The sequence below is a fragment of the Macrotis lagotis genome, chromosome 7 (assembly GCF_037893015.1).
Source record: "Macrotis lagotis isolate mMagLag1 chromosome 7, bilby.v1.9.chrom.fasta, whole genome shotgun sequence".
Taxonomy (NCBI): domain Eukaryota; kingdom Metazoa; phylum Chordata; class Mammalia; order Peramelemorphia; family Peramelidae; genus Macrotis; species Macrotis lagotis.
Genome location: NC_133664.1, coordinates 89,567,892 through 89,712,070, shown reverse-complemented (window position 1 = coordinate 89,712,070; position 144,179 = coordinate 89,567,892). Strand labels below are relative to the sequence as shown.

At 36.1% G+C, this 144,179-nt stretch overlaps 1 protein-coding gene and 1 long non-coding RNA gene across 2 annotated transcripts; one reads left to right on the top strand and one right to left on the bottom strand.

The window, feature by feature from the left end:
• Nucleotides 1-40,741: 40,741 nt before the first annotated feature.
• PAXIP1 (PAX interacting protein 1) lies at nt 40,742-123,493 on the bottom strand. The gene is made up of 21 exons (XM_074193294.1): nt 123,388-123,493; nt 119,050-119,184; nt 114,932-114,975; nt 112,561-112,624; nt 105,823-105,936; nt 90,363-91,007; nt 72,972-73,836; nt 72,376-72,470; nt 70,699-70,794; nt 69,422-69,559; nt 68,063-68,184; nt 66,509-66,693; nt 64,253-64,296; nt 59,415-59,485; nt 57,537-57,639; nt 56,041-56,209; nt 48,414-48,514; nt 46,654-46,788; nt 46,492-46,567; nt 46,345-46,404; nt 40,742-41,220 (listed from the first exon to the last, which is right to left on the bottom strand). Exons 1-21 carry the CDS (start codon nt 123,466-123,468, stop codon nt 41,204-41,206), a joined length of 3,360 nt encoding a protein of 1,119 aa, XP_074049395.1. The 5' UTR covers nt 123,469-123,493; the 3' UTR covers nt 40,742-41,203.
• Nucleotides 123,494-124,113: 620 nt separating this feature from the next.
• LOC141492695 (uncharacterized) lies at nt 124,114-139,878 on the top strand. The gene is made up of 3 exons (XR_012470037.1): nt 124,114-124,453; nt 132,273-132,324; nt 138,325-139,878. It is a non-coding gene; the product is annotated as an uncharacterized LOC141492695 (long non-coding RNA).
• The last annotated feature ends 4,301 nt before the right edge of the window (nt 139,879-144,179 follow it).

Here is a 144,179-nt window from a genome sequence, read left to right as displayed (position 1 = left end):
TTTTCAGTAGTCATTTGACTGAATAAAGTAATCACAAGGTCCAGTATCTTTCTTTGTCTTCTAGGTACTTTCAAATCATGTTTGGTCAATAATGTGAAAGTTTAAGGAGGAGGAGGAATAGAAGAAGAAGAAGAAGAAGAAGAAGAAGAAGAAGAAGAAGAAGAAAAGAAGAAGAAGAAGGAAGATGGAAGATGGAAGAAGATGGAAGAGGAAGAAGAAGAAGAATGCACAGCACACTTACAAGTTTAATCTGCATTAATAACCATTTCTACATCATTTTCTTATGTTGGACAATCAACAAAACAATAAGTCAAGCCCTAATTTGTAGCATGCCAATTTCCAAAGTGAAAATGCTCAAATTGTAAATGTAATGATTGATTTGGGGATCCACCTTAAGTTAGCTCCAGCGCTCTCCAGGTTGGTATACATTTTCATTTGAAACTGACAACAGCCCAGCGAAGTAGATGGGGCAGGTATTTTTCTGTAAAGTACATTGTAGAGCTTCATTAGGCTTTATAATTGGCAGTATTAGGGGAAGAGTACTCACTGATACACCATCTTGAGAAGGGTTAAGTCTATAAAGGAATGATTTCATGCAGAGATGAATTTTTTTTCACCTTGGTCTTGGGTGCATTAAGAGCATGTGTGGAAGACAGGAATGTCTGGGAATCTATAAACCCAGCAATAATAAAGTCTTGAAATATCAAGAAACTCAAACCTCATTTACCTTCATAATTTCCCAATGAGGAAGGCAAAATACCACATCTCCATTTTAAAGACAAGCAAACTAAGGCAGAGGGATTGTGCTGAGTAGGTATCAGTGCACACACAAGGGATGAATGAACAGACCTTCAACATGACTGTACTTTATTACTGCGGAAACTGCTTTAGAGTCCCTGCAGTATACAACCATGGAATTTCAAAAGATACAAAATACTAGGGAAGTCGGGGGTGTGGGGTGTGGAAAAGGTGGGAGGGAAATCACTGCATTGCACCAAAGAATCCAAAGCAGAATCATACCCCTTATGGATCATAATACTTTAGTCAACGAGAGAGTAGCCTTCGGGAAACTATCTTCTGCTAGTAGGTATATGAATACCATGTATCTTCAGTTCCACTACTGTGATGACCTGAGAAGTAAGGGCTGTTGAATCCCAAGGACTTGCTAGAAGATTCTTAACTTGTCTTCCTCAGAGCCCTAAAATGTCCACAGGTAGATTTCAGGAGGTCTATGAACGTGGGTAGGAAAATAATTAAATCTTTATTTTCATTATCCTTTAACTGAAATTTAGCACATCCTTCAGTTATTTTAATTTAATTTCAATTATTCTGAAAAGGGGTTTATGGGCTTCAGCAGACTTCCATGATGCAAAAAAAAAAATGTCTAGAATCTCTGCTTCAGAGGAAATACTTTTTAATCATTTAGTAAAATTGTCAAGTCATGAGAGGAACACTTTCACAGCTGACTAACATGGAGATGTCAGACATCAGACTGCCTCCTCTACTCACTGGACCCTGGATGACATATGTACCACGATCTCAATGATAGCAGCAAGAATTGATTCAGTTCCAATCTTTCCAGTAAAGACATTCTCATGGTAAGGGGGGAAAAAAGAGTCAAAGGCAATTGATATCCTTCTATATGCAGCTATTTTTTTTTTGCCTTACCAATACTAGCTTCTTTCAGGTGGTTTATAAATGCCTTCTCTCCCAAAATTGTTCTTTAGGAAGGATCTTCATATCACATTTCTGTCTACAAATGTCTGAAATACATACTAAGACTGTGAACATTCTAGTATCTTGCCAATATTTTTAATGATTGGATATAGCTTCATTCTTCCTTTTCTCCTTAGGATGCTTAATGTTCAAGGGATATGAACTCTCAGCATATAGTGATAGTAAAGTTTTTTTTAAATCTACACTGGAAAAAATATCAGAGGAAAGTGGAAGTAATGGGCATGGGAAGTGGTCTATGACTTGATGAGGTTGCAGGGAATTTTCTTCCCCCCGCCCCACTACCACCTCACTCTCTCCAGCAAAGAAGTGACTAAGACCCACCTTCACATGACTTGCTGACCCTTAAGGGGAGCTTTACTTCTTTTTTTCCAAATTTAATATATTTTATTTTTCCCCAATTACATATTAAAACATTTTTAACATTTGTTTCTTTTTGGGCAGCTAGGTGGCACAGTGGATAGGGCACTGGCCCTGGAGTCAGGAGGACCTGAGTTCAAATTTGGCCTCAGATACAATAATTACCTAGCTATGTGGCCTTGGGCAAGTCACTTAAACCCATTGCCTTGCAAAAAAAAGACAAACAAATATTTGTTTCTTTTTTTTAAGTTTTGAGTACCAAATTCTAACCCTATCTCTTTTCCTGCTCTCTTCTTCTCCCTCTCAGATATAGTAAACAATCAGATATATGTTATGCATCAGCAATAATATAAGAGAGTTTTACTTCTACCATTCTTTAATGAAAACCACATCATCTGGTTTCTAATCTCTTAGTGATCTGTTAGGTAGCCCAGAAGACTTGAACTTGATCTCTGTCACAGCTTGATCCATAAAACAAAGAAAGTAGCAGTTTAAATACTAAAATATAATACATTTTTGTGTTCATCTATGGCATCTATGACTTTAACCCCATCTTTGGTAGTTAGCTACCTAAGGCTGAGAGTTGAACAAAGAAACCATGCCTCTTTGAGATGATGGTAAAATTTTTGTAATATCAGTTTTTAATGCATTCTGTGCTACTTATGTCTTCTGTTTGATACTAACATACTTTTCCTATCCCAATTACCCCATTCTATTTTATTACAATATGATAGCTAGTGGTTTGTTAATAAAGCTAGATCTAAAAAAAGAGTTGGTTAGGGGCAAAAGAAGCCAATGTACAGTGACTATCATTCAGCCCCCTAAGTGAAGTTTCAAGAGTAACAGGAAAAGGGCTCAAAAACCTCTAAGAACCTAGTTTACTCAAGTGAGGAAAATGCAAGTATATTCAGAAGTAATAATATTAACAAAATGATAATAGAAGTTTGCTCTTATGTAAATTGCAAAGCACTTTACAATATTATCTCTTTATTCACAACAATTCATGACTTGTAAATAATTTATGCAAAACTCTGATTGTTGCAAAGAATGTCTGAAATGAACCTAGGAGTCTTTAAGGTCCTTTCCACTCTGGGGATTTAGTAATTGATTTTGAAAATCAGTCCACCATAATGAAGTCCTTACAAAATCAATATGGAACCTTAATCAAGGTTTCTTGGCCATGCTGAGTAGCATTCATTCTTCTCCTTTATAGTCTTTTCAATATCAGAATCAGTTCCAGGTATTCAGGCATCACTTTTTGCCAGTGCTTTTATGATAATAATCTCTGGATTAGCTGCAGATAGTACAGTCAAGGTAATGTATTAATAACTTATGAAGTAACCATGTATCTTCTCCATAAAAGGCAGATAGTTCATGTTAACAGTCAGTGACATGCATGACTTCCTCAGGCAGTTTCTCTATTGATCATATCCAGTTCAAGAGAAAAGTCTGTGTGAAATTTCTTATTATTAACCTTGTAATTTGATCATCTAAAGAGGTGAGACAAGGGAATCTTTTAATATCAAAACTTCCAGTGGAGGTGAAACAGCCTAGTTTGGAATCTGTCATGACATAGCATTAGATCTTTCATTGTAGATAATGTGGAATTAGTGGTTATAAAATCTCAGTATAATAGTGTATTCTTTGTACCTTAATAACTAGAATAATGCCTTGTAGATAATCAGTTACAAGCAAATGTTTGTTGAATGCATTTGTTGAGTCCCTTTCTTTAACACCAATAGTCCCCCCGATGATGTTATTTGTCTATGACTCCTATAATAACTAAAATATTAACCAAAGAAATTTAAATTTTAAAATAATCTAAAAGACAGGGACCTAAGTAGGAGTATAACATGTTACCAGTAATGGATTATATGTGAAACGTGGATGCAAGATATTATGGATATAGATGACCAAAAGAGGAGTGAACCAGGCATGAAGTGAGAATTAGAGATATAGCTGGACAGCATGATTTTTACAGTGGTACTATTGAAATATAACTAAAAGGCATTTAACATTTTGGATGGATCTTCTTGGATCCATTTGGATGGCAGAATTATAGTCAGTCAGGAATAAGACTTACACAGATGGGTTATACCCTGTATCAGTGAAAAGACTCTCACTGATTAAATCATGAAACCATCAAAAACATTAAGCAGTCAAATGATGTTGGAGCTTGTTAAGAGATGGTTAAATGCTTTTCAGGGAATCAGCTTCTGATGCCAACCTCTAGTTCTCCATGCTCCCTCTAGTGGGGAGAATTCTCAGAAATTTATAGTTGCAAATTACAACTTTTTGAAAGTGCAAGTAAGAAAAAGAATACCTTTTCAATTGCTTTCTAATTCTTCCCCTTTTAATTTTTAGTCAAACTCCTAAAGCCAGTGTGGGTTTCTTGAAGAGGAAACCCATACTTCACTCAGAATAACAAGCATTAAAAAAAGAACCCCCTTGATCCTGGAAAATAAATGTTCTTTCTGTGTCTGTGTGTGTGTGTGTGTGTGTGTGTGTGTGTGTGTGTGTGTGTGTGTGAAGCTTTCTAGTCATTTCAGGATTCAAATAACAAAATTATCCAAGTTCATTTCTTCCAGGAACCCTGATATAAGTGTGTGTGTGTGTGTGTATGTATGTATATGTGTATGTGCACATATATGTGTGTGTGTATTTGTGTGTGTTTAGGTGCAAATAAAAGCTCTAGTAGATCATGAGTCTTTTAGAATAGAAAAATATTCCCTTCCCATTTTGAAATCAATAAGTAAATTGATAAAGTAAATTGTTGGGAACAAAGAAAAGGGTCAGGGGGAGAAGCAGAAAAATCTTGCTATAGTTTAATTTTAAATTACTATTGTCAACACTAATGGTGATGATTAAGTTTTATCTAGAGCATTATCTATTAATGTTTCTATCCATGTTGTATTAAGTCTTAACATTGCTTTTTAAAAAATCTTTTGGTAAATGCTTACATTACTGTCAAGATAATGGGAGACACCTTATTTTCCAGAGCTAAAGCCCAGCAAGCAAACTGTGCTCTAAGCTTGGCATAACAACAATCCATTGTGCTTTCCCTCTAGATGAATACTGCTACAGCTAAATCACAGAACTGATAGCCCCTGAACTTGAGTAAGCATTAATTGACCCAAATATGAAACCCTGCTATTAACAGAATTTTAGTCACTAGACAACTTTCTCTCACTGTTGCTGCTGTATTTTCCTATTGCTGTTGTGCCTCATTGTAGTTGCTCTACTGTATTGTTTGACTCCTTGTCTACTCACAAATATATAAATCAAGGTTTGGCCCTTACTAATACAGGTCCCCCTAGTAAGAACAGGATCCCAACCCACATATCTAGATCCCCTCCTTTTTTGCAAGCTGTTTCCCTCACTCAAAAATTAAACTTCTGTTAGATTCCTGACTCTCCTCACTCTAAGTTTCTCTGTTTGGCTCTGAATATCCACAGTTTAGAAGCCAGTTCAGTCTGGTTGACATTACCAATTGCGGATATTAACCAAAAGATGGGCCTCAGAGTATAATAGGCAGCCAGTGGAATGCCAGCTGCTTATTTTTGTCATCATCAGATAATAGGAAAAATGAATTCACTTGTAAGAAGCTGAAGGCGACTACCAATATTATTCTCATTATAAGTTTATACATTGCAACTCTTTATATTATTTTGGCCCCGGTTATTTCCCACCTTCTGAAGAATGAACATACATGGCTATTATTAGTGTGACCTGCATTACTGGATGCTTTGGATCATTTACTACACTACTATTCTCTCCCTTAAGCTTATACCATGCTTTCAAGGAATTAGACTTGTGATGTTGAGTGAAAGAAGTAAAATATGACTGCAATCAAAATTTTGAATTACACAAATTTTTTCTTTGCTTTCCCCAGGTTCTTCTTTCTATTTGTAGCCTTTTCCCTCTGTACCTTTCAGATACTCAGATACTAAAATTTCAGAAACTAAAATTCAGACAAAGACCAGGTTAGGGAACTTTTTTTGGGTGAGTAGGGTTTTTCCAGAACATGTCAAAGCACAATATATCCTCTATTCTGCCCTAATACTGGAGTTAGGTGATTTAGAGGAAAGTAGATTTGACCAGAGTGCTCAGGGAAACATCGCTTCAGGACCATGGAGAGCTCTCTCATTGCTTCTGCCACAGGTACCTTAGAACAGTAGTCCTTGTGCTCACTAGCAAAATTTTTGTGATGGAGTAAAACTTAACAGTTCCTTATTTTACAAGATACTTGTGTCGATAGAAGAAAAGAGTTCTATAACTGACACTTATAAAGAGCTTTCAGGTATACAAAACACTTTTCCCACAACAGTTCTGCAATGTAGGCACTGCAAGTATTCTTGTTCCCATTTTATCAATGATGTAATCAGGGTTCAGAAAGTTTAGGCAACTTGCCTATGCATACCAGTTAATAGGGTTCTTGAATAGAACTGGAATCCAGGTTTCCTAATTTCAAGTCCAGGACTCTGGATACTAAATCAAACAGGCTTGAGGCTCTGTGGAGCACAACAATTCTTAAACAGTTCCCACCCTAGTAATGCATTGCTGATTTGTGAGGTATCATTTGCTGATTAGAAGACCCTATTGAGTTGAGAGAAAACATTTACATTTTAAGATTTTCTCTTCATGAATATGGGCTTTTTATTCATCCATTGTCTCATTCTTACACACACACACACACACACACACACACACACACACACACAATTTCTTGTTTTGTCAGTCTGTTGAAGATTTGTGATCCAAACCTTTAGTCCAAACAGTTCGAATTTTTTTTCCAATCCCTTCAACTTTAAAAGGCAAAATAACATATAAAACCATTCATAGAGATTCAGGTGATTGGGTCATTTTTCCTGAGACATCATCCTGATAATAAAATTCAAAAACACACACACATACACGAACACTGTCACCTGGACTCTCATTTAATTTTAAAGTTCTCTGCCCTGACAACAGTTATAAAAATCAATGAATTCATCAGTATACCAATACTAAGAACCTATATTCTGCAGGGAAGGTGGAAAGTGTGATATGACATGTTACAATATAAGCATGTTTGCAATATTTGGAGGAGAAGAAAGAAAGCATCAGGGAAGCCTTCCCACAGGAAGTAGCACTTGAGCTGAGTCTTAAGGATCTTTAGGACTTTCCATAGGTAAAGGTGAAGAAAGGAAATAGATTCCAGGAATAAGGGATAGCCCTGTAGAATGGTTGAGGTGGAAGATGAATACTAAGTTCTGGGAATAGTACATAGGTCAGCATTAAAGAACATAGGATTCATAGGGAATAATCAGAAATAAAACTGAAAAGATAGATTTTGGGGGCTTTTGCAAGGCAATAAGGTTAAGTGACTTGCCCGAGGTCACACAGCTAAGCCAATATTAAGTGTCTGAGGCTGGATTTGAAATCAGGTCTGACTTCAAGGCCAGTGCTTTATCTACTGAGTCACCTAGCTGCCCCTGGAAAGGTAGATTAAAATCAGAATGTGAAGGACTTTAAATGCTAAACTGATGACTTTTAACTATGTTCTAGAGATAATAGTAAGTTACTTCTTACTTAATAGTAAGTTATTTCTGTAAAACAAAGGTGATGAAACCAGAAGACTTCAGAACATCTAGTCCAATATTCCATAATATAGATTTCTTAACATCACATATATGTTGCTTTAAAATAAAACATTTTTCTTTATAAATATTATCTCGCTCAAGCCTCACAAAAACCTCACGGTGGTTAGTTCTCTTATTATCCCCATTTTATAGCTGAGGAAACAGGAGCTCAGAAAGGTTGTATGACTTGCCCATAATTACATAGCTTCAAGCATCTGAGGCAAGATTGAATCCTAGACCACTTTGGCTCCAAGTCACAGCATTCTATCCACTGCCCCATAATGCTTAAAAGGTTAGTTTAGTTCAAGTATGTTCAGTTAGTCTATATATTTATTTTATGATTTTCCCATCATGCTAAATAAAACAAATTGTTCTCTGTTCTACTATCCTCCGTTTTTAAAAAATTACAAGTCAAATAAACAGTTTTATGAGACAACTGGGAAAATCAAAAGAGAAAGTCCTAATAGGGAAAGTCCTTTAACTAAATCATTGACATTTCTGGGCCTTGAAAATCTTTATAATCCCCCAAAACTGGTAACAGATTTAGAAGAAACACTGGACATCATCTAATCCAACCATTCATTTTTCTTATCAATTACAAAATTAAAATGTGAAGGGAAGTGATTTGGCCAAGGTTATCATAGTCATCTAAGAAGCAACAGTATATTGGAATTGAAAAAAGGACTGGGCTTGAAAGACCTAGCTTCAATGCTAGGCTCTCTCATCCCTATCAATTCTAGAGAAGTCACTTCATTGTTCTATATCTGTTTCCCTATTTGTACAATACCTGATTGAACTACACATGGGGTACTGGGAAGAGCATTAGTTTTAGCATTAGATGCATTAATTTATTTCCTCTATATTATGGAATATTAGACTATATGCTCTTAATGTTCCTTCTGATTTTAAACTCTCATCTTACAGTAATGTACTATTATCTTCAAGCTATAACACAGAGTCTTTAGCATGGTTTTGGCAAAACAGTTAGTCTTTCTGGGCTTAAGCTTCCACTTCTGTGGATTTAACTAGATGACTTGCAAAATTCCTTCTAGCTCTAAATCTACAAATTTATGATCTCTCTGGTCTTTTTCAATTACATTTTGTTGGATCAGTCTTCTTGGACCTTTTTTTTTCTTTTCTTAAAAGTGTATTCCTGTTATCTCAAAATCAACACAAGATGGCAGCAAAGGAAGGGTTCTGAACAAAGGGATACTTTTTAGATTCCACAGGGGCTCCAGTGCAGGACTGTTGGCAGGGCTAGGTAATGGTAAGCTGGGAGCATTTTCTATATCAGTAATAAGTTCTAGATAAGGGTAAATCAAAGGTCTAGGCAGAGTTGTCTATATGGTGACTTTAACACTCAATCTTCCATAAATCGTCTATAACACTATCATACTCTCTTTCCCAGACTAAAATTCCCACTATCAAATGGCAGAGATAGGAAAAACCCCATTGAATGTACACAGATTATGAGTTTTGATTTCTTGACTGATTAATGTACCTATTAACACAGTAATTTATACTCCTAAACTTTATCCCAAGCTATTGACTTGATATGTGATTTTTGTGAGCAAATGAGTATTCCTTAAGAATAAATAAATATCAATAATATGTCTCCCTTTAAAATAGCAAAAATCTTGTGTGAGGGCAACATCAAAACATGCTTACTTCCCCCCCCCACACACACACACACATCCTCTTAGCAGAATATATCTTGGGGGAGGGGGCAATATCTTGGACTGGTCACCAAGACCTTTAGGCATGAGATACCAGACAGAGATACTTCATTTACAGGGAAAATGGTGCAAAATGTTCAGTAGATTATCTGCAAAACCATTATCTGTCAAACTTACTTGACCAAAGACCTGTTGAAGGTTTTATATAGATGAAATTCATAAAACTGGTTCAGGGGATCAGAGAGCATAGAGTGTCCATAGAATGAGGAGATGTCAAAGAAATTTTGGAGGAAAAGAGAAAAATGAAGCCTATTTTCATAATTAAAAAATTACACCCATGTGTCCTCTCAACATTCCACCAGACCTACTCCCTGTTCCCAGAACTTATTCATCTCCACCTTGGCCTTTGAACAGATTATCCTTTTTTCCTGGAATCCATTTCCTCTCTTTACACCTCTACTTTTAGCCCTAACTACCTTTAAGACTCAGCTCAAGTGCTACACCTACAGTAATGCTTTCCTGGTGCTTGCTTTATCCTCCTCCAAATACCGCAAAATATACTCATCTTTTTCCATGTCATTGATGAGGGCAGCATGATGGAACAAAAAGGACATTGAACTTGGAGGTGACACCTGAGTTTGGATCTGGACTATGATACTCTAGTATAATGATCTTTGCTCTATGTCCTTGATATATCATTTGTGCTGAAAACACTTATCTATCATTGGTGTAGACATATAATAATTCACACATATGATATAAGGATGCCAAGTCATGAAGACACAATGGAGATCTTATCAAAAGGGGTGGAAGAAAGGATGATAGGATTACAGAAAAATCTAATATGAATCTATTCCAAGCCCCCAAATTTTGGATTCAGTTCAGCATCTTAATTTTACAGATGAGTGATAACATCAGAAGTAGATCCCAGAATTCCTGAGTTATCATAGAATCATGGGATGAACAAGGATGCCTTAGATATCATCTTGTGTAATCCTCCCATTTCACAAGTGAAAAACTAAGGTTTGTTGGACAAGAGGTAGCAAAAGTTAAATTAGAATCCAGGTCTTTTCTTTGCACTATTCTTGCTTCTCCTATACAGTTCCCCATAAATTGACCCTATAAATATTTTCATTTGTATCATGTATTAGGTTCTCTGATTGTTCCCTTCATCAGAGAAACATTAGATTTAGTTTTGAATTATGTGAACTGACAGAAAATTAAATAGTTATAATAAAAACTAAACCTTAAAAAATGCAAAAGGTAAAAAGAAACCTTAGATAACAGCTAGTATATCTCCCCCTTATTTTAAAATTGAGGGTATTGAGGTTCAAAGAGATTGAATCTATGACATGACCAAGGTCAAATAGTAATGGAGCCAACATTCAAACTCCATTCCTTTAACAACAAATCCAAGTCTCTTTCCACTAGTCATCATGTCCCCTAAGTGCAGTCCTCTCTAATATCAGGATCTAGTTTAATAGGTCAGAAAGAATATAACTGAAGACTTGCTTCTATTTTTAAAAAAATCAGGCTACACTTTCATCACCATGTGTACTCTGGCAAGATGCTCCAAGGTAGCTTGAGAACAGATGGTCATGTGGGCAGGAGGGCAGTTGAGAAGAGACTCAGCCGGCTCAAGACCTTCCACAAGGACATCCAGGTTTTTATATAAGGCAGAAGGAAGTCAGTGTCTAGCCAATTGATCCTTGTTGAAGAGACTGGTCTTATTTTAAAGGTTTCCCTACTCCCCTTTAATGGGGTGAGCAAAATCCAAAGAAGGAAAGAGTCCTTACCCTAGTGTCTGACACTGATTATAAATTTGTAATAAAAGTGATTTAGCCACAGGACTTGGATTGGAGGAAATTTCAGAATCCATCTGGGGTTACATTCAGGTGATTACCTCTTCCCTCATCTACTAATGGAGACCCTTTAGAGTCCTGCTCTGAGATGGAGTTGATTTATCAGATTAACTGGAGCAGAAGTAGAAACAGCAGGTAATTATTTACTATGTTATCTCTCTCCTGTAACATTTTCATTCTAACTGGGCCAACCAGTGTCTTAACCCTAATGCAATTTGGGAACTCCCAGAAACACGGCAGCTGTGGAAGAAATATTTGTGGGAGCTTTAACCATCTCTAGTCACACCATGTGATTATTTCCAAGCTTAAAGCATATTCCCACAGTTGGGGGTGGACTGGGGGACAGAAGGGTTGTTATCAGATACATAAATGAAAACACCTAAAGAAGGAACAGAGATCAATCTTAAGGATCTATCTCAGTTTGCATGTATTAGGTGTCTTCAACATTCTAGGCTCATACTCTGCTAGCAATTCAGAAACAAAAAATGAAAACATCCCCTGGCCTCAAGGAACTTATATCACAGTGGAGACTGGGAAAGGACTACACAGATAAATATAAATAGAATATGTTTACACATTAAATATGCATACAGATATATAGACATAGATATTCACATAAATTAAATACAAAAAGCACTAAAAGATAGTGCTAAGCAATCAGGAGAAACCTATTATAAGAAGTGACATAGTGATTAAAAACCTACAGGTGACCCTGTGCTGGACCACTGGGAAAAGAAGTCTCATAGTGGCTTATTTTCTTTATTGTTTTTATGTCACTCATTGTGAAACTCCATTTATGATTTCCAACTGGGCTCTGATCTGTGCCAAGATTCCCAAGCCATGCTTCTCAATAGGGTGACTAGGAAACTTAGCATGGAAAGCTCGCTTTCCAGGGAGTTGGTTCATAGGATGAAATTATGAAGCAGACAATGTCTTTGTGCCTATCTGCTTCGTACTGGCTGTGAGGTCCTGGGAAAATAATGATCCATGAATCTGGAGGAAAATTATGTTGGTGGTTGGGAGATCATTTTGTTTGTTATTTTTGTTTTTAGGTTTTTTGCAAGGCAATGGGATAAAGTGGCTTGCCCAAGACCACACAGGTAATTATTAAATGTCTGAGGGCGAATTTGAACTCAGGTACTTCTGACTCCAGGGCCGGTGCTCTATCCACTGTGCCACCTAGCCGCCCCAGGAAATCATTTTGACAAGGAAATGGATAGCTTGTTAAAGATGGTGTGAATCTCTAGTTCCAGTACTTGGGCGGGGAGGGGCATGGGAAGCTCTGCCAGGATTGGAAAGCAAAGTCTTATACTATTGGAAACAATGTAAATATTGGCAAATTGCCTTCTGGACCGGGGGGGAAGAAGTAAGATTAGGGGGAAAATTGTAAAACTCAAAATAAATAAAATCTTTAAAAAATAGAGTGAGAATTTCAGAGATCACATTAAAATAGGTAGTCAGAAGTCAGTATAGATTGTGGTGCAAGTGCAGGGTGGAGAACACTGAAAGAATTGGCAGTAAAGATTTTACCACAATAGAAAACAACTTTTGGACCCTATGACTGCTCTCAGCAATGGTTCTCAAATTTTGGGTATCAAAAATGTATAAAGGTCTTCACAACTTTAAAAATTATTGGGGTGGGGGGAGCTATGTGGCACAGTGGATAGAGCACCGACCCTGGAGTCAGGAGGACCTGAATTCAAATCCAGCCTCAGACATTTAATAACTACCTAGCTGTGTGACCTTGGGCAAGTCATTTAACCCCATTGCCTTGCAAAAACATATAATATATACATCTATATGTATGTATGTATGAATCTTCTTCCCACCAAAGAGCTTTGGATTACATGGGTTTTAGCTTTAATTCTTAATATTATTATTGTGAAAAACAATTTGGGACCTCAAAGATGCTCTGAAAGGATCTCAGAAAGCCTCAAATGTCTACAGATCACATTTTGATAATCACTGGTTTAGCGTTTTCTCCTTTTCCTCTGCTTATCATTATATCTAGTATGGTGCTTGCCAAGTAAGAGATTAATAAGTGCTTCTCAAAAAGAAAAAATAATAAAGCCTTTGATCATTCACCTTTCAAAGAATTTTCATATTCATTATCTTTTTTTGATTCGCATAAAAATCCTGGGGAAAAGGGAAGGAGATAAGAAGAATGGAGTATAGGATCACAAAGGTAAAGCTGCGGAGAGATCCGAGTGGTAACTTGTGGCTCAGTGGCTGAAACACTGGACCTGAGTCAGAAAGCCCTGATAGCCATGTGACCTTGGACAAGTAACTTAACCTCTGACTGCCTCTATTTTCCCATTTGTAAAATGGGAATAATAAGAACATCTATCTCAAAGGGTATTTATGAGGGTCAAATGCTATAATATTTGTGAAGTGATTGTTTCCTTTCCAGAGGTTTCAAACATGCTGATGTCCCAGACTAGGGAATGTGAGTAGGAAATACTTAACAAATAAAAATACAATAAATAATGATACAGTTTTAAAATGAAGTCAATATGTACCCTTTAGGGATTATTATGTACAGATTGGTCCCCTTTCTATTTTAATTTGATCCCATTACCCTAGTCTATCATTTTACAGATGATAACAAAACTAAGAGGAATTGACTTAGATCAATGGGAGCACCTAAATGGTACAAATGATAGAGCACCAAATCTGGAATCAGAAGGACCTGAGTTCAAATTTGACCTCACATAGCTCATTAGCTGTGCGACCCTGGCCTGGCCTTCCCCCGCAAAAAAAATCACAAAAATTTTAAAGGTTAATATGGAATTTTAACCTAGGCATAGAAAAATAAATTGATTTATTCAGTTTCATACAGCTAAATAACCGTGGAGCAAGGACAAAAACCTAGGTCTCCTACCTTCTAATCTAATTTCATTTTTCCTCTACAATAGTGTTTTTCATAGTGGAGTTGTTTCTGCAATTGAGGAGAAAGAGTACCTGACAGGCAAAAGGCCAAAGACCATTTACTATTGCATACTTGTTTGGTGATGGAGGTAGACTTTTATAACAAGTATTTTGTCATCTGGGACAAATTCAGTTGAGGAAGGAGAAGTTGTCAGTTCAAGATCTCTATGCTATGGTACAGCAATGGTGTGGGATTTTTCAATATAGACCCAGTTATGAACTATATGTTTATCTGTTGTCTGAAGACCAACTTAGCTAAGTTCAGATAGTTTCAAAGTAATGCATTTTTAGTCATCATAATTCTCAAGTATCATCTAATAAATTGTACAGAGATTGTAATCAGGATATATGAAGGGAGTACCCTCATCAGTGCAATTGTAGATGCCTGAAGTCTTCAAGTAAATATAATATGCCCATCATCGTTTCCCATTATTCATTGACATGGGTGTAATTTTCTGGTCCCATGTCCCACGTCCTCAGTGACAAAGCCCTTTTAAGCATATTGAAATAATGAAAATGGAAATAGCATTAGATCAAAGGAGACTTGATCAACTCTAAATCTGAGGAAGAAATTGCCCCCACTGCCCTCAATGAGAAAGTTTTCTCATGATTTTTAACAAGAGTAAAGAGCCACCAGTTTCATTCTATGATCTGTCACAATGGGTGATTAGGAATCATCTTTCCTGTCCACTTTAATCTCTTTCCTGATAATAGTGAGATGAGATTCTTTTATTTCAGGCTCTTTAAAACATTGTAAGAAATAACCATCTGCCTGCTCAGTAGTTCATCATTCACCCATTCTTATTCATAAAGCAAGCATTTATCACCTACAATGTTCTAGCTTAAAACTCAGTAACAGGCACACAACCAACCCTTTAAAGGCAAGGCAGTTTTCAACAGCCATACTTCAAAAACATTCATTTGAATCTTGGAATCATTGAGAGTAGTAAATAAGGTCTAAGTAGTAAAATAAAGTCTAATGCCCTTGCTAGCCATGTGATATTGGACAAGTCATCTTACCACATTTGTTTAAAAGACTATTTTGTGGGAACTCCCACAGGGCAAGTGCTCACATGATGGTCAGAAAAAGTGATACAAGGACACTTTCAGGGTCTCTTTTAAGAATTTTGGAACTGATTTGTGACATGGGAGATATTGGTACAGGACCCCCCCCCCCCCCCAGCATGGCATGCCAGAGAAGTCTCTGTGCTCTATGAGCAAAGCTTAATTGAAGCAGCTCAAAAGAAATTCTAGATGCACAAATTCAGACATTCACACGGACCACTTGGGGACTTGTGGTAGACTCTTGGACCCAATCAAATACATCTCCAGCTCTAAAGTTCTTTATTTCTTTCTGTATATCCTTTTCGATAAATTTTTGTTGATGTCATTTTTTAACAACATACTCACTTCCTAATGACTTTTCCAGTTCTGAGAGAGAGACAGAGACAGAGACAGAAACAGAGACAGACAGACAGACAGAGACAGAGACAGAGACAGAGACAGAGAGGAGAGGAGAGAGACAGCTAGAAGGAATCCACATATTGACCATGTGAGACTTCTTCAGCACTGTCATCCACCATCTCTCTGCCAAGAAAGGGAATGTTTTACCATCTCACTGAGTTGATAAGAACACTGCTTGATGTCTTTTATAATTGTCTTCCTTTACATCAATGGAGCCACTATAAACTTTGTTCCCCTGGTTCTACTTACGTCTGCTATAATTCACATACTTTCTCTCAGGAAACCCTGAATTTTTCATATACACAGTTCCCTACAATGCAGTCATACCCTGTTCCATTCCTATGATGCTACAGGATAGTTGGCATTCATTTTGTTTTCAAACATCCATCAAGCATTTATTTTATGCCAGGCACACATTTCATTGTTTCCAAAAATTAAGGGGGAGGGCACTATAAAGATCAGCTCCATTTTCCCAGCTACATACTTACTGGACATCTCTATCAGGATGCTTGACCAACACCACAAATTGAATATATCAGTTCCCCATTTATCACATTCTAATGTGTATCATTATTACTTGCAATATATTTTTCATTTTCCTTATTGTACTGTACACTCCTTTAAGGAGGGGTCTTGCTTTATTCCATTTCTTGTACATAGAAGGAACTCAATACAAGTGTTTTGTTAAACTATTGAATTGAAAATTATGCAGATATGATCAGAGTAAGCCCTCAGCCAAATCTATAGGACAAGCAGGAACTTGTTATTTGCCTATTTGGGGAGGGAGGGAGAAAATGAGAGGGGGGGAAGGAGAGAGAGACAGAGACAGAGAGAGGAGGAGTGTCAAAGGTCTGTTTGTGCTTGTGATGAGGTAAAATCTAGCACTTTAAATTTATGCTCTGATATAAATGTACATTAATATTCTGCTTATTGCATCAACACAAATATAAATTGTGTGGCACAGAACATAATTAAGAGCGATTTATTTTAATTAAGGTGTATTACTAGATGTAAAATGTAACATCCTTGGAGATGCATCATTAATTCTTCTGAGCAACATTTGCAAACATGGTCCTGTTGTGCTGTAAATATGTTTGCTGCCCAGCACAACCCTCCTAGAGGAGGCAAAGCATTCAACGGCTGTCTCTGTATTTGCTAAAGGGGTAGCAGAGAAACACTTCATGTCCTAGGCAATGGGGAAAAGATCGTTTGGGGCACTGGGTCCAGCTCTCTGGATTGGATACCAGTTCATATCACTTGCACCCAGTAAGAACTATTCAGAAAGAGCATCTGGAGACCAGGACTGTGATCCTAATAACTGTGTATCATGGACAGAGCTCATTGCCTCAGTTTTTTCTTCTGCAAATTGGACATAACTGTTCTATCCCCTTCATGAAATTATTGTGAAGCTCAAATGAGATAATCTTTGTAAAACATTCTATGTACTTGAAAATGGAGTAAAAGGATTTATAATGTTGGATCCCTGCCCTGCCAGGATCCTTGCAAGCTGTGATATTCCTGGACTCGGACCAGCCCTACAACCTGCACCATTTGCAGACCTTAAGGAAAATGGTTTTGGTGGAAAGTGTGCTAAATTTGGAATCTGAAAAATTCTGCATGTGTGATATGTGACCTTCAGCAAACTTCTCTGGGATTCTCTGGGATTCCCTCTGGGGGTAGAGGAAAGGGGGGTGGGCTGGGCTAGAATGTAAGGTCATTTGTTGCCAGTAAAGACTGTTTCTTGTCCTTGCTCTCTCCTCAGCACCTAACAGCGTCTGGTCCACAACAGGCTCAACTTAGAACAATTGACTGGTGGACCGCTGAGGTTTCTTCCAGCTCCAAATCCACGGTCACGACGTATGGGATGCTTTCTGGAGCCCACCTCGGTCAGCAGCCACAGCTCCTTCCTCATCACTCCCACTCACAGCCGACTGTGAGCCTTGCAAGCTGTCCAGTCTTTTCTCTTGGTGCTTGTCATCTTCATCTTTTTGTTCACCCTTCTTTCTCAAAAGAAGCCCTGTCATCCAGAGGATGATGTCTTGACTTGTAAGTGAATTGGATATAGGTGAGGCAGAGCTGTGTGAGGCCATCAGGCTCATTCTCTTTCTTTCTTTCTTTCTTCCTTCCTTCCTTCCTTCCTTCCTTCCTTCCTTCCTTTCTTTTCTTTCTTTCTTTTAGATTTTTCAAGGCAATGGGGTTAAGTGGCTTGCCCAAAGCCACACAGCAAGGTAATTAGTAGTGTCTGAGGTCGGATTTGAACCCAGGTACTTCTGACTCCAGGGCCGGTGCTCTATTCACTGCGCCACCTAACCGCTCCATCAGGCTCATTCTCCCAGAGTCCTGCGGCAAGACACAAGCCAGACGATTGGCGATGCTGGTTCCAGGAGGAGACCCTGGCCTTTTTAAGCTAAGTGCTTGCCCAGGGATTTTTCTTTGTCCAGTCAATGATTAAAGGTTCATCTTATACAGCACAGAGAGGTGTCACAGCATGACACAGTGAAAGAAATAAGTATACTCAGTCAAAAGTCAGAGGTTCAACCCCTCCACTCCACCCCAGCTCTTCTCTTTTCTGTGATCCTGGGCTGGACATTTCATCTCTATGGATCTTTCCTCATTTGACAAAAGATGGGGGTGGGAATGAGATGAGGCTACATTGAAATAAGCATGTATTGAGTGGCCCTTATGTGCCAGACACTGTTCTAATCATTTTATAATTATTATTTAGTTTGATCCTCACATGACCCTGACAAGTGGGTTTCACTATTATCCCCATTTTATAGGCAAGGAAACTGAGGCATCAGAACTTAAGTGACTTGCCCAGGGCCACACAGCCAGTGTGAACTGAGATTCCTAAATCTCTCCTCCTAAGCCTCAGGACCAGTTTCTACCAGGTTAGAGGAGTGCTGTTTCATTCTCCCTTTTTCTTATATTTTTTTCCTGCCTGCTTTCCGGAGAGCAATTAAATAGTTCTGGCAGAACTAGCCCTCCTCCAAGAAGAAAAGCTATCTAGTCTAAAGCCAACAGCACAGGCTACTTAGGGTTTCACAGGAGCAGAGAGCTCCAAGTTCCCTCCCAGCCTCAGCCAATGTCTTTATTAGCACTAAAGGTCCAGGAATTACAAAATTAAGAGAAACCTCAGGGGTCATGTGGTTTGAATCATTCCTGAATGAAGATCCCCTTTTTGACAACAATGAAAAATTCTAGCAAGAGAGAACTCAACCCCCCCCCACCCCCAAAGCAGCCAATGATTTCACTTTTGGTCAGTTCTAACCATTGGGAAGTTTTCCCTAAAATCAAGCCTCCATCAGTCTCTCTGAAACTTCCACCTGTTGCTCTTCCTTCTGTCATCTGGGATCAAACAAAGCAAAACCAATTCTTTCTTTGTATGACAGCTGCCATTTTATTTTGACTACCATTGCAGACTGCTGATCCATGCTGGGGCCATCACTTCATTTCTTCATTTGTCCGGGCCTCCATTATGTTGAAGCATGTGCAACTGCTGCAGATGAGGATTAGTAGCCAGATCAATAGAAGACCAATAACTGAAACAGGACACTGGCTGTTCCACATAATACAGCAGTAAAGTCTAGCTCATTTTTAAAATAAGGACGCGTGGGTCATATAGTGCTGGAAGGAAGCCTAGAACTAAACAAGTCCAATCTCTTAAATTTTACAGATGAAAAAACTGAGGTCCAGAGAGATAAATGCTTTGCTCAGGGTCACATAGCTGAGTCTGTCATTATTCTGCATCCCTCAACTGTGTAGACTTTATCATAAACCTCCTTATCATAAACTCCCAAACTGAGGGATGGGGTGTCTATCACTGGGCAATGGCTGATGGGAGGTTGGGGAAGACAGAAAGTCCTATTAGCAGACAGACTCCCTCAAACTCTGAAAACAGCGTGGACGGACACCTGTGCAATCAGGGTTAGTATTTCAAGACCCTCTATGGATGTGCCCAATTTTTGCCTGCCAAAAGCTAGGGTCCCCTTTGAATTCAATCAAGGGCAAACTTGTTTGGTCTAATGAAGGGATAATTGATGTGGCTACATTTTCACGGTCAGTTTAACACCTTATTATCTGTCCCTGACTTTCTATGACTACATCAAGGGGAAAGGAGGGAGAAAATCAAATGGTCAAAGACCAACTACCCCCTCACAGTGGAAACATATGTTGAGGAAACTAATATTGGCTAACATTCACTCTTCCGATCACACTTATTGAAGCCAAAATCTATCACCCTCGTGTTGAGATTGTATTATCTGTTTTACATTTTAGATTTCAGAGGCCTCTTAGAATTCCCTCCTTCAAGAGATCTTCCCAGTTAGGCACACTTACTAGCCATGTGACACTGAACCGTAGACTGCCTCAGTTTCCCCAACTGTAAAATGAAGATAGCATCCATCTCTAAGGTTTGGGGATTGATAATTGTAAAGTGCTTATCACAGTACCTGGTACTTTTTCTTCCTTCTTTCCCCTCCTCACTCTAACTTTGTAGATTTGATTTATCTATATACTTATTTCTTCAAAGTGGAATATAAATTCCTTAAGGGAAAAGAACTGTTTCACTTTCTGTTCTTGTATCTCCAGTTGAATAAAGGACTGCACAGATGAATGGATGGATGAATGGGAATGAACAAATGAATGAATTTTTCACATTTCAACAGGCTGCAGATCAGAATACCATCTGACCTTTAAATGAGTGCACAAGATTACTAGGGTAGAAAGGTCACTGCCTTTCAAGTATATGAAATTTGTTCGGTGGGATGTCTGGATTGTGGGACAGCAAGAAATCATGCACAATGCCATGAATGGTAACACAACAAAGGCAGGCTGAAACAGGAGCCATACATGAAGTCATTTCTGATGATACAAAGCAAGCCTATATTTAATATAGTGTGTGGTTCTCAAAACTATTTACTGTTTATCACTAGATCCAATGACTTGTTAAAGGTTAAGTTGCATCAATATTAGATTTTATAATCTCACCAAGAACTGGAAGGTTGGTTCTTTATCAAAGTTAATCCAAACAATATAAAGGTGAAATTCAGGAGATAAAAATTTTACTTTTAGAATATGAAGCTGCCAATTTATAAACAAAGTAGGGAATGACTGATGATGGATCCATCATCAAAAAAGATGCAGGAGGGTCAGCTAGGTGGTGCAGTGGATAGAACACCAACCCTGGAGTCAGGAGGACCTGAGTTCAAATATGACCCCAGACATTTAATAATTGCCTAGCTGTGTGATCTTGGGCAAGTCACTTAATCCCATTGCCTTAAATAAATAATTTTTTTAAAAAAAAGATGCAGGAAGAATGTCCTGCAGGAAGGTAGTCAATTAACCATCTTGGTACATTTACATCTTCACAATAATTCTTACTTTTTCTCCTACTTAATGAAGCTGCCATTCCCCTCCCCAAACTTAGGGATAGAGAGGGACAGAACAACTCCACAGGAAATTCAGAACTCTTAATCTCTCTGGGAAGTGATTCAGTAGTCTTGGGTTCAAGTACAAGCTCTAACACTGCCTGGTCTTTTGACCCTAAGTATGTCTATCTCCTTAGCCAAGAAAGAGTCCTTTCAACCTCAAAAGACACAGATTTGGGACTTCCTACTTTCTCCCTGGAATTCTAACATTATTCCCCAAAAAGCGGTGACTTGGCAACAGTGTAAGCATCAAGTCCCCATAACTGACTGGTCATAATGAAGTAAAATCAAACTTCTTTGAACTTGTTTCCTTCATCTGTAAAACAGAAATAACCACCCCTGTTCTGCCTATCTCACACTGTTACTTTATATAAAGTGTTCTGTGATCTTTTCATTATTGATGTTTTGTTATTATTATGGAGTAGGCAGCTGGGTGGCTAGGTCTCTAATAGTGGTATATGCAAAGTCAGATATCTGAATTCCTCCTGAGATACAGGGGCAGTGAGATAAGAGAGCTAAACCTTTTCTGGAGACTAAAATGGAAAGCCTGATGCTTGGATCCCTAGCCCATATGCAAGGGGGAAAAAAGAGGAAAAAGAAACTTTAAGATGTCTCTGGGCTCAGCAAATAACTCCTACCCTTATATCAACATGGGAAATCACATGCAAGAGTAAAAACCAAGTACTAGACCTGAAGTCAAGACCTGAGTTCAAATTCTGCCTCTTATTTGTAACCCTGAGCAAGCTACTTAATATCTTCTGGCCTGCTTCACATCTGTAAAATGAGGGGGCTGGAGAAGATGGTCACTTAGGTCTCTTCCAGCTCTAAATCTATAATCCTCTATAATCTCCAAGCATGAACAATAATTATTAGTTTTCAGAATTTCAATCTTGTGACAATAAGCATTCATAATTATTAAAACTATTTTAAAAACCAAATTCTGAGTACTAAAGTAGGAAAATAGATTCAGACATAGTAGATGCTCATCACCAATGTTAAAAACTAAGAAAGTTAAATTTAGTTATCTAGAAATTCAATTTGCTAGAACTGTTATTCTTCAAACATTTAAACAAAATTTATAGACTGTGCTTTTTTTTACAAGTGTTAAATTCCTGTGCATCTGTGAAAATAGAAGTCAAATGTCTTTTCAATGAAACCTTTCTTTATCTTTTAATCTCTTCCCAGTCAAGAAGACTACCTCCTTACAACAGTCTTTTGTTCTATAATTGACTTAGCATGCCAAGCATATCATAATTATCTGTATTATTAGTGGTTTATACTGTTATTAGAACATGACCTCCTTGAGGAAGGGATCATGTCTCATCCAAGTTTATAATCTCCAAAGTCTAAGTGCTCTCTACACAGCATTTTTTTTAAGGCAATGGGGTTAAGTGGCTTGCCCAAGGCCACACAGCTAGGTAATTATTAAGTGTCTGAGACCAGATTTGAACCCAGGTACTCCTGACTCCAGGGCCAGTGCTTTATCCACTGCACCACCTAGCCACCCCCACAGCATTTTTTTAAAGGAATAAAGGGTAACCCCTGAAATCCTTTCCATTTCTAAATCCTAAAATCTAATGGAATTAATCTAATACTTTGTTTTTTTATGTAACTGGGTCAGAGTAGGTGGTTTCAGATCAGACAAAATTCTCATATGGCTTAAATTAAGTGGTAAGGTGAATTACCCATTTATCACATACCTTGAATGTTCCTATACACCTTTCTAGGTGTGAAAGGAAGTCTGTTTTGGCTGATGGACAAGGTCATTGATCATACTTTCTAGCTTATGGAAAATCATAAATGCAACTGGGAATTTCAGTAGTTGGCATCCAAAAAGGAGCTAATATTCTAGATATAGCTAAACCTCTTAGAAGGATTTGATAGTGAAAAGAAAGGAATGAAAAGGATCAGAGAGCCCTTGGCCTCAGTATTGGTCTGTTTTCTCTCAGCCTCTACTCTCTCCTGAGCCAGAGAAATAGTCTTCTGAACTTCAAAGGGTACAGAGGCTTGGGAACTTCTTATCTTTCTACTGGAACCCTAGCATTATCCCCATACCCAAGAGTGGTTGCGTAATAGTATCTGCAGCAGGATCTCCTAACAGATTGTCCATGGTGAGGGAAGTAGAAGCAGCTACCCTTGGGAAGAAGTTCTGGAAAGAGTTTTGAGTGAATATCCCCTTGCCACAGGTGCTCTAATGTAACACAAACTTTTAGGAAGATCTCTTTGTACCAACTATTATTATGCCATCTTAATAAGGATTCCTAATCAGGTGTCTGAGGTGAAATTTGAACTTGGGTCTTTCTGACATGAGACCCAGCATGCTATCCACTGAACCTCCCAACTACCACAAGGGATAGAGAATTTCACAGAAAATAAAAATGGGATGTTGAAGTAAACATTCCCAAAGTCCTACAGTGTATCTTCAAGACTCTGATTGTACATTTGGGTTTTTTTTTTGGTTTTTTTTAAATAATCATTCTAAATATTGGCTCTATGAAGGTTGCCCTTCAATTAAAGGAGTTATTTAACTAAAGTCCAGGGGCAGCTAGGTGGTGCAGTGGATAGAGCACTGGCCCTGGAGTCAAGAGGACCTGAGTTCAAATCCAGCTTCAGATACTTAATACTACTTGACTAGCTGTGTGTCCTTGTGCAAGTCACTTAACCTCATTGCCTTAAATAAATTTACAAAAAATCCAGATGGGAAGGAGGCAGGGGGGAAGGTAGCAGCATTGCTTTACATGTAAATTATGTAATCCTTTTTTTTTTAAAAACTGTATGTCATCTACCTTAATACCTATTCCTTTATTTTTTTGAAATCATCAGAACCATAATGAATGACCCTCTAAATTACTTCCCTTACTCCAACATTGACGTGAATAAACACTTTGCCATCTCCCAGTGAGTTTTATGAGATTGGTGCCAGTACTTGGGAGAGGGAAGGAACCTTACCTGTATACTAACTTAAGACCAGTCCAAATAAAAGTACACATACTAAAGGGCAGGGGGAAGCACAATTTCAATTACATAAAGGTTTTTTTTTAAGTTTTTGGGGTTTTTTTTAAGGTTTTTGCAAGGCAATGGGGCTAAGTGGCTTGCCCAAGGCCACACACCTAGGTAATTATTAAATGTCTGAGGCCAGATTTGAACTCAAGTACTCTTGACTCCAGGGTTGGTGCTTTATCCACTGTGCCACCTAGCCGCCCTTAAAAGTTTTTGCATAAGCAAAATCATTGCAGCTAAAATTAAAAGGGAAGCTGGAAATTTTGGATAAATACTTGCAACTAGTTTTCTATGATAAAGTTGTAGCATTCAAAATATAAAAGAAATTGACCCAAATTTATAATGCTAACAGTCTTTCACAGATAATAGTCAAAGGAAGAGCAGGTAAATTTTTTTTAATATATTCTTCTTTATTTTGAATTTCAAATTCTCTCTCCCTCCAACCCTTCAAAAATCCTTTCTAGAAGTTACCCAACAAGTGGTAAATTTAGCTATTGCTCAAAAACTTCTGTGGGAAACTCACTACCTTCCCAAGTGATCCCCATCATGCTCTAGTAATGATAGCTCTCTTAATTAAGAAAGTTTTTCTTTAAAATGAAGTCCAAATTGGACTCTTTAGAACTTTTATCAATTATTCCATGTTCTATACTTTGGAACTGATCAGAAAAGAATGAATTCCTGCTTTCACAAAGTATTTAGTGCTTCCCATTTTTTTTCAAAGAAAGTATTTTTGGTGTTTAGACCCCTTATTCTTTATTCCTGAATCATAATTTCCAACATATTTTCTAACTCTTATAATTACCTTTGCATTGAATTTAGTATTAAAGAACATGTTGATTTAATTTGGAACATCTTACAAAGTTATTGTGGTTCTATTTAATTATCTATAACTAATATTGGCAACAAATTTTTTCATTGTAGTATTTTTGTAAATATTTATTATGAGCACTGAAACATGAAATGAACAAAGGTCTCATGAATTTTTTTTTTAGTTTTTTTTTTTTGTAAGGCAAACGGGGTTAAGTGGCTTGCCTAAGGCCACACAGCTACGTAATTATTAAGTGTCTGAGACCGGATTTGAACCCAGGTACTCCTGACTCCAGGGCCGGTGCTTTATCCACTACGCCACCTAGCCACCCCACATGAATTTTTTTTAATGAATTGGAAAGATGATAAAACCAACTCCTGTATTTCCCCTTAAAAGTAGAACTTATGAGTATATTTTTATTTGGCTACAATTTCTTTTGTAATCTTTCATCTCCTTTTATAGTGAGAATACCAAGAATGATGTCATTTCCTCTAGCAGTATGACTACTAGAGGGTAGGCATCTCATATTTAGAGTAACACTAAACAGATGTTAATGTTTATCAAGATAGGGACTAGACCTGTCACTTCACTAGAACAGGAAATTCCAGATATGTTGCCTCCTCTACCAATTCAATTTAGGACAGTCACTGTAATTTAAGAGTCTTATGATAGTTGCCAAAGGCATTGAGAGGTTAAAGGATTTGCCTACAGTCACAAACCTGGTGGTATATGTCAAAAATAGGATCTGAACCCAAGTCTTCCTCATAGTTCTGTCCTCTCTCTCCTGTATCACCTTGTCTTTCTATTTATAGATGATCTAAAAATGGTCGCTCTTACCTGTCACATTACCATAGAAATGAAAGGGGTTCATTTTGTATTTTTCATTTTATATATTGCCATGACCAAAGAATTAATTTACAAGTGGTCAATCTACTTTATATGGAGCTTGTCTATATTTATCTAGGATGATCCTTGGGATGCTGGTGCAGATCTTTAGTCTTTCTAGTTCTAGCCTGGCATAACCTTGGGGTCACCTCAGTGCCACGAGGAAGCATCAGAGTAAGGAAGACATTGTGGAGGACTACAAACCAGACAAACAAATCTACTTCTGTTCATCAGCCTCCATTAAAGGAAAAACATGGCCATGCCATCACTGAATATAGCTAGGTATACATAGTTACTCATGAAAATTTTGCAACAGGCAGGGTCCCTAGCACTTTCTTACCCCCCTGGTTTATGGTCTTCTTTCCACTCATTCCCTGGTTCCCTGCCATGGGAATCTCAACTTGATCTTATAAGTTTCTGTGCTAGAAACTTATCCAAGGCTTCTGTTTTCCAACTAGGGAAACTTTTATTCCATCTCAATTTGTGAGGCACTTTCCTCAACACCTAGACATCTGATTGAAATGAATAATAATGATATATTTATATTTCAAGGGACTTGAATTTCAATGATGTGGGTTACTACTACAAGGAGTAACTTATATAAGAGTTTAAATATTTCATGGATTACAGTCCACCTGGATGCATTGTATAAATGTATTTTTGTTATTGTCTAAACATTCCTGTCATTCCCTGTTAAGTTCCTGTGACTAGCTGCTCAGGAAGTATTAGGTTCCTGCTGGCTAGCTTATCCTTACCCAGGCAAACACTGAAGGGGCAAGAGACAAGGGGGACACAAGGATGACAAGTCCTCCTTAAAGGTCTCCAAGATCCCCTAGATCTCCATTTATTAAACCAAATACGAATGCTTAAATGTCCTCCCAGTCCCTTATCTACTCCCACTGCCATGGCATTCTCCAATCAATCAGTAAAATAGTGCTCCAGTGCTCAAAGGACACCAGGTGATGAGAGTTTACAGTACTCCCACACACAACAGTCCCTTACATATCCCCCTTTTTGTTTTTTTTTGAAGCATAATTCCTTATTTCAATTATATAATGAATGCCACATAAGTTGTAAACAAAAAATCAGATAGTACAAATACCCCTTTCCCAGAAGAAATGATTAAATTATGATTTGATATTCCCAAATTCCTAGAAATATAATTTATCCTAATATAATTTCTTTCTAGATGATGAAAAAGGATAAAATCATCACTTGTGCAAAAGTATTCATTGCAGCCCTGCTTGTGGTGGCAAAGAATTGGAAATCAAGTAAATGTCCATCAACTGAGGAATGGCTTAGCAAACTGTGGTATATGTATGTCATGGAACACTATTGTTCTATTAGAAACCAGGAGGGACGGGATTTCAGGGAAACCTGGAGGGATTTGCATGAACTGATGCTGAGTGAGATGAGCAGAACCAGGAAAACAACGTACACCCTAACAGCAACATGGGGGTGATGATCAACCTTGATGGACTCACTCATTCCATCAGTGCAATAATCAGGGACAATTTTGGGCTGTCTTGTGATGGAGAATACCATCTGTATCCAGAGAAAGAATTGTGGAGTTTGAAGAAAGACCAAGGACTATTGCCCTTAATTTAGGGGAAAAAAACTGATATCTTATTGTCTGCTCTTGCTATCTCTTATACTTTGTTTCTTCCTTAAGGATATGATTTCTCTCTTAACACATTTAATTTGGATCAATGTATACCATGGAAACAATGTAAAGACTGGCAAATTGCCTTCTGTGTGGGGGGGGGAGGGAAGTAAGATTAGGGGAAAAATTATAAAACTCAAAATAAATAAAAATCTTTTTTTTTAGGTTTTTACAAGGCAAATGGGGTTAAGTGGCTTGCCCAAGGCCACACAGATAGGTAATTATTAAGTGTCTGAGATCAGATTTGAACCCAGGCACTCCTGACTCCAGGGCAGGTGCTTTATCCATTGAGCCACCTAGCCACCCCAATAAAAATCTTTTTTAAAAAATATAATTTCCTTCTGAATTATACTACACACACACACACAGACACACACACAGACACACAACAGACACATACACCGACACACACAACAGACACACACAACAGACACACACAACAGACACACACAACAGAAACAACTCTCTTGACCCATTTACCAAGCTGAGATTGATACCCTGACTAGTACCAGATCTCAGAATATAGAAACATTTTCCCACCTCTCCAGGCCAGTAAGAGAGATGTAAAATGTCCTATTGATGATTAAATACACATATACACACACACACACACATAACAAAATATTAGCCATAAGCACAGGCTTCATTCAAAAGATGAAATCTGAATTTTCCAGTCCCAGAAAATAGTCTTCCCCTTTTTTCTTAACTAATTGACCAGGAAGCTTCCCTATCAATAGCCTATTGCCCAACCACCCCTCTTCCCCAAACCAGGAAGAAGGCATGGGGGGGTCCCTTGATTTCTAAAATAAGCTTTTTGAGACATAGGTTTGAGTTTGGAAGTTCTAAAAAGGAAGATTTCCCCTTCTCCCTCCCTCTGCAGAGGGTGGGAGGGGCAGAGAATGAGAGAGAGCATTTGAAATTACTTAAGCTTTTTAAGACCAGTACAATTTGGAGTTGCTGCATTTTCTGAACAGTAGCCAGCACCATTATAAACTGTCCAACAGAATGTGACATCTTTGCTCTCAACACAGGGAGTGTAGTTATTGTGTACTTCATGGCTTTCTGGTGCTGGAGCAAAAGTTGTGCTTGGTTGTAGGTTGGAAAGTGAAATTCGTTGTGGCTTCTGGAGTGAAATTCATCATAGGCATCAGGGTCAGCATCACACCACAAGAAGTCTCTAAAGTTGACTGTAGGTTTAGAGGTTTGGGTCGCATTTAGCAGTCATAGTGCAGACAGGCAGCAGCGGACAAAAAGAACAGCAAGCAGGTCCCCATATCCCATTCAAGTAGCTGGTATGGACTGCTGCTGAGGAAGAAGCTCTGTCCCCTGCAAAACTGCCCGGGAGACTCCACTTCCTGCTGGCTCCTCAATGTAGAATACTTATTTGCTTCTTCTTACTATTGCTTTCCTTCACACCTCTTTTCCAACTTCCTTAAAATCAGCCCCCTGGTAACAATCAAACTGTTACCCCTCCAAAGTCCTCTGCTCTGGGATATCAACTGGAATTTTTCTTGCTTGTATCTTCTGGTCCTTATCCCGGACTCCACTCAGATAGCTCCACCTTCGTGTCCCCATTCGGGTACCATTTGCTAAATTCCTATTAGATTAGCTGCTCAGGAAGTGTTAAGTTCCTGTCGGCTAGTTTATCCTTATCCAAGCAAATGCTGTAGGAGCAGGAGACAAGGGAGACAAGGATGACAAGTTCTCTTTAAAGTTCTCCAAGATCTCCTACATCTTCATTTATTAAACCAAATATAAATGTTTAAATATCTTCCCCAGTCCCTGGTACTCTCCAATCAATCAGTAAGACAATGCTCCAGTGCTCAAGGAAGCCAGGTGATGAGAGTTTACAGTACTCCTACATACAATAGTCCCTTACAACTCCCTAGAGATCAAAACTCCTTTCTTAGACCAACATTCTACTCTCATGTTGTCTTCCTTAATTAGAAATAAGCTTTTTGAAGACAGGGATTATCTCCTTTATATTTGGATTATACAACATAGTCTAATCATCAATATTCATTCAATGAGGTGTTTTCCTTCTGAGGATGACCAGCCTTGTAGAGAGGAATCCTAAGAATACAGGTAAATGCCAGCATTAATAGAATGAGACTATAAGGAATGGAAGGGGCCAAAAGAAATGACTTTATAAAATGTCTTCCATTCTACTGAGAAGGAAACAAGACACAGAGAAGTTAAGGGGATTTCTGAGTGACATGATCAATGTGAAAGACTAGACATTTTCTCCAGTTCTCAAACTCAAAACACCCTAACACAGGAATTCTGTCAAAAGTGATTGCATCTCTTTCCAGGGGCCAAAACACCAAGAAGCCTAGAAGATTAATAACCTAATTAACAGCAGGAAACTGTAATCCCTAACTCATTTCCTTAGTCTCAGTTTCCCTTATCCAGGAGGGCAATACAACCCAATGGCTTGACTTCTGAGATTCACTCAGCAATTTCCTTGCTGCTGCAAACTCCGTCCATCTCTTTGTAAGAAGAGGGGAGGAGGTATGTGAAGACTGACATATTGGTAAGCTAGGCTAGCTAACTCCACATTTTACCACTGACTGACCCACTTATATAATGAAAGTTCCCATGTACCCAATTTGGGTCAGCTTACATCAATTTAGCAAGTGTCATCTAATCCAGGTGTGTAAGGGTAGCATATTTTATTAATCACAGTACTCTTGAGTTTAATAAGACAATCAATCCAATGACTGACAGCTCCTCAAGTCCTATCCCATCTTTGTGAATCTACCCAATAACAACAATCAGATTTGAGGACAGAGACCCAGATCTGGACTCTTGACTGGGGTACTAACCCAATGTATGCCACTGTGTGCCTGTGAGGGGTGAAGGAGCCACACAACTTTACAAGTCTAGAATGACTACCTTGAGGTCTTATGAATGCCTGTGCTCTGTTTTGGGATCTCACCAACAATCAGGCATAGGAAAGTAGAATCACTTAGCCAGGAGAGAACAGAGAGAACAGGAGCAGTGCACCCATATGTGAGGGGAGAGAAAACCGCATCAGTCTGGAAGGAAAGAGCTCCCCTCAGGGCCTGAGGTTTGCAAAAAATGAATTCCTCAATATGGGAGGAAGCTAAAACATCTTTGAGATTTATCCTCCATGGAATCCACCATCAAAGAGATAGAAACTATAAAGTGAGAGATACAGCTCTGTAAGGAAAAAAGACTGAACTTACCAAAGATCTCAGGAGGAAAACTCAGCTAAATAACAAGAACATAGACAAATCAAGCAGAAACATATTAAAACAGAAGGGAACATGACCATTAAACATCTAAATAAATACAAACAGAGGCAACTAGGTGGCACAGTAGATACAGCACCAGCCCTGGAGTCAGGAGGACCTGAGTTCAAATCCAGACTCAGACACTTAATAATTGCCTATCTGTGTGACCTTGGGCAGTCACTTAACCTCACTGCCATGCAACAACCAAATAAATAAACATCTCTAAATAAATATTGAAAACTTGAATTAAGAGATTTTGCTCAGGAAGTAACATAGAAGAAACTTGAGCTATGATTAGAATTAGTGTCCTGCCTCTAGGCATCTCCAGTCTACTTTTCCAGACTCATTACATATTGCTGTCCTTCAGATACATCATGGTTCAACCAAACTAAACCTGTTCTCCCCATAATATATTTCATCTCCATTCTCCATATAGGCTGCACACTGCAAAGATTATAACTTCTGAGCAGACTACCCTCCATATCTGTAATGCATCTTCATGAAGATTTTCCTGATCCCTGTTCCCTTTCCCAAGTCGCAAATACCTCTCCCTACCATCCAAATCATCTTGTGTTTACTTGGTATTTATTTATATGTGCAGGTATTCCTTAAAGTCCAAGATTTATTTTGATTTTGTGTTTGTATTTCTAGTGCCCAGATTGGCTGATTAAATATATGATCCAACAGTGACAAAAGTTTTTTTTCTCCAAAAACTCTTCTCCAACATGTTTACAAAAATGCAACATCCTTTGCGCTCACCTATTTTCTTTTGATTCATGTTTGAATCATTGGCTTTCAAATTCCATACAATTTAGGGAAGATTAACAGGATAATTGTTGGCAAAAATAATAGTTAATCCTGAAAACATTAGATATTTTAAAATAAATTATTCCAACCATATTAGTTATACACAGCTGTGTGTTCTTTAAATATACCAGCTGTTCATCTTATACTTTGATGAGAACAGCTAGACTAAGTGAAAAATAATGGCATCACCTTTTTCACAAGAAACTCAATTTTTTCAAAAATACATTCCTACCATAAATCTTTAATCTTGGAATTTCATATCCAAACCTCTCCTAGTTTCTTAATCAGAGCCTAACATCTGTGCAAGCCAGTTGGTTCTCGACAGCTCCTGTAGATCTTTAAAGATTGTTTCTTGGCAGCCTCTTTTTTTTAAAACTCTAATTGAAAGGTTAATCAAATCAGTCAGACTAGTATGTTGGCTAAATAAACACCCTGTCTCCAGTGATGATGAAACAGATGCATTATAGTTCCATTTACCCAAGGGGTTCATTTTTTCCCATAATTATATTCACTTTTCTTCAATCTCCTCTGTTGTATGACAGCACTTTAAATAGTTCATGTGAACCCAAATTATACTCCACTTTTATTAAACTCCTCCTCACTTATAGGATTCCCCTAGTATAAATTAAGGCATTTTCAAGAGTAATCTGAATCCATCTATTGTACACAAACACCAGAAGTAACTCAGTGTCTGAGTTAAGGGAGAATAACTGTTATAGGAATTATAAGCACTTAAAATATCTTAAGAACACAACTATCACTGTTCAAACTTATAGTCTATTCAAAAGACATATCTTTAGTTGCAAATTAACTGCTTAAAGGAGTGGTATTCAAGCTATACAATCAATTAACATATATAACCAAAAGTCATTCCCCAATAATGAAGTAGTTAAAGGACATGAAAAACCTGTTCCCCTAACAATCAAATAAAAGAATGCTCCATATAGTCTTAGCACCTCTGAGGTTCCCCTAAAACCAGGAAAATTGGCAAAAATGACAAAAGATGGGAATAGTCATTGATGGGGGGGATATGGGAAGATAGGTACAAGAATGGAGCTATGAATCAATACAACAATTTTGAAAAGCAATTTGGAATTATACAAATAGAAATGACTGATAGCTTTTTGACCCAAAGATTCCATTATTGGGAGTATAGCCCAAAGAGTATATAAGGGATAAGAATAAAGTCCTTATATACACCAAAATATTTATAGAAGTACTTTTTGTGACTACAAAGAATTGGATTGGGTACATGAATTGTGGTATATGAATTTAATGCAATATTGATATCTTTTATGAAACAATGAAATGATGAATGCAGAGAATCTAAGAAAGAACACACACAATCTGATGAAGAATGAAGTACGCACAACCAGGAAAACAATACACACAACAATGTGAATAAAAAGCACAACCACAAAAACAATCAACAATGAATGGAGCAAAAAACAAACATGGCTCCAAAGAAGAAATATCAGACATCTCCATTCTACTCTTTTATAAAAGTGGGAGGTCCATGGATGTACTATATTGCATGTTTTTCAACATATTGAATGATTTTGCTGATTTGTCCCCTTCCTCTTCCTTAAAAACATTTTTCATTATTATTTGGGATGGGGGAAGGGATGGGAAGAATACTGAAATTCTGATAATATAAAAAACAAGATATCAATAAAAATTATTTTAAAATCATCATTCAAAAACTCAGTTACAGTTATCTGAAAGCAACTTTAAGAGAAGAGAGAGCTATACGTTTTAAATATTCACAGTATGGCAGTTCTATTGTCACATAACTCAAAGGTTGAATGGTGAAACACTTAATATTAATATTTTGGAATCAGTTGTGTGGCAATGTCATCACACTAGCATTTAAATTCTCACTTCTCACTTTAATTCATTAAATCAACCAGTGAAGAATCAATAAGTATTTATTACGGGTTTACTATGTCAAGCATTGGGGAGACAAAGATGAACAATAAAATCTTCCCCTGGGGAGGATCACAGACTTAGGGCTGGATTCAGACCTGAAGTCCAACCACCAGTTTAGTTGAGAAAACCAAGATGCAAGGGCTTTGCCCAAAGTCACATAGGTCTCTGAGTCAACAAGCATTTATTAACTGCTTGCTATAGGCCAGGCACTGCGCTGTGGCAAAGCCCAGGATTTGAAATCAGACCTTCTGACTCAGTATCTAGATCCTTAGAGATCCTAGTCCTAGCCCTATTGAGTCCTGTATTCTATCACACTTCATTCAGGAGCGGTGCCTAATCTATTATCACCATAGATGACCTAGGCATACTCTTCCTTGAACTAATACCCACCATGTGTTCCAGGTTCATCTTCACAATCTCTAACCTCATTTTTAAAAAAAAGATTTTATTTGAGCTTTGAGTTTTACAATTTTTCTTCCAATCTTACTTCCCTCCCCCCCACCCCAACCCCCCCCAAGGAAAGCAATCTGTCATTCTTTATTTTGTTTCCATGTTGTACATTGATCCAAATTGAGTGTGATGAGAGAGAAATCACATCCTTAAGGAAGAAACAAAAAAAAGTATAAGAGATAACAAGATCAGACAATAAGATATCAGTTTTTTTTTTCTAAATTAAAGGGAATAGTCCTCGAACTTTGTTCAAACTCCACGGCTCTTTCTCTGGATACAGATGGTATTCTCCATTGCAGACTGCCCAAAATTACCCTGGTTGTTGCACTGATAGAATGAGCAAGTCCATCAAGGTTGAACATCACCCCCGTGTAGCTGTTAGGGTGTACAGTGTTTTTCTGGTTCTGCTCATCTCACTCAGCATCAGTTCATGCAAATCCCTCCAGGCTTCCCTGAATTCCTGTCCCTCCTGGTTTCTAATAGAACAATAGTGTTCCATGACATACATAGACCACCATTTGCTAAGCCATTCCCCAATTGAAGGACATTTACTTGATTTCCAATTCTTTGCCACTACAAACAGGGCTGCTACGAATATTTTGGTACAAATGATGTTTTTACCCTTTTCCATCATCTCTTCAGGGTATAGACCCAGTAGTTCTACTCATTTTTTTAAATCTTTTGTTTTTGGTTTATTTTATATTATTACAAAAATCTTGTTGTGAGAGTAAACATAACCCCCCCCCCCCAAAAAAAAGATAAGAAACCTCAAAGAAAAGTTTACTTCAGTCTGTGCTCAGATTCCAACAGGTCTGTCTCTGGGATGAGTTGACTTCCCCATCAAAGCCACCAGAAAAGTTGCTTCAATATTTTCCCCACAGGAAGTATGAATGGAGGGAGTTGCGATCAGCAATGGCAATGGTGGAAAAATATGGAAGTAGCTTTTGTGGTGAACTTATCATAAAGAATGTGATCCACCTATGACAGAGCTGGAGGTGTTGGAACACAGACTGAAGCACATTTTTTTATTATTATTTTGTGGGGGAAGGTTGCAGGGCAAATGGGGCTGGGTGGCTTCTCTGGGGCCACACAGCTGGGTGATTGTTGGGTGTCTGAGGCTGGATTTGGACCCGGGTGCTCCTGGCTCCAGGGCCGGTGTTCTGTCCGCTGTGCCACTTGGCAGCCCCTATCATTATTATTATTATTGTTATTTTATTTTATTTTGGTCTTTTTTGTTTGTTTTTTGCAGGGCAATGGGGTTGGGGTGGCTTGCCCAGGGTCACACAGCTGGGTGATTATTGGGGTGTCTGGGGCTGAATTTGGGCTTGGGTGCTCCTGGCTCCTGGGCCAATGCTCCATCCACTGCACCACCTGGCTGTACCTATCATTATTACTATTGTTATTATTATTATTATTTATAATTTTAATTTTTTTCTCTTTCCTTTATCATTCATGCAGGTCTATATTTTTGCGGGGAGGGGGTATTATGTTTACTTTTAAACAAGAATATTTTAGTAATTATAAAAAATAATTTGTACAAAAATAAGAAGAAATAAATAAATGGAAAAAAATATTTGCCCCACAGTTGCTAGCTATCACTAGCTGTTCCTGCCCACTGTCATTTATTCCATTCTCTCTCTTTCACCCCTGTCCCTGTTCAGAAGTGTGTTGTATCTGAGTACCCTCTCCCACAATCTTCCCTCTCTTCTATCACCTACTCCCCCCGCCCCCGCATTCTCACTTATCCCATCCATTTCCCCCTCATTTTTCTCTAGGGTAAGATAGATTTCTATGCCTTATTAAGTATGTATGTTATTTCCTTCCTGAGCCATTTCTGATGAGAATGAAGGCTCACTCATTCCCCCTCAACTTCCCCCATTCCATTCCATTGAAAGTTTTATCTTGACTCTCATGTGAAATGTATCTTAGCCCCTTCTTCCTCTCCTTTCTCTTCCTTCCAGCTCTTTCCTTTATCACCCAGTGACTCCATGTTTTTACTATATTATACCATTATATTCAGCTCCTTCCTGTGCCCTGTCTATATATGCTCCTTCTAACAGCTCTTATGAATGAGAAAGTTCATATGAGTTATCAATATCTTCTTCCCATGCAGAAATACAAATAGTTCAACATCATTAAGTTCCTCATAATTAGTCCTTCTCATCCACCCTCTCTATGGTCCCCCCGAGTCCTGTACTTGGAGATCAGACTTTCTGTTCAACTCTGGTTGTTTCAGTAGGAAAGTTTGAAAGTCCCATTTCAATGAAAGTCCATCTTTTCTGAGCAGAACCAGAAGAACACTGTACACCCTAACAGCAACATGGGGGTAATGATCAACCTTAATGGACTTGCTCATTCCATTAGAGCAACAATCAGGCATAATTTTGGACTATCTGGGATGGAGAATACCATCTGTATCCAGAGAAAGAATTGTGGGGTTTAAACAAAGATCAAAGACAATGACCTTTAATTAAAAAAAAACATATAATTTTGCTATCTTATACTTTATTTTTTTCCCTCATCACATTCAACTTAGATCAATGTATACCATAGAAATAATGTAAAGATTAACAGACTGCCTTCGGTGGGGGGGGGGGGGAGAGAGAAGCGAGATTAGGGGAAAAATTGTAAAATTCAAAATAAATAAATTAATTTAAAAAAATAAAGTCCATCTTTTGCCCTGGAAGAGGATGCTCAGTTTTGCTGGGTAGTTGATTCTCAGTTGTAATCCAAGCTCTTTTTCCTTTGAGAACATCATATTCCAAGCCCTATGAGCCCTTAATGTAGATGCTGCCAGATCTTGTGTAATCCTGACTATAGAACCACAGTAGTTGAATTGCTTGTTTCTGGCAGCTTTTAGTATTTTCTCTTTGACTTGAGAGTTTTGGAGTTTGGCTATAATATTCCTGGAAGTTTTTCTTTTGAGATCTCTTTCAGGAGGTGATCGGTGAATTCAATTTCTATTTTACCCTCTGCTTCTAGAATCTCAGGGCAATTTTGCTATATTATTTCTTGAAAAATGAAGTCTAGGCTCTTTTCTTAGTCATGACTTTCAGGTAGCCCAAAAAATTTTAAATCTCTCCTGGGTCTGTTTTTCAAGGTCAGTTGTTTTTCCAATGAGATATTTCACATTTTTTTCTAATTTTTTGTTATCTTGGTATAGTTTTATTTCTTCCTGATTTCCCACAGTCATTGACTTCCTTTAGTTTTCCCTTCTACATTTGAAGAAGTTATTTTCTTCAGAGAGCTTTTTTTTAAATCTTTTCTGGATGGCCAATTCTGCTTTTTAAGGCATTCTTCTCATTTGCCTTTTGTTGCTTTTTCCATTTGGCCTAAACTGGTTTTTTAATGTTATTTTCTGCAGGATTTTTTTGTATTTCACCAAGCTGCTGACTTGGTTTTCATGATTTATCTACATCTCTCTCATTTCTCCTCCCAATTTTTCCTCTACCTTCCTTAATTGACTTTCAAAGTCTTTGAGCTCACCCATAGCCTAAGCCCATTTTCTATCTCTTGGAGGTTTTGGATACAAAAGCTTCAATTTTTTTTTTTATCATCTGAGTATGTATTTTGATCCTCCATGGTACCAAAGTAATTTTCTGTGGTCAGATTCTTCTTTTTCTGTTGTTTTTTCATTTCCTCAGCCTGACTGATTTACTGCACTTCTAAGGCTTAATTCTCCCAGGTCTTATGAAAGGGTCTGCCTGCTCTCTTACCTGTATTCAGGCCCTCCCCTCTGCCCTGGAGCTGTGAGGGGAGTCTCTGCTCGGCTATGGTGGTATGGGGGCCCAGACTGTGACCTGGATCTGAATGTGGGCAAACAGCTGAGTCCTGCCTCCCCTACCCCCTTACCATCTGGAGGTGCAAGGTAAGTGGATTCCTGCTACAGGTTCTCATTGCAGGGTTACTCTGAGGCTGCTCACTCTGGTGAGGCAGAATTCTCTCTTTCCCTTCAGGCTGTCCTCGGTGATCCCTGGCCAAGAGGTCTGGAAACTGCCCCCTCTGCCACATACCCAGGTGCCCCGTGGGCTGTTCCTGGAAGGTTCGAGCTGGTTTGCTCTGGCCTGGCTGTGCTGTGGCTGCACTGCAGCTCTTTTCAACCCCTGGTTCCCGGTGGAACAGACCTTTCCTGTGGAACTTGTCTTGGACTAGGAGATTGTATCACTCAGTCTTTCTGTGGGTTCTACCCCTCTAAATTTTGGCTAGTCATAACTTGACAATGTTTGGCATTTTGGTGGGTACAAGTTTCCAGGATTTCTTGCCTTCATGCTGCCATCTTGGCTCCACCCCCACCTCATTTTTTAATCTCCACACCTTTTATGGCTACAGAATACTATTAGCCATTTTCAGCAATAATCTTCATCAGCCTTGTGGATTTGCATCATACATTGTTTTGTCTAAATTAAAGGATGCCCAAACTATTTCAATCTATACCCCGTCACACTAAGTGCCATGTTATCCTTTCATAAAACAAAAATCAAACCACATTTTAAGTTCTGAAAAATAAATACTGATTTTGTCTGCAAAATAGTAGAATATGATTAACATCAAAAAGAAACTTGAATTTCAAGGTGAGAAAAAAAGGAAACCTTTATTAGATACACATATATACTAGACTAAATGTAAATCCCCAAATAAAGTTCAAAATACAACTATCTGTATTTCAATTAATAAAAGCTCTTCCGTCTTTTATAAAAAGACTCTAAGATGCAGTTGGCAAGTGGTGTGGTTCAGGTTCATTAGTATTTATGATACGTACACCCATATATACATACACAACTTGCTCTGGGAATGCTGGGTTGACACTCTAGCACAAATGATCTTCCTTAGATCTCTTCCCATTCCAATCTATCTTCCACATAGCTGCTAGAGATTATCCTAAAATGCAGTCATTCTCAACTCTATAAATTCATTAACTGCATACTGCCTTTTGGATCACTGGTTAATACCCTTCATAACCTGGTCTCACTCTACCTTTCATTAAATGACTCCCCTTTCCAGTACTCTTTCCAGGCCTTTGTTATTCCTCCTCACAAGTCCCACATGTTGCTATGCCCCTCCCCCCAATCTCTCATTACTTCTGCCTATCTTCAAAAGCCAGTCCAAGCATCCCCTGCATATGAAGCATTTCCTGATCCGGCCCCCACCCCAGTTGTTACTGCCTTCTGCCAGTTCAGTCTTCTCTCCTGACAGTCTTGTCCAGTCCTTCACAGCCTTTGGCTGAATTTTCGCAGCAGCCTTCTGGTCTCCCTGCCAAATGTCTCTTCCTCCACTAGCCTATCCTCTATTCAGTTGCCAAGGACAGCTTCCTTTATCATCCCTTTCCTTCACAGCACCTTTAGGATTCTTTAGTGTTCAAAGACCTTCATAATCTGCTTCCATTCACCCCACAGGTTTTCCAGTTTTATCTTTTACACCTTACATTCCTCCTTAACACTCAATATCTAGTGGTACTGGCCTTGCTGTTGCTTGAACAGGATCCCCCATTTCTCCATTCTAGGCATTTTCAAGTTGTACCCCCATGCCTGGGATTCTCTGCCTTTTGCATTCCCACAAATCCTAATTCAATAGAAAGTGCATTCCCACAAATCCTGTCTAATTCAAGTTTTAAATTTCTTCAGATCTCCCCCTTAATGCCTCCCGCCTTTGCATTTTCTCCAGCTTATCCTACATTTATATACATATATATACATATACACACACACACACACACACACACATATATATATATATATATATATATATATATATATATATATATATATATATATATATATAAATAAAATTTTGTACACAATGGTTTTGCACATTATCTCCACCATTGGACTGTGAAATCCCTGAGAGCAGGTACTGTCCACTTGGCACTTGGATATAGTACAGAACAGGCTCTTAATGTTTAGTGACTGCCTGAATAAACTCCAGTACCTATCATCTCTTTCAATAAAATATCTCCTTCCTCTGGCATTTAAGGTTACAGCTTGGTCCCAGGCTATCTTTCAAGTCTTCTTACACATCCCTCACCTCTACTCTCTGATGGTCTGGTCATACTGAAGGATCCCCAGGTTTTCTGCCTCTTATCAACAAAACCTTTTCTCACCATTGCCTCTTGGAGTCATTTCCAGCAGAAGGCATCAGAAGGCCTTTCTCATCCCCTTGGCTACTAGGACTTTTCCTTCTGAGGTCATCTAAGAGATGCTGTCCATTTCCTAAGCTCTTGAAGACAAAGCTATTTCTACCCCCTTTCCCATTGTGACCCAGAGTTTAGCATAGTAGTTTGAGAACTGTTTGTTGATTGGCAATTTCGTATTCTGTATCATATTGGTGCAATGGCCAAGACACAGTTAATCATACAGCTGACTTGCTCCACCCCCCCACCCCCACTTCTCAGGCAACCAGGGGCTGGCTCCTCAGCTGGGCCTGAACCAAATGTGGAGATCCTCCCACAGCTAGCTCAGAACTCCAGGGATTCCCGGGCAGCAACCTTGCCAACCGTAGAAATCCCGCAGGCCTGTACCAACATGCCATGCAATATAAGGTAAGATTAAGTCATGAGTGTGACCTACCGCTTCCTATTTAAAGCCATTTTTGCCTGATACTACAGAATACTTTCCTCAATAAATGAGACCTTGGTATGTTACATGTATCTTACTCAGCTGACCTAATAGTAATGTTAAGTATAATACTTACACAGTATTATTGTCCTGTACACCCTGACCTTTATTTATTTAGTATATATCAAATAGTTCAGAAAAGTTCTTTTTTTTAGAAAATGTTTTTCAACAACTTAGAAGACTGACTCTGTTCAAAATTCCTTAAAATCAGGATAGAATACAAATACAACGAAGACAGAATCACATTTTAGGTAAAGTTTAAAATTACATTTATTTAAAACTTGGGCAAGATATCAATATAAAAGAAAACAGTATAAGAAATAAAAATAATCAAAGTACAAAACATTTTAATTTTTCAACATCCATAATTTAAAGAGATAGCAAGGCCCTATTTACACCCATATTTTACTTTTGGTTGAAGTTCTATACCAGTTATATAAAACATTTTAAAAACTGGCAAAGGAATCATAAAACCTAATGTGGGCTCTTAAATTTATATAATACAAAACATAATAATTTATGTTTCCTCAGAATAAAATTACACATCTTAATAAGATGCAGGTATTTTGTTTTCCTGCTTTAAATGGCTTGCCACCTAAAGAAAGCAGCTGGAAAACAAGAGCATCTGCAGGAAGCACTGGTTATTTTTTTCCTGGTAGCTACAACATCCAGATTTTGTGCTCCAAGGGCTCTGAAGAAAAGTCACATTTCAGATACCATCAAGTAAATTTATATGTAGGCTTGTTGAGGAAAATAACTTAGTGAACAATGTAAAATATAAACTTAAATTTACAGATCTAATATAAAGAATAGTTTTAGGTATTTTAGTCATAGATTACTAAATTTAATAATACAGTGTCAAGAAAGGCTGTGATACTTGGGGAGCTTTGTTTCCAGTGTGTTAAACACAGACACTGCCCTCTGCCTACCCTCCACCCCCCCACATCATGCATGCCCCAAATCCAGATGCCCACCACACCCTCAAGAATGTTTTCCAAACTCTAATATTCCACACTAGCCCTACAGAATAAGATCAAATGGATGACACAGGACACCCAAGAGAATTCCTTCAGGTTTACCTGATATAAATAGCATTTTTGGTGGGCAAATATAGGAATAGCCAAACAGGTTTTCATTTGTATGGTTAACAGAAGAAAAAAGGAATTATATTTTTATGAAAACAAAGTCCATAAAAGATGATGGAATTGGAATTTACATTAAATTCTCATCACAAAAACTGAGAAATTGTGTTTTCAGAGAGCAATTTCCAAAAAGAAATGATTCAACTGTTATTTCCAACAATAAGCTGAGTTAGCACATTTCCAAATAGTTTCCTAATGTTGACAAAGTACTTTTCTCACAAGAGAGCTGGGAGGAAATCAATCCTCAAAAATTTAAGAGACTTGCCCACTCTCAGATAATACAAGATGGAATTGGTACTCCTCCTGATTTGCTTCCTTATCCAAGACTGGCTCTCCACCAAACACGTTATAAAACTTTTTTTTAAATTCTGAAAAATGCCCAACTCTATTTTTATTAAAAAATTTATAAGACATTTTTAAAACTATCATGTGCTGCTGTCATCCCACTTTGTCAGATAAAGAATATAAAAGGTGGTAGTTCAAACACATTATAAAGAGGAAAAATGAGAATGGCCAACAGAGAAAGGATGTCAAAACCTTTGGACTTTTGTCCTCATTAGGAAATTTTACTGGTGGTGCTTTTTTTGGCTAGGACACATAAGAATGAAACCAAGGCCCTTGTATGAAATATGGAAAATTTATAAGACATTTTTAAAACTATCATGTGCTGCTGTCCTCCCACTTTGTCAGATAAAGAATATAAAAGGTGGTAGTTAAAACAGATTATATATCAAATCAGTTAACCTGGTAAACTTTTCTTAGAGAAGTCAAACTAGCACATATACTTATGCTTCACTAAAAGATAGGAATAAGATTCTATCTAGAAAAAATTAGATAAATCCTTTAGACCAATTCTAGTCCTTTTATTAATTTAATTTTGGCAAATAACAAGTAGCAATAGTTTCATTTGTACCTACACTTGCTAAACTTCAATTTGGCTTAAAAATCGTTACCAATATTTTTTAAAGGGATTAAGATAAAATCAGAAATTTGAAAATTACTTTGGGGTCTCAGTGAGCCCTTTTCTACAAAACAAAGTGGATGGATCAGAATTCAGGTTTCAAAAGTCTACTGCTTGTAGTTGAACCATACTGCAGAAAGTCATGGTATGACTCTTTGTGCCTGTTTATGATTTTGTTCCCTTTGGATTTGGTTTTCTCTTTTCCTTCCTACCAATTCTATTTCTTTCATGTAAGTAGAAAAAGACACATTCTGCAGTGGAGGAGCTAAGCTAAAGAGTCAAGAAGACCCAAGTTCAAGTCCTGAATAAGGAGGAAAGGAATAAGGAAATAAGCATTTTTATGGTACCTGTATATACCAGATTCTGAGCTAAGAATTTCAAAAAAAATTTCTCTTTGGGGCTCACAACAACAGCCCTGAAAAATAAGCATTATCAGATCACTTTACAGGTGAGAAAACAGGCAAACAGAGGTGACAAGAGTTGCCCAGGGTCCCCCAGTCAGTGATTGACAGGACTCCATCCATTGCACCACTAGCTGCTGAGGCACTGAAGCTCACTCACCCTGCCACAAAGCAAGGCCTTCAAATAGCTCAATCTATAGTCGTCATTTCCTGTCCTGCAACATATTGCTTCCTGTATAAATTTGTAAGCAGTTTGCATTTAGGCCACTCTGAACAGATAAAGGCTCCTCCCGTCTGAGGGGAAAAACAGAAAATCTTCACAAATAAGCTCTGATGCTCATGAAGCCTTCCAACCTCTACTCACCCCGACTGCAATCCCTCCATGGAACTGATTTTTGAAAGGTGCTCTGGGCATTTGCATTTGTTTTTTTTTTTAATTTTGTTGATTTATTTAAGGCAATGGGGTTAAGAGTGACCTGCCCAAGATCACACAGCTAGGCAATTATTAAATATCCGAGGTCGGATTTGAACTCAGGAGCTGGTGCTCTATCCACTGTGACACCTAGCTTCCCATCTACTGTCACGTATAGTCACAGGGAAGATGACCCAGCCTTTAAAAATTCACTAACACTTCATCAGGATGGTTGAGGATATCTTTATTCCAGTTAAGTAATTTCTTGCTTATTAAAGAAAACAATGGCAACTAGGCAGCGCAGCAAGCAAAAAACAGCTAGAGGGGGAGGCTAGGTGGCAGGGCCCTAGAGTCAAGAGTACCTGAGTTCAAATCTGGCCTCAGACACTTAATAATTACCTAGCTGTGTGGCCTTGGGCAAGCCACTTAACCCATTTGCCTTACAAAAGCCTTAAAAAAAAAAAACCAAACCCCAAACAGCTAGAACTAGAATTAGGACGACCTGGGTTCAAATTCATTCTAATACTTATTAGCCATATCATCTTCAGCAAGTCATTTAACCTGTCTGCCTCAGTTTTCACAATTGTAAAATAGGATAATAATCTAACCCCAAGGGTCACTGTAAAGATTCAATAAGAGAACATTTGTAAAATGCTTAGCACTCCGCCAGATGCATAGTATGCACCACCTCAATTCTAGCTGTTACAGCTCATTTTTAGAATTAATCCTACATTATGTTCTATTTATACTACAATGTTGCACATTTCCATAATTGTTTTCAGTCCCCACAGTGAGCAAGCTGGCCGTTTCTTGCTTCTAATAATCTAACACACAGATACAATAAGCTATCCCCAGGAAAATAAGGAAATCACTGATCAGTTATTTCCCAAAAGTTGAATTGGGTTTTGATACTGAAAAAACAAATTCTATAGTTAGAAAACAAAACATTTGTTTTCTGTGGACATATACAAGCTTCTGGGACTGAACACGTTTTGGATGGAGAAGGCTAAAGAAACAGGGAGGGAATGAGGAAGGGGGAGCAGAGACAGAAAAGAGATGGGCCCAGAGGAAGCTGGGGTCACAGCACAGAGGGAGGATGTGAATACTATGCAAAGAAAGTCTTCGATTGAATTGTTTTGTGATTGTGTACAAATTCTTTCAGTTTTGGCTTTCGTTCCCTTCTAAGTAGAAGAAACTCCTGATCCAGGGCATATTCAAGACCCTCTCACTGCTTGACTCTATGAGATCAGGAGCACTAGAGCCAATGCCTGTGGTTTAAGACCAATGAAACAGTAAAATTCTCTACCATATGACACTGTAGAAAGAGTATGGAATAGGAATTAGAAGATCCAAGTTTTAGCCTTAGCCATAAGATACTGAGAAAATTATTGAACATCCCCAAGTCTAGGTTTCATCATCTATAAAATGGATTAAGTGTAGCATGCCTAACTCTCTCATATCATTCCCATAACAGTCTTTTAGTTAAAGGGCTGTCAACTATTGCACAAATGTAAACTGCTTCCATTTCAACAGGATCTAATAGTTCATTCTTTTGAAATATGAATTATTACTCTTTGGATACTGCATTAGACTTCAGAATCCCTTCACTAGAGCTTCTTAGTTGGACGTCTTCAAAGTCCTTTTCCAATGACTCTGAATTACTGGAAGTGACTCGATGCTTTCAAAGGCTCTGTCACTGCAGCCCAAGGATAAGCTCAGCTAAGTAAGGATAAACTCATCACCAGGAGGAAGGTCATTTATTTTGTCACTTTTTGGCAAAATATGAATCAACAACAAAATGTAAAATGGCCTCAGTTCTGTTTGGCCTCCTTCCATCAGTGGTAGAGTGGTAGGGAATGTCATGGGAGCTAAGAATCATCATTTTGAGATCTATAAGTATTAATTTAGCTTATGTTATTCTAAATGAAAAAATTATTTTCCAATGACCAATGAGGAAACATATTATTAGATAAAATGAATCCTTAATATTTCCACTATAAAGGAAACAAGAAAATGCTGACTTTATGGATTATTTTTGCATTGATAACAATTCTTTTCTAAGTATACTCAATTTTTAATATTTAATTTGGTTTAAGTATTTTTATAATGAAAGGTCCCCCCAAAAATGAAAGTAAGATTTGTTTTTGCTGTTCTTCAGTTGTTCAATCATATCCATTTTTTTCATGACCACATGGACCAAACATGGTATGCCAAGCTATCCTCCAACTATCTTCCAAAGTCCATCCAAATTAATGAAGTAACCCTGGACTTGAGAATCAAAAGATTTGCTTTCAATGCTTAATAACTGTGTAACCAGTCATTTCAGTCAACTGATTTGAACCTCAATTCACAATTATGTCCATAAAGAAAACACTCTGAAAAGTACACTCTTAAGTGCAACATGTAAGCCATTATTTAAAAAAAAATCTAATTTCATTCTGCATGCCTACAAACTCAAAGTTGTTAATAATAAAATAATTATTTTCCCTCCATATTTTCAATTTTACATAATTATCTTCAAGAAAGATTGGGTAAATACCCAGCCCTAAAGTCAGGAAGCTCTAGGTTCAAGCCTTGTCTCTGATACAGACTGGCTGTATGAACCTGTACTCAAGTGTACCCAGCAACAATCTAAGACTATAAACTGAAGAGTTGCCATTCTGTACCAGTAGAGGAAAATGACTGCATGGGTCTGGATGAAAATTTTTTTTAAAAAAGTTCTTATAATTCTAGAACTATGTTAGTCATAAAGGCTTTAGCTAAAGAAAATGTTTTGGGGAACAAAAGAAACTTTTTCTTTCTACAAAACTGCCTGAAACCCAAATGATAAATAAACACATGAAGAGATACTGCTAGCACTGTTATAAAACCATAATTGTTTTCTTAGTCTTGGAGAAACACTTTAATTATCAAATATTTCATCATCTCTTTTTAAAAGGATATGATTCATAGTCCAATGTCTGTGTAAGTACTCCAGTAAGAACAAATTCTGCATTATGAACATCTGAAAGATAATAAAAATAATCATTTAAGTAAAAATAAATTATAAGGTGACAAATATACAAAAGTAGTAATGACAATCTGATCGTACCTATTCCTCTTGCAAAATATTCTCGACATAAGTGAAGATCATTTTCACAGGATATTAAAATTATTTCTGACAAACTCTAAGAAAGAGAAAACAATGAATCCAACTTATATAGAACAATGGATCTTTAACAAACTAAGAGATCACTTAACTTATTATATCCACCTTATTTTGCTTATGCTCCACAAGTTTACGGAAAGATGGCTGCTTAGATAATACTTTTCCTCCTGCACATTCCACAATAGCTTTCATGGTTGAAAGACTAGGACAAATTCCAGGTGTAATATAAAAATACTTTGCCTAAAAAAAAAAAAAATGAAAGTTAACTTGTGAACCAAGTTGAAAACTCAATGAAATGAAACCATTAAGGCAGTTCAATGCTGTTAGGTTAGCTGTTTCAATATAAATCAAGTTATTTTCAAAATACTAAAATATTTATCTACAGCTAAGTTAACTGTCTGACAGAGAGAGTGCATAATGGACACTGTTGGACTTGGGGAGAGACAGAAGGATCCAGTTCAAATCCTGAACATACTCTCTATGTGAATACTGACAAGTCACTTATTCTTCCTGTGCTTTTGTCTGATCTGTGAATCATAACATAACATAACATAACATAACATAACATAACATAACATAACATAACAGCACCTAACTTCTAGGCTCACTGTGAGGATCAAATGAGATTGGGGGGGGGGGGGGGTTTGCAAGGCAAATAGGGTTAAAGTGGCTTGCCCAAAACCACACAGCTAGGTAATTATTAAGTGTTCTGAAGCCAGATTTGAACCCAGGGACTCCTGACTCCAGGGCTGGTACTCTACCCACTGTGCCACCTAGCCGTCCCCAAATGAGATTTTTGAAAAGTGCTTTGCTAACCTTAAAGTGCCACAAAAATAATAGGTTTAAATTTAAGAGCTAAACAGGCATAGAATTTCCTAAAAGAAATAAAATGTTCAATGATTTTTAAACATAAGCTTGCCCACTATTAACAAAAGTCCAAAAAATACTTTAATTAAGGAGATACTTCATAACAAGGTTGGTATCCTAAAACAATCAGTTCAAATAAGACAGTCCCAATGCCAAATGTGCTGAAAGATACACACATGACCAAATTAAATTTATTTACTTATAGTTTATTATATTCTATTTAAAACAATTTTTAACATCTCTGGAGTTGAAGGGGAAAGGAAATCAGGCAGAGTATGGAAAATTGAGTTGTTCTAAATTTAACACAACTGTATCTATTATCTTAAAATGCACAATATTTTATCCCGAGACAGAAGAGGTCACCTTACTTAAAAAGTACATACAATTTCATACAAGGTACGAACAAAAGGTACATACAAACATTCAGGACAAACAAAAGGCCAGAAAGTTATCAAATAAAATTTTTACTATATGAAATAAATTTAAATTTTGGGGTGGCTATTAATTATTTATATATGCTTTCAAATGTATCTTATCTCACTACTTCCACATTAATTTCTGTAGCTATGCAATGAATAAAAGTTCTAGATGTAAAAATCTTATGGAAATTTGTTAAAAAATTAAAAACAATTGTACAAATCTTATACTGAGTTAAATTCAAAATAAGCTGTTTTCCTCAGGTGTGCAATGATCAAAAGGCATTTCATTGCTATTTCTATTCATTTAAAATACCAAGTCTTTCAAACTACAGCTAATACTTAGCATATTTTACTGAAGTTCACTAGCATTTGACCTTGAAAATCTGATCAGACCACTAACCTGAAGGTATGACTAGTCATAACTAGAAATTCTTTTAATCACCAAATTTTATAAAATGTGGATTATTGCTTTTAACACATTTTCAATATGGAGTTTCAATTAAGCCTCACTTGGTTAAAAGCATGTCATGAAACCATCTTTATTTTTTAATAATCCCTTTGCCTGAAAGTCCTGCCTACCTTGAAAAGTGGTGTGACATGTGCTCTCTTTAAGGACTCCTCTAAACTGAAACAAAAGAGCACCTCAGCTTCAGCATCTCGGAGCATGTAGTTCTGTTCGTCTAAAAAACAAGACAAGATACATGAGACGTGCTTCATGAATCCACTCACAGATCTTTCATTCCTCATGAGGAAGTGTTTGAAGGCTCAAGTAAACTGAAATCCTTAACTCCTCACCAGCCCAAACCTAACACCCATTAACTTCCAAAAGGAGCCAGAGGCAGGTACGCTCACAGAGTTTCAGGCACCTGCACTTAATTGTCTTTGGGTTCTTTCCAAGAGGGGAACATCAACTTCAATCTCCCTAAAAACATCTATTATCTCCTTTTCCCCCAGATTAGAATAGAAAGAAAAACAATTATTCTTATTCAAGACCACATAACTAGTTAGCAGCAAACTTTGGGGCCAGTTTAGAAATTCTATATCCAGACTAACCAAACAATTAAATAACATTAACAAGCCTTTCAATGTCATGTTTTCATCTGTTGTGTCAAATACTTATGTGAAAATTTAACTTCATAAAATATATATTTCTAATTTCTAAGTGGCTTATAAGGTGATAGCCTCTGACCCTGTAAAAAGCAACAATTATTTCCCAACTCCAAGAGTCATTTACTCCTAAAGCCCAATCAGCTTTTCTTTGGAGGCTGCTAGAAAAAAAGTTATTTTTTTTTAAAGATACCAAACTCAAGGCTGAGAAAGAGAAGAAGGGGAAGAGAGGAATAGGAAGAGGAAAAGGAAAACCTAGATAGAGAAGGAAATATATAGGTGTGTCTATGTGCATGCATGAACATGTGAGTATAATTTGACATAAGAACTATTTTAGATTTGAATTTCAGTTCAAGATTTTTCTTTCAAAAGGACTGAAATGTAGGAAAAGACCCCAAAATAATAAAATCTGAAGTTAAGACTTTCTATTGAACACAACTCCACAACTCCCTCATTACAACATATGAAGATACTAAAAGTAAATTTACTTGCTTGCCCATGGTCAACTGGAACTAAATGGCATAGTTGGGATTAAAGTTCACATTTTCTGATTACAAATTCAATGGCCAGTCCACCATATTAGTCTAAAAAATTTTCTCTGAGTTTCAGTCAGTGAGATCACACTTGAATGAAGGGGGCCACTAATCTACACATAAAGATCTCTATGGGCTACTTGCTTTAAGTTTTAAAGTGTGTTACAAATGTTTTATTGTATTTTGCTTTAGTACATATTTCCCAAATACATTTTAATTTAGTCTGCACTTGAGTGTGTTTGTTTAGACCTTTGGTATTCAAAAAGTTGGTTTGTCCAATCCTGTATATTAAAATTTCTCCTTCGGTTTCAAATCCCACCATTAATACTATCATAGTTTAGTAATAGCAAAATGCCTACAAAATTTCATAGAATAAAATCCTCTCCTAATCAGTCTGATTTTAGAATGCAATTTCTGAAACTAAGAACTGGACAAGTCACTTTAATAACAATAACTAATTTATACAGCATTTCATATATATTATTTCATTTGATTCTGACAACAACCCTACAAGATAGGTGCTATATTTACGATCCCCATTTTGCAGTTAAACTAAGACTGAGAAGCTAAGTAACCACACCCATGATCACAAAGCTAGGAAGCATCTGAGGTAATGATTCAAATTCTTCCTCACTACAAATCCATAACTCTGCACATTCTGCTATCTATTCAAACTGTCTGAGCTTCAGCTTATCATTTACAGGAGAGCTATTGTAGATAATTACATGTTAAAAATTAATTATAAAGAAAGGGGTCTAGGAATTGTAAAGACTTGAAACATACACATACAAAGACTTGGATTTCTATACACAGAACTGCACACATTTTTACAATACTAGCAAACATTGTTTAGGGGACTGCAACATGCTAGGGATGATAAATAATAATTTCGATGAAAAAGACCTTGCTCTCAAAGAGCTTTCAGTCTAGTGGAGGATTTATAACCATAATGTCTTCATAATATAAAACAAATCACTAAAACATACGCTAAGTATACTGATGAATTACCAAAAAAAGTGTTATGTGAAGTCAAGGGTGAGGTCAAATAAAAGAATTCAAAAACATTTAATTTAACGTGGAATCTGAATTAGATTTTAAGGTACCAGTAGGAATACAACCAGTGAAGAATGAGAGAAAAGAAAGCATTCCAGGCATAGGGAACAACAGGGAAGTATTAAATAATAAAAACAAATCAAAGTTTTTGTTATGCTCTTACTATATAGGCCAGATACCATAGAGTGCTATGCAAAGAATGACAAAAAGTCACTACCCTTTAGGAATTCACCTAATTACCAAATATACAATGCAGGTGGGATGCTGGCATTGTTATCTATGGAGTAGATCAAATTTAAGTCAATTCTGAAGGAAGTCAGAGAAGTAAGAGGTCATGGTGAAGAGGAAGACAAGCAAACAAGATAACCAGTCTAAAAGCCAAGTCAGGTTGGAGAAACACAAAGGATAGCCTTATGGATGTGGAGGTCAAAGAGGTCAAGTTGGAAATGATCAGGAGCCACCTTGACAACTGAATGAAGAAGAGCCTGGCAAAATGGGAGATAACACACAGCAATGAGGCAGGAAGACAAATTAGACAGCAACAGCAATAGTTCAACTGAAAAAGTAGTGAGGGCCTGAACACAAGGGTGGTGGCGAAGAGTGTAAAAAGAAGGACATATATTGTGAAGGAGACACACACACACACACACACACACATGTTGTGAAGCAAAAAATGATGTGGCTGGGCAACAAATCAGTTATATGGAGTGAGTTCAAGTAAACCCTGAGGTGGTGGGTGAAGGCAATTGAGAGGATGATGGTGTTTTAACAGTACAAGGGAAGTTAGGGTGAGGAGAGGGTCTAGGAGGAAAGATAATGAGTTCTGTTTTAAATCTGAAATTCCTAGAAACTCTAAAATGCCCCAAAGGCAGCTGATGATACAGGACAGGAACTGAGTAGACAGACCAGGGCTGAATAGAAAGATTTGAGAATCATGTGCAAGACATGATCACCAAACTCTTGTTTGGGAGTTAATGGGACAGCAAAGTAAAAACAGAGTAGAGGAAAAAAGAGACAGGCTTCAGAGGACGGACAAGTTTAATGAGTATAACCCAGATGATTTGAGAAATAGAGCAGAACCAGGAAAGAATTATGACTACCTAGGGAGAAGGCATATCCAGAAGGAGGTGATTAATATTATCAAATGCTGAAGAGAGGATAAGGAGGCTCAGAATTGAGAAAAGACCATTAGATATGGCAATTAGCACTAATAACAGTATTAGCTAATATTTGCAATAGTGCCTTGTGCTAAGACCTATGCTAAGCACTTTACAAACATTATCACATTGGATACTCACAAACAACCCTTGAAGATAAGTGCTATTAGGTAGAGTGACTTGCCCAAAATCACAGAGCTCCTATCTCAGACTGAATCTGAACTCCTATCCTCCTCACTTTAGGCCAAGTGCTCTGTGCATTATACCACCTGGATGCTGATGAAACTGCTGCTTACTTTAGGCTAGAAACCAGACTGAAGAAAGTTTAGAAGAGAAGTGATGGTACCAAGTGCAGATGACATTCTCAAGGAGTTTTAGCAGAATGGGAAGAAAAGTTATGAGATAATAGCTGGTTTGGACTTCTAAGTCAATTGAGAATTTTTTAAGCATGGAGTTTCTAGGCACTAAGCAATGAGTGAGAGGAAGAGATTGAAAATTGGAAAGAATAGGGATGATAGTGGGGAACTTGCTGAAGAAATTGACAAGGAATGGACTCAAGGGTACATGTGAAGGAAGGCAAAGGGTGAGCTGACAAAGAGGAGATCCTCTTCAAATGAAACAGAAAAAAATGAAACATTGGGGGAGAAATGCCTGAGTGATGTAAGATGAAGAAGGGAAGAAATTGAGCCCTCAATGAATGGCATCATTTTTAGGTGATGTAAAGATCTTCAGCTAAAAGGAACCATAGCAGCCTTGAAGAGAAACAAAAGTTCAAAACAGTTGTTTGAGGTAAGACAATGTAGGGAAGAAGGTAGGATAAAGAAAGAAAGAAGAAAAGAAATATTTATTAAGCACCTACTATGTGCCAGGCAACAACTCTACAAGTTAGGTGCTATTGTCTGCATTTTATAGATAAGGAAACTGAAGTAGATAATGGTTAAAGGACTTGTCCAGGATCACCTGTCTCAGATATTAGCCAACAGCTTCATTTTACAGGTAAGGAAAAGGAGGCCTCAAGAGGCTAAGTGACCTAGACTGACAGTCATCCTACTAGTGAATGACAAAAGGGAGGCCTGAACCCAAGTTTCCAAGGTTCTTGTCACTAGTGCATGTTGTCCCAATTCATAACTCATATAACAAAGATGAAAGAGGTTATGATTTCTAGTAGCATTCATGACCTTCAGTGCCAGGCAAAAGAGGAAAGGAAACAAAAGCTTATCATCACTGGAATTCCTTTATAAAAAATACTTTAGAAAAGGTAACCAGTAATAATGTCTTTAGTGATAATAATGAAAGTACTTACATACCTTCTGTAAGGAGAAACTGATTTTTTTAACTAGTTTGCAGAGCTCTAAGCATTTAAGTGAATAAAGAATTTAAGTGCCTATTATGTGCAAAAAGCACTGTGCTAAGTGCTGAGATACAAAAAGTAAAATAGTTCTGCTTTCATTCTAATGGGGAAGAGAACTCAAATGGAAGGTTGTCAGCTCCAAGTGAAAAAGAAAGGTCCCACCAACCTTTGGAGCACAGGAGCAAAACAGACAATAATGCCTCTTCTTTAAGAATGTCATTTCCAGTGATAAAACCATCTCAGTTTCATCTGATACTGCCAAAAACTAGTGACAAGAACTTTCTTTTCTGAATCTGCGACAGTTGTGGCTGCTGTATTTGCACAAGTAGCTCCAAAGAGATTGTTTCCCAAGATGATGGGTGGAGGCCCTGAGTTGGAGTAGTGTCATGTACCACCTCCTACTTCTTTCCAAGGTGACTTGCTGCTTTAATTAGGCTGTTCTGCCTGGGTTTGATGGGAATGACAGAAGGCCCCCTCCCCTATTCTAATAAGGGCTTTGTGAGCTGTTGTGAAAACACCACCAATGGTCTGCTACTTCTCTAAGGCTCCTGTTGTGTTTGCTTCCCTGTTGATAAAGGATTGGTGAGCAAGTACTTGTTGCTGTTGATGATGAGAAAAAGGTGGGTCACTTTCCCACAATTTCTCCTATTCTTGATAAGGGTTTTGCGGACTATACTGGAAGGAGGTATGCTGGTTTTGGGGACACTGCAACTACCTCCACAAGGGTTTATGGGGAGATGGTGGTCAAGGCGGCAATGATAGTTTGTGACAAATACTGCTTACCTCTCGTCTCTTTACCAAGATGCCTTTAAATAGATTTTCAGCTGCTATGATAAAGATTTTCCCCTATCATTACAGAGCAGTCTATAATCTGCAACAGAAATTGGAATATATAAAAACTAAACCCATTACCACTAGACCTGATTCTACCATTCAAGCCAAAAGATGTAATTTCCTCACAGTGCATCTTATTTTATCACACTTCTCAGATTTTCTTCCCCAGTACCAATCTTTTCTTGCAGTACACATAGTCTTCCTTGAACTACTTCTAGTTTTCATACCAATATACAGAAGTAATAGTCAATGAATTTCACTTTGCTGGTTTACCATTTGCATCACACCCCAAAGGCTCTCTTCTGAAATCCTCTCTCTCTATACTCAACTCTTTATGATCTTGTCAGCTCCTACAGTTTACTAGTATTTCTAGAGCTTAGCCCAGTGCTAGGTACAAGTACTTCCTTTTTTTATTCATACATTCAAGCTGGGTGTGTTCGTTCATTTTTATACAAATGACTCCAAAACAGTTCACCTCTTCAGCTGCCATTTGGATATGTCAATATGCCAAAATATCTCCAACTCAGTATGTAGTACAAAACAGAACTGATTATCTTTTTTCAAAAACTCTCTTTTTCTTCTCAATTTTCCTATTTCTGTTGAGGGTACCACTAACTTTCCAGTCATTCATTCTCATCACCACATATCTACTGAGGTTCCAAACTGTGCCATTTCTGCCCCCACATCTTTCACATCTGTCCCAAAGCCATCACCTCTTGCCAAAGCAAGAGCCTCTACTTCCTTGCTCTCCTTCAAGTCCTAACCATTTCAAACTATATTCTACAGTTACAAAGATAATTTTTTTAAAGTTTAAGTCCAATCATGTTATATCCTATTCAGTAAACTCTCGGGTATCCCTGTAGGCTCTAAGGTGAACACAAATCCTCTCGTTGATTTTTAAAGCCCTTCACAACCTGGTTTGAGTCTACCTTTTCTAGGTTTATTATACATTGCTTCCCTTTCCATACTCTGAAGTCCAGCCAAACTGATCCTCTTAGTATTCTTCATGTACAATACTATCTTGTATCCATCTCTCTTGGCAGTGATTGTCCTCAAAGGCTTAGATTAACTCTTTTTCACATCAACCTCAGAATGCCTTACTTCCTTCAAGACTCGGCTCCAGCTTCTACATTAAGATTTTCCTAACTCTTCTCCTCACCCCCCCCAGTTGTTGGTACCTTTTCCTCCTAAACTCCTTTATGTTTACTGTAAACTTATTCTATATATACCTGAATATGTCCTTGATGATAAAAATGATAGCTCCCTTAAGGCTGGGACTGTTTCATTTGGAGTGCCTTAACCCCTAGGCACCTAATACAGCACAGGATTCGTGAAAGGCATTTATTAAATGTTCAGTCACTGATTAACATTGTGGCTTCACTCACAATGCTCTGCAATATGCAGGTGCCAGGAAAGGCAATGGCCATTCTCTCCACTCTATTTATGTAAGCTCAGCCTTCCTAAAGGAACACCTAAGTCACTCCTTGGTGAAAGATTCCATTCTATTGGCAAGTCTGTTCTTTGTAACTAGACTACATGTGAAGAAAGAATGGTTTCTCAGTTTACCTCAAGCTCTCTCTGAAGAATCTGTAACCAAGTATGTCATTAACAAAAATAAAGCAATGTTATAGAAGTAATTTTTCTTTCCTAATACTGTTCATTTCCTAACCCTTTACTTTTTCATCTGAAAATGTAAAGAAATGGAATTCTGAGACACAAAATACATGTGTTAACTGATGATTATTAAATGATTAAAGAATAAATTAGATGTTTGTTGGGATGAAAATGAAGGAGTAAAGCTCAATTCTAGGAAAAGAAAGAGGTTTGCATGTATATGTACATGTATGTATATATGTGTCTCTCTCTGTTTTGTCTGTTTGAGACACTTCCCAAACTTTTATTGCTAATGTGATGCTTCTATTTAGGGCAGAAAAAAAGGACATCAACCAGATTGCATTTATCTTAAAAATAGCAGTAGGCGCCAGAGTTGCCAAAGCTTGAAATTTCATAAGATTATAAATTCATACATATTATTCACAACTGTAAAAGCTTAATGCTTGTGATTATACCATAATTACATCTAGAACACTCTGGAACAAATCAACTCCCGATGGTTTAATTAAACTTTTGCATTTGGCATTTTAAAAAATGTTACTGGTGCTTTTACTTACCAACAAATTTCTGGCATTTGAAACATTCTTCTAACCATTCTGGAGTTACTATATGCTTTACTACAGAAATTGCTGTCAGGAACTTTACAGTGCGGGTCACTTTGCTGGCAATAAGATGTGTGCATTTCTGTGCAGACTCAGCTACCTCACCCCCAAGAATATAGAGTTTCTAAAAGTTGTACAAACATAGTAAGATCAGAAATTAAATAGTTAAAATCTATAAAGACGTTATCAATGGGGTGTAAAACAGATGAAGTCTAAACTCAAGACAGATTTATTTTTAAAAAGACTATTCTATAGTATCGTTTACATACCTAATAAAATTAGGTAACTTCCCTTTTATTTTTAAACCTTGCATTTTAGAGCAATATTCCTTTCAATTGGAGTCAAATCATTACAACGACTACAACAAATGTATGAAATAATTCACAGCCGTGGCAAAAACAATACGGCAGGCAGAACAAAAATACCATAAGGGAGAAAAAAGATAAAATAATGAAAAAGTTAACAATAAATACTTCTAGAGTTACTTGATTCTATGTGAAGTGGGTTTTTAACATATATCTGTGAATATATATTTCATATATATATTATATATGAAAACTGCACTTTTACATTAGGTCATATACACAATCATATTTTCAATAATACATTTCAATGTTTTTCTGTGAGTAACATTAATGATTTGAATGGAACTGTCCAATTCATGATAACAAAGATTTCTAGGTTGTCTGATCTGAAACTCCTCTTACACGGAAGCAAAAATAAAAAAATAAAAAGATAAAAATAATATCTTTGGTGCTATTAATGAATAATAAAATGCTATCTTCTTTTCAAGAATGATGACATGAAAATTGAAAAACATGAACATGAAATTAAAAAAAATCTGATTCATGAAAACTATAGTTATTTTCTGAAGATGGCACAAAATTAAGTTGCGCTTCAAAGACTATAAAATATTTTTAAAATTCAGCATTAGGAAAGAAAATAGAAAAATGAAGTATATCTCATATTAGTTTAATAGTATTTTATTGTAAGAAAAAGTCTGGCTCACTCAAAAAAATTTCAGAAAGCATATTTCTAAGTATTATTCAAATTATAGTTTAAAAACTGGCTATAACTTCTGGAGAAAGCTAGTATCTGAGTATATTTATAGAAGATGAAAAGGTACCATCACTCTGTTAGGCTACTAAGATACAGTAGAAAAAAGAATAATAATTTATTAAATGAATTCCACTGGTCTGAAATAGCAATATGCCTGCCTCTAAATTTTAGGAAGTAGATTACTCATCTGGCCCAAATTTTACTAGTAACAAGAGCAAATATTTCAGGCTTAAATAATAATGTTGAATTAAGATGACTGTTTCAATACTATATTCCCTTTTCATAAAAATATTCAGAAAAATTATAAATTTAACCCAATTGAACAGAAGCAAAAACACTGAGAAGTGATACGTTTCACTATATTACTGATAAAAATCCAAGCAAATTTTCACCTTAATATACTGCTGAACTTGGACAGGCTCAAATCCAGTGAAAAGCACATAAGGTGTCAATTCTGGTGTCAGCTTTTTAGTGGGAGGTGGTATGTCTTCAATTCTACAAAATACATGCAACACAAAATAATGGCTTTATTTTATTTAGAACTAAAAATATCTTTATAAAATTTATTCTATAAAACATATGGCTTAAATAATCCCCAACAGTACAAATAAAAGTAGGTGGACCTTAATGTCTTCCTAATTTAACAGTATTTTAATAAATAATCATGCTCTATATCTGACAAAAGTACACCTCAATTTCTTACTTCTGAATTCCTGAGACTTTCTTTATGCTGAAAAGTACAAACTATGGAAGATTTTTTTACAAGTTGTAATAATTAATGTCTTTTGGAAGCTCAAATAATAGAAACAGAACTTTTTATTATTTTAGAATTTTGTTTTCCAGATTTATGTTCATAAACATACACATACAAAAGACAATTTGATATGAACATGTCAACCAGTTAATTCCCAGTTATAACAAACTATTACTATTACCGAAAGAAAATAAGAACAGCCTTCTTTAAAAAAACATGAGAAAGGAGATACTAAATTTTATTTTATTATTATTATTATTTTTTTAGATTTTTTTCAAGGCCCAAGGCCACACAGATTTGAATGCAGGTACTCCTGACTCCAAGGCCGGTGCTCTATTCACTGCACCACCTAACCACCCCAGAGGTGCTAAATTTTAAATAAAAAACTTAGAATCTATCGAGTTTATATTCATTTTACAAAGTTATACAAAACATGTTTCTTGTATATATGTCTACATTTAAACTGTTATTAAAGCAATATAGTTTAAAGCAATACATCAACAGCAATACTTAATACTTTTATTCATAAGTTTTAGATTATCTCTAACACTTTTTTCAATCTAGATTGCAATGAGACAACCCATGAAGTTTTAAAAATTAAATGTTAAAGAAGGGAAAGGAACCTCAAAGAAGTAAAAACATAATTTAACAAAGGTTAAATTATGATACAAATTACATTGATGAAATAGATATTAAACTTGTTTTAAGTCACATGACCATACTTCAAACCATTCCTTAAACTTTCAAAGGGTTTTCTAATAATTAGAAGAGACTGTCACCAGAACTTTTCAAACATATTATTTGTACTCCTGACTTTTTTTGAATTATCAGCACTATGCCACTATAAACCAATGTTTTCTAAACATTTTCAATCTAAGATGAAGAGGCAGCATTCTTTCTCTCCACTAAACACAGACAGACAGTCAGATACACACACACACACACACACACACACACACACACAAACACACACACACACACACACACACACACACACACACACACACACACACACACACACACTGCCTCCACCCTTTCCTTTCTCCTCTCTCCACTTCAATCTTCCTGATCTAAATTGGAAAAGAGAATCAGGGAACTCAGAAGGACAGGACATCGTCTCAGAAAAACAAATCATTGGTTAGAAAATGGTGCCCTAGATCAGGGCTGTCCAACCTTATTTTTAAAACTTTTTACTGAAACAACAGACAATATATTTTGATTTGCCATTTTAGCAAGAGTTTTGCAGTAGCTCAGTTTCCAAAACTATTGTTCACACCATGGGAATTTTAATTCTTTAACTATAAAATGACACAAAGCTGTTAATGCATAGGAAAAGATGCAAGGTAAGTAAAAATGTATTCTAAAAATATTGAATGAAAATTTCTCTCAAGTTTAAATAAATGAAAATTTTGTATAAATATTCAAATTTTCAAGAGCCTGTCATTCTTCTAAAATTTATCTAAGATTATTCTACAATCAAAAGCAGTAATAGAAATTAAAAACTGTCCTTACTTACCTGGCTCTTTTGGAAGAAGGCTGAATGTTAGCTACTTCATTCTGTTTCAATTTAGGAGGTAACCTCATACCCTATAATTAAAATATGAAAATTATTAAAATATAAAAGGAATAATATGAGGCCAATTTGATTTAAAATAGTTTATGTATATATTTTTGAACAAGTAGACATCCAAGAGCAATAACATCAAAATACAGTGCTTGCGCAATGAAAGCAAAGGTTAAGAGTAGAAAAATATTAAAAAAAATCTTACAAGTTAAAATAATTTAAATAGAGTCACCTTCAACTTTTCCCTCATTATACTGTCTTTTACCAAGCTATTTTTATTTAGTCTTAAAAAATAACTTTTGAAGTCACTATGAAAAGGGGAAGGGGGGGGACTAAATGGCTCAGTGGATGGAGCACTGGCCCTGAAGTCAGGAGGAAGTTCAAACCCAGCCTCAGACACTTAATAATTTCCTAGATGTGTGTCCTTGGGCATATCACTTTAACCCCATTTTCCCACAAAAACAAACAAAAAAACAAAATAAAAAAACTGAAAAGAGGCTATCACAATTGGTGGAATGATTAGAAATAGCACCACTGTCCCCAATTAATTCTGTAAGAGTGTTTGTGTACCAAAAAGGGGGCAGTTTGGGGGTAATGGTTATCAGAGTCTTTTTCCCTACGAAAGCACACAGATGATTCATCTTGTGTATAATCATTAAACTGCTGTTAGGAATGCTGTGACCCTGGTTTCCCTCTTAATATTACAAGCTATTTTCCTTTCCATTATGAGAATCATGAACCTCTGCATGATCCTCATCAATTCATATCTGAAATACAGTTCACAATTTTTCATTTATTCTAAAATACTTTATTTCTCAGCATTCTCTATCTCCTCACCTCCAATGTGTTCTAATTTTAACAGTACTGTTTTCCCTTCCATAATCATTGCACTCACCTCAATCTGGAAAATTTGCACATAAATTTTTTGTCCCTCTCTTCATACCAGAGAAGTCTAAATTTTTTTCTTTTTCTTATATGAAGGGTTTGTTTACATACTTTAAAAAATTTGGGTTAAGAATTTGATCATAAGCTATATTAATTATTCAATATGATATATATACTTTATTCTCTTTTCTTAAGAGTGTCATCTAGCTTCTGCAAAACTTCCCAAAAATTCCTATGAAATATCTTTTACAGATCAGCAAATATTAAGACCAAGACAGGGAAAATTATGATATGGAAGGGATAACTATATAAGCACACACATTACCACTAATCGTCTTTGTTTTTGTCTCTCCATAATGACTATTTTTACATTATGATAATGTTCTTATGACTTTGCTTTCTTCTTCCCTTCTTCCAGTTCTAGTTTCATATATATGAGTCTATGAACCTATAAGTTGACATTTCATTAACGTGTAAATGGGTTAAGTCATTATCAACAATCAATTAGATTGGATTTGGATTTAAGTAAAGCTCTACCAGGTGTGTCCCACCCACAAGTTGTATGCTGTCCTCAAGGCCCATTCAAGTGGCATTATTACATTTTCTTATTATACTCATTGGTATTGTGGGCTATAATCCTATATAAATATTAAATTATATATGTGACCCTTATATATACACAAGTTTTCTTTGGGTGATGCAGCCCAGGAGAGTTAAATGATTGGATACCCATGAATTCAAAGCCATGCTTTCTTTTTCCACATACCTCAGTTTAATTCTATCCTATATTTCATCTTCTCATGTCTAGGCCCTCCTGACAATAAGATAATCTGTGTGTGTGTGTGTGTGTGTTCATTATATAAATGTATCCACTGGAGGTTACAGTGGATCCTAATTTTTAAGTTACACATCTGTAAAACAAGGCCTACAGAAGAAAAGTAATTTATATTTTCTTTTGTACTGGATTAAAAATATCAATTTACAAATTAATTTACAAATAATTTAATCATTGATAAATTTTACTAAGTTAAAATTTTCAATAATTTCAATAAATTTTCAAAAGGCAGTTTAGTGGCTTTAGCGGATGTGAAATATACCTAAATATACATGTGTCTTATACATACACACATCTACACAAATATGATGCCAAGTTTTAGTCCTGTCAAAAAGGACATATTAAGTGCCATGACCAAAAAAAAAAAAGATAGTGCTATACAGAAAATCAAAAGTGTTCCCTGACAATCTCATGGGGGAGGTAACATGCAAACAACTAAGTATAAACAAGATATGCACAGTGTTTATTAAAAAAATGTATATACATTCTAAATGAGAATTAATGATAAGGCAATGGCAACAGAGGAAGGGGAGGAACAGGACGTGCTGAGAAAAGGCTGTTGGAGAAGGTGGAGTATAAACTGAGTCTTGGAGGTAAGCTGAAAGAGTTAAGAAATGCTTATAAATCGAAAAAAATTAAAAACAAAACAAAGAGGTTCTCTATTAACTGTGAAAGTTTTCTGATTAACATTTAAATCTGCTCACAATCTAGTTCCAAACTATCTTTCTTGACTAATTTCACAAAACTTTCCTTCACACTCTATATTCCTGTTAAACTTCCCTTATCTTTTATTCCCCCAAAAAACATTCTACTCTGCTAAGGTGAGTCTGCAGAATTACTGCAGAGACTCCCAGGGTCCAGAAAACTCTCTTCAAGGGTCATGACATTAATGTACCATCTCCTATACAAAGTCTTTCCTGATCTTCCCAGTTGTTAGAGCTGCTTCTACTCTAAAATGACTTATATACACAGGTATTATATTTGCTTAACTATGTCTATGTTATTTCCTTTTGGAGTATAAACTCCTGGAGACAGGAACAGTTTCACTAACTTGCTCATAATAGGCACTCAATGAATAAATACTTATACATTGAAAAAAACCAATTGACACAATGCCCCTCCCCTTAAGTCAATCAGAAATTTATAAGAAATATTTACTCCCTCCTTTTACCTCTTAAATAAAGCATCTACTTAAGTGAGTACCTACTGCAAGCTAGGAACTCAAATTGAGAAGATAATTCAGTTCAATTCATAGCTTTTATTAAGTGCCTATTACAATCACAGCATTGTGCTAGATATGGGAGAGGAGCTTACATTCCACTACACAATCCATTCAAAAACAATGCCAGTAAACTTTCTTCACATATTTTTTTTTTAATTTTCATGACAGCCTAGTTTTAGATTTATTTTGCTAAAGAAAAGAAAAAGGAAAAGATTTCATTATTTAACATCAAAATTTCAAGTAGGACATTCTCCAATGGCCATTTTGAAAGATCTTTCACCATTAAAAATGGATTTTTTGTTTTCTTTCTTCTGTTTGGATCTGATTCTTCTCTCAAAAAGTTCAATTTCAATCTATTTTTAGCATGGTTATAAAAGTAAAGCCTGCATCCGATTGCTTTCAGTCAGCGGCAGAAGAGATGGAAAGAAGGGTGGGAGAAAAACTGTCAAACTCAAAGCCTTGCAAAAAAAAAAAAAGATTGGTAAAAACTACAATTGTATGTAACTGGAAAATAAATAAAATATTTTTTAAAAATGAATTTTTTTCTTAGAAGACATATAGTATATTCTGGTTAATTTTCCAAGATCTATCAGGTCTCCAAACTGACTACAAAGTAAAAGGAAATAAAATTTAAAGGTAATACTAATTAAACATTACCCAATTCGTCTTGTTCTAATGGCTGGGACACAGTGCAAGTATCTGTAAAAAAGTTCCAGACCAATAAAATTATATAGTATTTTAAAGTTTGAAAAGCACTTTAGTAGTATACACTAAAATAACTTATAATTTTAAGAATGAGAAGCCAGAGAGCTTCAAAAAGATAAGTATATATTTTAAGATAAAATTTGTGAATTTTGTGAAAATTTGTGAAAATTTTAGAATAAAGACTCTGATGACCATAATTCATCTCACCTATCTGAACTGTAGGATGGCAGTATGTTGGGAGTAAAAAGAGCAATCATTCTAATAAGAGTTAGGGGATCTGGGTCAGAATTTTGTTTTTAATATTTATTAGTTATATGAATGTGGGTTACGTCATTTAATTTTTCTAAGTCTCAGTTTCTTTATCTACAAAATGGGAATAACACACTAGCTACACTTTACAAGGTTGTAATTGCAATCATCAAGTATTGTTAGAAAAATTATACTATTTCTATGACATATCAATGTAATAGTCACTTATGCCCAAAACAAAAGCAGACAAACACTGTTATGTTATAAACACTACTAAAATAGGACACTCAGAGATTATTCAGAAGATGCTCAAAGATCAACAATGGTTTCAGGATCACACTTAAATAATATAGAAACCAGAACACTAGATTAAGAAGATCAGATTCTAGGTCAATTAGTTATTTGATCATAATGACAAAGTCATTTTATGTACTTATACAAAATAAGAATAATCCAACTCCTCTATATTGATAAGACAGGAAGAGGTGAAAAAGACTCAATGAATATAAACTCTGAATTCTGAGATTAAAAATATAAAATAACAAAGGTCTATCCAGTATCCAATAGCACAGGCTTGAACAGCCTAAACCAAGATTCGACAGGAAAACATACAAAACAAAATCCACAATACTAATCCTAACATTAAATAATCATGATAGAGAAATGCAGAAGTTATTTTTAAACCCAATATTTAATGAACAAGATTAAAATATAAAATAATATACTGATGTAGAAAAACAACTGCTGGCTATAGCTTTTGTTCTACTACACTAACATATCATGTGTAACATATCTGCTATCATTTGATCTATTTTATTCCATGAATCTATATCTTAGACTAATCAATAAATTATTAAAATAATGGAAAACAAAGAAAAGTTATCAACAACATACCATTAGTAGTTCTGCTGATACCTTTAATGGAACTCTCCATGCCTCTTAAGAGAAAAATACAAGATTTTACAATTAGATCATCATAAGAAAACTTCATACGAACATGAGTACATATTCTATGACTTGTCAGGTCACTTGGTTACAATGTAATGCCACTGAACTAGTGATGGCCTCTATGCTAGTAAGTAAACTTTAATTTTAAAGCCACCACCACACCTATATCAGCCCTGGGTCAGCTATTCTAAATGTACACCCTTAAACAATGAGCATGATATTTCCCCATATCACCACTACTAGAAATATAATTTAGGAGAAATTCTCTTCTTACATCAAGAAAAACAACATTATACTTCAAATTTTTTTATGAACCCCATTTATATTCAACTTTTTAAAATTTTTTTTTATATTCAACTTTAACTATCAGAAATAATCTCAGAACACATATTTCACCATTTACCAGAAATAGGCAAAATACTATTTAAGTACAAGATCTGATTATTTCTAATCAGAAAGTCTGGGCAAATTTGTCTACTTCTAGATGACTGGGAGGGTCTTCAAGGGGCTAGAAATTGTTCTAAGGCTTCAAGAATTAATTAAGGGATACAGCAGAAGAATAGCTTCTACTATTAATACTATCCCTGTCCTTCTGGAAAATCTGAAGGTACTTTGATCACTTACAGAAAGAAGTCTGAAAGCTCTTTGAGATAATCAGGTACCAAATATAGGTCAGAACTGACCTAACAGTCAAACCTGACTCCAGCATGCAGAATTCTCCTACTCTGAAAACTCATGTTTGTCACTATCTCCATGAGTGGTAATATGACTTATCAAAAGAGAAGAACTTAAAAGTGAAGTTCTATATTAGCTTGAGGGAAAAGGTAGTCCCAACTTCACAGTGGCATATTCTCTCATATTGCTGGCTTCTGCACTTAATCTCATTTTATTCAAATACATTTTAACAACTTGAAAGAAGACATAAAAGGTAATTTGCAACCAAAAGGTCCTATAAAAGTAGGTTATTACCACAATATTAAATTAATAGATTATACAACACTGGACAACTAATAGGTTAGATGACTGTTAAGAGTTTAAAAAAAAGGTTAAAAGGCTATAAAAATGAGTTGTCACAAACAAGACTACATGTACTCCTGTGAAAAGCGCAGTATTTACAAAAAAAGAGAAAATCTATGTGAAACTGCTTTGTAAACTATAAACCATAACATTTTTTAAAAAGTGCCATTATTAGATTCAAAGGTCAGTGGTTCACACTGATCATGAGTGAATAGTGGGGCACAGATATCAAGGATGTATTTATTAATTCAACATTTAAGCGTACAAATTGCAAGACTCAAAGGGAAGTTAGAAAGGTGGATCACTCTTGTCTTCTTAAAGGAAGGATAAAGTATGCAAACAAAAATTAGTATACAAATTAGGCCTTAATATGTGCTAAAGATTATGGGACTTAAAACAAAAATAGATGATTATTTCATTTGTTCATGGAACTAGTGCCATCTTAACTGATGAGATGGAAATGATTTCAAAATGGAAGAGTCCCCAGCTCTAACACTTAATAGCTACATGATCTGGACCTTAGCTTCCTCATTGTAAAATGATGATGATAAAACTTAAACTATCTACACTTAGAGTTGTAAAAAGCAACACTGAAAACCTGAGTTATTATTGAATGATAACAGGCATTAGATTTATTCCATGTAGTTTCTCAAAGGGCAGAATTAGAGGACAAATAGTAGAAATTATAGGGACACAAACATTAGAAGGAAAATAAAAGAATCTTACTTATTATAGCTATCTAAAATTAGATAGGGACAGTTCTCTTGAGTAGCTAACTCATTATTGCTCAAAGTATTTATTTAGGTAGAGGTTAGAAAGCAGTTTTTCATGGAGGTTAGAGAAAAATTATTATGTTAAGTGGGAAGCTGGACAACAAGATAATTTTTTTAAGTCCTTCAAACTAAGAGAAAAATATAAAGAAGCATAAGGAATTCTCTGTAGGGAGAAAGAAAAAGCTCATAAAGTCAAGTTTACTGGTTAATATGCATAAGATTTCAAAATTAAGTAGCTTTCAGCTAATCATGGGATGAAAATGAGAAAAAGGTCTTATAGAAATGAAGATGAATAGAAGCATAATCAGTTTTCACTCAGGGTTGTTATCTAAGTATTTGTTCTCAATAATTGGAGAATATTTCATATTTAATTCTTTGAATTATAATTTGCAGTATTTGAATTTTTACTTACCCAAAAGATTTAAAACTAAATGCTGAGAAGGAGCAAATGGATCCTGCAAGTTGAACACTGTGTAGCGACTGCATTGCACCTGCCGTAAGGCCTCAAAGTTCCCAAGCAATATGTCACAAAGCCACTGGGCATTCACACACGGTATCCTCCACTCTTTGGCCTTTTCGTATTTCAAACCACTTGGCCTTTGCATATAAGGAGAAAATTGATTTATCAAATACTTGGAAGTTTTTACCAAAAAATTCAGTTTTCATCTCTGACAACAATGAAATTCTTTTAAACACTGTTGAAAAAATAAATCACATTAAGATTGAAACAATAATTTAGGCACAGAATGGTCAATTCACACTACAAAATTAATACCAGAATACTAGATCACCAATTTAATTTTGTATAGTCCTACTTTTATCTACTTTACTATTACTTATATCTAACTGTAATTCACCTTTTATAGCTATGCCTAGGACCACTACCACAAAAATTTTTACTATTTGTCTTTTAAAAGAATTGCTTTACACTTGATTCCTGTTCAAATTAATCAATAAAAAAAATTTATTAAGCATCTTTTATGTGTCAGGCACTATTCCAAGAAAGTAGGGTTAAAAAGACAAAGAGAAATTCCACTGCCTTCAAATTCTATCCAGAAGACTGTGAGCAAGTGTGTATATGACTAAAATCACAAAATATATACAAAATAAATGCAAATTAACTTTTTAGGGGGAAGACACTAACTATTTTAGTCATCAAAAATAGCTTAAGGTAGCTATGAGCTGACTATAAGAAATCTTAAGAGGTGGGGATGTGGAGGAAATAGATTCCAAAACTAGGGAATATTCTACATTAAAAAGTGTAAGAGGGAGTGTTAGGTGGTACAGTGGACAGAGCCCTGGAGACAGGAGGACCCGAGTTCAAATTCCTCCTCAGGCACTTAATTACCTAGCTGTGTGATCTTGGGCAAATAACTTAACCCCACTGCCTTAAAGAAACAAATCGAAACAAACAAAAAAAAAAGTACAAGAAGAGAAATGGCATCCCTGTGAGGTTCTGTTCAATTTCTCATTTGGGTGAAATTGCAAGACAGAATGGCTAGACTACAGGAAGTATGAAATAAAATGATATACAATCAGACAGAAAATGTAGGATAAGGTCAGACTGTGACAGGTTTCAAAAAGTAAACAGAGGTGTTTATATTTGATCCCAGAGGCAAGAGAATGCCATTAGAGTTTTCTAAAAAAGGAGAGTGAATTGTCTGGACCTGTAATTAAGGAAAATCATTTCAGCTTGTATGGATGATGAACTGGAATAAGACCAAGTAGGGAGCTATAACAACAACGATGTGGACTTGAACAAGAGTGGTAGTAGTTTAAGTCAAGAGAAAGGAAATGATATGAATAAATGTGGAGGCAGCTGCCAAGATGCCAGCTAACTGGCCATGTGGGGTGAAAGTGAGCAAGGAATACAAAATGACTGAGTTTGTGAATTTGACTAAGTAGGAATACAGTGGTATCCTTAACAGAAAGAACTTCATTATAGTAGGAAAAACATATCACTTACTCTTTACAAATGAGTACTGTATTGCTACGGCATAAATAACCTGTATATTTGGCTCCTGCAAGGTAAGCCATTAATTTTAGGTCATCTCTGTCACCATCAACAAATCCAGTCACTGAAATAATCTGTTGAAAAAAGTAAAAACCATTAATAAAATCCCAAAGTTCTACTTTTTTCTTTTTTTAAAAAAGTTCCAGTGATAGAGAGAATTTAGGGACATATTAGCAAACATTTTAGAATCATCCATCATCCAATAAGCAGCAAACATTTATAAAACGCTTACTGTACACCTGGCACTGTACTGGGGGCTGGGAATACAAAAGGAATCCATTACCTGCCCTCAAAAAGCTTCCCCATTCTAATGGGGTGACAACATATTTACAAATCAGTTTGGATTAATATTGTGTTTTAAGAATTCTGATTTGAATTGGTCAGTATTGTAGGCAGCATTCAAAGAAAAATCAATGAGTATAATGAAAATTTTTTTTGCATTTTTAAGAAGAGAATGAAGAAATGGCCATTTAATCAGTGGAAGTTTCCTTAAAAGGAACAAAACAGCAAAAAAAAAAAAAAAAAATCTTCTTTGGAGCAGTCAAGTGGTGTATTTTGGCATCACCAATCTAAAAACCTGAAGTGATAGCTTTCAGAGAAATCAAGCAAATTTTTACTGCATTCGCAGTACATACAAGGCTAGATGGAATTTATGTACTAAAAAGATGATACAGGGACAGCTAGGTGGTCCAGGGGATAGAGTACTGGACTGGAGTCAGGAGGACCTCAGACATGTAATTACCTAGCTGTGTGACCTTAGGCAAGTCACTTAACTCCATTGCCTTGTCCCCCCCAAATGATACAAAGAAACATTAAAAAAAAAGTGGCACAGTGGAAAGGATACTAAATTTGAGACTTGGGAAAGTCTGATTTCAAATTCTGTTGTGTGGCCCTAGGCAAGTCTTTTAACCACCATGCAATAACCTCACTTAAACTAGAAATGGATCATAATAGCATCTACCTCATACGGTTTGTGAGGGTCAAAAGCGAAAACGTATGTTAAGTGCTTTAAATACTATATAAATGTCAGTTACTATTATTGCTTGAAAGAAAATATGTCAGTAATAATACAAGAGATATCAAAAGCAGATATAAGACAGCCAACTCTGCTACACAATTTTAATGGATCAAAAAACATCTATCATTTTTAACTATGTTAAGTTACTCCCTCCACACTTAACCAATAGTTTACTATATTACTTTGACCCAAGAGAAAGTAGAATAGGAATAATGAAGTGGAATAGGATTTTAATAGTGGTATAGATTATTTAAATGTACATATAGACATTTAACTTGCTAGTTTTCTCTTACATGTTGAGAACATGGTTTTCCTCCTGGTGGGAATGCCACTGGAAAATGAAGGGCTCGATGAGGTGGTACCATTTTCTTCTTTTTTAAGACTGTATTTAACCAATGTGCAGTGACACATCTTTTTCTTTCTCTCACCGCCTATCAAACATAAAATTTTAGAATTTTTACTACAGAACTAACCACTAACTGTATTTTGTCCTATATATTGTGTAACTATCACACCTTTACTTGGAATGCCATAACCAAAGAAATGCAATGGGACTTGCTAACCTAAAACACTAGTTTGGCTTTTTTAAAATGCATTTGGATTTAATGGTGCAGTTGGAAAATTTCACTTCATTTGATAAGATCTTGCTTTTCAAATTTTTTTAAGAAGCTACAATTAAGTGAAGGAAAGATCAGATTTTTAAAAAAAATTCATTTAATGAAATGACTGTGATTATTTTAACAAAATTAGCACTACACTATTTCCCTATTCTCTAGTGAGATAAAGATCCTGAGGCACCTGCCCAACAATAACAACAACCTTGAAATTTTTACTAAGGAAAAAACCCTCAACTATTTCTACCAATTCAGATTTTTTTGGTTGAATTTGGCTTTTTGGGAAAGGAGAATTTGTAAGGACTTTTGTTAAATAGGTATATCACATGAACTAATTGTGCCCGACTTGTGATGGATCATTCTGAGTTTTTATTAGTCTGATCAGTCACAGATGGCCTTACTGTAAGACTCTAACATAGTGATGACATTTCAGTCTTTTTCAAGAAGAAAGAACATCAACCAACTACCACATTGCTGAAGGCTTATTAGGTAAACAAATGAAACTAAGAAGGCACCAAAGAATAACCAGTAAAATGGTAAAGATTTCGACCCAAAATTTTTGTTTCTATGAAACTAAGTCTCTCAAATAGCAAGGATCCATACTTACCTCTCCATGTACATCCTTTACAAGAAGTAAAAAGTACCTATTCCCACCCACCATTTAGCCAATCACTCAAGAATCCCATGATACTTCAGCAAATAATAGGGATTCATTCCTATCATACCTAAAAGATTACCTGGAATTTCTCCTTCCTTATCCCCTCACCAATAGTACACCACAGGAAAAACTTTAGGTACCTACAGAAATTCATTATTATACAGAAGTATTTTTCTTCTAAATGTAATTAAGGTCTTTTCCCAAAAATGATAAAAATTTACTTAAATCAAGGATTTTGTGCCAACAAAACTAAGGCAATAGACATTATCCATTATTAGCTTTTATTTGAATTACTTACCTGTGCATACATACTACTGACTTGACTTTCACAAAGAAGATGTGTACATCTGCTTGTAAAGGTAGGATCCACAGAGCCACCATGTGCTTGTATTATCTGGTCATTCAAGAAAACCCCAATTTATATCTTTTATTAGTAAACCAATTATAAACTTCAGTCAATAAATTTATTATAAGAAGATCACTTCATATTCACATGATTTTTTATAAAACATGAAAAGTTATAGGATGTTTCTAAACTACAATACAACAAAAATCTAAATTAATTATGAAGTTGACTTAATTTGCGAGGAGGGGAATAAAAGGGATTATCACTACTTCAGATGGAAAAAACAAAACAAGAAAAACATAAAAATAACTAACAACTTCAGCAGACAAATACAAATAAACTATCTTACAGAGGAGATCCTAAGTTCAATATAAATTCAATGCTATTTTCTACTTTTATTGTCTGCAATACTGTACAATAGGAACTGAAATCAAGAATGAAAACCCTGAGGCACCCACTACTTGATCTATAATCACCACAGAAAGAATCAATCAGATTCAGGATACTTTTATTTCCTACAGGAAAGTAAATAGATTTTAGATTTCCAAAGGTTGAAACAAAAAGTTTTCCAATTAAGCCTTAAACTATCAGAATTCGATTACCAAGCTGGAATACTCAAAGCATTATTCTTAGAAATGTATGTGTGGACACACACACACACACACACACACACACACACACACACACACACGTATATAGTGAGTCACATGTCTCAACTCAATTTTTTTTTACAAAAGTAAAATGACTAAGTATAATTTTTAATAGTCACAGTTAAAAAAAAAGAAAATATTGTCAAGTTTTTGAGTTCTACTTGGTTAACAGTTTCTCATCACAGCTACTCAGTCACATAAAAATAAAACCACGCTTTATTAGTGAACAGATTACTATTATCAGATTTTTCCATTAACTGCAATATCAGCAAAAAGAAATTAAGGCCAACCTTAAAAATTAATAATACTTTACAAACTATAGTTCTATGGCATTTACATTTCTATTCTAAAAATCTAAAAAAACTATTAACATTTTAATTTGCTTCCTAGTTTTATTCATTTATCCGACTCCTAAATTTTTCTCCTTTTAAAATAAACATTTTAATAATAAAACTTACAAACTAATAAAGTCCTTAAAGATGTGCAAAGTGCTTCACAAATAATGATTTGAGCATTGTTATTAAGATTTGTATTATTACCTACATTTTATAGATGAGGAAACTGAGGCAAGAGACAAGACCTACCCATGGCCACAGAACTGTTATTAGGAGTTCAACCAGATCCTTCTTGCTTCTATGTTTAAGAACTCTAACCACTAAGTCATATTGCTTCATTTACAGGTTATTCATAGAAATTATAACACACATAGAAATTATAACACACTTGAATTAGTCTAGGTGATAGTGGATAAAGTACTGGACTAAATTAAGAGGCTCAATCATTAAGTCTTTCTCAGTCTCAGTTCCTTTATCTGTAAAATGGAGATAAAAGTACCAACTACTTTACAGGGAGAATCAAATGAGATAACCAATAAAAAGTAATTTGTAAATATCAAAGTGCTCTGAAAAAGAAAGTACAGATCCACAAAAAAAAATCTCAAAAAAGGAAATAATCATTATTTCTTTGGGGCAAGTCTTACCCTTTTCCAGGTTGCCAACAGCTGTTTATCAGACATCTGCTCTGGATAATCAGCAATTGCAAATACACATCCCAATAAGAAACATTCTTCTGGAACTAAAAAAAAATTGCAAAGGAAAACAAAATATATTAAACCCAAACCTTTAATTAACAGATATGGAAAATATATCTTACCAAATAACAGCTGAAATTCAGGAGGTTAATTAGTTTTGGAGCTGATAAGTAGAGATTTTTATAAAAGACTTGAAAATTTCAGGAAAATTTTCACTTTGATTTACTGAGATAGCAATCTGAATTAAAAAGTTAAATCAACTTATTATTATACACTATAAATTATAAGTTAGTGCTCATCTGCTAGGAAGGATTACAAAAAATTACATATATATGTAATATAGTTACATAAAAGTTTTAATAATTTAAACAGTGAAGGCCCTAAACCCTAAAGTAGACAATCCCTCCAGAGATAGTAGATTATTAAAAGATTCACCTTCTCTATTTTAAATAATGGTAATAACTTAATCTCCACCCTCAAATAACCAAATCATTAAATACTTTTAAAAAAGCAATACTTTTAGTAGGGAAAAAAAGGTTACTAACTCTCCACTGCTGGATCATGTCCAAAGAGCTGATGATGCTGCTGCTGCTGTGACTGCTGCTGTTGCTGTTGCTGTTGCTGTTGCTGTTGCTGCTGCTGCTGCTGCTGCTGCTGCTGCTGCTGGTGATGCTGTGTTTGCTGAGGTGGAACCTGCTGCTGTAGGGCCTGTGATGTTTGATTCAAATGTTGTGCTGTTTGATTTTGCATTTGTTGCTGTTGCTGCTGATGTTGGTGCAGACGTTGTAACTGCTGCTGCTGCAACTGCTGCTGCTGCAACTGCTGCTGCTGTAATTGCTGCTGCTGCTGCTGCAGGTTCTGCTGTTGGAGCTGTGCTAACTGTTGCTGCTGCAGCTGCTGCTGCTGCAGCTGGTGGAGCTGTTGCTGAAGGGCATGCTGTTGCTGAAACTGCTGTAGCTGCTGCTGAGGACGATGAAGCTGCTGTGGAGGATGTAACTGTTGCTGTGGAAATGGTAGTTGCTGCTGTGGAAATTGATGCTGCTGATGGACTTGCTGCTGTGGTTGTGAAAACTGATGAGGCTGTTGCTGAGGGTAAGGTTGTTGGGAAATCTGTGGCTGCTGCTGCTGCTGCTGCTGCTGCTGCAGTTGCATCAGTTGCTGAGGCTGAAGATGTAAAATTGGGTGGTGATGCTGCTGCTGCTGCTGCTGCTGCTGCTGCTGCTGCTGCTGCTGTGTCTGGTGCTGCTGTTGCTGCTGCTGCTGCTGCTGAGTCTGATGTTGCTGTTGTAACAAATGTGCCTCTGGAGTTAGTTTTACTTGACTAAAGAATACGGCATTTGTATGTCCCTGTTGGCTATGATTTACCTGCTGTTCTAAATTTTTTGTAGGTGCTGAAAGAGACTGTAAGATCTAGAAAACAAAGATTTAATGAAGTGTCATTATCTAATATAAAGATATTTCCACACTTTATTAATAACTTCAAAGAAAATAAACAGAATATATTTTACAAGACATTCAGATATCAATAATATGGTCAACAAAACAACTTTGAAAAACTTCAAAAAACAATATCCTTAAACTTTAATTTGTAATGTTAGTAACTTATTTAATAAACATCAATACTAGAGGACATCAACATTTAAGCTATATGATTCATTAAATAATTTAAAGCTAATGGATCATAAAAAAGGATATGAAAATGATTATTAATGAAAATGAGTTCATGACTGATATGTTTTGAACAGAAAAGATTTTGGATGTAGAACATGATCTACACTCTGAGTCTAGGTTCTTTCCCAGAAGGCTAGGGGAGGCAGGTGGCATGCGTGCTACTGACTACTACACCTTTGGTCATCTCTCAATGAAGTGTCTCCCCCTATTTTGATGGGTGCTACTCCCCAAACAAAATTCTAAGTTAAGTCTCAGGGAGTAAAGAATCTTAAGTGGTAAGTAAGCAGTAGTTCACCATAATAGTGCTAAGAGCCCAAAGATATCCTCCTTGATACTTATTGTATCCCTGTCTTGAATCTGGACCAATCTTACACAAAAAGGTCCAATAAAATAAAAGTTGATTGGAGAGAGGATATGGAACATACTTTGAAGAGAGGCACAACCCTGCAGTCAGCTACTTAAACTCTAGAAAGTAAGAGCTATATCTGATTTTTCTCATTGTGTCCCCAGCTCACTTCTTCCTCTCCAAAGTTTCAGTATATGACACAGGCACAACTGGAGTATAACAGAAACAAAACCCTCTATAGTCTGTTGGTAGTCCAAAACCAGTGTTCAAGTCCTATGCATACGGGGGGGGGGGGAGACACCAACAACAATAAAAAAAGGAAAACCAGCCCCTGCCCTCAAGCTTACATTCTAATGAAAAGCAAAGAGATTTTGCTACCATTCAGTGACATTTTAGATCATTACAATATAATTGTTTTTTAATTTCACAATATGACAAGCATGATTTTCAACATACAATTTTTAATGTACATTCTTCTGAAATTCAAACATTATTAAATATGAACATTAGATATGGTTTGGTCTGGATAGAATGCAGGTGGATTATCACCACCACCTTCATTCAAGATACTATAGTTCCCATATTACCTGTTGGGAGCAGTAATTTTCATTGTTGCTTCATACTAAATTAGTAGTATAATAAAACCCCTATCTTTTGCAGAAAAATTCTCTAGCCATCCTTCTTAATTTGTACTAGTGAAGTTGATGTTTTGAACCCCGGTGTAAAACATTTTTCCTAATTAATTTTCATCTTCTAAGAATCCACCCAATTTTCAAGCCTTTCAGGACTTTTTGGATTCCACCAATGAAAACATGCCCCCAAGTTTTGTGTCATCCAAAAACTGATCAACACGGTACCTAAATCTCTATCCAAGTTACTGAAATAAAGTCACAGATTTAGAAAGAACTAAAAGGAACCATACAGGTCATGTTATCCATTCGAATTATTTTATAGAAGAGGAAATTAAGGCCCGGAGAGGTTAAACAAACTCAAACTTCTCCTTGCTAAAGATTTTACGTCAAGATGATATCAGCCATTTATGACTTCAATGTTAGGTTAGGCCACTTAACCTGTATCAAATGCAACAACTGTACAAGAGGCTATTAACTATATGTATGATCCTTTAAGGTTTATATAGCATTTTATAAATATTATCTCATCTAATCCCCACAACAACCCTGTGAGGTAGGTGCTATCATTAATATCTCTTTTACAGATGAGGAAAACTGATGCCCCAGATCACATTGCTGTTGCAACAGGCAGAACAGAATCTGTCTTCTAGTCCAGTAATCTCACCATTGTGCCATTGAACTAGCCTTAAAACACATCTCTCTAACTACTACAATAAAAATCAGGGAAAATTTAATAAAATATTTTACTGAAATCAATGTAAACTTCTCTATAACATTTCCCAATCTACTAAAGAGGTTGTTTGGTATATCCTGCTCTTGGTGAAGTCATGCTGGTCCTTTGTGATCACTGGCTCTTCTACTAGATGTTCTAGAACTATCCTTTAATTCCTAGTAGAATTCTAAAACACTAAAATCAAGGTCACTGGTCTCTAATTGACAGGTCTAGTTTTCCCAATCTCCATGACTTCATAGAAATTTACATTCAGTCATTCTTTCAGCACTGTGGGGCTTTAAACATCTAGGCCCGGTGCCTTGAGTTTATCAAGCCAAATAGGTCCTCTCATCTTTGCTATTATCTCCTTAAGAAACCTTGAGTTTCAGTTCCCTATAATCCTGCTGTTCTTTTGTCTCCAGTTCACAAGTCTTTCTTCCTGATAGATAAAACAGCAAAGCAAGGACTCAATAGTTCTGTTTCTCTATGCCCAAGCACTGATTCGCCTATCCTTGACCTAGCTTTTAAAAACCCACCATCCATCCCTGGCATTCCTCTTAGTTCATTCTGAACTTTAAGGATCCTGACAATAATCTCACAGAATCATTCTATTCTTTTACAGTAAGCATTCGTCTTATCAACTGACCTTAAATATCACACCTAAAGATACCTAGCTTCTGAACATATGTTTTTATTTATCCAAATTTCTCTATCTGTTCAACTTGCCCTATTAAAAACTTGAATCTCCTATAAACTTGAATATCTATCTTAGAATCCTTAATTCTCTTCATTAATTATCTATATATATTTCGGCATGAAGCCATGGATGCTATTGACTTCTTCTTTGACTTTTAACTTATCTTAATTATTGAGCATATCTTTTGCTTATCTTTCTATGATGTAGGTATTCTCAATGGCAGAATTTCTTAATCTTTTTTTGTGATGGATCCCTCTGTCAATCTTGAAAGTGCTGGGACTTCAATATATAATATATATTATAATATATAATATTGAGATAAAGATTTCCAAATTCATGACCTTAAAGAATTAAGAATTCCTGGCTCTATTTTATAGAAGCTTAGCATTTTCTTCCTTTCACCTCCCTTTTCTGTCTCGTCTCTTTGACTAAATTTGCAGGAAAGACTGCAGCCATTATTGCTGACCCTCATCAATAGGTAAACTCCATGCCTAGTCCAGAGTCTACCATTCTCATATTTTGATTTTTCATATAAATATAATCCATTCTCAAATAACATCTTCTAAATCAATTCTTTATATCACAAATCTCCCCTTTTAATTCCAAATATGTTTGACTTTCACTGAAAAAGGACCTCCCATTTCTTACACAGAATTTTTTAAATTTTTAACAGTGTCTCTTTAGAATACTTCTGACAATGTCATATATAAAAGTAGCTGGGAAGCACACTGAAACAGACTCCTATACTTGGAGGCAGAAAGATCTGATTTTTGATCTGACTTCAAAACATTAACTAGTGTGTGACCCTGGGCAAATCACTTAACCTTTCACAGTCTCAGTTTCCTCATCTGTAAAATGGGAGATTATTAATCAATAAATGCGCCTTATATGCCAGTCTGTTCTGGGAAACGAACTAGGCATTTTGGCTACAAGTTAAAAAATACAACAATCCCTTCTCACAATTAAGGTTACATTCTAATGAAATAAGACATTGAGTACAGTTGAAACATGTACAGCAGACATATCAATCAAGTAGTGCCTGTTACACAAATTAATAAAGACAAAGTTAATAAATACAAGGTAGACTGGATGGAAATAAGTACATGAGTAGTTAGAGGATAGAAGACTTTTAAAGAAGAGAAGTGGAAGTACATTTCAGGTCTGACAGGGAGACATCAGTTGCGATAGTTGAATCATGACAAGAAGACCAGTTTATTAGAAGGCAGGATTTGGGACAAGGAGTAACACCCAATGAGACTGGAGCTAGGTTATGTGAAGCTTTTAAAGCTAAAGAGCTGAATATACCTAATGTTTTCCTCCATAATGTGCTCTCCTATCCAACAATTCTATTTAAAACCATGAACCACTACTGTTCTCATCTCTCACAGCCCAAAACCATAAAATTATTTTGATTCCATTCTCTACATCTGATTTTTTTCCCCTTTCCTTCAACCCTATGCATTAGATATCTACTCTATGAAGAAGGTACTAGGAAAATAAAGTTTAAGGTAATCCTTAAAGGGTTCACAATCTAGTAAAATATATTTTTAATACGTTAGACATCATACCCACCAGAAAATAAAGTCAAGGGTTAAGTGAAGTCTAAGGGGAGGAAAAATCATTACTAAAAGGAATTATCAGTGCAGGTTAAGGATAAAAGCAAAGAAATGACAAAATTTGTACAATTCCACATTACCATCTATCTGAATGACAAATGCCACCTTCATTATCTCCTGCACAGTAGTTTCATAGGATCATGAGTTACTACCTCCATTAGTTCAACCACTCTTATTTTACAAATGAAGAAACCAAGGCCAAGAAGCCTTGCTTAAGGGTCAACCAGGTCTTAAGTAGAAAAGATATGATTCAAAGAGGGACCTCTGACAGCATTAAATCCAGTGTTCATCCTCCCTACATTTCCCTCAAACTAGTCCTATCTCTCTCTTCTTTCATAATTAAACTGGCTTTTGATCTTGTAACTCAAATAAAACTGGTGAAAATAATCTCTCATGGGGTTTTACAATCTAGGAAAAAACAATCTTAATGAAAGTAGCACACAGTGCCTAGTAACACATAGTTAACAGCCTCTGGGTTTTCATGGAACTGTTCTTCCTGATTCTATTCTATTTCTTTGACTGTTCCCCATCTCCTTTTCAGGCTCATTTTTCATTTCTCCTAACTTTTAAGTGTACCCACTTGTTCTATCCTAAACCCTGTTTTCACATTTTGAACTTGTCCCAAAGTTTTCAAACTCATCATATCCAAAATTCAAAATCTTTTCTTCAAAACCCTCACCCCCTTTCTTCCCTATTTCAGTCGACAATAACACCATTCTTCCTATTACCCAGCTTTACAATCATGATGTTACCTAAGACTCATCCCTTCCTCTTACAACTAACAGCTAATCAATTGCCAAATCTTCTAATTTCTACTTTCAGAACATTTTCTTCTATCTAGCCCCTTCTCTCCACACACGTGGCTACTAATTCAGCCTTTCATTATTTCTAACCAGTTGAAATAGCCTAGATTCCTGAGTCCCTCTCCCCTCCATGATTATCAAAGCAATTTTCCTTTAAGAGGCAAATCTGACTGTGACATTTCCAAATTCAAACACCGATTATGCCCTTTTGACTTTAGAATCCAATATAATCCTCTTCTGTTTGGCTTTTTAAAGTGCTCTATAACCTGGCATCAACCTGTCTTTCCAGGCTAGTTCTATCTTATACTTTTCCCACATTCTAATCAGCTAAACTGGCCTTTTTTGATGTTTGTCTCCCATGATATCCTACATTCACACCTTTGCAATGGGCTGCCCTACATGTCTTGAATATATTATTACTACCCCTCTAATTCTCATAATATGCTTCCTTCAAAAACCTCTAGGCTCCATGTTTTACATCAAGCTTTTGTGATTCCATCTATTTGTGTCCTCCTGACAAAAAAAAAACCTAGCTTGTATCTGTTGTGCATGTCTTATATACTTTTATAAATTTATCTATACAAACACATTTGTATATATTATTTTGTATATATTTTACAATTTTCTTTTGTATTTATTTTATTCACATGTGGTCTCCCCCCCCCAAAATGTAAACTTTTGTCTTTATATTCCCAAAGCCTAACATATAAAGTCCCTAAGGCTTAATAAATGCTTTTTATTTGTCTCCAGTTAAAATTCCTCTGACATTCAAGAATTAAAAGATCTTCTAAAAACCAGCAGCATCAACCTATATTTTCAACCATATATTATTCCTCATAAACTATGCTCCAAACAAACAAAACAACTTTTTTACCCCTGAACCATCATACTATTACGCTTTTATCCAGGCTTTTCCTGAAATCTTCTTCCCTCCTTCTCCATGCTTTTTGAATTTCTACCTGTTTTTTGAAACTTAATTCAAATGCTCACGAAGTCTTGTCCTTCCTTCACTCTGAGCTTTAGTAAGAATTTTCAGCCTCAGATCTCATAACACTTTTGTTTTTTAACTCCACATCAAACTTACCATATAACATTAAGTATCAGTAATGTTGGTGTGTTTTGTTTAAAGGTTTTATCTTTTCCAATTCATGGTACTAAATATACAACAGAGATAGTTAATAAAAAGATTTGCTGTATTACATGGTATCTTCCTAGACATACCACATCCACAATACTAATTATTACTTTATTTTAAAAAATGACAAACTGGAACACATCCAGGGAAAGGAGACTAGAAAGCTAAGACTGGGGTTCGTTCTCTCTCTCTCTCTCTCTCTCATACACACCCACCCACCCCCCTAACTGAACTAGAAATTTTAAGTCCAGAGATGACATGACTTAGAGAAGTTATGATAGTTCATCAAGTATTTGAAAAGCCATGATAGAGATTAGACATGTTTGGACTGGCATCAAAGGAAAGAACTAGGAGTAGTGGATTAAGGTTTAAGAGAGGTAGATTTTTTCCTCTTATATGACAGAAACTTTTCTAAAAATTAAAGCTGACTTATAGTAGAAATAGTTGCCCCATAAAGTAACAAGTATTCATTCATTCATTTTGTGTAGAGTCTTGAATGAATAATTATATAGTCTGCATCAATGGGCTTTTGTTTAATACAGGTTTGATAAAATGAAATCTAGGAACAATAATATTTTAAAAAAGACAACGAATTCAATTTTGGATGTAGTACAAGTTGATACTTTTTTTTTTTTTGTAAAATACAGACAAAACTCTGGCACTCAGAAATTCAAACCTGAAAGTCAGGTCTAAAAAAATTTCCTTGGGAGTCATTTGATTAGAAGGTAATGCTTAAAGTGTGGAAGTGAATGTTTATCAAAGAAAAAAAAAGTAAAGAGAAAAATAGAGTCAAATAGTGAAAGGCAATTTGGTGTAGTAGACAGAATACTGAACTACCTGGAAACAGAAAGATCTGGTTCAAATATTGCTGCTGCTACTATTGAATGTGCACCTCCAGGAAAAGTTGCCTTAGAATTCTTATATGTAAAATAATGAACTTCTCCCCTAATCCTAAAGAGCTGGCAGCTTGCTAGGTGGTTCTGTAGATAAGAGTGCCAGGTCTAGAGTCAGGAAGATCTGAATTACAATTTGGCCTCAGACACTAAGTTGTTGTTTGACCCTGGGCAAGTCCTCTCTGTATCTGTTTCATCATCTGGAAAATGAGAAGGAAATGGCAAACCTCTCCAGTATTGCCATGAAGGAGCCCAGATGGGAGTGAGACATAACAAACAATTGAACAACAATACTTTAAATTTAGTAAGGTATTTTATGAGTGGAAATACAGGAAAACATTAGGAATCTACTACTTTAAGAAACTGGGAAAAGGGGGAAGCCAGGTGGCTCAGTGGATAGAGCACCAGCCCTGGAGACGGGAGGACCTCAGTTCAAATCCAAGCTCAAACACTTAAGACTTACTTAGCTGTGTGATTTTGGGCAAGTCAATTAACTCCATTGCCTTGCAAAAACAAAGAAGGTGGGAAAAGAATGAGAAACTAGAAATATTTAAAGATATATAAACAAGGGAAAAGAGAATAAATATTCACAACAGACAGTCATCAACATCAAATACTGGTGAGAAGTCAAGGATAACAAAGATTGAATTTTTTAAAAACCAATTTGACAATTAGATTAGTACCTGGGAAAAAAAATTATTTCATTAGAGAAAGAGATTACAAAGGATAAAGGAGAAAGTGTATAGACAGTAAGGAACTAAAAGCATCCCATATGGACAACTCTACTGAAGAGTGGTGATAAAGAGGAATGAGACTGAACTTCTCTTTTGGAGTAGAAAAAAAGAAACTTGTTAGGATTACAGAACATAAGTATGTTTGTAGACACATCAGAAAGAACCAGTAGAAATAGAAACATTAGAGAAACTTAAAAGAATAGCAGTAACTGATTGCAGAATCATAGTCCTCTAGAAGGTGGGACAAGATAGGATTGAGAACACAGGTATGGGGATTAAATTTAGCAAAGGATTTCAAGCAGAAAGGAAACACTAAATCTGATCTATCATAAAATATTTTTTCTCCTGAAATCTCTGAGTTAACTTTTTCTCTCTATTTCTACTGTCACAATCTCAATCTAAATCCTCTTTAAATCACCAACAGTCACCTATCTGGTCTCTATGTTTCTAATTTCATCTTCCATTTCAATCTTCATTACTGCTGCCAGGTAAATTTTTCCAACATTTTCCTTCCCCATTAAATAACATATAATAGATACTACATTAGATAACAGATCCTACATTAAATCCAAATTCCTGGGCATAACTTGAAAGGTGTTCTGTGATTTGGCCCTCTCATCCACTCAAGCCTTATCCAGACATTCAATACTTACTCTTGTTTCATCCATATGCCATGATGTACATATCCTTCATTCAAACCGCAATTTTCCCCTCAGTTCTGTCAGATTACACCCATGGCACTGATCTTTACCTTCTTCCAACAATTACATTTATGATAAATCATTTCTTTCAATTATTAATACTTAGTCTTTGTATATACAGGATGTCTCAAAATCTTAAAATAGTTTTAAGCTAAAGTACTTAAGATACTCTATTTTAATTTTATCTACATCAATTACTTGACTATATATTAAGCTATTCTAAGGCAGATTCTTATCTTAAAAGTTTTCTTGCATTCCTCAGTGGTAGAAAAAATTATGGGCAAATATTAGCTGTTTAACACTTCATGGAGATATTATTGTGTTGGTGAGAATATTCCTTCCACTAAAGCAGGTCACAACAGTCTTTGGAAATTGTCATCACCAAAAATTTCAATTCCCTACACCCAACTCTCCAATAATCCTCTCTGAGGATATCTTATCTGAATTTAACTAAGCTGGTCTCCTGAAAAAGGACATATAGTTCATTGCTGGATTCACATTTGAAGCCTTTCCTAGGTTAGAACATCTCAGAGCCTAAGCTGTGTTGGCTATCTTCAAGAACCCAGGAAGACTTCATACCATAATGAATGAAGCACAGGTTACTTTGCTTTGAAGTTCCAAATAGCAACATTTTAGTTGCAGATTCCTTGCAAGGACTGATCCTACTATGTCTACTGATGTTTCCCAACATTAAAATGCTAAGACACATTTAGTGAAGTCCATCTTTATTGTGCTTTTTTGTCTACAGTTACCAAGTTTACTTTGAAATTATTTTTAGGCAGAAGAGATGTATTACCGTAAAAGTTGCATTTTAATGTTAGCATACTGGCTATGTTCCAGTACCTCATTACTGCCTTTTAATGTTGAATAGGACTTAGAAGTAACATTGGTAACTCTATCTGACATACTCAAAGCCAGTCCAAAACTCAGAGCCATATATAAAATAAGATGTGACCAACATTTGAGAGACACCTCAAGACTTCTCAAGAGATAAGACCAACATTCAGAGTTAGTACTGTATTCTGTCTACCAGACTCATGAAGACCATATTATCTTTAATAAAATAAAAAATGAAATTTTAATTCTATAAAAACATTTATCTTTAGTCTTATTTTGCTAAGGAAAATCTTCCTTTAGCTGAGTAAAACAATTCCTACTAACAACTAGGATATGACCTTAGTGATCTTTAGTCAACTCTCAAGAGTCCAATGTTGCACTTACTGGATTTACAAAGGTAGTCTACCAGCGAATTCAGTTTTCAAATGCCTTCAACTACAATGACTTTAAATCTCTACTGCATTTGCTTCAATATTAGGTAGAAAGACAAAATTAAGTGACCTAATTTGTACTCAAGAGACAAAGTTTCAAATTCTACCTAGCCTATACCAATTCTCATTTTGTAGATGAGAAAATGAAGGCCAGGTGAAGTCAATCAATTTGCCAAAGACACAAAAGTACAAGAACCAAGGTTCTAAATTCAGTCAGTCTTCCTTTCATTGTACAATGTTTCCAGGCAAGTCATACAACTTCTCTGATCCTCAATCATCTGTAAAAGTTTCATCTACCTTGAAGAGAAGCTTTGAGGATCAAATGACAAAGTGTATTTAAAACACTTCACAAAAGCTAAAGGAGCTTATAAAACCAACAACTGCTGTTAGTCATCCATCAATACTGAGGACTTCTTTGTTAATCAAAAAATACCCAATGGTGAAATTTTACTGTTTTCCTGCCCCTCCAACTTCACTTTCTTCATCCTACTGAAGCTAGACCATTGGAACTCATCTGGCTCTACTCATTCCTATTTTCTTAAACTCATCATCAAGCTATGACTTGGAGATTTTTGCCTTATCTTACCTAAATCCATAGCCCTTTTCACCGCCTGGGGATCTTAACAGATGCATCCTCCTTAGTAAAGTCTCCATCTCAACCAGTACCATAGACTATCCCGTCTTTAATAAGGAAGAGCTCATTATCTTCCAAAATGCCTGATCCACTTTTGTGTAACAGTAATTAAGAACTTTCTGCCCTTATATCAGGCTAAGTTTTACCTCTCTGCAACTTACAATGATTGTTCTCAAATAGTCAGTGTCTCTTCTCCCTGAATTTTCTTTTCAAAGATAAATATTTCTAGTGGCTTCAACTGATCTTCATATGGCAAGATTCTCAAGGTCTTTCAACATTCTGTTCTCTTAATTTATCAATATACTTTCTAACATGTGGAGACCTCAACTAAAAATAAAACATCTAACCTGGCATGATCATTTAAGAGTTCAGCAGGCCCTTCTCTCGTCAATTCCTTTTCTCAATCTTCTGAATCCCTACTACATTTCTTATAGCAATTGTTTCAAACCTTTTCCACTCTCAATTTCAAAAGTAGTTTCCATTCTCTATAATTATACTCCCCATTTTCTTCCTCTCCACAACTTCACATTGCACGTTACTGAGACCAGAGACATTAGTTCCTACATTCGTTCCTTCAAACCTCCAAATTTCTCTGTATTTCCTTCCACACGTTTGTGCTTATTTTTCACCTTAATCCCAATATAAACCATTTCATTTATGTCATTAAGTTCTATGTGATAGTGAATTCTATATAGCTATATAGATGGGGTATAATAACTTGATATTGATTCCAAAGCCCCCGACTCCTTTTTTAACTTACTTTACCAGTATACCCTTTCCTTGCATCTTTAATACCTACCTCTTAGTGTTAAAGATTTTTTTTTCAAGGTCAAGAAAAGTGAGAAGGGGGAAAAATAAATGCTTGATAATGGAAAGAAAATTAACAGCATTTTTTAAAAATTAAAAATAAAGCAAAAAATAAATACCTACCTTGCCATTGGCTCTTCTTCTACCTATGCTTGGGGGTCTTGCCTGCTCTGAAAGGCCTTTCTTGTAATAATCCAATGCCTCTAAAGATACCATATCATCTCTTCTCATATTTTAAATGTCTCACAAATAAAGATTACTTTTACTAGTTCTGTAGCCTTACTCCCCTATCAACTTCCTGCAATCTAGCTTTCATTCCATGACACATGATATGGTTCTTTCAATTGTTGTCAATAACCATATAATAACTAAATTAAAAGTCCTTTCTCAATATTAACATTCCTGGACCTTTCACAGAATGGGCTACTTTGGCAACCTCCTTCTTCTTGATACTCTTTATATAGTCTTTTATTTCTTTGAACTGCATTCCCCCCATGTCTTAGGCTCTCCTGTATTTTTCATGACAATTTGATCTGCTCTTTTTACATATGGGTTTTTTAGGATTTTTGTTCTCAGCTATCATCTCTACATACATGACCATCTCAGTCATTTAGAGAAAATTCTGAAATCTGTAATGCTGCCCCTGATCTTTTTACTAAGTTTCAGATATATGTTAACTCTCTACTGTGTCTCTTCTTGTGACCCCAAAAGCAGTAAGAAAAAAATCCTTACCTCAAAAACCTGATTCTCCCTCATAACTTCCCTAATTCTTTTTTAAAATTATTAATATTTTATTTTCAATGTAACATTGTCTTCTGGATATATGCCTGCCTGCCCTCTACTATTCAGACAGTCTTTCCTTTTAACAATGATTTAAAAAAGAGAAATTAAAAATAGTACAACAAAAACACCCAATCAATATATTGACACTCTCTGACAGCATATGAAATATCATACACTCACTTCTGTAATAAAAGAAGGGAGATGATTGTTTAACTATTTGGGAGGAGCAAGCTTGATCATTATAATTATACAATCTTCAGTTTTATCATTTTGTCTCCCCTGTTCGTAAATGGCAGTACCATTTTCCTCGAGTTAAACTTTCTTAGTCTTAGTCACTTTTGACTACACTCTCCCTGAATGCCCTTGTAATGCCAAGCCCAATAGACTAAACCTCTATGGTAACATTTGCCATCAGTTCCCTTTGCTTCTCAGAGTTAACAATATAAGCTAGATCTCCTAATCATTTTCTCTACTTCCAATGCTTCATTAAATTCCAATTTTATCCTCCTTTCCACTATTAGAACAATATGAATTAACGAGTCTCAAGTCCAGTCACATTATTCCACTGCTCAAAAATATTGAATGGTTTATCATTTCCCACCAAAGCAAATTAGAAATTCCTTAAAATTCAAGGTTCTCCAAAATCAAGCAAGCTATTTTTTCTAATTTGATCAATTCATTGTCCTTTGCTTAAACAATCTACAAAACTGAATTTTCTTTCCTTTCCTACTAAACTCATCTCCATAATCTTTATTCCCCAGAATACCCTTTAACTTCTTAAATCTCTAATGATCAAAACCTTACTAAACCTTTAGCACCCCATACGATCTATGAAACCTATAATAAAGTTTCAGATAGAAATGATGTCTCTCTTCTTAAAAATCTGGTAAGACTTTATTATAATATTTCTCATGCCTTTATTAGATTCTATCTTTATGGAGACTTTCTCCTTCAGTCCACTAACTGTTCTTTGAACACAAAATAAACATAATATATGTCTGGATCAAACTGAGGGTCCGTAATCTGGCATTATCTTCTGAAGTCCATCTTTTGAGAACTCAATTGCATATTAATCTTAAGAATTTTGTTTTAAAATGCCAAGTGATGCCCATAGAAGATGAAATAATTTCTAATTAATTAAATAAAACCAATTGTCAGATCCTTAACTCTATCCTCAAGCATAGTCACATAAAAAAAAAAATGCATGCAATTTTTTTACTTTAGTGGCTTTTTCTGCTGAAATTCTCTATATCAAGCAGTTCTTGTTAGACAGTGAAATGGTCTTTGTTCAGGATAGAGTGCTGCCAAGAAAACGCAACTATTTCAGAGCTATGGCCATCTTACCATCTATAGGAAGAAAAGCAAGAAAAGAGACTACAGCAACAGTGTAGTAGATTATTACTGCCCACTAAAAAATTGTAGTACCAGCCCTATGCAAAAAATTGCATGTAAAATGCTTTGGGGGGGAAAAAAACTGACATTCCTAAAATATTCTGCAAATCTGTACTCTCTAAGATATTTGTAAGTAATAATTTTATTTGTCAATGAAAAACTAGTCTCTCGATCTCCTTAATTAAGTTCTTGCCATAGGCCCAATAACATTCTCATTCTATTTCTCTCTCTCTCCTTGATGTGTCCAGCCTTTAAGCTCTTCTGAGCCATATCGCCACAAAACTTGTTAAGAGCTGCATATAGAATTCAACATTTATTTATGACTACAATGTAACCCATATTACTAATGAGAAACGAATGGCATGCAAAACCATGGGTTGAGGGGTTGAACACCTACTCTATATGGATTTGGGATTAAAGATTTTTCGATATATGAAACCAGTTTATAAAGTATTTGGTTCAGAACCATGACAGTGGTATAAGGAACTCCCAGGGAAGATACCCTCTTTACTAATTTGGACTAAGACTAAGTCACTAAAAGGTTAAATGACATGTCCAGGTCACAGTTATATGTCAGAAGTAAGACTCAAACCCAGGTACTTTGGACAACAAGGTTACTGCTGTATCTATTCCTAGTGCTGTCCTTTCAGGGGTATATCAGTAAATGTCTAACACACACAGCTCTCTGGGGAAAAGGTATGCACAACACAATTTAAAGTTTTATCTTCATGATTAAGTTTCTTCAACACTTCTTAAGTCTAGACAATCAACAAAAATGATAAATCTACTCCTGATTTGTAATGTTTCTCAATTTTCAAGATAAAAAAACATTTATGATAAAAATGTTACAATCTACTCAAACTTCAAGCTCAAACCCTCTATTGCTACTTTTAAAACCAGAAGGTGGGGTGGCTAGGTGGTGCAGTGGATAGAGCACCAGTCCTGGAGTCAGGAGTACCTGAGTTCAAATGCGGCCTCAGATATTTCATAATTACCTAGCTATGTGACCTTGGGCGAGCCACTTAACCCCACTGCCTTGCAAAAACCTTAAAAAGAAATCAGAAGGGCTTTCCTGAGAGTACCTGACTCTACCTAGTCATGTGACACCCCACAAAAAAAACAGAGGTACAGTAAGAGAGTGGCACTAAATGCATAGGCATTAATCCATTCACTTCTAAAATACAGGAGTAATGCTGTATTAAGTACCTCTATTTTCTTCTCAGTCCCTTTTTCCATTGTCCAAACTCTACTCCCAATATGACTAGGATAATGAGTAAATGCTGTTAAATATCTACATTCAGCAATTTTATTTTACATTCATTATTTAATGATTCAGAATTCTATTAAAGCAAACTTAACATGATGCATAACAAATTTTTTTTTTGCCAATTTTGTCATTTAGTACCAATTCTAAATCTATGGTTTTAATCTTTAAAATTAAGGTCAAGATATTATTCATCTCCACTTTTTACTCAGAATCACAAAATTTCAAAGTTGGGAAGGGACTTCAGTGACCATCTAGTTCAACTCATTCACATGTGAAAGGAACTACTAAAATATACTTAACAGGTGATTATCTGCTCTCTGCCTGAAAATCTCTAAAGATTGGGCACCTCACAAAGCAACCTATTCCACTTTTAAACGGTTTCAATTGTTATGATTTTTTTCTGAAGAAATGTCAAACGCTGCCTTTTTAAAACTTCTATCTATTCACTCCTCCATATCCTGTTCCTTGAGTCTAAATAGAACATGTTTAGTCCCTCTTCCTAATAATATTCCTTTAAATAACATAGTCATGTCTCAAGTCTTTTCCAGAGTATATATGACTAGTTCCTTCAACTAATCCTGCTGTCACAGACTCAAGGATCTTATCATCCTAGCTGCCCTCCTCTGAATCCTTTCCAGATTATGTCCTTAAACTGTGGCACCCAGAACAGCACACAAAAATCCAAATGAGGTCTGATACAGGATTACCTGCTTATTCTTGTAAGAGAAGACCCTAAAAAACAAATCATCACTGATTTATATTGAGTTTGTAGTTCACCAAATCTATCAGCCTCCCCCCCACACACAATTTGTCTACCCATACTCTGCCTTATGTTTATTTTTACCTAAGCACAAGATTTTCCATTTATCCCTTTGGATTTCATCTTATTACATTCAAGTCAATGCTCTAGACTTTCTAGACCCTTTTGGACCCTGACCTACCATTCAGTTTATGGTTCAGCAATCACTCCCAGGTATCTGCACAGGTGAGAAGTATGTCCTCTAGGTCCTTAGTCATAGACAAAAATGTTAAATAGCACAGGGTTACTGGGTTACTTACTAGGGATCCAGGACATTTAAAGTGAGTTATTCATTACCGAGTTCAGTCATTTAATCTCTTCTGAATCCATGTGATTATATCATTGTACAATTTTACACAAGAACAGTATGAGTACTACATGAAAAACTTCGCTAAAAACTAGATCAACTGTATACATGGATAGCACTGCCCATATTTACTAGGTTAGCAATCCTGTTAAAAAAAAATTAAAGTTAATCTGGTATAACTTTTTCTTGATGAAGCCATGTTCTTTGTAATTACTCTTTCCCATTCCAGAAGCTCATTAACCATCTCACTTGTTTTGCGTACCCAGAATTGTTTGTTTTATACAAAAATTAATTCAGATTTCATGTCTATATCATAGTGGCACACAATTATTATAGAACCATAATTATGTACTTAATGATTTTTTAAACTCTTTTATCAGTTTAAGTATAATGTTAATGACTTAGTATCTGTACTTTTCATCTTTAGGTTTAGAAATATACAGGCATGTTAATAAGAAGGTACAGTGTTCAAGATACATAGTTTTCTTATATTTAGTTTACTGTATTGGACAATTCATTTGAAAACTCTTAACTATTGTTATACTCCTTAGACCACAGCTTCTACTCCCTAAAACAATAAAACCAACTTTTCAATGCTTTACTGATCTAAAGAAATATCATGAGAATTAATCTCGAAAATAATATGACCATATGCAATATTATTAGAAATATAACTAATGCATATAAAATCTCTAATTGGAAAGTCCATTATTTTGGAATTTTTTAAAGTGCGACTTACATGTGCTACATTTGATGGTCGGTTAATCTGCTGAATATCAGCACTATTAGTAATATTTCTCAATGTCCGTACAGCTGGACTCCAAGTAGCCATCATTTCTGGTCTTTCAGAGTTTTGGAGACCTTGTCCTGAAGCCATTAAATTACTTCGGACATCTGGAGGCAAAATGTTGCTTGGAACTGGTGGGACATTGGCACATAAATTAATTAAACCAGACTCCTTTCCCTGAGGCAGTCTACGCTTTGCTGCAGCTATTGCTGGGACTTCAGCTGGGGTCCAATTCAAATTTCTCTCTTGTTTTTCAGGTGAGGAGTCTGAGGAATCATCAAACATCAATTCCCCTTTAGATTTTTCAGTGTTTGATTTAGGTGAAAATGGTTGGTCACCTAATGTCGATCCTTCCTGAGAACTTGCAGGACTTGACAACTTTTCATCTGTGCTGCCTTCATTTTGAGAATCCTGCTCTTCATTTTCAACTTCATCCTCCTCCTCCTCCTCTTCTTCCTCCTCTTCTTCTTCATAAATAATTAGACGAGGATGATAAAAGACTTCCTCTTTTTTAGTTTTATCAGCTATTGAATCCAGGACCCAGTCTGGTGTCACAATTTTAATGCTTTCTCGCTTAAGAGCACATTCATATTTTTCCTGAGGAGAAAATAAAAAATAAATTAAAAGCCCTACAATTCAGTTTCTCTCCTTTCACTATAACTTGGTAATCAAATAATTTCCTGGAAGCCTGTATAAATAAAAATGGATTACAACCTTCATGCCACAATATAGAAGAACCACTGTAGATCTATATAACTAAAACTTATAGTGATAAATAGTTTGGAGATGATTATATTAAGCTTACCTGTAGAAAGAATCTCAAGTTCCATTTAGTCATGGCATATTGAACTCAAAACAAAAAAATTACATTTTAAATTACCAGAAGATTCATTATTTTTATATATTCATGAAAATATGTTCAATGCAAAATAAATTTTAGTAAAATAAATTCTACATTAAAAAAAACAAGAGATACTTTCTATCTAAGGAATGCTGTTTTTACATTTAGGATTTTAATAAAAGACCTGATTTAGAAATATTAAATATATAATAATGACATCCCTTTTAATATTAGAATGTAACAGAATTAGGGAACAAGAGCTAGAAAGAGAGTTATTTAATGGTAATGAAAAATAAGGAATAGAGCTAGAAAGGAACCAAACTTATGATTTCACTAATACAAACAATAGAACTTGCAGAAGGAAACGCCATCTCCCAAAGCAAACAGGAACATTTTCCCATAACTTATAATCATAGAAAGTTGACTCAAATGTTCACAGGCTAAGTAACTTCGCTGGAATTAGACAGACTATGTGTCAGAGGCAGGGCACTAGGCTATGATACTTGCTTCTCAAGAGAAGCCAAAGAAAATTTAAAATCAATTATGGTCAAGTTAGTACATAACTCTTCCACTTAAACTCTATCCTTGGTTCTTTACTGTTTTCTCTCTCTCTCTCTCTCTCTCTCTCTGTAGCTCCATATATGCCCTTTGGCTGTCTTATCCACTCCAGTAGCTTCAATTATACTCTTTAGTATAACCCTAAATCTACAGATCCAGTCAGAATCTCTAGCTTTGAACTATATTTCAAGCTATCTGCTGGTCACTACCATTGCAAGTCAGCAAATCAAACTTAACATATTTAAAACTGTATTCATTCTCTTCTAAAATTCTAACATTATTTTCCTAGTTCTGTTTATGGCACCATCACCCTCCCATAGCTGCACAATCTTTAAAAAACCTCAATCATTTAATTCAACTTCACATTTATTAGACACATACAATATATAAAACACATATGCTAAGCAGTGAGCTATTTGAAGAATTAGTAATTTTGTAATTGTAAACACTCCCCTTATGTATTATGTCTTTTAATAACCTTTAACTAAAGTAGATTCTTTTTAAGTATTAGGAACCTTCTAGTGACGAATGACGAACTATTGAGGTTGAATTTCTTGAAAAAAAGACAAATCAGTGCATCCTCAATCATAGTAAAAACTTTTTCAGTTTGGTGAAACCTTCAGAGTATGCTTTCAAATATCAATGTCACACCGGGACAAAATATTAAATTAAGACCTAGGACGGATGATGTGACATAATCCTTGCCTCCATGAAGTCAATAAGCCAATAGAAGAATCAGATCTATAAACAAATAAATATGAAATAAAGTAATAAAGAAAAAGAAGGACTATGATAATTTGAGAAGAAACACTTTCATCTGAGAGAATCTGGCAAGGCTTGACAGTTATGACATATCATGAACTGAAAAGAAAAGAGAAAGATTTCAACAGACAGAAAAAAGATTTAGGAGGAACAGAGGAAACTACACAAATGCTGAGTAGGGAAAAGAAAGGTTAAGACTGAAAAATGACTAATATGCCAGTATAATTTGAATGCAAAGTTTGCAAAGGGAAAAATATTGAGTAGGCTGAACCTGCTTAAAGATGTTTGAGGGATCTGGGAAGCGAGACCTATGTATTATCAGGATTACTCAGGCAGCTAATGTTTGTCCTTCATTCTTGAAGACCACAACATCAGGAAGGAGATGCCATGGAAAACACATGACATAGATTTGAGTGAGGGGATGCTGTAGGTCACCAGCCTCACTTTCTCCTTTGGATCCATCTGGGTCCAGTGGCCAGGTATGAATCATGAAAACTGTGAGCCAATCAGTAATTTACCCAAGGTAACACAACTAGTAAGTATCAAGTATCTGATTTGAACTCAGGTCCTCCTGACTCCAGGTAGCTATTAAAGAAGCTGGATGAGGGAGGATGAATTCAAAACAGGTCAGTAAGGAAACTGTTTCAATAAGTTCAAGTAAAAAGTATTAGGAAAATGACCACAAAATATTGCTTAGTTGACAAAAAAAGGAAAATGATAAATGTTGGAAGAACTGCAGGAAATATACTTGTTGGTGAAGCTGTGAACTGGTTCAGTCAATATTAAAACAATTTGGAACTATGGCTCCAAAATTCCTAAATTGTGAATAGGCTTACTACTACAACAAGCCCTATACCACAAAGAGATCAAAGAAAGAGGACAAGGACTTATATATATACCAAAAACACTTAGAATAGTTCTCTTTATAGTACCAACAAACTAGAAACTAAAGAGGATGATCATCAATTGAAGAATGGTTGAACAAACCATAGTACAAAATATAATGGTCCACTACTATGCCATCATAAACAATGAAGGAATTTTAGAGAAAATTTGGAAGACTTGAATGAACTGATATAAAGTGAAATGAATGAACAGAACCAGAAGAACAATTTATATAGTAACAACAACCTTTAAAGACAAACAACTCTGAAGGGCTTAAGAACTCTGATCAATGCAATCATCAAACAATTCCAGAATCCAGAAAGAATGCTTTGTGGTCATTTAGTTATTCTGACTCTTCATGACCCCAATTTTGGGCTTTCTAGGCAGAGATACTGGGATAATTTATCATTTCCTTCTCCAGTTAATTTTACAGATGAGGAAACTGAAATAAAGTGGGTTAAATGATCTACTCAAGATCACAGTTGGTATCTGAAACTAAATGAATCTTTCCGACCCCACTCTATCCAATGCACCTACTTCCTAAAAAAGAAAGAGGAAAGGGAACACGTACTTAATAAGTGCCTACTACATAACAGATATTATTTAATTTGACCCTCCTAACAACCTTATGAGGTAGGAACTAGGATCTCCATTTTACAGTTGGGAAAACTGAGGGAGAGGTTAAGCAACTTGTCAAAGGTCACAAAGTGAGCAAGTGCCTGAAGCTGGACGATCTTCCCGACTCTATTCACTACATCATACAACTGACAGAGCCCGATGACTATGAACAGAATGAATGAGAAATATATTTTTAGATATTGTTAGAATAGGAATGTGTTACTTGACTTATGCAATGGTTTTGTTTTTCTTCATTCCATTTGAGAACAGGGGAGAGAGCATAAAAGAAAAATAAAATAAAGTTTAAAAAATTTAAGGGTAGTTGAGGATCACTCTTTTTCAGTTCACTCTGGGCAATATTCTCAAGACTTATTAGCAAGATATAATAATATAAATACCAGGAAAGAATAGTTTTAGTAATAGTTATACCACTTGCCAGCTGTATTACCTTGGGGGGGGGGGAATCACGTTTAACCTCTGTAGTACACAATTGACTTATTTTTTTAAAGAAAAAGATAAAGGAGGACATGAACAACAAGAGTAAAATATATCTTTAACTGTCTAAAAGACTGCTTCTGAATCAGATGTTACCTTGCCATGGCACTTAAATTTATGACTCTACCCAGGAAAAGAGCAAATCCTTCATCTATTTTTAAAGAAAATCACACCAATGAATTGAAAAATGTCACTTAAGCATCTGGATTCCCAAGTGATTATGTGATAATGCTTTTTGATTATGCTTTTGATGGTGCTATTCTTTTTTGAAGAGGACCATGACTTCAGGAAGGTAGCACCATAACTTGAAGGTGAACTGGATTTAAGGGGTCAAAGTCACTAAACTCACTTTCTCCTCCAGATCAAGATGACTGGAAATGGCTCTAGATGCAGTAGAAGTCCTAGGCTTTTTTAAACTAAAGTCCTTAAAAGGTCTCAGTTTACCTGAGGCAACATCCATTCAGTGAATAAGGGTAGGTAAGAAATGAGGCAAAGCAAAGAAGGTTCTCTTTTACTAAGTCAAAAAATAAAAACAAAAACAAACTCCAACAATTTGGGAGGAGAAAACCCTCAGGGTTTCTGACCAAGACAGAAAAAATTACTATTCACATTCAAACAAAGTTTGGACCTTGGGCTGGGACTTACCAATCCATGAGAATCAGTGATTTGGGTTTAAGGTATGATCCTCTTTAAGATATCAAAAGGTCAAAATGGATACAGGATTTAGATATAGAGGGTGATACCACAAGCCAATTAGAAGAGCAAGCAATAGTTTACTTATTAGCTCTAAGGAAAGGGGAAGAGTTTATGACCTAACAAGAGATAAGAGAACATTATAAAATGCAACATGGTCTGACAATTAACTAAGTTGGACTTAGCTCCTCCTCAGCAGTTCAGTGATCAAGAATTCTAAAAGATTTGTGGTGGAAAATGTCATCCATATACAAAGAAAAACAACTGCAAACCAAAAACATATTAATTTCATTTTAAAATTAGTTCTGTCTTTTTTCTTTTTTAGTTCTTTTTCTTCTTTTATAACATGACTAATATAGAAATATGCTAAATATATAACTGTACATACATGTATAATCTATACCAAATTACTTGTTGTCATGGGGGTTGGAGCTCAAAAGTTTACAAAAAGATGAATCGAAAATTATCTTTGTAATTAAAAAAAGAAATGACATTAAAAAAAAAGAAATCTAGCCCCAAAACCCAAGGTATCTAGTTATCCAGAGAAGTTTTAATGATCAAAATCAAAATTTACATTTCTCTGGGCAAAAGTCTTCCAGGCAAGAGTAGGATACCCTATGTGGATTGTAAAAGACAAGCATAGAAAGCATGCTTTCATTTTTCCAACTAACTCAGTCAATTCCCACAATTACCATATACTAGACACTGTTAAGTACTGGGAATACAAAGAAAAATAAAAGACAATTCATACCCACAAGTTCTATTCACAATCCAACAGGAAACAATATAAATTATGTCAAAACAACCTAAAAACAGAATAAATTTGGAAAAAGAGGTTAAAGGGAATGTCAGAAGGAAGACACTAAGCTTAAGGAAGGTTGAGAAAAGGTTTCCTTCAGAACCTGAGACTTGGAAGAAAAGTCAGGGAAATTAGGAGGTACAGACAAGGAATAAAACCCTTCCAGACGTAAGGGACAAAGGATGAAAAAGTTGAAAGTCTAGCGAAGGAGTATTTTGTGTGAGAAACTTCTAAAATTAGAATTTAGACCTGCAAAAGGAAATAATTTCTAGTATCCAAATAAAGATGGGGGAAAAAAAGGTAAGGCTAAGTAAAATTTCTTCTATTTTTTGTTTGGACTATATTGTCAAATAATAATTAATATGACACCACATTCATGCAAACCTGCTTTTGATTCTGAGTAAAGAATAATTATCTGCAACAAATAATTAAATTGCAGGATGAACAGTACAGACTATAATTCTGCATATATACTTAGCCTCAAAAGTTCCTACAAAATAGGAAAGAGAAACTCCTTGATACAGAGTAAGGACATTTATACTTCCACTATAGTTCATCTACCATAGCATAACTAACCATTTTTTCGTTGTTCCTTTTTAGATTCACTGCTTAGAGAAATTTTAGTGAATATGCTCTCAAAGCAGAACGTGAATTATGCACATTATTTTGTTTGGGTATACCTAAAATTAAGTCAAAAAGCTATCCAGTTCTTTAAAGAGAAACAACATTTTGCATACCCACTATATACAAGTATTTGCACTTTGAAAACTTATTTTGTAAGAAAATCTTTATTCTAAAGAGATAAATGTCCAAAATGAGAAAATCAAATATTGATTTTATATTTTATAATTCCATTCTGTAATTGATTCTATTCTGAAACTGCCTGAACTATATCTCTGAATTAAGTTCAGAAGTTCTTGAGTCCAAAATTTCCATTTTCCCCTCTCTGAGTTAGTTTAAAATTCTGTTGTGCTATAAATCATCTTAATTCAAAGAAATATATCATCTCTCCACATCGTACTGCCCCCATGCACCATTAAAGTAGAATTGTTATTTTAGTAAAAGTCTTGCACACCCATGTACATTAAGGGACATTTGCTATCTTGCCTTATTATAAAGCCTTGCAGGTAAGCACCAAGAAATTTGTTATATATGCAACATTAGCTGTCCTTCAAGAAACTCTGCTCTGTTAATACTATGACTAACAAACCAAGGCAGGTGGACACCATCAATGAGTTTTCTATAGCAACAAGATAAGAGGTTGTTGCTATCCCTGGATTCCAGATTTCCATATAATCATACTATTTTCCATCATCTATGCTATTTTGGGCTTAGTAACAAATCATAGTTTTCTGTGATGCTTCCTGTTCTTTGTTCTTTTTTACTTCCCAAAACTATATAAAAACTAACAAGCCCTATCTTGTGGACTTTTGACTGACTGAGGAGCTAAGAACATTTTACTGTTATTCACTAGCCTTATAAATTGAACATACTCAACTTTTTGTCTCAGTTTCCCTTAAATTTAAAAGTGACAAAATTGATAGCATTTTTTCAGACCTTAAGATAGTTAATACAACTCATTTTATTTCACACTTCATGGGGATCTTGAACAAGGAATACTTTATAGCTGAAACCAAACAAGTGTTCACAGAATTTAGCTCAAAATTAAGAGTTTGTTTCATCAAGTAGGATGATCAATACTTAAGACTCATTTTTCCAAAGTCATTTAGTTCTTTGTCCATTTCCTTCTACAAAGTTTCTTTTTTCCAGCAGGTCCAAGATAAATCCAAGAAATATTTCCACTAATTGAAATAATGAGAGACATCTTCCATTTGATCTTTATCTTCAAGGCATGGATGGGGAAAAGAGGGTTAAGACCAAGGTGGGATCCCATCTTAGTCTCAACAAAGCAATGGAAAAAAGCAAAGACCTTAACTAGATAAGAAGTATTTTTCCCTAGGCTTGCTAACTACTCAATCTATTTCCTAAGAACACAGCTAAAGCAAAGGGGAAAAGGATTGTGGAAGGGCATTGTTTCCCAAAGAAATTTAAGTACTAATAATTCTTTCATTCAAATAATTCAGAAGACTTGAGACTTAAATATTAATTTCTCAACATTTTCTGTTTAAAATATCACCTTAATTTGCCACAATTTCAATAAAGTTTATGATGAATAAAAAAATGTTTAAATTTACAATTCATCTACAATCAAATCTACTTCAACTTTTTCTACCCACAAGAAAACTCACCAAAGCAAAATGATTCTTGACAATTTTATGCATGTATCAGGTAAATTAGGTTAATTGATTTACCTTAGCCTCAGTTTCTTTTTCTTCATTTATAAAATGTAGATACCTACCAAAGCTAACTTGTTGAGTCATCATATACATTTATCATAGAAAAACATTTTGAAAGGGTTCTTTGATTTTATACAACTGCAGCAATATTAGTGTGCATGGGTACACTAATAAAAGGAAGCCGAAGCATTAATAGAAAAATTAATCAAAGTCTAAGAGAAGAGATAATGAAACATAACTTTTCCCTCATGGTTGACAGATGAGGGACTACATAAACACAATGTCAGATAGTTTCTACTGGATATTTTTCTTAATTAATTGCTTTTCTTCATTTTAAGGAAGAATCCAGGGTGTAACAGTGATGTAAAAAAAAAAGTCAATAAAATGTATTTTTCAGTGCTCTATGAATTTACATCATTCATTTCTATGACTACTAAAGCAAAATTATGTAGTAATGGAAATCATCATTGACAGAAGCATTAAGATGTCATTTCAGAGAATTATTTTAATTTTATACCATTTCAATAAAAGTATTTAAACTATGTGCTAGGCATTGTCCAAGCACAAAGAATCAAAACAGCCCCAGCTCACAAGGAGTTAACATTTTAACAAAGAAGACAAAGACATAATAGCAATACAAAGTAAATAAATACAAAATAGTTCAGCAGAAGTTAGTTTAGGAGGGAAAGAAGTAGTACCTGGGAACATCAGCAAAAGCTTCATGTAGGAAATGGTGCTTCAGTTGTACCTTAATGAAAAAGGAGTCAAGGAGGCAGACACAAGGAACAAGGAAGCTATAGGCAGGCAGGCAGGATGAACCCAAGGCATAGGCACCAAGGATAGATCAGTCTTAGTATGTTGAGAAGAACATTAAAAGTTAAATAGAAAATTTATACTTTATCCTAGAGATAAAAGAAAGCTCTTTGAGTTAATTGGGTGAGAAAGGGAGTCCTGGTCAGACACTGGCTGAAATAAAATTATTTTGATAGCAGCATGTAGGCTAGACCTGACTGAAGCAGAGAGGGTTTGGCAATAATCAAGGTGAAAGATGAGGGCTCAACACTAAGGTAATAGCTGTATAAATATAAAGGAGTCTGAAAGCTTGATAATCTTCAAAACTTAAACAATGAATACTTATTGCGCAATCTTAAAAATATGTTCACAACAACAGCAAATAACTTCCTCAACTTGTTTTTTAAGTAGTATATTTTTTAAAATATTACGGCACAAGATAAGACAAATAAGTTTTATGTGAATGATTGACTGGGAAGCACTAATCGACAAATAACTATGAATTTCAATTCAGAATAATTCTAAAAGATAAAAAAATTCTCTTGAAGGGGGTCAATATCATATTGAAGGCCAACTTAAGTTTCTAAGTCTTTTTATAATGTATTATTATTTACCCTCAAGAGATCATTAACTGCTCAGACTCCCCAGATAGAACCTAAAGTTAGAAGTTGCTGAAATAGAGGAATCAACAATTTCAAGTCTATTTATTTTTTCTCCTGTCATCACAGTTTAGGAAGATGGGCTTGAGCCAATCAATTATTTTGAAAGTGGAGGCCTTCTTCCACAAATAGCCTTCCTGGATGCCTGTTAAGGAGGAACCAGATCTGCCCTCTGGCATCCATGGTGAACAAACACTACCACCAATTAAAGGTTACCAATCTATAGATCTCATAGAACAAAGTAGACAGGGGCTGCTAATACAGCATTAATCTTACATGCCACTACTTGCTCCTTCACTCATGCCTCCCCATGATAGCAAAGAGTTGCTGTATAATTTTACATCCAACCCTCCCCTGTGCCCTGAAGTTTGACTATTTCCAAGTCTTCAATGCTATCACCCGGTCTCCAAGTCACTCTCCCTGTAGAGTAACTGGGTTGGACTGCTAGTTAAGTCTATATATAAGGTCTCTTTCCACCCTCAGTACAATTTATTCTAAACACCTGGTAACAAAATTTCTGTGGTTATCAGTTTTAACAAGAAAGTTGTATTACTTCATTCCTCCAAGGGACAAAAAGAAGCCACTAGGTTCCAACAGAGTAAGGAAAACCAAGGCAAGATGTAGCCTGGGAAATTAAGAGATTAAAGAAAATGTGGAGGGAGTCCACATTAAAAATTACCTAGCTGTGTGAATTGGGCAAGTCACTTAACCCTACTGTCTTGCTAAAAACCCAAGATTTCAGAAAAGGAGAGAAATTTGCCAGAAGTCAAAGATATAATATCCAAGAGGAAAAAAAAAATCCTACAAATGACTAAATTAAAGCAACTCCATGCATCAGACTAAATTAGTTTAGTTGACAAAACTGAAAAATAACAAATGTTGAAGTAGCTACAGGAAAAGTGCATATCAAATGTACTGTTGGTACAATGTGATTTGGTCCAGCCATTCTGGAAAGAAATTTGGGTTCAGGCAATGTGCTGTACATTTATCAACCCAGATATAAGGGAAATTAGTAACAATAAGGATGACTGGAATTCAGGAGTTCTACACACTGAGGAGACAAGATTGGGATGCCATCTAAAGAAGGAGCAAAATGGAACAGGTCTGAAATGGAGGCCAAAGTTTCTGTGCCAATTAGCTGTGAAATTAGTCCCAAAAGTAGGCACTGTACTTCCAGTCTGGGTAAGATAGGGAGACCTAGTTTCAGAAAACAAAAGAAAAAAAGAGTTAATGGAAACTGAACCTCAAATGTCACTAAACCATGAATATTGTTTGACAATACCCCAAAAAAGAAAAAATAGCATAAGGATGTATATGTACAAAGATGCTTAGATCAGTAGATCAGTTCTATTTGTGATATCAAGTAACTGAAAACTAAAGAGGGTACTCATTAATTGAGAACAATTAAAAAAATCATGGTACATGAACGTACTGAAATATAACTATGCCATAAAACACAACAAGGGGGACAACTTCAGAGAAACATTTGTATGAAGATTTGTATGAACTGATGCAGTTTAGTGAAAAGAACAAGAACAATTTATATACAACCTTGTAAAGATAATTTTGAAAGTTTAAGAATTATCTGATCAACTAGGTGGCACAGAATGCTAGCCTAGGGGGTGGCTAGGTGGCACAGTGGACAGAGCACAGGTCCTAGAGTCAGAAATACCTGAGTTCAAATCTGGCCTCAGACACTTAATAATTACCAAGCTGTGTGGCCTTGGGCAAGCCACTTAACCCGGCTGACTTGCAAAAACCTAAAAAACAAACAAACAAACAAACAAAAAAAACCAAACAACCCTAGCCTAGGCCGGGAGCTAGAAAGATTTAATCTGACTTCAGACATGAACTGTTTGTGTCACCCTGGGAAAGTCACTTAACTTTGCTATGCCTTAATTTCCTCAACTATAAAATGAGAACAGTAACAGTACAAATGAAATATTTGTATAATGCTAATTATTAGCACATTGGGACCTAGGAGGCATTATAAAAAAATGCTTTTTTCTTTCCTTCATTTCTTTCTGATAAATGCAATAACCAAATATAATTCCAGAAAATCCAAAATGAAGAACGCTACCCATCTCTTTCTCCTAACAAAGAGGACTCGGGAAGTGGAATGGGACATCTTTGGGCATAGTCAATGTGTGTATTTCTTTTATTTGACTATGTATATACTCATCACATGAATCATGTTCTTTTTACAATTTGGGTATAAAGAAAACCACAAGGAGAGAAAATATTTATTACTGAAATTTATAATTAAAATTAAATAAAAGCATTGAATTTGGTCAATTCATGTTCCACAGGATTATGGACAAAGAAATTTCACTTAAGCATTTATTAAACATCTATTTCATACAAAAGTGCTACAAGTAAGTGCTGAGACACATAAAAAGAAACAGCATAGACCTAGTTCTCATGATCAGGTTCAAGTAACATTTTCTTTTTCTGGGCCTTAGTTTCCTTCAGTAAGATCAAGAGTGAGGCTAGATCTACCACAGTTCAAAAATCTGTGAATTTTGAGAATTTCTCAGATTTAATACTAGTTCAGTTTTCCTTTTTATAAGTGTATATCGACCTTCCAGGATATCAATTTCCTGAATTCCCATACCCTCTATCCCATTTCTACCTTTAGCTTTGCCCTCAAAAAATGTGAACACCTTAAATTTCACTATCACTTTCAAAATCTGGGACTGCTTTTCTTTTATTATGACTTACTCCCTCTACCTCTCCCGATTCCTGCTCCTTAGTACATCACTCTTGCTCTAGCCTCGCTTTTTTTTCCAGACCCGATTGTTCTATTAAATCAAGAGGATTTGTCCCAAAAAATCATAATGAAATTTTAAGTTTTAATAGCTTGATAACTATTATTACAGTTAATAAAACTTTTAAGCCTTAATAGCTTAAAACCACACCAAGACTTTTCCCTTCACTCTTCAATACTTTGTTCCCTTATCTTTATGCCTTTTAAATTCTGAAAGCTATCAGAAGAATTCTACAACTGTAAAGACTAGATGCTTTTTAAAATTCAAAATCAGCCCTCACTGCAACTTAGTAGTTTAGTCTTGACAGACTAAAAAAAAGCTTGCCAAGATCCCTCTACAGATGACCTTGTTTCCCAGTTTTAAAAAAGTGATGTCATTCACAACAGACTCCTTTTCCACTACTGCACACTTTCTACACATCATCTTTCTTTATTCCATGTCTCTGAAAAAAAAATCTTCTTCCTTGTCATTTCCCATTAATCATTTACATTTTCTCTCAACTTGACTCTTCCAATCTCCTGGTCTATGAATGTGCTTGGGGTACTCAACTATTAAAAAAAACAAGGCAAAAAAACTTTCATGTGACCCTACTCTGTATTATAAGGTACCTTATAAACCTTAAAAAGTACTCTAATAAACTTTTTTTACAAGCAACATGTTATTTTAGGGTCAGGAGAACAAGAGAAAATCTTATTATGTCTGAGATTCACTTAACTTCACCTATAAAAGAGAATGATAATACCTTGTAGACTGTTGTGAGGAATATATTTTGCAAAACTTCAAGTGCCATATAAAAAGACTAATCAAACGCACTGTTATTTCCATTTCCCAACCCTTTGTAGTTGAATGACCTTCTGATTCACTGTATTGAAACTGCTCCCTAAGATTACCAATCAGCTAACAATTGTTTAAAGTAGATGATCTTTCCTCAATTTTCATCTTGATTGACCTCTTTGCTGCTTTTGACACTGCTAAATCACCACACTCTAGATATTCTTTCTCTTCCCTGATACTGCTAACTCCTAGATTTCTTTTTCTGCTCCTTTACTAGTCTTCTAATCACCTCCAGTTCCCTAAGCACAGGCACCTCCTGAAACTCTGATCTGGGACTACTTGTCTTCTCAACATATACTCTCAAGAAGAGGGGAAAACTTTTTAAAAAATATTTTGTTCCACTATGGTTTCTTTCAAACATTCTCTCTCTATATATACATATACATATATATGTATATATATATATATATATATATATAAATAAATTTTATTCATTTCAAAGTATTACTCTGAGAAGGGATCTACAGGATTCACCACACTACCAAAGGATTTTCTGTGCTAGGTAATCTCATTAGCTCTATGTAGATGACTCTACAATTGATATATGCAACCCTTATCTTCACCACAGTCGAAGAAAGTGCTAAGTTCATTATCCCTCTAAATAACTTTGGGACCTTGGGTGGACACTCAACTTCCCAGGAAATCAGTTTCTGTATCTATAAAATGAAGGCACTGGACAAGATAACAACCTGCATGTGCAAGGAGCCTATGAGCCACAATTCCAATGCTACCTTCCTTTAATGACTGGGAACTGCTTCCACTATGTAGCCTTCCCTGCTCTCCCCCCACAGATTGTCTTGTTTTGTCTATGTGTGCACAAGCTGAATGCTCCCAAGATCTAGCACCTGTACCTTTTATACAATAGGTAATAAATGTGTGCTAAAATTTAAAAAGATACTTATTAATAACTTCATAACTAATTAGGGCAGTAATCACTAACGTTTAGTAACCATTCCAGGGACTGCTTCAAAAAAATGCTACAATAGTGCAAAACAAAACTAATTCTGCTTCAATCAGTTTTAAAATGAGCATGTGTCCGAGAATAGGAATGTTGTAAAATCAGAAAACAGTGTTATTATTCATAATGAACCAGGATCACTAAAACCCAAAAGATTTGAAAACGATAGATTTGAACTCAAACCAAATTTCAAGTTCAGTGAAATCATTTATACTATTCAATTCCTTTCCTGAAGAGTTAATGGTACTTTTCATAGGGAAATATGTGCAATTTGATTCAAAATAAGTTAAGAAAAATAATCATCCTGAGTTAAGACAAATCATAACTGAGTTAAGAATGAAAATCAAGTTCCAATTTGTAAAATTATCTAAAAGGGGACTTGCGATCATCATATCTACCCCTCTCATTTTACTGATGAGGAAGAAGACCATGAAGAATAAAAGTATTTGCCAAAGGTCATCCAACTTTGAAGTAAACAAAGCAGAATTCAAACCAGGGTCTTCCAGTCATCTGATCTTGAAACTGCAAGCAGTCGTTTCCAAAACAGCAATACCTTTACTATAGTATACTGCTTTGTGTTGCATTAAATGCTAAAGTAAATGTTTTTTCAACATTCATTAAATCCTATATATTCTACTCTTTTTTTTTGGTCATCACTGGAAAATAAGCATTATAACCTAAGGAACACTCTAAAAGACATAATTCAATCAGATACAGAAGTGAGGAAAAGGAAAAGACAATGTAATTAATTCCAAGAATACATACAACTCTGATTCAACTTCATCAAAGCAAAATAACATTTTTGAAAATCACCAGTTATTTATCGAAAAATTTTCAAACGTTTTACAAAAGATAAACTTTAAAATATCCAAAACTCAGAAAAAGCTTTTCTTAAATACTCTCAATATTTTAAATCAATATTATAGATCATTAATATTATAGATCAATATTATAGATCATTAATAAGAAAATATGAAAACTACATTTAATTCCTATTTTAATAATCATGTTAAGACCTTTTTTAAATGATTCAATGGATAGAATAATTTTTGTTCATGTTCATAAACTTTCTAGTTTCATTTACATTGAAGGAAAAGATCTGATGTTGCCCAAAATTGTCTCTCCCTCACCCCAGAAGATAATACATGTGTAAAAATAATTATTTTGAACAGCAGATTCACACTAACTAAATAATGAAATATTATAATATATAACTCAAACTACTTAAATTAAAAATGTAAAGATGTAAAAGTAATAACAAAAGCTAAAATGTTTTTGGAAATGTTCAAAAGCTCAAAAGTATCAGAATTAACAATCTGAAAAACATGAAAGATGTAAATGCAATCAGCAGCTGAGCCTAATGAGCAATCGAAGACAACCTTCAAGAGAAATAAAGAACTTGGGAATATTTCAGTGCTATATAAAAAAAGGATTGTACATGGAAGACTCTTACCCCCTTTGGTTCTGGTACAATCAAATGAGTACACTTCTTATTGAGGTTGAGCTGGCAATCCCCCCCATAAAACGTAATCAGAGCCCATAGTGCACTTCGGTCTTCAGATGAAATCTAACAGAAAGTTAAAAATAAAACTTTTAGAGTCATGTAATGTACTTTTTTCCTTTAGATATCCTGCCTTTTCTTAACAACAAAACAAAATTTATGTATTAAGACACTACGAAACATCTCTTTCAATATATATATATATATATATATATATATATATATATATATATATATGTATATTCCTTCTTTGCTAACCTAAAAGGTAAATAGGAAAATGTTTTACCCATTTAATTCATACTGCAAATATTATAAAAGGGTTCGTTCATTTCAATAGGTATTCTTTAAACTAAATAATTCTCAAACTCTATACATATATATTAAGTGATCAAAAAATTCTGTGGCCAAAATTTTATCTGTAATCTGCAGCAATAAATTAACTAAAAAGTACTAATCCAATCTTGTTTGAGGGACAGTAGAAAATAAGCAATAATATACTAGCTTCTTATATCATTTTTACATAATTTTCTACCACTGTCTTTACATAATAAAAAATAAATTGAAGTATGAAACAAGTCCTTCAAATAGCTATAGTTTGACATGACAGAAAAAATGTTTAGACCACTAGTGAACAAAATGTCAATGAAGGAATAAATATGAGCTAATTGATATATGTATTTTTCATAAAAGTGAAATTTCCACACTTCTAAAACATATTGTATAAAATATATATATATATATATGTGCAAGACTTTCAAAATGATATAGTCATAAATACATTTACACAAACATCTTAGAAGTCTAAATATACCTACCTTAACAATTAAATCATTCACTGAATTTCTCCATATTCTTTTTTTTTTAGGTTCTTACAAGGCAAATGGGGTTAAGTGGCTTGCCCAAGGCCACACAGCTAGGTAATTATAAGTGTCTGAGGCTGGATTTGAACTCAGGTACACCTGATTCCAGGGCCGGTGCTCTATCCACTGCATCACCTAGCCACCCCTCTCCATATTTTTAAAAGATCGATTTGCTCTTTCTACCTCACTGTTAATAGCAAGCTTTAAACCTACTTTCTTAAGCATGAAATTTTGGTTTACAACTTCTGGTACTCATGGCAGAATCTTTACTATGCAGCAGGAAAATCCTTCTGTCTTGCTCTTTTATTCTTCTGTTTGAGTTATTTCATTTAAATGATAATTATAAATATTAATAAGAAAATTTAGAAATATATTTCATTTAACTCAAAAGTATCAAGGAATGTCTCATATTGTTTTTGATCATTTTCAAAGAAACTTTAATTTAAAATTGTGCATTAAGCTATAATTTGGCACATCTTACCATACCAAAAAAACCCCATATAAATCAATCTTTATTGAACTGAATGTTAACTTTACAAATTTAACTTTTAAAAGTGTGAAAAATAGAATAGCAATTCATATTATAGACTTAAACTAAATGACTGGCTAGTTCTGAAATTTTAATATCTTCATTTTATAGGTAGGTCAAGAACAAGGAAGCGATTACCTTGAGGTCTTATCACAGTTATGAGTAGAACCAAGACTCAAATGTATACAAAATATATGTGGATCTAGACTACATAAAGCAAGTTTGAAAAGTTACTAAAATGCAAATCAAATATCTCTTTCACACCCAAAACGAATACTTTAAAGGTATTTCTGCATATCATACATAGTACAATGGAAAGAGTGATAGCAACTTGAATTCTATTGCAACTCTTAATTAGGATATTACCATTAGCTAGCTACTTTATTCTAGCTCTACCCTTGATAGGTGCGACTAAGTTACTTCATCTATAAGACGAATTCAATTAAATATACACTTATTAAGCCCTTCTTCTGTTTTGCAAAGCACTAAACCATGGTAGCTTTGTTAAGTCAAAGCCAAAACAGTTCATGTCCATATAGAGCTTATAATTTTCTGGTGATACATAACACTCAAAAAAATAAATACACTGTAATGTCAGAAGAAATCAAGCATTAGAATGGGAGAGGTCCAAAAGAACCTTAAAATATTTTGTGCCATAAATAGCACAAGAGTTGAGCCCTAAAGGAACTAGAAATTTAACAGGAAGCAATTAAGGGAATGTATTCCAAGTATGGGAGGGAGACTGTACAAAAGCAGAGAAGGGGCCTAGCTATGTTTGAGAAATAGCTCAGTTTGTCTCATGTAGTCTGTGTGTGTGTGTGTGTGTGTGTGTGTGTGTGTGTGTGTGTGTGTGTGTGTGTGTGTAGTGGGTAAAGGCAATAATGTAAGTATATAAAAGTGGATTTCGATCAGGGCAGGGCTCTAAAGGGGAAACTGAGCTTTTATTTTATTCAAGCAGCAATAAAGAAGCTACTAAAGATTTTTTTTTTTTTTTTTAGTGAAGGATGAAATGATCAGACCTGTGCTTTAGTAATATTATTTTGGAGTAATTGCCATTTAGAGAGGGAAGAGAGTAAATATTGTGAGGCCAATAAGGGTACTGAAAATAATCTGAGAGATAGATAAAAAGGGTTCAAGCTCTGGTAATGGCCCTAAGAAATGTTGTAAGGGTAGAATTAATGTGATGTGGTTATTAATTTAATTAGGGTGGACTACACGGTGTTCCAAAATTCAACAGCTTAAAATGGCAATAAGACTTTGGGGACACTGACTCTTGAGTCTGCAAATCTATATAAATGGAAGAATGGAGGTATCAACCTCAATAGATGATTTAGGAAAAACGAGATTTATTTTTGGCATGTTTGCAACTTTCTGTTGGAGATGTTCATAAATATTTACCACTGTGAGAATGAAATTCAAGATGGAACTTAAGGATGGTTATGTGGATTGGGGAATCAACTACAATGGAGAGAAATTAATCCTGGGAACTGATAAATTCTCTTGGAATATCAAAAAGAAGAGAGTCCATGAGAGAATTCCCACAGTGAGAAAATAGATAAAAATCCAGCAAGACACCAAGGAGAGATCAGAGAGGTAGTCAGAAAACCAATCACAAATACATGAAGAGATCATAACAGGAAAAGATCATTGGACCAAACAGTTAAGAATTCACTAGGGAAAACTCAATAGTAACATGGGGTCAGAACCCAGACTAAAAAGGGCTGAAAAGAGAGAGAACAGCAAAGATGGGAATATCTGAATCAACATGTGATCCTTTCTAAGAGTTTAACTGTGTAAGAGAGGAGATACAAGATGGTAATTTGAGGAGATGGAAAGGTCAAGTCAATGTTTTTTAAGCACTGGGGAAACCTATTTATATAAAGAGCATGGAGGAGCTGACCAAAAAAGGCACGCGCACGCGCGCACACACACACACACACACACACACACACACACACACACACACATATTTATGGACCAGCCATGTTTCCAAAGTAGCCAAGAGACACAATCAAAAGCACAAGGAGAGGAACTATTCTTAGGGAAAAGAGCTACTGCTTCTTCAAAACTTGGAATAGAGAATGAGGGATAGTATGAAGAAAGTGGGGGGGAAGGAGTCTTTTTTCCCCCAGTAAAGTAAGAGGTGAAGTCGTCTAATGAAAAGGAAAAGGCGGGGGTTTGCTTCAGTTTTCCCCTTCAAATTCACCATCCTTTATTCTCTAATGTTCTACACCTTTGTCCAAGTCTTCAACTTCTCAATGAATTATCTTGTTTGTCTAAAACTAGAGTTCTCCTCCCTCCAGTTCACCATCAATACCACTACCAAATTAACCTTCATAAAAAGTCACTCCTCTACTCAAAAATCTACATTCCCTGTTCCTAAAGTTTATCATCAAATTCAAACTCCTCAATCTAATTTTCAATTTTCTCTTTAAATCTGCATATTAACTGATCTGACCTCAGTTCCCCCAACTCCCTGCTGCTTCACTACTTCTTCTCTCCTGAACTTTTAACATGCTCTTCCTACCAAAAGATTATTTCTGTTCTCCATATTCATCATTCAGGACTCACTTCTTACACATACTCCCCTCATGCCTACCCCATTCCATAGCATGTCTCATTTACCCTTTCAACTTTTCCCAGTTTCTTTGCTCTCTTCATGTGTGTGTGTGTGAAACCCTAATACACTGTAGAGACCAATTTTCATTTATTCCTATTCTTTCAATACTGAAAATTCACTAAAAGGAAGGTGATATTTCTCACTCCCTTGGGACACATCCAAGTTATTGATAAGTTTTACTATTTTTTGATTAAGTCCATTCTATTGTTGAACAGAAGGTTCTTCCATATAACTTCTTGTTTCCCTGTAAATTCTACTCAGTGATCCTAGATCTAACACCTGCAACAATATATAATTATAATTAATTTATTGCTTCCTCTACAAGATACACTTCAAATATTAAGACTATAAATTTATCCTAAATATTCTCTTCAAGCTAACATCCCTACTTCCCTCAATGAATCTGACATGGTTTCGAGACTTTTCGCCATCTTCCTTGTAACCCCTCTAAAAGCATAATCATTCGTCAATTTCACTTAAAATGTAGGGTCTAGAACAGAATACACTACTCCCGATGAAGGCACAAATTATAACATGACTATTATTTTTCTGGATCATGACAGTACATTTCTAGAAGTATGGTCTTATAATTACAAAAACTTTTTCTTAAGACTCATTAGATAAATATACTAGCCCAGGACCTTAAAGCATATGAAACTTCTTAGATCTTCATATGAATATTAAACCACATCTGGTATATTTTCTAATTTTGTAAATGATTTTTGTAAACAAATGTAAGACTGACATTTATCAGGGCTAAATGTATAAAATATATTCTTAATAGTTTAGTCCATTCTCACCTTATAAAAACCTTTGCAAATCCTGACCCTTAGCATTTGGTATACATCCTTTCCCCTCAGGGCCTAATATATTAAGAAATAGTAATCAAGAAATTATCAATCAAGTATTAATCAAGAAACATTTCTTGATTGAAATATCCTGTTTCCCCATTTCAAGCTTCCCATATTAGATTTTTCATCCTGGTCATACTGACCTAACTCCCTGACCCAGACTCCACTAAGTATATTCAATCTCAATCTCTCTCCTCTGGATTCTGATGAACTTCTGAATCTGGAATTTAGAAATCCAATTCACTGCATTAGAAATAACTTAATAAAATGCAAAGATTGCATGTTAGTAAAAGTATGCAATTTATTTTTAATACAGTATTCTAAGGTTTCCAAAATGGCCACTTTTAAATTCTATCATCACCTGTAGAAATGAAATTATATCAATTTTAACACTTAAATTTTTTTCATATATTAAAGTCTTTTATTCTTAAGGTTAAAATATCACAAGTTACATATTGTTTAAGTTGCCTCCCCCCCAAAAAACCCAAATTGCAAATTGGTAGAATTTTCCCCAAAAAACAAAGGAGATTAAAAAATAAACCATCATCATACTAGACCCTAAGAGAAAAACAGAAACAAAAAATATATACAGATTAAATAAAACATAAAAGGGGAAATACATATACAAGCACAGATAAAGACAGTGGGTAATATAGAGGTCATAGCAGGAATAACTAATAAGGTATTATAAATTTTAATTGTTGATTTTAATGTTGATGTAAGCCTCTATCTACCTAGAGTTGAAAGACTTCAGAAATCACCTTGTCCAACCTTTTCATTTAAAAGATGAGGAAAGCAAAGGCCAAGCAAGTTAAGTGGCTACCAAGGTCCCAAAGAGAGCTAAGACAGGGTTTAAATTCAAATCTACTTTGTAAAATGAAAACTATTTACATAATTTTGTTGCTTAAAATATAGACTAATTAGTCTTTAAAAAAAATTGTTCCATGAATCAAAGACACCCCCCTCCCCACCCCCAAATAACTGGTTATTCTAGGATCAGTTATCTTTATTTTCAAAGTTAATGTTCTCAGGAGCTACACTGAGTGTGTGTGGGGGGGGGGAAGGGATTGGGGGGGATAGATTCCATCCTTCAAAGAAACTTCAGGTGGGGCAGATAGAGCACAGGTCCTGGAGTCTGGAGGACCTGAGTTCAAATCCAGCCTCAAACATTTAATAATTGCCTAGCTGTGTGACCTTGGGCAAGTCACTTAAATTCATTGCCTTAAATAAAATTTTAAAAATAACTTCAGATGTTTGGCACAAAATCATCAAATCACACTAATAATAACTAAATTTACTGGATTTAAGGATAGAATTCATTTAACATTAGATAAATACAGTAAAGAAATATGATCAGTAACCAAAGCTTCTTTTTATAATCCCAATCTCATTACAAAATAAAAATGAAAAGTCCAAATTCTATGCCCAGCTCTCCTATATTCATTAAATACTAACCATAAAAATATTTTCTTGAGAATAACAAGGTGAGAGTTTAGGCTTAAAAATTTTTAAAAAGGCTTAAAAATTTCCTTAAATTCCAAATGACTGGTTTTACAACCTGAATCAAGCATCATTTTCAAATAATCAATTACAAATTTATCTATTGTTATTTAACCTAGAATGCCAAAAATAATCATTCAGTCATGATTTAGAAAAATTTTAAATCTATAATATCAATATTTAGAGTAAATTTATATTCAATATTAATTTAATAGATATCTTCCCTAAATTTTTTCAATTGTTAGTATTTCAAACATATTTAAAAAAAAATCCTTTTAAGTGTGTTAAATTAGGATTATAAGGAACAAAATCATTCAAAATGATGCTTACCTGAGAAAGACAGGCAGTAACTCCAAAAAAGATCTGACAAGATTCTGGAGAAAAACCATTCACTCTGAGTAACAGCTATTAAGATTAACAATGAAACAAAACCATTTTATGTTTAGAATCTCAAGCATCCAATGTCTGAACATTTTTTCAGCAAAAAAGAATCATTCCCAAAATGTCTTTATAGAAGAAATGGGTTGAGGGTGAGCAAAAGAGGGATTGTTCAACCACTGTGGACTGCAGTGCTAGAGTAAATAAAAATGAGAAAGAGCAGAGTCTTGAACAGTAGAGAAAAGAGATGGTGGAAGAAGGAGGGGACAGACAGGATTCCCTCATTTCATGAACTACTTAAATTAGCTATAAAGCAACTTGTAAAAACTGAACCACTTTCTATTTGCTATAAAGACTGAATTATATAATCGTGGGAATAAATTAATCCCAACAATATGCACCCACAAATAAGTACATACTTTTTCAAACTTGAGACTAGCAATTTTTTAAAGGACATGTCAAGTGGAACAGTTTTGAGGGAGGGGTACTATATGTTGTAACATATGTTGTCTTATCTTGTTCTGTCCCTTAGTTTCCTTCAAGAGTCATCTATTTACCAAATATGTATTTACCAAAATGCTAGTAGCCCTCTTACCTTGTAAGGGCTTGTTATTTAAGGTACCTTGTCTAACATATAGTTACCCTCCTCTGAATTCCTTGAAGTCCCTAGAGACAGCTGGACTTTTGTCTTTGTGTTCCTAGCACTGAACCCATTAATTGCCTACTGTCACATAGTTAATCAATGGCAAATTAAGGGTTAATATATTCTCATTGCTGAATTGGAACTCTCCCCCACTATAAATACTTCCTATCTGGAGACAACGGTATTAAGTAGTACTGCCTTAAAGAAAGTGTTTGCTTTGTTATCTTAAATCATTGGATCATAGACTTTGAACTAAAATGGGCCTCTCAGGTCATTAAGTCCAATCTCCTCACTCTCCAGATGCTGAAACTTGAGAAACAGAAAGGATTTGCCCAAGGTCACACAGGTTGGAACTCAGACTTTCCACAGACTCCAAGACCAGTGGAGTATACAGTACAATTACCTTGGACATATAGCTGCCTTTCAAGTGCCCTACAAAAATTTATACATGAAAGCTGATCCTTATCTTTCCATTTGTGTGATATTCCCTGGACTACAGGAATGCATTTAATTGAACTGACTGGCACATCTCTAAACTAAGTTGGTTGGACGTGAGGATCACTAGACTTCCTTTAAGATATAAGAGTCTATGATCCATGATTTGAGAAAGGTACAATCTCTCTGAGACTCTTTTCCCTACTTATGCCATCTAGAGAATACTAAAGTCTTTTTTTTTAGGGTTTTTGCAAGGCAAACAGGGTCAAGTGGCTTGCCCAAGGCCACACAGCTAGGTAATTATTAAGTGTCTGAGACCGGATTTGAACCCAGGTACTCCAGACTCCAGGGCTGGTGCTTTATCCACTATGCCACCTAGCCGTCCCAGAATACTAAAGTCTTTAAAAAAAAAAGTAAGAGATGGTAGAGCAGATGACCTCTTTAAACACTATCTAGTTAAGCATTTTTGACTTTATGTCTTCTATACTGTATGATAATTCTTTCAAATAACCTTTTTTTAAGAATTTATTTTACTTTGTGGAAATTTTCATGTAATGGGTTTTCTTGTAAGAATATTCACCTAATCAAAAAAGAACTAGAGAGATACAAGGAAGGAGTATAATCAGGATCAGATATTAGTAACAGAAAAGGAGAGAGAAATGAGAGCTAACTGAATTAAGAAACAAAACATGATACTAAAGGAAGTTAAATTGAATAAAGAGTAATATAAAGAGATGCAATAAACTGGAGATCTGGTTCCCTTTTATGCAATGGAAAGGTATGTTGGAAATTACATAGCAAGATTTAGAAACATCACTGGCAATTCTGTAGTAAACATTAACAAAATCCATTTTTACTATAAAGAAAATACCAAAAACCAGTTGAAATTTCAGTCAGTTGAAATTCCTTCAAAACTAACTTTTGGCTAATATAACTAAAAAGCATTTAACAAAATATTACATAGCCACAAATCCAACTTTTTATGTTTCACCTTCTCTATACCAAATTTTCCCAAAAAAGTTATACATAATCAATGAGTAGTTTCATTGTTTCCTTTTATCTCTGACTCATGCTAGTAGTGACCACTTAGCAACTAATATCTTCACCTTCGATGAGTAAAATAGGATATGGCGTGAAAAACTGGAAGTTAATTCCAAACGACAGAGTCGACCTAGGACTATTAATCCAGAATTTATCATAATCTCAATTTCATTATCTTTATTCCCTTGTACCCTAAAAGGATACGGTAGAAGAGCTCCACAACGAACAGATAAAATCACCCAGGAAGGCTAAAAGACAAAAAGAAAAAATTAATGCAATTAATTTGTAGCAAAAATAAAACCTTATATTTCCACTAATAACTTTCTTCTAAGAAAAACTTTATAATAATGACACAGCATCCAGATCATGCATGATGTGTACAAACTAGCAGAAAGGTTATATTCAAAAAAGCAGTATTTTTAATGGCAGTGTTGACCAGGGAGAACATTTAAGTCAGATTTTTACCAAGGTTTTTTCCAAAGATTTCCCATTTGTTTCTTGATAAGTGGTCAATTTTCTTTGGTCTCCTTGAAGGTCTGACTAGGCCCTCAACTGGACTTTCATTGCTGCTCAACAATCCTTTGCCAACTGATAACCAACCACATTCTGCATAACATGTTCCAAACCAACCCTCCTTTAGTCTCCTATACTAGCACTTCCCTTTCCTTTTAAGTAAAATGGCTTAAACAACAACTACAAAAGTCTCTGAATTTTAACTCTATCTTCTGTGGGATCCTGCCCCTTTAATCATACCTTTCTGTTTCTCTGGGACAGTTAGGTGGTACAATGGAAAGCGTTTGGCTCTGGAGTCTGAAGGCTTTGAATTCAAATCTGATCTGAGACACTTACCAGTTATGTGGTCCTGGGCAAGATATGGACCCTTGTTTTGCCTCAGTTCCTTAATTATAAAATGAGTCAAAGAAGGAAATGACAAACAATTCCAGAACCTTTGCCAAGAAATCCCCAAATGGAAGCAGCTAGATGGCACAGTAGGTAAGAGCCCCAGCCCTAGAGTCAGGAGGACCCGAGTTCAAATTTGGCCTTAGACACTTAATAATTACCTATGTGACCTTGGGGGGCAAGTCACTTAACCCCATTGCCTTAAATAAATAAAATTAAAAAACCTCAAATGGGATCATGAAGAATTGGACACAACTAAACAACAAAGAGCCTTCTCTCTAATCTTCAATCTCTCTCCATCCACTGCCAAAGGAATATTCATAAAGTATAAATCCAACTGTGCTGGTTTTTTATTCATCTAATATCAAATAAAAACCCTTCTATTTAGCATTTAGATGTCTTCATTATCTGCCCACAGTCTTGTTTTTCTTGCAGTCCTCTATGTCTGGAATGCATTTCCTCCTCACCTCCACCTCTTAGAATCCCTAATTTTCCTTAGCTCAATTCAAGTGCCACTCAACAAGAAGCTTTTCCTGATTTACACCCATTCCAGCTGCTGATACTTCTCCTCTAAAAGTTCTCAATGCATGAAGTATTTCTCATTAGAATGGAAATTATAAAAAAGGGAAAAAACAAGCATTAAGATACACTGTATTAAGCTCTTAACAAATATCAAAAAGCAAAGAATTTTCATTTTTGTCTTTATATCCCCAGTGCCTGACACAGTAGGAACTTTATAAAAGTTAAATGACTGTACTAAAAATAATTAAGGGTCTACCAAATGAAAGGAACAGTATACAAAAGACAAAACAAGAAATCACTCCTGTCCTCAAGGAGCTTAGAGTAAGAAGCTTGTCACCAGGAACTATGGTGCATAGGCAAAATAAAACTTATTGTCCAACTACATGATACTATGGTTTTTACCGTTATAAGCAACATACAATTTTCTTCACAATGCAGCTATCCTTCAACTGTTAAAAACAAATTGTTTTAGCAAAAAGAAAGCTACTCCAAGTATTTAATATAGAAGAGGTAGAAAAATTATGCAAGCATAGGCAAAATAAAGTTTATTGTCCAACTACATGATACTATGGTTTTCACCGTTATAAGCAATGTACAATTTTCTTCACAATGCAGTTATCCTTCATCTGTTAAAAACAAATTGTTTTAGCAAAAAGAAAGCTACTCCAAGTATTTAACATAGAAGAGGTAGAAAAATTATGCAAGTAGTAATGAAAGGCCGTTACATCAGGATACAAAGCAGGGGCCCTAAAATTAGCTGGATGAAATCTTGAAAAGTAAAGTTCAAAAGGTTTAAATCTGTAGAATCAAATATAAATTATACAAAAGAATAACATGTAAAAAATATTTCCTTGTTGCCTTAACTTCAAAACAGTTTATAAGTTACCGTTTGTGCTTTCAACTTATAACTTTACATTAACTTATGCACAATGCAAAAATTAATGTCATAATACTAATGTCACTGACATTTTACGATTTTCAAGTCGTTTCATATCCTCAAATTTTATCTTCATGACCAAATATCTGCAATGGTGAAATTCAAATAAACAAACAACCAATTTGCCAAATTCAACATAAAGCTAAGTTATTGTTTCTGCCGAACTGGTGTGAACCAGCTGAATCCCACCACTGAATATCTGTTATTATACCAACTACTTTACAGACAAAATTATGTTTGCTGCCCGATGACATAGAATTGGTGGATGAACTAGGACTAGAACCCAGCACTGTGATGGGAGTGACAGATCAGTAAACAAACATTTTAAGTATCTACCATGGACAAGGTACTGTGCTAAGGCAAAAGCACAGTCCCTGCCCTCAAGGGACTCACATTCTTATAGAGAGAAAGCATGCCAACAGCTCTGGATACACAGGTTTATTCACAGTATATATAGAAGGAACCAAAAATACCAGGTAGGATCCCAGAAAACTAAAGTCAATATGAATCAAATGAAAGCAGGAAAAAAAGTTATTAGCCTCAAACAATTTTAAAATAGCTACTCTATAACTGTTATTCACAGAACTCTGCAAGATGTTAAAGCTAAGAAGAACAGTTATGAAAGCATCAGGATAAATACTGTAGGTCCTTAATGCTTATTAGCCAACAAACTACAGACAGATTAAAAAAAAAGCTGGTTAATTCTCAGTTATCTATCTATGTCAATGGGACACACAAACTACAAATAATGGAAAAACTCCAAGTCACATCCCCTTGCTTAAGGCATGTGTAATGACACAACCAAAGTCTCAATATTACAACTCATCCCATGAATAAGCTAAGTCTCAAAGCAAACTATGTCCTTTGTCAAGCATCAATAACCAACCTTGGGGTCATACCTATAATGCCCCAAACCAGATGAGAATCACAGCAAACGGTTCTGCCCATCCCTCAAAAGTACAATTATTTCCCTCTTATCTCAATATCCTGATTCAGTCTAAAAGAAAGCAACCTTAAGTTAGGCTAAGATTCCTCTTCTTTCACCTAAGGTCCAGGAGACAGCCTCCTTTCTAGGGGTGAAGCACTTGGTCTATGGAAACAGTTCTATTTCAAAGTAACCAAACTAGTTCTCTTCTTTATGTTCACTTTCCCTTATAAATTTTCTTGCTATAGGGAAAGAAAAGAGGAACCAAATGAAATTCTAAGTTTAATTCAGCTACAAAGAATAAGATTTATTTCCTTATCTAAAAGTGAGTTTTTAAAAAAAAGTGGGTTTGGTTGCAAATCACCCAGAATTTCATGAAGACTAGTGAGTTCCATGAGGCCAGGGACAGTGTCGTATTAAACTTCTGCATTTCTCCTACTGCTAAGCATAGTAAACTGCATAAATGGAGGATGCCTTGAACAGCAAGCCAAGATGGCTAAATAGGGTATTAGAATTGAAATTCAAGAGTAATTGTGTTTTTAATTAGCCATAGGCTTAAATCCCACTCCTATATTTTAAAAAAGGCAACATATCATAATGGTTAAGTCAGTGGACTTTAAATCCTGGTTCTAATACTAGTTCTATTGTTGTTCTCTTCTCTGAGACTACTTTCCTTATGTGCAAAATGTGAATCTCCACAACCCCATAATTCATAATGTTGTTTTTCTAAAACCTCTACAAATGTGAGTTGTTGATGTTGTTGTTGTTGAAATGGAGTGAAACTAAGAAAACTTCAGAGCTCCTTAAGCCTGTGCAGATAACATTAAGTTTCGTGTAGCATATTAGTGACCTAGTTTCCATCAAGTAGAATTTTGTCTACTATGTCACTATCTACCAAAGGTTAACTACCAAAAAGGCTTCATAGATCTGGTTGGTCCTATTACATGAACCCTGAGAAGAACCATATTTAGATTTCAATATATTTAACTAAATTATTCATCAATAAAGTAAATATAAAAAGTTGGATTTACTACTCACCTTTACTACAGGGAGATCAAAGACCTCACGAGCTTCTCCAACCTCTGGATTATCTCCATCTTCTGAAATTATATGTGAAGCTAGTGCATTATAGGAAACTTCCTTAGCTTTTCCAGCTTTCAAAAACTGGATAACCTAGAAAAAGAATATATGCATTGAAATAAAAGCAACATGTTTCATTTTTCACATGAATAAATCATGACAGTAGTCTCAACTCTAACTTTCTAATACATATATATGCATATATATATATGTACAGCCTGAATAATTACCACATTGTACTAATAGAATTTTATTCCTAATCCTATTGCCAATAAAATCCTTTTTTCTGAATAAGAATCAGCAAATTTGAGAGTCCAACAAAACATGAAAGTAGGCCCCAATTTTCAACAGAACTAATTTAAACAGAAAAAAGATAAACCTGTTTAGTACATTTTAAATACCACAAATCATTAGAAATCAACCATGCCCAATAAATACTGCTTGAAAGAATAGAAAAAAAAAATACTTGGAAAACCTTGGAAGTATTTTTTGAACCTGTGATTACAAAATTCTAAGTAATCAAAGCAAATGAAGCATCATTTCAATTAGGGCTTGTAAGGTTAAACTTTTTAAGAAGGAGCATTTTTTTCCCTGGATTTTTAAATGGAGCATATTTTGCGAAAATATCAGAGCTTCATTGGTAAGTATCTCTAAACATAGAGAAGGAGAGAAAGAATTTAAGTTTCTTCAAGACTTTTGACTTTGTAGCCATTTCCTTCAGCACCTGGCAAACAAAGGATGCTTCATGAATGTTTGTTTGATTGATGGGAGTAGCCCCTTCTAGAAGACTACATGTTCAATATTCTACATTCAGCATCTTAATCGCTTCTCACCTCAATGCCAAATGAATGTGATCATAAATTTAGGCGTGGAAGGAGCATTTCAATCATCATCAACTAGTCCAACCCTCTCAGTTTATAAATGAGGAGACTGAAGTCAAGAGATGTCAAGTGACTGGCTGGCCCCACTTTACAGCAGCAGCAGAATCAGAATTTGAACCAAGGTCCAGCATTTTTTTTCATTGCTACAGGCTAGTTCCTGATTATTCACCTCTAAAATTCCTATAGCACATTGGGACCTCAAAAATATAATTCTGTAAGTTATAAATGTTTCTTCTTGAGTCTCAAAGGAATTTATTCCATTGTCAAACTAAAAAGGAATAAGGCATACATAATATACACACTCTTCCATTTGTATTGATAAGGCACTTAGGGGGAAAAAACATTTTCTATAAATCATTTTTAATACTTTGCTTAGAATTTTAGTTTCAATTCTTGAATGCCACACTCAACTTTTACTTCTTCTACTAAGTATTTCCCTGATTATTCTAGTCCCCATAATACTAACTCTTCTAAATCCAAAGTCAGGAATGTGCCACTGATTGAAAAAAATGTCATAAGCTGCATTATGGAACTATTATTCAACTCTTACACTGTTAATTTTTTACATTATCACATCATCTCTCCAAATAGATGGCAAATCTCTTAATGGCATTTGCATATACTTCCCTACCTAAGTACTCCATACTTTTGTTGAATGAAAATTGCAATATTTGGGGCTCTTTAGCACCCTATTTCATTTGTACAAAACACTCCATCCCATCCATCCAACAGATAAATATACCATATATAGAATACTCTTTTGAACTAATTAGAATGTCTAGGAACTCCAAATAACTACCATTTATAATTAAGTATAGACAATTCTCATAATTATCATTAGTAACTATGGAAAGATGGTTTTATAAGTTGCCAAGATTTATTAATGTGATTTGTCTTAAGGTATGGCAAATAAACTTTTAATCAGATTACGAGAGAATTTGCAAAAGTCCACAAAAAATAAATCAATTTGTTTAGATATTTGTAATGTCAATACTTAAAATATTAATCAACATATGTGTGTGCATGTGTATTGTAGATCTAGAACCTCAGAGATGAACAATCTCAGCAAGTGATTATTGATCTCGAGTGGTGGTAGAGCCTTCACTACCTCTAGAGCAGCCCCTTCCATTTTTGAACAGCTTTAATCATTAAGAAATCCTTCATAATGAGCTGAAATCTGCCCTGTACAGAATTCTACATCCTCAAATATTTAAAGACAAGCAACTGTAGCTGAAGTTCTTCCTCTGGGTCTTTTTTAAGTCCTTTAGTTGATCTATGATAATTGTGGGTGTTCATATCATATCAGCTGCTCTCCAATATTTCAACAACTTTCCTAAAATGTAGTATTAGGATCAAAACAAAGCACTTTTACTGTGGTCAGACAAAACAATAGGTCTACTGCTGTCTTCAGTTCAATTTAAAATTTTATTTATACTTATTTATACTTATTATGTACAAAGTACATTGTCCAGGTGAGAAACAGTTTATGAGTGCTAGGTTTTGAAATCTCATGAGTGCCAACTTTCAAATCAGAAGTTTATCACACATTTTCTCCACATTCCCAATAAGAAAATTTGCTTGACTTTGTTTATTTGTTTTGTTTTCATTGAGGAAGGAGGGAGGAGCCAAAAATTCAAGCAACCTCAACCAAGCCAAGAGTCTAGGGGAACCAAAATTAAAGTTGCATAAGGCCAAATGAAATCTTTCAAAGTTTCAACCAGCTTTTAGGATCATAGATTTAGAGCAAGATTATCTAATCTAATCTCAGAAGACATAATTTATCCATGGAGTCTAACTTCAAAACCAGTTTTTTTTTTTCCTATTGCACTATACTTCCTTAATGTCCTTTAAAATATACAAATAAGTTCTAATAAAAGCAATAAGATGAAATGGTCATAACATTTAGAATGGCAAATAAAGTTACATGCTTAGCTTTCTCTCTCCTTTCTGAAAGATTCCTATCAAAGGCACCTCTTAAATGTTTATTGAGTTTTATTATTAAAATATCCTATCCTCTCTGTTCTATATGACATTCTCTACTGTCCTTTTCACCTCTACATTTATTTTGGAATGAGATAAAGTCAGAGGTACTAGTGCTAGTGGCTAGAAGAAGCACCTCTAACTTTATCTCATTCCAAAACAAATGGAAAGGTGAAAAGGGCAATAGAGAATATAGTTTTCTTCCATCATTCACTTCTTAAAGAGTAATAAGGATACATCCATCCAATCTTTAAAACTTGATGTATGATGACTGCTCTTTAAGAGGTTAATGATACAACTACAAAAGCCAAAACACAAATATTCTGAACCTCCACCAATAGTCAGACAATGGAGACATTCTCCATCCAAGAGTAAATTACAAGGGATTGTGATAGACATAATTATCATTCGGATATGACCGTCTCAGTCCTTCCAACAACTCTGCCTACTTTTCTCCTTTCCGATTCTTACTTCATAATGGCGCCCTGCTTGGCTCTTAGCTGGAAGCTAGTTTTACCTAACAGTCTTGTCTGACTCAGAGGTATCTGTCAAAAATTACAAACAAGTTTATTGCAAGAAATGAGGGAACAAAAATTATTAGAAAATCCCGTCAAATGATCCGATCCATCATTAGAACTTTTTAACCTAAGGATAAATTATTTAGAACATTGGATGCTTCGAATTCAATAGATAGGGAATGAAATTGCAATAATTAACCTCTATTGGCTAATACTGGTGATCTTAAATTTTGAGTATTTTCCTAAAAATCTCCTAAAGCGTTTTGCTACAATTCGGTGGCGCCGGCTTTTCCCTTGGTGGCCCTGACTGTCCGTCCGGCCTGATCCGAGGCTTCTGGCCGCAAACCCTTCCCTCGCCCTCCCCGGAGCAGCGCCTCGGGCCAGGCACCGAGCCCACGAGCCTGGCAGGAGGGGCCCCGCCGGCGGCCGAGGCCTCCCCGGGCCCCGCAGCCCGGGCGCACGGCCGGCCCGAGGCGCGCGGCCCCGGAGCTACTCACGGTTGGCGCCGCCGGGCGCCCCTGCCCGCTCCGCCGGCGCGGCCCGGCCCGAGGCGGCCGCCGCGCACGAGCCGCCGCCGCCTCCGCCAGTCAGGGAGCGCCGCTCGCCCCCGCGCCGCCTCCGCCTCCGCGCCGGCCCCCGCGCCGCCTCCGCCTCCGCCCCGGCCCCCGCGCCGGCCGAGCTGGCCTCCCTCGCCGGCCGCGCCCGCAGCCCGCTCCCCCCGCGCGGCCGCCGGCGGGCGCGGAGCAGGCGCAGGCCCGGCCCTCCGCTCACCCGCCTCCTCCGAGCGGCCGGGGGCCCCTTGCGCCGGCGCGAGGCCGGCGCCAGCCCAGCCTCCTTCCCCCAGCCCGGGCAGGCCGGCGCGAGCCCGCCTCGCCGCGGGCAGGGCCGCGGCCGGGGGAGGGCTGCGGCGGCGGTACCTGGGGCTCGATGTCTCCCACCGCGTAAAATTTGACCTCTTTGAACATTTCCTCGGGAACTTTCAACTCCTCGTCCGACATGATCCCGGCGGCGCGGCTGGCTTCCCTGGATCCGGAAGAATCAAGGATGGCACCCACCCCAACCCCACCCACCCCCCACCCCCCCAGCGCGGCCCGCCGAGGCCCCGCGCGCCCCGGCTGCGCGCCCGGCTGCTGCGGCCCGGCCGGCCCGGTCCCGGCGGAGTCTTTGCGAATCGGGGTCCGGTTCCCCCTCCTCCCTCCCTCCCTCCGCCTCCTCCTTCTCCTCCTCCTCTTTCCCCCCTCCCTCTCGGAGCGGCCAAAGCGCGGGAGCAGCGCGCGCCCTGCGGGGCGCACCATTCCCCTCCGGAGGGCGAGGGGCGCGCGGGAGAGGGCGGCCGGGCGGCCGGGGGCTGCCTCGGCCCGCGCCGCGCAGCGAGGGCAGCGGGGGGCCTCGGCGGCCTCCCCCGCGCCCGGAGGGAGGCGGGCGGGCCCGGGCCCGAGCCTCTCACCGGCGGGACCCGAGGGCCCAGGAGCCTCGCCACCCCCACGTTGGGGCCGGAGTGAGCGGATCCCGCGGCCGGGGGGGGGGGGGGGCGGCCCCTCCCATCCACACGCGTTCCCACACACACACTCACCCTGGGCGGCGCAGGCGCGGGGCGGAAGGGGCGGAGCGCCGGCGGGGGCCCGCGGGGGGCAGGACCGGCCCGGGCGGCCGGACGGAGGGAGCCCCGGCCCGCCGCGTCGGGCTCCGGAGCCTCGAGGCCGGGGCGGCCCGGGGCGGGGCGGGGCGGGGTGACCTTGAGGGACTGGAGCAACAGTTGTCCCGCCTCCTTCCCGCAGGAAGTGGCCGGCCCGCGGGCGGGGGCCGAGCCGGGGCCGAGGCGCCCCTGGGCCCAGCCCGGCGCGGAGCCCCGGCCGGGAGCAGTGACGGGAGCCAGGACCGCGCCCCGCCCCGCGGACCCGCCGCCTGAGGCGTCCGTGCGCCCGCGGGACGCCGCTCAGCCCCGCCGCGTGCGCCGCGCCGCGTTTACCCTCCGAGCCCCAGGTCAGTCGTTTCCCCAGAAATGGGCCCCCCAAGATTCCCCCGCCCCGACTCACTGTTCTGTAAAAGTACGAACGATTCCTCCTACAGCTCCTTTCCGTGCGGCATACAGAAAACAAACCCGAGGCAGACGTGTTTGGGGAAAGCAAGAGAAAAATCCCCTGAAAGCCTTGAATCGAGGGGGGTACCTAATAGAGCGGATTCATGCCTTCAGGCTTTCTTTTTTTTAATTAGCCATTATTGCTAGAATTCTCAGAGAAAGAGAGGAGGCACTGGGTACACTAGGTCCAAAAATAAAAGCAAAGGTAGATGACTTATTTAAGGATCAGATGGACAAATTACCCTTAATTCCTCCCCCCCACACACACAATTTTAATTGTTGCCTACATATTAATGCAGCTAATTTTAAAAGACATGTAAATTAAAATGCAAATGTAATAACCAACTTCCACATATGTAGTAACATTTTATCAAATTATTTTAAGAAAAAAGTGGCACATGTTTATTACAACCACCTCAAATACCCAGCTTCATTCTTTTGTTAATAATAGTGGAACAAAGGTTTGGTACCCTGCTTCAGGTAAATACAAATTAACGAGGAAAGAGGTGGGTGGGGTGAAATTTGAGAGAAATTCCAGGATACAGATTTTCATCCCCGCAGAATAGGAACTCCTTTGTAATTTATATCTTTAGAGACTTGTCTGAGGTCTAACCATACTTCTAGATGTTTATAAGAACTTCAACCAAGATCTGACTACTTGATTCAAGAACCTCTCTATTTCCAGCTTTTTATAGTCGGTATTAAAATATCACCCAAAGATGTTTGCATACTTGATGATCAAATTTTATATGAAGTTAAGAAAATGTCCAATATTAGGTCCATAATGCAAAAACTCTAGATTAAGACACCCTGACTTAAGAGAGGTGGCTAGAACACCAAAGGGTAAAGTAATTTGCCTAGAGTTAGAGCCAGTAGGTGACAATAGGAAGAAAACTAAACTGATTTTTCTGATTAAGGAACTGGCTCTATATCCATTATGACATGCTGCCTCTCGGATAATAGCTGACAAAAACATGCTGCATAATGCCCTAAGAAATGACAAATATGAAAGTGCATAGAAGCATGGGAAAACAAGCTGAGAAAAAGAAAAAGGACATGGAAAACAATATATATATATATGTATACACACACATATATATATATATATATATATATATATGTATGTATGTATACACACACACATATTCAGATCAAAAGCTGCAGTCAATCTTGGCTCCTAAGGAGTCAATGTATCATATAAACACCTTTCCTTTTGGTAAAAGGATGGGAGATTTTAGATATGAAGTCTTTTATACCATCAGGGTTGCTGTGTGTGAGGGCAACAAAGTGGTATAGTAGACAGAGAACACCAGACCTAGAGTCAGGAAAATTTATCTTCCCAAGTTCAAATCTGGCCTCTGACACTTACATCCTGCTTGCCTCAGTTTCCTCATCTATAAAGTGAGCTGGAAAAGGAAATGGCAAACCACTCCAGTTGCCTTGCCAGGAAAACTCCAGGTGGAGTCTTGAAGAGTTGGACATGACAACATCATATGGTTTCACTTAACTATTGAGGTTTTATTTCACTTATCACAGCATACTGACAAAAATGTTAAGTTGGAGGGACTATTCTTAGAATAGTGCCCAGAACATAGTGCTTAAAATTTATTGATTAACTTGTTGTGGAAAAACAGACCCACTAATGCAATATTTGTGGAGCTGTTAATTATTGGTCCAGCCATTCTGGGAAACAACTTGGAACTATTCCCCAAAAGTTATCCAGCTATATTTTAGGCTTTTATACCAAAGAGAGAAAAGACTCTAGGGAAACCAGTTGAGGAACGACCAAAATGTCATATTGTGGAATATATGCCATAAGAAATGGCACAGAAGTTTCAGTAGAACATGGAAGACTTCTCTGTACCAAGACATAGCTAAGTGAACAAAACTAGAACAATTTATAAGATGGCAACCTTGCAGAAAAAAACACTACAGAAGAAAACTATGTTGAAAGACTTTAGAACTTTAGACTTTTTAGAATAAAACAATGCTAAACCATGAATCCAGAGAACTGAAGATGAAACATCCCACTTACCTATCTCCTGCTGGAGATGTGATGAATTTAAAATGGAGAGAGAGAATCATTTTCAGGCTTGCCTGGGGGTATAAGGGGGAGAGATTTGCTTGTTGTATTATGTATGTTTAATATGATAGTTTTAATTTTCATTGGATTTTTTGGTATGCTTAATGAGAGCAATGGGTGAGATACTACACATGCATATGTAAAAATTTATTTTTAAAAATAAAGGTATGTTCTTTGGGAGGATATTGGGAAATGATGAAAAAAAGCAAAAGATGTAAAAATATTTTTTCAAAAAATAATTGTTCAGCTTTCTGCTTTGCTTGATTGGACACAGCCTAGATCTATATGATTTAAAAATTCAAAAACTTAAGATACAACTCAAACAAGTATTTGGATTTTTAAAAGGAAGAACCCTTGTAAGCCTTTTCTACAGCAGAACTAGGCTACCTCCACTTTGACTTTCAGTATTTATTCAATAAAGTAAATTATAGGACCAAGGTGTCTGTCTGATTTTTAAAATACCATCAACCTGTCAGATTTTGTAAAATATCAGATGCTAACTATACAAGGTCAGGATGCTGCACAAGTTTAAATCACAGGGAGCCATCGCCACAGAGGACCAGAATCAAACCAGTTCCATACAAAGAAAAGTGTTCATTAAGAGTGTGTCAGTCATAACCAGGACTGTTCCTCTTGGCCAGCTATGATAAATAAAAATCTTGAGACAATCCAATTTCATTCAGAAAGTGGATTTGCTAGGCAAGTAGTAAAAATAAAGACTACAAAACTGACATCCTGAAGTCATGAAGAATAACCCTGCTTAAAAGCATCAAAAGACTGGAAACAAAATTTTATATTTTAAAAACTAAGCAATAAAGCATATAAAAACTCCACAGAGAGTCTTTAAAATGACTATACTTCAAGGTCTCAAAATTGGTGGAGATTATTATCCTCTAAACAAAGTAGCACATAGCTATTTGATTAGAGAATATCTCCTATAATCTGAACAACTATGGAAGTAGGCATCACTTTTAGTTCATTAGATTATTTTGTAATTTTTGTGATTTTACTACATATTTGCTAGTCCATCCTAAACTTTAAAATCACCAGTTTTCACCAATATGATTTTCTAGACCTAGTCATTTAATGGAACATAAATCAACTTGGTATGAATAGAGGTGAAATAATGTTTGTAAAGCATGTATTTATATATTGGGGCTTAATAAATGCTTGATCCTTTCCACTTCGCCCATTTTGAATTCATTAGATACTATAAGTAAATATTGTCTCCCCCTTTCCTGTCAATTTTCTATTCTACAAAATGAGCTTTTAGGTTAAATAACAAAGTTACCTAAACCCTTTGAGAACGGCAGTGGAAACTTAAGAATGGGGGGATTTTGAGGTTTTTTTTTTTTTTACTAAAGTCTAAATTTACATATATGGAAAAAGAAACGGAGATTTGAGGCTATTATCCAAAAAACCAGAAATAAACTTTTACCTGAATAATGTATTGTAGGGGTAAATGAGGGAATTTTTTATAACTCACACTAGCTACTTCATTGATTTATTTTCCATGCTGACATAAACTTCAACTAGTGTTTTGAACCTGAACAAGGTGTGATATAAATACAAGGTTTTTAGGAGTTTGGATACTACCTCCCAAGAATATCTTATCCCGCTCAGAAAAGCTTCCATTTGGTCAAAGTGAACAAGCCACTTTTAGTGACACATGATACCTGCCACATTAGCACCACTGCACTTTACCTCTCCAGAAACTTAATATCTCCCTGATCCCTTTTTCAGTTAGGTCTTGGACTGTATAGGTGGTTTCAGATTCAGGTTCTTGAGTAATTAACTCATCAGTAATGCTGGTAAGTCGTTAATGGAATCACAAGACCCTGAGATACAGCTATTAATCTAACAGCATTGCAGCAATTTTTGTCTTTTTATTAACCCCAGCTCCTGATATAAACATTTGTTACTTAAAGAATACTTGATTTATTCCAACACAAGGACTCTGAGAGGACCCTCTGTAAACAATGGATAGCAATAGGCTATTTAGGTCACTATTATGCATTTAGTAAAACCATGCTCATCATGGGTAGATAAAAATTAAATGCTAGGAAACAAAGTCAAATGAAAACTGAGGAGAAACTGGGAAACCATAGACGAGGAGACACTAGCCTTGCACACTGGAACCAATGATGAGGTTGCTCTGTTCATGAAAAGACATTGGGCCAATTTGGAGGAAGAATCACAAGGAGACTGAAGCTTATTACATAGCAACTAGAATTGAAATTAATAGTCATCTAGTACCACACTAGTTCTGGGTGCCTACACACATATATTTTGTTGAGTCCAACTCTGGAGCTTTGTTCACAAAGACATTGGGGTGCTCTGCCATTTCCTTCTACAGTCCATCTTACAGGTGAGGAATTGAGGTAAACAGGGTTAAACGACTTGCCTAGGGCCATACAACTAGTAAACACCTGAGTTTAGATTTGAACTCAGGCCTCCTAACTTCAGACTTAGCCTAGCTGCCCCTTCATATTGTGTATATATGTATATACAAATATATACATATATGTAATATTCTTCATGGTACCTAGCACAATTAAACATGCTTATTAACTATTTGTAAATTGATTTAAGTATAGATTTACATTGCAATTTAACATATCCAAATCTAACCTGGAATTCTAGGCAAATTATCTATTTCACAAAAGAATCATAATAGAATTTTAAAATAGCAAACTCCCAATACATTTAAACAATCAAGAAGCATTTGTTGAATACATGGAAACCAGTACTGTACTATGCATACTAAGGAACAGAAAACAGAAGACATGACCCATCTTCAAGAACTTACAATGTAAGATGTGAAATATAACCACATAAAACAATATTACCTGTTCTATAATTAAGTGCTAAAATGTGAAGTATGTTATAGATGCAGTTGGAGGTAGGATTTGTGAACTTTGAAAAATGAAAAGCCAGAAAAGAAGTGGGTCAGGGAGGGGAATAACAAAAACAGACAAGAATAATCATGACACATAGGAGGTGCCAGGTATGCCCTCTACTTTTGGCCAATCAATATTTGTTGATTTGGTTTCATAGGATCTTATCACAGAATAGTAAGTTTAGATCTTGAAGAGACTTTAGAGACTAGTGAGTAAAACCCCTTCATTTTAAAAATGAGGAAAATGAGGTACAGAATAATCAAGTGATTTGCCCAGTGCCACATGGTCCCTGCTTATAGAATATCTTCACTTACAAAACCCAGCTTCCCATGGGCAGTCTCCTAGGATGCTGGAAGCCAGGTGTTCAATGTCTGCCCAACCAGCAGGGGATAAAGGAAGCATTCTATTTACACTCTACACACTAATATGTTATGGCACACATCTATGAAAATGTTGCATTTAAATGTAGGATGTTTAGGGGAAATGTTCTGATGAGCCAGGATCTGCAGCCTGAGAGCTCCATGTTGATCCTCTCCTATTGAGGAAGGACAAAAGTCCAAACTCTGGCTTGAGAAAACCCTAAAGGTGACCTCCATCAAATGAGGCCGCGGCTTCAGGGCTTTACCAATGACCTCTCCGACAAGGGCTAAGAAGGAGTCATTGTGAACTGTGCTGCTTGCTGAAAGCTTTGGTATAGAATGCCTGTGAATATGGAAGGACCTCTTATTTCTGTTCATTATCATAAGTGAATTGGATATTAACATTTTTTTTTATTTTCCCAAGGATAATTTAGTGATGGAATTGGAGCTACACATTCCATCTTCCTAACACCCAGCTCAACACTAGCCTGGGAGAGGGGATCTAGGGAACTGAGATCCAGATGAGGTTGAGATGGATGACGGTGATGACCTGCTGTCCTGAGCCCTCCATGGATAGAAGTAGACTAGAAGTAGATGTCAGGTTATTGGGACTTGACATATTTCTCTTTGGGTGGAGTCTGTAGATGCCCAGGATCAATGAATACTAGCTTTTCGTTTCTTGGATGGTCTAACATCTTCAGCACTTTCCCTGGCATTGGGGGCTTCCCAACAAGAGGGGGGCAGGACTGTAGGACACAGGTTTGGGGCCAAAGTCCAGGTCCAGAGGCACATTTCTATCTGGTGAGGAGTCCACTCTGATGAAGCTTCAACTTGATTCAGTCTCTTAGCACAGGCCTGGACCTTGTCCAGATACAGGATATAGTGTTTGAGTGTATACTGGAGCACAGGGAGGCCAGGAACAGCAGCCACTGCCTCATCTGCTATAAATGCTGTTATCTCTGGAGCACCTGCTGTCAGGATTGCAGAGGCAGTGGCTGGTCCCACAGTCTTGAGCTTGCTCAGCTCCATGATGGCAGCTTCCACATTGGGTAGTAGGGAGAAGGCTGCTGCAGTGCAATGCTTTACCAGCTCCTCCAGGTTAGTGGCTACCAAATGCTGCAGTCTTGGTTTGAACTTGCCCCTTGCCAGCTTCCACGCCATCAGCTTCACTGGCTCGTCTTGAGTGAGGTGCTTCTCCCTCCTCTCAGCGAAGCCGGGAGCTCCTGCTGGTACCACGCGTCCAGGGCACGGAGGTTCCGGGCCTCTCCCACCTTGGCCCGGACCACTTCCAGGTAGCCGGCCAGGATGGCCCTCCAGGTGTGGGGGTCGTTGCAGTCGTACAGCCCCCGGCTCGGGCCCATGGCACTGGCCCCGGGGGGCGGGGATCTGTGGGCATCTTCGGTGCCAAGGCAGCCCGGGAACCGGATATTAACATTTTGAAAGAAAATTCATTTAGTTGTTTGCGCATGAATCAAGAGTTCTGGCTGTTACTCTTGGTCAGACCCACTGTCTTTGATTCCCATCAGGGTGGGCCCCTCTGGCCTTGTTTCTGAGTTTCTGCACTTCAAAAACACCTCTCTTCTGCTGTCTTATTCTGAAACTTTCCTTACTACCTGAAATATATTATCATGCCCATGGCCTACTTACTTTGGAATATCCCTCCACACACACCCCCACACCCCCTGCTATACACACACACACACACACACACACACACACACACACACACACAGTCTCTCTCACTCCAATTGCATTACCAGAATCAAAGCAGTGAAAAATAATTGCAACCTTGGAGTCATCTCTTTATAAACTCTTCAGCTCTTTTCCTATCTGATTTCCTATAGGAGTCATATACTGACCTTTACATTAGATGCCCTTTCACATTTATAGCATTTCAAGGTTTATGAAATTCTCCCCTCAAACCATGCTGTGAGACAGGTGTCCCAAGTACATTCTGACCCCACTCTCATATAGCCAGCCCTTCTCTAATCTCCTCCTCAGAATCCTAGAGTACTCTTAAGTACTTTTCTTTTAAATGAGGGCATAAGCTGTTCCCCCATTGTTAGTTACTAGCCCAGAAGCTCATTTAACCACAGGAACCCTTGACTGACTAGCTTTTATAAAGGGAGCTTTACAACAATAAATATACACATTTCCTCCCCCAGCCTCTTGGGGTATGTTCCCTCCAATACAATGTCTATCTCTGGAGGAATAGGCTCTAAAACTTAGCTCAATTCCTCCATAGCATTAGCGACCCCCCCACCAAGTTCCTATTCAGATGTATAACTGGATGAATCTGTAGTTTACCTACCACCAGACTAGAATCCCCAAAGTCTCTTCTTAATTCTACTGATACTTTTTGTTTTTGTTTTTGTTTTAGGTTTTTGCAAGGCAAATGGAGTTAAGTGGTTTGCCCAAGGCCACACTGCTAGGTAATTATTAAGTGTCTGAGATCGGATTTGAACCCAGGTACTTGCTCTATCCACTGCGCTACCTAGCTGCCCCCTACAGATACTTTCATAACTGGATCTGATTCTACGATTTATGGGGCTCATGCTCCCAACCCAGAGGGGAAGACTACTCGGTAAACTTAAAATGGAAAAGATAAAGGAAAATCCCAAGGAGTCCCTGTTTCTCAGGGAACACATGGCCTCAGAGGAAAAGAAAACCCTGAGAAGACATAAGACTATAAGAATGCAATTGATGAGAGAAGAGAGACAAGGAACCTCTCAGAGTCCCCCCCACCTTTATCATATGGTTAGCCAACAAGAACCGGTTACAGAACATACATGCATGCTCCCGTTTCTCCAAGAAACTTCTCCTTTACAGCATTAAGATTCTCCAGAAAGCAGCTCCCTGGGGTCATCCACTTGAAGAAATACCATCTTTTGCTTGCACATGCATCAGACCCCCTTTCCCCATATATCCTTGACCCTATTTTACAGATAAGAAGCTTAGGTCTGACAATGAGTAAATGTCAGAGCTGAGTCTTCTGAGTCTAAGACCATGGTCTTTCCCCTATTTTCTTCTGCTTCCCGATTCCATGTTAATAGGGTTGTGAAAAGTGTCAGAAGCACACACAAGGATGGCACCTGTGCTCCCCAGACATTGTGCTAAGGCTACCTCAACACAGCAAATGTGGGAGCTTAGGGCAGGGGAGGACCAGGAGTGGTAAAATTGTAATCCCTCCACTCATCCCCTCACCAGACCCATCACGAGAGTGCAGAAATGAAGACTGAGAAAGTTGTCAAGCTTAGGAGACACTGTACTTTATACTGAGGATACAAAGAAAAAAATGAAAATTGTCCTCTCCCTCAACCTGAATCCTATATTTTTACTTCAAAGAAATAAAAAATTCAAATCTGCTTCTTTGGATATCTAGATTCCTAAAAAAAATACTTTCTAAAAATGTAATGTTATAACTTAGTTGGGAACAAAAGCAAATGAGATGCTTGGAAAGTGACTAGAAAATGAATATTGAAAAATTATGTGTAATTCGAAAAAATAAAGGAAAAAAAATCACAATAAAGAAATAGGAAGTAACTAGAAATCAGGGAATGATTGAACACATCACAATTGAATATTATTGTGCCAGGGAGAAGCTAGGGTGGCACAGTGGATACAGCATCAGCTCTGAAGTCAGGAGGGTCTGAGTTCAAATCTTACCTCAGACACTAAATATTTATTACCTAGCTGTGTGACCCCCTGGGACAAGTCACTTGACCTTATTGCCTTGAAAAAACAAAAAAAAATATATTATTGCATCATACGAAATGACAAAAATGATGGATTCAGAGAAATAATGGAATGGTCAAATCGATGAAAAGTAATATGAGCAAAATCAGGAGAATGATTTATGCAGTCATGATAATACGAAGGAAAATGTCTTTGAAAGACTTCAGAACTCTGATCAAAGCATCAAATAATAAATACTTCAAAGTACTGATGATGAAATTGTAAGTCTCATCTCTTGACAGAGAGGCAGAATGAGATCTAGATTCTTTGATATGACCAATGTGTTGCTTTGCGTTACTATATATGATTGTTACAAGTAAGGACTTGAAGAGAAAGGAAAAGATAAGATAGTTTAGTGGGAAAGTGGGAAAAAAAATTTCAGAAGAAAATAAAAAAATGCAAAAAAAGGCACAAATAGAAGTTCTGTTACTACCATGACAAATTTAATAAATCTGCCTCTTTAAAAATAAACTGTCCTAAGAGAAGTTTGCAGTTATAATATTGGATTTCAGGTATTAAATATTTATTTTTTGTTAGTGATTAAGTTCATAATAAAAACTTTTAATTTAAAAAAAGTTGCCATAATGGCTCTTTACCAAAAATCATTTGGGGGGGGGAATGTTTGCATATTAACCAACTTTCAATTAAGTGTAATCAGTCAGGTAAGCTAGGTCACATTTGTTAATTATTAAGATTAAGAAAAAAATAAAATTTTTTATAATCCAGTTTCACATATTAATAGGATCAAGGAAAAAATAGTCAAATGCTAAAATATTATTAACATGAAAATGTCCTTATCTCAAACTTCTCTGAAAATTGATTATTTTTACTAACATAAATGATAGTTGTCTACTTAGAGTAGGAAAAACATAAAAGACATTTGATCCACCTAAATGCTCCAATTCATACTGATTTTAATGTCTTTCAGTTTTAATTTTCTGATTTAATTAGTTCCCTAATTAGAAAGGGTTAAATTAATTAACCTCATTATTTACTATATATTTAATGATTCATCCTCTAGTGGGATTTATTTAATTTTCAATAATTAGGTAGTTTATGACAAGAGGGAGTAGAATCAAATTCGACATTTATTGCTTTATGATCAGTAAAATACTAGAATAGCTTAAAGGGTCTTTTAGGTGAGGTGTCAGATATACTAGAAAGGCTATTTCCCAGTTGTTTTAAATTAAATACATCTACCAGGTAAAGATGTATTAGGGTTCAACAATTTATTTCTATCAATTAGAATTCAATGGATGAGACATTTTATTAAATTGCAAAGGTTAAAAGATATTCTAGGAGAAAGGGGAGGTTTTACATTAAAAACTAACACTATCATTGTCTGGTTTTAGTGAAAGAATATAAAAAATAATTTTGAATGCCCTAAGTCTGACTTCAATCCTTCATTATGATCTGGAGATAGTCAATTGCATTGAATGAACGAATCAATTAACTAAAAGCATTTATTAAGTACTTATGTGCTAAGCTCTCTGCTAAGTACTGGGGATAAAAATACAGAAGCTAAGGCTATATACCTACTCTCAAGAAGTCCAAATTACAAAATAGAGAAGACAACCCATAGAGCGAAGAGACCAGGGAAGGGAGCTGTCCACTGGGATATCCTGGTTAGATGAATGGAACAATAGAGTTCATCCATTAATGTATCTTCTGAGACTTGGTGAGTGTTGTTTGTGATTAAAGTTCTCAGCAAGAGACAAATGAAGAGTGATGCAGGAAATAAAGGAGAGCATGCCCAGAGACTAGGTAGAAAAATGTTAAAGTCTATGGCATTAGATAGAGCCAATCTAATTTAAAGGTGACTTATCACTAGAAAAACATTCCTTGGATGTTGACATTTTTTCAGCCATGACCGTTCACAAAGATTGTCAACTACCTAAAGCATCCAGGGTTTGAGCTCTGTAATGGGGAGGCAGTATGCCATGAAGTCCATGAATTCTTAGTTACTTGGACTATTGAAGTAAAATCCCTTACAAATACTAAATAATGTGGAACAGTGGCTAGAGTATTGAACCTGGAGTCAGAAAAAATCTGAGTTGGAATCTAGCCTTAATAGGGATAAATGGCATTAGTGTTTACTTTCCCTTATATTGTTATGAGCTAATTAAGTGATATTACATGACAATAAAATAAAGATATTCCATTTTCATATAACTTAAATTCATTACTTTATGGGTACACCACATTTAGATACACATACAAATATGTGTATATGCATATATAATATTTTATTATGTAGTGATAGAAAGTACATTTTATATAATACAATTAGATATAGATATACACACATATATTGCTCACTGTAAGGCAAAATTCATGATAGTTCTAGATTCAGATCTTTTCCTTACCATTAATATTGATAATAATACCAAAAAAAAACCTACCACTGTTTGTACTTTTTATCATTTGGTACAACAAACCTTCCACAAAGGCATTACAGGTGGTCATAAGACTCGGAGGTTAGGGTTGTGATTGCTCGGGGACTTATGATTTGGAGACTTAGGTTTGAACCTTGGTTTCTCTTGACTACAAATCTAGTGTTGTTCCATTATAGTATGAATTGAACCCATCTGTCTCCTAAAAGCACAAAGCTAAAAGAATATAGTTCCAGTCACCCCCATAGTATCTAATCCTGGTTTGTCAGTAATTAGGAAACTCAATTTATCATTTCTCACCCAAAAGACATTCTGGATTTCATTACCTCCAGAAACTCATTCTCAAACTCTGATACTCACATCTCTTCAGATCATTTTCCCACCCTGCCTGCAAGACATCTTTTTTTGTTTTGTCTTCTATTAGATTAAGAACTCAAGGACATGAATTGTCTCAAACCTTTCTGGTACTTAGCGTAATGCCTGAATTATCTCTGAGACCTTGATACTTTTTGAATATTGAATATTAATGACTGGATCAGTGGACAAAAATGTCTTTTTTAATTTTGTGCTAAAAATTGCCCCCAAATGAGTAAAACTTAAATGAGTTAAGTAAAATGGATTGAATAAGTATTTTATTTAGTATTTGAATTTTATTAACACACAAAAAAGGTGAAATTTGTAGAGAGGAAAGGGAGGGTGTTCTAAGCAGGAAATTCTGCATACAAAGCAATTCAGATAGAAAGTTTAAGGAGCTTATGATCTAATTGAAAAATCCAAAAAGATACTTCAACTAGAAACTAGACGTTTTGTTGTGACCCTGAGCAAATCATTTGACTCAATTTGTTTCCTCATTTGAAAAACATCAATATAATATGCAAAATAAGGGTAACACAGCACTTACCTCACAAAATTTTTATGAGGTTCAAATGAAATAACCTAGGTCAAAAGTTTTGAAAACCCAAAGTACTTATGTGAATGCTATTGTTCAGTTCAGCCTGATTCTTGGTGACCCCGTGGACCACAGCATGCCAATATCATCCATGGAATTTTCTTGGTAAAGATACTGGGGTAGTTGGCTATTTCTTTCTTTATTGGATTAAGGCAAATGGTTGTAAATTGTCTTGTCCAAGGTCACAATGTTCATTACTATCTGAGGCTAAATTTGAACTCAGATCTTCCAGACTTCAAAAAGGGTGAAATTTGGAGAAGAGAGGGAGGGAGTTCCAAGCAGGAGATTCTGCACAAGTAAAGCAATTTAGATAGAAATTAATGTTATTTGGTTGGGATTTGGGGAGAGAAACTTTGGCTATGTTAGATGAATCATGATGGGGTGTAATAGAAGAAGCTTAGGTAGAAATGGTGACGAGGACATAGGAAGTGATATGAATTACTTGATAATCTGGTAGACATACATTCTTATTTAAAGAAGTAACACACCTAAAAGATGGGTGATTGTAGCAATAGAAATATTTGGTTTAATTTAGAAAATGTATGGAAAAAGCAACTAAGTGTTTTATTTAAACCAAAGGTGGTGCCTGCCAAGGACTATTTGGATATTTATAACATCACTCCAGAGTCATACTTGGTATTATATTTAATTAATTCAGCCCTAAAAAGCTCCTAAATTTATAGAATTTTGAGTCCCTCCTGGCTCACAGGATGGATGTTCCCTTCTACCCAGACACCTCCTTAAATCATTCCCCAGTGGATTGCAAATTATTAGCCACAATATAAAAGACTCTTCCAGCTCACTTTTTTTAAAATTTCTTTTTTTCTTTTTAAGTGACTTGCCCAAGGTCACACAGTTAGATAATTATTAAGTATCTGGGGCTGGATTTGAACTCAGGTCCTCCTGGCTCCAGGAACAGTGTTGTATCCATTGCATCACCTAGCTGCCCCTCAACTTAATCTTAATAAATACAAATCAAAATTACCCAGAGGTTCTAATTCATTCCCAGCAAATGGACAAAGTTAACCAAAGGTGAGAATTGCTGGAAAATAAATGCACTATTGAGCTGGTGGAGCTTTGGATTGATACAACCATTCTAGGAAGAAATTTGTAAATATACTAATAAGTGACTAAAGTATCCCTTTGACCAAGAAACTTCACTCCCTGGCATATGTCCCAAGGAGGTCAAAGACAAAAGGAAGGGCTGCAGTCTTTTCCGACCTGTTGGCCCAGCCAATGCTGCTTGGCTGTTCTTTTATCTCTCCTTCTCTCCCTCTCTCTCTCTACCTATCCCTTCCTATGTGTTGTAACTTCTTTTAATAATTTTTTGTTTTATTTCCACCCTTGCTTTCTAGAGTCTGAATAATGATTCCTCATAGGCAGAACCAAACTACATAATGGTGAGCCAGCCAAGGAGAAAAATTCCCTGCTCAGACTTGGGAAATTGGATTGAGCTCCATAGCTGTATGTCTCCAAGACCAACTTCTGCAGGATGCCAACTAGCTGTGCCAGCTAATCATTCTCTGAAACCTTCCTCAATGAAGTCCTCACCAAATGGACTCTGAAAGGCCCAGAAGAATCTAGGTCTCAAATTCTGAAGGGAATGATGCAGGGGGGAAAGATGAAGAGAATTGTGAATGTAGAAATTGAGTGGTTATGCAAATTGACTACCACCTACTCTTGAAATGTAAATTGACTACCATTGATTCATGGTTTAATGTAAAATTTGTATCCTGATCCCCTTAGGCTTCACCTACCTAATTCCAGATTCAGTAAGGGAAGGGAGTTCACCTTTTGCCTTCTGGACGAGAGGCAAGACATAAAAACCTGGGCTGGATTCCCACTCAGGGCTGCAGTCTTCTCTGACCTGTTGGCCCAGCCAATGCTGCTTGGCTGTTCTTTTATCTCTCTCTCTACCTATCCCTTCCTATGTGTTGTAACTTCTTTTAATAAATTTTTGTTTTATTTCCAAAAAAAAAAGACAAAAGGAAGAATCCTATACACACCAAAATATTCAAAGCATCATTTTTTGTGCTGACAGAGAACTGGAAGCAAAGTTAGATGTCTATTAGTTAGAAAACAGGCCAATAAATTGGGATTCATGAGTAAAATGAAATATTACTATGCTCTAAAAAATAACAAATCTGAAAAATTCAGAACAGCTTGTGAAGAGAGGAATGAGGTAAGATGAACCAGGAAAACAGTATAAGCAGTGATTATAACCATGAAAACAAAACAGAAAAAAAAAGTGTTGCCTGACACCAAATAAAAAACCAAACCTGGTCCAGAGAAGTAATTGATAAAATGTACTTTCATCCTTTCCATGCAGACTTGGAAGAAGAGAAATGGAATATTACTAATGTCAGATATGAATGACTTACAGATTTTTTCCTAACTACTTTTCTCTTTGATATTTGCTACAATAGATGGATATCTGGAAAAGGAAGGATGAGGAAAATGAAAATGAAAGTGTTGTAAAAACAAAATATAGTGATAAAAATAAGGTAAAATAAAATGAGTACTCTGTTTATACATACAACACAGTGTCTGGCAGATTGTTGAACATATTTTTTACCCATCCTGTGATTTTATTGGGAATTTCCTTAAAATAAAAATAAAAAATAATCTTCTTTATTGAAGTCACCAATTACTGCCCACAAAGTGTGGGAGCAGTAGGGGACCTTAGAAATCATTTAGTCCAACCCTTAGTGGGATAGAAACTTGCATAAGATCACACAGTGAGTTAATAGCAGAGTTGAGAACTGGAACCCAAGATTTCCAAATCCCAGTCATGTCCTTTTTTGCTTCATGATTTAGCCTCCAAGTGACCCAAGAGATCAATCTGAACACTTGACCGATAAGGAAACAGGGGAATTGGGGCTAATTAATACTAATCAAATCTTTGAGATCCATGGAGGAAACAGCCTCATATAGTAAGCACAAACTATCATTATAAGTAATATTTTCCAGGATTTTTGAGAGGAAATTTAATGAAAGTGTCACAAATATATGTATCTCCTGGCCATTAGGATTTTCATCTTAGTCATGTAATTATGTAGCTTCCCCAAATAATCATAAAATTTCAGGTTGTGATACTCAGTGGGCCACAGTGCCAACTGCTGAGATTTGATGGAGCTGTTTAATTTAATACTTTCTTAATAAACTCAGCACAGGTGAAAAAGAATAAAATATTAGTGAAATTTGTTCCTAATATTCAGATACAAATGTCCATGAGTTATACAGTGACCCTTCAGAAAACAAAATAGGTTTAATATAAAAATGCTGGGTAATTTAGTATCCAACAAAAGAAATGGAGATGTTTTATATGGGTATTTTTCTAACAGTATTTATTAACAAAATCTGATGCCTTATTGAGGCAAGGAAGAGACTAGCTTCTCAAAGACCACATACAAGAGTTCAAATTCTGGCAGATTCTATCAGGTAGAAATTATTTGAATATGATTTCAGCAAACATACATATATGTAGATAGAAAGAAAGATAGATGGATGGATAGATATGTATACACATAATCTAAGTGTATATATATATATATATATATATATATATATATATATATATGTAGGTTTATGTATTTCTGTGTCTACATATACATTATTTTACAGTTCCAGTTTTCCACAATTTCAGCCTAGCTAAATACAGAAAAGCTCATCACCAATAGGTTGGCTGTTCCATAATGAAATCTTTGACAATCCATGAAACAACAAAAAATACAAAACAACCTAAAGACCTTCATAGTAACCCTTTATACTTTTTTAATGACAGTAGGAAAGTATCAGAAAGGGGGCAGAGAATTCTAAGAATCACCTTTTTTTTGATTACTTATAACACTCACAACTTAGTTGGTTTTATAAATATTTGTCCAGGGAGACTGCAATCCCATCATCTCATAGGACATTCTCGCTAGAGCTGGGACTGAAAATTCAGGTACCTGGGAGTGTAGGGAAGAAGGCAACACAAGGCCAGCATGCCTTTCAATTGCTGCTGGTCTGGTTGTCTCCTGTGGCATTGTTCCCAAGCTCAAGGGTGCCCAGTACTCTATTTCGGGTGAAGTTATCCCAGCACAGCAGAGAAGGAAAGAAGCATATCAATGACAGGGCCTTGGAAATTGTGAGCCTTGGAAAGAGGATGAGATCTTTTTTTACAATATTTTGGAAAATTTACAATATTTCAGCACTTTCTCAGTGCTGAAATCCTAGGGGTATATACTTCCTCTATACTTTGTAGTCCTCTGCAAAGTCAGCCTAGTATGGTTGCAAATAGGAGAAAATATGCTCACCTTATCCTTCTTATAGCAATACTCTAGAATAAAGTAGTTGGTGTAGTGGATAGAGTAGCAGGTCTGAAGTCAGGAAGACCTGAGTTCAAATCTAACCTCAGAAGCTTATGAGCTATGAGACCCTGGGCAAGTCCCTTAATCTTGTTTACCTCAGTTTCCTCACCTTATAATGAGATGGAGAAGAAAATGGCAAACCACTCTAATATCTTTGCCAAGAAAAATTCAAATGGGGTCACAAAGAATCAAACATGACTGAACAACAACAAAAGCAGCAACCTTGTGCTAGCTAGAGCTCCATTTCAAGCTATAAATAAAACCTTAAGAGAAAAGGATATTTCTGCTAAATGGCAAGATGACTCACAATTTCTCCTTGGAGAGGCAGATAAAGAAGTTGGCAGTGTTAGTTTTATCATTCAACCAAAAATAATAAGGAACATCATTTCATCTGATCATGTAGTTTTGCAATGCTTATAATGAACTTTGTAAAGGCATCCAAGAAGATAGCTGCATCTTTATGTGCCAACATTTTTTGTAGAGGACAAGAAGGGAGAAATACTCCATGAAGGACTTGACAAGGTCCTCCTAAATTAAATCCACATACATTTTAATACTTAGTCACTTCGATTTAAAGCTAAACCTAAGGGTGTTTAGTCAAAGTGCTAAAAAATAGACAGGATTAAAAAAATCAAAGAAACAGAAAGCCTTTGAACACAAATTCCACATCTGCATATCATGAATATTTTCTTCAAGAAGAGCTTTGGGAGATATTAGGCATAGTCAAGACCAAATATTGTAAAAAAAAATTAATGGACAAGAAATGATTAGTTATAGGAATGCAAATCACTTCTAAATTAGCTGTCAACATAGTATCAAATCATTTACTCATTAGAGACAATATCAAAAAATCAACTTTAAACTTCCATATGAAATGTTACGATTTGAGTGTCCTGTCCATATCTCATTTTCATTTTGTAACTTTTTAAAAAATATTTTATTTATTTTTCTAACTACATGCAAAGATAGGTTTTTGACAATCATTTTTGATAAAGTTTTGCTCAGTAACTCAGTAAGGAGTTGGTAGTTTGATCATACACAGATAAATGATTCCAGCAAACTTCTCATATGAGTAACTTGCAATTTTCCACTAAGTTGCCAAAAAAGGACTTCTTGTACATGTCCTAGATTTTTAAACAAACAAATCAAAACTTGCCCCACTTAGGTGACCAAATTCTGAAATTCCATAACTGAAGCTTTGGTATATGGCTTTGTTTTCTCTTAAAATGCAGATTTTTGCCTCACTCTAATAATCAGGAATGGACTGTCCCACGAAGGGGAAAATTGTGTGGGGAAAAAAGGTCTATTCCACAATGTTTAGGACTTGTCTTACCTCTCATCTTTTTTTGGATTCCCAATAGCAATAAATCAGAAGTCTACAAACAAGTATTACAAACCGGTGAACATTTCAAAGTGTAAAACTCATGATCCAAAGTGGAAATAGCTAAGTGTAGCATGTCAGAATACTCCTTTTCTCTAGACCAATCTCTGATCCTCTGATCCGGCTCACACCCTCACCTGCACTCAGGTGTGCCCTCAAGCTGTCAGGTCAGAAAGTTCCATAATAGGGGTTAGCTACAATGCCCTAAAAATCACCCTTAGGTCCTAAGGGTAATCCTGATATGGAGGAACACTACTACTCACCTATAGCTACCAAGGTCCCACACAGATCAGTTAAAATGATCACATTTAACTCTGATAAAACATTTCATCATCAGCTAAGTGGCACAGTAAATAAGAGTTTGGATCTGGAATCAGGAATTTCATCCCCCTCAGTTCAAACAGTATGACCCTGGGCAAGTCATTTAACCCTATTTGGAGAAGGAAATGGCCAACTATTCTAATACCTCTTCCAAAAAAACCCCAAAACCCTCAAATGAGGTCAGAAAGAGGATACAACTGAAAACAACTGAACAATAACAAAACATTTATTAAAAAGAAAGCAAAACAATAATTATGGTAGTCTACCATAAATCTGGGTCACATGCTCCTACCTGAGAACACAAACTTACAGTTTCCAGAAAGGAGGTATACCATTACCCATGTAATTTGGGTATTTCCCAACTCTGGACTATAGGACTTAAGGTCTTTAAATTCCTTAAGGTATGCACCCATTTGCTGGAATAGCCTCAAATTGTGTGTAATGACTTCTTCCCCCTTTTTCTTTATTCTTAATTGGTTTTGATTTTGCCATTTGCTATTTGAAGTTGCCAGTCTAATAGTACTCAAATAGCTGATTCAGCAGCTGACTCCTACCTAGATCATCAGTCACAATATAGCTGTTTCCTTTTTGATGCAGCATGATATTCAACATGCCTATCACTTTCTGGTTATGAGGTAGCATGATATAGTGATTAGGGTACTGGAATTAGGAAGAAGATTAGTTTTGAATTTGAAAAAAGACAAACTTGATCAATAGGGTCTTGAACTCACTGAAGGAATTAAATATTTTCTTGATTCCCCTTCTTATTTAATAGCTGATATAGTTTCACATCAGTAGGTCTAGAAAAACTGTTTCCAGGATCATTCTCAAATGATTTCTGAAATCATATGTAGACTGGAAAAGATACTTACTACAGGATGAAGAATAATGATTCCCCCCCCCAAAAAAAAGGTAAAAGAGTAGAATCTGAAAGCTTCAGGTCAAGATGCTTGACATTATCCCCAGCACCATTTTAGAATGTATTTTTTTTTTAGTTTTTGCAAGGCAATGGGGTTAAGTGACTTGCCCAAGGCCACACAGCTAGGTAATTATTAAGTGTCTGAGGTCGGATTTGAACTCAGGTACTCCTGACTCCAAGGCCAGTGTTCCATCCATTGCGCCACCTAGCCGCCCCTAGAATGTATTTTCAAAGGCA

Coding starts and splice junctions, on each gene's coding strand:
- PAXIP1 (XM_074193294.1), bottom strand. CDS start 123,468: ATGTCGGACGAGGAGTTGAAAGTTCCCGAGGAAATGTTCAAAGAGGTC. Junction 73,837..90,362: donor GACCATCAAATGTAGCACAT/GTAAGTCGCACT, acceptor TTTGTTTTCTAG/ATCTTACAGTCTCTTTCAGC. Junction 46,789..48,413: donor ATGTCACACCACTTTTCAAG/GTAGGCAGGACT, acceptor TTTTTTTTTTAG/GCAAAGTATTTTTATATTAC.